This window comes from Podarcis vaucheri, assembly GCF_965113315.1.
Source record: "Podarcis vaucheri genome assembly, chromosome: 9".
Classification (NCBI taxonomy): Eukaryota; Metazoa; Chordata; class Lepidosauria; order Squamata; family Lacertidae; genus Podarcis; species Podarcis vaucheri.
Window position 1 is genome coordinate 886,088 of NC_138767.1, and position 140,749 is coordinate 1,026,836.

The 140,749-nt window shown below is 50.9% G+C and overlaps 2 protein-coding genes and 1 long non-coding RNA gene across 5 annotated transcripts in view; 2 read left to right on the forward strand and 1 right to left on the reverse strand.

Moving 5' to 3' along the window:
• Nucleotides 1-20,607: 20,607 nt before the first annotated feature.
• RAB11FIP5 (RAB11 family interacting protein 5) lies at nt 20,608-82,557 on the forward strand. The gene is made up of 6 exons (XM_082236280.1): nt 20,608-21,120; nt 46,935-47,371; nt 49,457-50,189; nt 63,485-65,479; nt 78,457-78,652; nt 79,601-82,557. Exons 1-6 carry the CDS (start codon nt 20,735-20,737, stop codon nt 79,814-79,816), a joined length of 3,963 nt encoding a protein of 1,320 aa, XP_082092406.1. The 5' UTR covers nt 20,608-20,734; the 3' UTR covers nt 79,817-82,557.
• Nucleotides 82,558-87,346: 4,789 nt separating this feature from the next.
• SFXN5 (sideroflexin 5) overlaps nt 87,347-140,749 on the forward strand; it is a 104,302-nt gene continuing 50,899 nt past the window's right edge. The window contains exons 1-9 of one of the 2 annotated variants that reach the window (XM_082236634.1): nt 87,347-87,451; nt 94,287-94,355; nt 114,237-114,314; nt 127,013-127,039; nt 128,301-128,355; nt 131,002-131,027; nt 134,657-134,710; nt 138,674-138,730; nt 139,758-139,823. In XM_082236634.1, coding sequence (XP_082092760.1) covers nt 87,395-87,451; nt 94,287-94,355; nt 114,237-114,314; nt 127,013-127,039; nt 128,301-128,355; nt 131,002-131,027; nt 134,657-134,710; nt 138,674-138,730; nt 139,758-139,823 — 489 coding nt within the window. In that variant the 5' untranslated portion in view covers nt 87,347-87,394. The remainder of the gene's footprint in view (nt 87,452-94,286; nt 94,356-114,236; nt 114,315-127,012; nt 127,040-128,300; nt 128,356-131,001; nt 131,028-134,656; nt 134,711-138,673; nt 138,731-139,757; nt 139,824-140,749) is intronic. The other variant, XM_082236635.1, reaches the window with a different exon arrangement.
• Nucleotides 131,034-134,438, reverse strand: LOC309540144. 2 transcript variants are annotated; one of them, XR_014223064.1, is made up of 4 exons: nt 134,415-134,438; nt 134,104-134,176; nt 133,595-133,829; nt 131,034-131,296 (listed from the first exon to the last, which is right to left on the reverse strand). It is a non-coding gene; the product is annotated as an uncharacterized lncRNA (long non-coding RNA). The 2 variants fall into 2 exon arrangements; XR_014223065.1 differs by lacking the exon at nt 134,415-134,438 and having other exon boundaries at nt 134,104-134,399.

Below are 140,749 nucleotides of genomic sequence, written 5' to 3' on the forward strand. Positions count from 1 at the left end.
CCCCCCTTGCCTCCCTTCCGTGAGACCCCCTGGACTCCTTCCAGCAAGCCAGGAGAATCCCTGGGACCCCCTCCCCTCCCCACCCCCACCCCCGCCTCCTTGACTGACAGGTCAACTGCTGATGCTGTGATAACTAAGCCCAGCCGCCTGGCGCAATTATACAAGCAGCCCTCCTCCCCGCCAGGCCCTCAGGGGCAGGAGACCCCCCCCCCAGCAGGTGCCGCAGTGTGGGTGGGTGGGTGCAGGGAATCACCTCTATTAACCTTTTTCTGGCCAACTAATTCTCTGATGTAATTGAAGCGAGGGGGGAGCAGAGATGGGGGGTTCAGTTACAATCCCAGTGTGGGGAGGGAGAGAGGCAGGCGGCCCCTGGCCTCTCAGCCCAGACTGGGGTTCCCACTGGGCCATTTTCTCCTCTGGGACACAACCTGCCAGCTTGCAAGAAGGGCAGTTGCCTCGGTGCTTGCTCCCTTCCTAGGATTCATCGTTATTTATTATTATTATTATTGCAAATTGCAGCAGAAACACGGAAAACTGAAATTAAGAAACCCAGAGGGCAAGAACTGAGTAGATCCTTCCATCCCCACTTGTGGGTATATTTTATTCACTTATAAACTTAACGTTTCCTGAAAAGAAATTTGGACTCGCTTTATAGTGGCAAAACTGCTTTAGGGATTGGGGGGGGGGTGAGAGAGGAGGAGAGGGGTCTTTGCGATGCCATGGATGCCCAGGCCATTGGCACTGCCAACTGCTGGCTTGTGCTGGGAAGCGGCAGCAACCGTGTCTTCTGAGCTAGAACTGGAATGAGAGAGAAAGAGAGAGATTGGAGCAGGATTGGGGCAGATCTGCCTTTTTATCTAATTCACTTCTTAACAGAAATCAACAGAATTTATTCAGTCATTGTTGGAAACAATGTGGGAGAAGAAACCAACGTTTTATTTTTTTATCGTGGTGTTTTTATCTTGTCCTTTTATCTTGTGAAGCGCCCTGAGATCTTTTGATGAAGAGCGGTATATAAATTTAATTAAATAAAATAAATATTAAAAGGTGGGGGGAGGTGCTTTCAAACCAGCCCCCCCCCTTTACAGAAGTCCAACTTGTCATGGGAAGATTTCTGGACTGTGCGGTGCTGGTGGGATCTTGGCTGGAATGATCGCCTGCTAATGGCTAATGGCGGCTAATGGATTGAGGTTGAATCCTGACAAGACCGAAGTTCTGTTTTTGGGGGACAGGGGGTAGGCAGGTGTGGAGGACTCCCTGGTCCTGAATGGGGTAACTGTGCCCCTGAAGGACCAGGTGCGCAGCCTGGGGGTCATTCTGGACTCCCAGCTGTCCATGGAGGCACAGGTCAAATCTGTGTCCAGGGCTGCTGCCTACCAGCTCCATCTGGGATGCAGGATGAGACCCTCCCTGCCCGCAGACTCTCTTGCCAGAGTGGTGCATGCTCTGGGTATCTCCCGCTTGGATTACTGCAATGCGCTCTATGTGGGGCTACCTTTGAAGGGGACCCGGAAACTGCAATTAATCCAGAATGCGGCAGCTAGACTGGTGACTGGGAGCGGCCGCCAAGACCATATAACACCTGAGAGATCTGCATTGGCTCCCAGTAAGTTCTGAGCACAATTCAAAGTGTTGGTGCTGACCTTGAAAGCCCTAAACGGCCTCGGTCCTGTATACCTGAAGGAGCGTCTCCACCCTGGACACCGGGGTCCAGCTCTGAGAGCCTTCTGGCGGTTCCCTCACTGCAAGAAGCCAAGTTACAGGGAACCAGGCAGAGGGCCTTCTCGGTAGTGGCACCCGCCCTTTGGAACGCCCTCCCAGCAGATGTCAAGGCAATAAACAACTATTTTACTTTTAAAAGACACCTAAAGGCGGCGTTGTTTAGGGAAGTTTTTAATGTCTGACGCTGTATTGTTTTTGATATTTGGTTGGAAGCTGCCCAGAGTGTCTGGGGAGACCCAGTCAGATGGGTGGGGTATAAATAAATTATTATTATTATTATTATTATTATTAATTTCACTAGTTAGTTGGTAGAACAACATCTGCTGAGTGACAAGGGCCCAACTGACGGGTGCGGATCTGGATGCCTTTGATTGACAGTTTGATTTCATTGCAGGGGGGCCCAGCGCAGGTTTGGGGGGATGGCTTCCAAGCCTCGCATACAAGCTGGTCAGCTGTGTTGTCTGTGGCACCCACCCCTATTGAGGTATAATTTGGGGACAGAAAGAGGAGAGAAGGGATGGCTGTATGGGCAGAGAGGGTGCCCATGACGTGGGGGGAGGACGGGAGCAGAGTTTGGTGCCAGCAGCCCAAAAGGTGAGTTGGAGGTTGCCCCCTCCCCATGGGCCAAGGGCCCAGATGGAGCCCAAAAGGGCTTGGGGAGCAGACCCCCATTCGCGGCATCAGGGAAGGGAATATTGTGGCTTGCAAGGGAATGAGGGGCTGGCAGCAGAGGGCGCTGTTGGACTTTCTGCCTGAATACGGCTGGGCCAGAGCTCAGAGGATTGAAAGAAACTGGGCTGCTCAAGAATTTCAGCAGGCAAAGACCCCTGAGTCCAGCTGTCCTCTGATTCCCACCCAATGCCTGGGGGGATTTCTCCAGCTGCCCTTTGTGGGGGCAGCCGCTCAGCAGAAGCGCAAGACCTGTTCCTGTATGAAGTGGGAGCATTTTCCTTGCACAACCCCAACAGGCTAAGCTGTGGGCACACAACACACCCTGAAAGCAGCTGCATCATGTGGTATTCTTTGGGGGGGGGGAGAGAGTAAGTCAAAGCAATACAGTAAAAATAATAATTGTTGTTGTTTAGTGGTGTCCGCCTCTTCGTGACCCCCTGGACCAGAGCAAGCCAGGCACTCCTGTCTTCCACTGCCTCCCGTAGTTTGGTCAAACTCATGCTGGTAGCTTCAAGAACACTGTCCCACCATCTCGTCCTCCTTCCTCCCCTTCTCCTTGTGCCCTCCATCTTTCCCAACATCAGGGTCTTTTCCAGGGAGTCTTCTCTTCTCCTGAGGTGGCCAAAGTCTTGGAGCCTCAGCTTCAGGATCTGTCCTTCCAGTGAGCACTCAGGGCTGATTTCCTTCAGAATGGAGAGGTTGGATCTTCTTGCAGTCCACGGGACTCTCAAGAGTCTCCTCCTCCACCAGAATTCAAAAGCATCGATTCTTCAGCGATCAGCCTTCTTGATGGTCCAGCTCTCAATTCCATACATCACTACTGGGGGAAAATAATAATAGAGGAACAAAAAATGGTTCCCAAATTTTGGGGGGCAATTGCTCCCTTGGTTCGATTAACTCCTCCCCAGTGTCCCCACTTCCAAAATCCCTATTCAGACCAGCGGTTTGCATGACCCACTAAGGAAGATGATAATGCAGTACAATTCAAAACAGTAACAATTAATTGCAATGAATTCAAAACCCAGTTAAAACTATGTACTGTACTTTAATGAGTTAATTCAACAAACTGGATGAACCTGATCTAGTGATCCCCAAGGTCTGATCATCATTTGCACTTGCAGTGACTCCCTGCCCCCCCACCTCTTAGCACACTTTCCCCCAATTCCACCACCCACTCTGGGAACCACGATTTCAAAGTACACTTGAAGCACGCTCTGCCCCCCTCCAAGAATTCTTCTTCTTCATCATCATGATCATCAAAAACATGAGTAGGCAACCTAAGGCCTGGGGGCCGGATCCGGCCAATCACCTTCTCAATCCGGCCCGCGGATGGTCCGGGAATCAGCGTGTTTTTACATGAGTAGAATGTGTCCTTTTATTTAAAATGCATCTCTGGGTTATTTGTGGGTCATAGGAATTCGTCCCCCCCCCCAATATATAGTCCGGCCCCCCACAAGGTCTGAGGGACAGTGGACCGGCCCCCTGCTGAAAAAGTTTGCTGACCCCTGATCAATAAGTGTATTGTACTTGCCAAATGTCACAACAATTTCATAGTATCCTAAAGTCGGAAGGGACCACAAAGATCATCGCCCCCCAGCAATGCAGGCATACGCAGCTGCCCCATACGGGGATCGAACCCACAACCTGGGCATTTTTAGCACCACAACCAGACGACAATTTGCAGCACTACAAACCATAATTTAAAACATACAGCAATAATATAAATCAAACAGCAGTAATAGGAAGAGAGCGAAATTGGAGAGAGCACCTGCTAGCTCAGACGTGGCTCAACTTTGGATGAAACCTAAGAGTCTCTCTCTTTCTTGGTTTTTTTTTGCAGCCAATGCATGAAGCGCCGCTTTGCATGTTGCAAAGCTATTAGCGTCACTCAAGAGAAGCCGAGCCTTTCTTCCGGAGTGCCCCTGCTTCCATACATAAGCGAAGATTTCAGAAATGCAAAGAGCTCTGGGTCCTTTCGCTTGCTTGGGAGTTGCAACTGTGGGAAGGATGAGCTAAAGTGCCCAGAATCCTTTGAGGGGGGAGGAATGTGCTCCTGCCAGCCAGAGGCAGCATCCCGGTTGCACAGGGAGCAAGCACCGCCTTGCCCAAGGTCAGGGCTGCTCCGGCAGAGCCAAAGAGCTGAGCGCAGCACACTCTGGAGGGAAGGGCAAGGCGCACTCCTGCTGGGTCAGCTTCCAGGCCCTGCCTGCCTGCCGCCTCCTGCCATTTGCTTTGCCTTTCAGCCAGGGGCGAGGGGCCAGCCAGGCCCCCACAGAAAACCCACCCAGTGCCACCAGTTCAGCCGAGCCCAGTCCGCCTCCTTCCTTGGCTGATCTCTGTCAGTTAATTGTGCAATTAACGGCTGCTAATTATCACTCTGCTGCTGCTGTGCTGAGTGTGCCTCTCCAGACTCCTTTTGCAATGGGGGCCAAGGTGGGAGTATTTATAGAGGAGGCTTTCAGGCGCCCGGTTTTGCAGGCTCAGAGCATGGCTGCATTGCATTTGCTGCCCGCGGACTGTCTGGCCAGAGTGGTGCATGCTCTGGTTATCTCCCGCTTGGACTACTGCAATGCGCTCTACGTGGGGCTACCTTTGAAAGTGACCCGGAAACTGCAAATAATCCAGAATGTGGCAGCTAGACTGGGGACTCTCCCTCCCTCCCTGCCGGCCAGGGAGGAGGGAGGCTCCAACTGTGTTGCTTGGCTGCGTTGCTCACCCAATAAGACTCCAATAAGGAGTCTAAGAATGATTGGGGGGTGGAGCTTGCATGCCTTGTGCCAATCAAATCGGCCGCGTTGCCTGGGGACTCGCCCTTTGCTCAGCGCTTCCCAGCGGAGAGGTGACGGTGGTTTTCCTTGCTGCATCCCCTTTGCTGGGTTGCTGCGCTGTGGGAACCACCGCTTGAGGCTTCGTTTGGCTGCTGGCTGGGCTTTCTGCCTTTGGCTCGGAGGGGCTCAGAAGTTGAACATACCTGTGCTTCGAAAATCCCTTATTTTGGCTGCTGATCCCTTATTTTCAAATCTGTAAGTTGACAGCTATGACAATGAGTCTGTAAGTGACTGTGGAGGCCAATTCTGGACCCACACTTCCTTCCACAGTGGAGACATTGGTTCCCGGGTGCCATACTGGTCACATGACCCGGAAAGCTGTCTGTGGACAAAGGCCGGCTCCCTCAGCCTGAAAGTGAGATGAGCACTGCAACCCCAGAGTCGTCATCATCATGATCATCATTTTATTTGTATGCCTTTGACTGGACTTAATCATCCAGGGGTCCTTTACATTTTACCTTTACCTAGGTATAATAGAGGGACGTGGGTGGCGCTGTGGGTTAAACCACAGAGCCTAGGACTTGCCGATCAGAAGGTCGGCAGTTCGAATCCCCGTGCCGGGGTGAGCTCCCATTGCTCGGTCCCAGCTCCTGCCAACCTAGCAGTTCGAAAGCACTTCAAAGTGCAAGTAGATAAAGAGGTACCGCTTCAGTGGGAAGGTAAACGGCGTTTCCGTGCGCTGCTCTGGTTCTCCAGAAGCGGCTTAGTCCTGCTGGCCACATGACCCGGAAGCTGTACACCGGCTCCCTTGGCCAATAAAGCGAGATGAGCACTGCAACCCCAGAGTCGGCCACGACTGGACCTAATGGTCAGGGGTCCCTTTATCCTTTACCTTTAATGTGATTATATGTAATAATAATAATAATAATAATACTCCACAGGTCCACCACATATGGGAAAAAGTTTCATCCATAGCTTTACACTTCCAACATTTACCTGATTCTGTCGTATGCATTTTTGCTAATTTTTTTGGCACCAGGTATATACTTGGTTATTTTATCCTTCGTTAAGGCAGGTCACTTGGCTGAGCTCCTTTGTGCAACACCAGTGGTGTGTGTTTGTGTGTGTGATCCCCACACTGCAGAACACAGCAGCCTTGCAAGTTTCTAGGCCTCTGGGCCAGCAACCCAGGAGCAAAGGAACACCGCCCTGCTCAGCGTACCTGCAACTGCTGGTTCTCACCTGAGCACTGCAGGTTAGACCTGTAAGGATGGATGTGCCTGCACCTTTAAGGACACCTCCCTTGCCTAGTTTAGGAGGTGAGGACCAAGCAAGAGGCCAAAAAGACCTGCTGTGCAGAGTTCCTTGGAACAGAGAATCACAGAGCTGGAAGGGACACCCAAGGGTCCTCTAGTCCACCCCCTGCAACATTTGAGGGGCCCTGCTCCCCCCCCACAAAGCACGGCACCTGATGCACAAGGTCGCTGTGGGGTAGCGGTGCCCTCCCTGGGCCTCTGCTCCTCTCCAGGGAAAACATTCCTGCAGCTCCTTCCAGTTCAGCCGCTGTCAGCAAGAAGGAATGTTTTTCTAGCTGAAAATGCTAATTTAGGCTCTTTTTCTCATGTCAGCAGCAGCAAGGGGTGGGTGGGGGTGGGATAGCTTCTTCCAGCTTTCTTCTGGGCATATCTTGGAAGTAGCTGAATATTAACTTCTGCCCTAATCTTCTTTTCTCAAGAGCAAATGGAACCTCCTTTAAAATGTCTCTGCTGGAACTTTGGCTCTTCCTTGAATTCACAGAATTGAAGGGTTGAAAGGGACCCCCAGGGGTCATCCAGCCCAACCCCCTGCAATGCAGGAATCTCAGCTAAAGCATCCCTGACAGGTGGTCATCCAACCTCTGCTTATACCTGAAGGAGCGTCTCCACCTCCATCGTTCAGCCCGGACACTGAGGTCCAGCTCTGAGGGTCTTTTGGCGGTTCTCTCATTGCAAGAAGCAAAGTTACAGGTGTAATAAACAAAAATCTGCCCTTATGGGGGACACAAGAGCCCTTATAGAGTCCTTTGTAGGTTCTCCATCGGTCAGAGAAAAGAACAGAGGCCAACCAGAGAATATTGAGAAGCAAAGCAGCTCATAAACCTGATCTTTATTGAACTGTTGCAACAGGGTGCTCCCCTCACACGCAGGAGGACCCAGAACAAAGGTGTGCCCACCCTTATATAGACATTTTAAATTGCCTGCCCTGGAGTCCAAGACCATCCCCAGAAACATCATACCTACATCACAGAAAAGGCGGTCTACAACAGAAATCTGAGTGCATTGTTTATCTCCTGTCTGGCAGGTTATCTGTTAATGCTTACTTGATTGGATACCCTGGGAAGCCTGGCCAGTCTTTTGTAATGATAAATGCTTAGTACCTGAACCAGGTCAAAGGCTCACACCCTATTCATACGTTAAATGAGCCCTTAAGACAGGATTTGTGAAGGAAAAGACAACGGGGAGGCTTTTCCATTTTCCTTTGACCTTGCAGAGAAATATTTGAGGTCAATTGGGGAGAGACAAAATGGTTTCAGGACTTTTTCTGCGGGGTTTCAGACATGTGGTTTCTATATGCAGTTATGAACATTATATACACACACACACTGTATATATGACCTTAATTTTTTTATTTCACGGGGAACCAGGCAGAGGGCCTTCTCGGTGGAGGCACCTGCCCTGTGGAACGCTCTCCCATCAGATGTCAGGGAGATAAAGAAGTACACAACTTTTAGAAAACATCTGAAGGCAGGGAAGTTTTTAACGTCTGACATTTTATTATTTTTTATACAGTGGTGCCCCGCAAGACGAATGCCTCGCAAGATGGAAAACTCGCTAGACGAAAGAGTTTTCCGTTTTGGAGGTGCTTCGCAAAACGAATTTCCTATGGGCTTGCTTCGCAAGACGACAATGTCTTGCGAGTTCCTGCTGGTTTCCCCCCCCTCCCCCCTTTTTCTAAGCCGCTAAGCTGCTTATCAGCTGATCCGGTAAGGTGATAAGCCGCTAAAAGCCGCTAATAGCACTAATCCTCTAATCCGTCAATGGGCTTGCTTCGCAAGACGAAAAAACTGCTAGACGAAGAGAATCACAGAACGGATTCTTTTCGTCTTGTGAGGCACCACTGTATTTTGCTGGAAGCTGCCCAGAGTGGCTGGGGCATTTATTGTATAAATAATAAGTGTTCTTATTATTACAATATTATTAAAAACCTCCAAGGAAGGAGAGTCCATCACCTCCAGAGGGAGTCAGTTCCACTGTCAAGCAGTCAGAAGCAGCCAGAAAGTTGTTCTGAACATTAAGTGAGAATCCCATTTCTTGTCTCTGGTATCCATTAGTCCAGGTCTTCCCCTCAGGGGCTGATGAGAAGCATCTCATAGATCACACCAGATAAAGACGTTTTGGTCCCAGCTAAAGAAGAATGGCAACTTAAGCTGATGGAATATGTGCAGCTTGCGGCCTTAACATATAGAATAAGAGAAGAAGAAGAAGAAGAAGAAGAAGATGCATTTAGAGAAGATTGGAAAATGTTTATTGAAAATATGGGGGGGGATTGTATACACTTGAAAACGTGGGGAGCATTAAGATAAATTCAACGCTGTACGTATAGAACAGGCTCTTAAAAATGTTGGACGTGTAAAGAAAAAGAGGGTACTTTTTACATATGTGGTGGAATTGTAAAATAATGAAGAAATATTGGGAAATGATATATAATGAAATGAAAAAGATGTTTAAGATAACCTTTGTCAAAAGTCCAGAAGCATTTTTATTAGGCATTACAGGGCAAGACCTGCCAAAAGAGAAAAAGAAAATTTTCATGTATGCTACAACGGTGGCTAGGAAACCGCCAGCCCCAAAGTGGAAAAGCGACAAAATACCAGATAAAGAAGAATGGCAAGACAAACTGATGGACTACGCGGAAATGGCCGAATTGACTGAGAGATTAAGAGACAAAGACAATAGAGACTTTGAAAAAGAGTGGGAGAAATATTGTAAAGTAATGAACTCACTAGCAGGATTTTACTAAACACTTACAATTACAAAACAGAATAAAGAAAGGACCTAATTTAGAGAATACAGTATTAAGGTATAACCAAAAAGCAGGGAAATTATTATGCAACAAACCAGAAGAGGAAGTTGAGGGAAGTCGTAGGGGGGAGGGGGGCATTTGGGTTTGGGTTTATATCTGAGATGCTGTTCTTATGATCAAGATAAAAACGTAAAAATCAATAAAAACTATTTTTAAAAAAAGATAAATTCAACGGCGTAAATATGTTTTGATGGACGTAGTAATGGACTACTGAATGGTTTAGTTTATGTAAAATATGCAGGGATTTATGGCATGCAAAATGAACCATGAAAGAGAAGAAAGGAAGTCATTGATTTTTTAAAATAAGTTTTTGGATGTTATTTGTCCCTCAAATTCCCTTGTTTCCTTGAAGGCTTCTGACATTTTCCTCAAGTGCCACACACCCTCTTGACTCTCTCTTCTTTTAAAAAAATAATTTTTCAATATAAAAAATTGCCATAACATATCATCTTCATCATTCCCCCCCAATTTCCCTCCTCCCCCAAAAAGAACCCTCCCTCCCCCCAAGACTTCCCTCAGTTCCTTTCTCTGATTTTTCAGCACGTCTTGTTCTCTGCATATTGTAAAATTTAAGATTCTTAAATTGTCTACCTATTATATTAACAGTCAATAAATTGGTGTATGTTTCTTCAAAACCTGCCAAGGAGTCCAGTTCATTTTGTTGTTGCTTTAAGTAGTTTGTAAAAAGTTCCCACTCTTCTGCCCTCTTGACTCTCAAAGCTCCTTCTGAATCCTCCGTCTTCCCACTGACTGTCCAGGACTGCCTTGGGCGGACAGGGGCTGCTTCCTTCCTTCCCAGGTGCTTTCTTCCACCTGTGAATAATCTCCAGGTGAGGCTGCTCTGCTGCCTGGAGAGGGAGGGAGGGGCGTTTGCTGGCTGCTTCCCACCTAACAGCAGCCTAAAGGGCCCACTCCTGGCTAAGGTGAGACGAGGAGGAGGGTGGCACTGTTGGGGTAGTGCCAGGGAGATGGGGGCATCAGGCAGGCCCCCAGCTGGCTCCAGCCACCGGCCGGCAGCCGGGCGATCACTGGTCTCCCTTGGAACAGCATCAAACAGTGACACGAGCCTCAGATAATAATAATAATAATAATAATAATTTATTATTTATACCCCGCCCATCTGGCTGGGTTTCCCCAGCCATTCTGGGCGGCTTTCAACAAAACACTAAAATACAATAATCTATTAAACATTAAAAGCTTCCCTAAAGAGGGCTGCCTTCAGATGTCTTCTAAAAGTCTGGTAGTTGTTTTTCTCTTTGACATCTGGTGGGAGGGCGTTCCACAGGGCGGGTGCCACCACCGAGAAGACCCTCTGCCTAGTTCCCTGTAATTTGGCTTCTCGCAGCGAGGGAACCGCCAGAAGGCCCTCGGCGCTGGACCTCAGTGTCCAGGCAGAATGATGGGGGTGGAGACGCTCCTTCAGGTATAGTGGACCGAGGCCGTTTAGAAACTGTGCATGCTCTAAATCTTCTCACAACAGAAGAGGCGGACAGAGACATATGGAAGCATTATTTACAGGCATTTATTCAGCATAGCTCAGGAACAAAGAAAAAACATGTCTGCTTCCCTTCGTGCCCAGCAAACAGCAAAAGCAATATACGAACAGAAGTTCCCAGCAAGCCTGTGCTGGAAGTAAACACACAACAGTCATGCCTGTTCCCTTTTAAGGTGGAACAGAACTGTATCCTAACAGGCACTGCCTAGTGGTTGGAGCTGAAAGCAGCATTCTGCTCTCGGGTCCTTTACACTGGCCGCCTCTTTTTCCCAAGCTGAGCGTCGCAGGGCACTCACGGAATAATGCAGAGCTGCGTTTGGCGAGATCCCTGCAAAAGCGGGCGTGCAGAATTGGTGCAGGGGTTCAGAAGCTGCAATGCCCCCTCCTCGAAAGCCACTGCAGTGGGAGAGAAGGGAATGTGGAAGAATTTTGAAGAGGAACCCTGCAGGCCAAGCGCCAGGCAGTCAGACCTGGCAGCGCCATCCCAAGTCCTCCCCGCTTCAGAAATGCGAAGGAAGCAGCGCTTAAGCAAGGAGGTATTCCTGCCCGTCCCCCCAGCCTGGAATTTCCCCGGATTTAAAAAGCACCCCAGATTTATTCCAGGTCCACAGCAGCCCCAAAGCGATGGCACAGAGCCAGATTGCTTTGCACAGCTAGGAGCCAAACATGTTTCTGAGCGGGCTTTTGCCAGCCGGGGGGGGGGGGGTCCTCAGCTCCTGAAGAAAACACCTCGCAGTTCAAATGAAGGTAGCCAGCAAAGGAGGCAGGAGTCTCAGTTTCCCAGACGGGCGCCATGAGGCAGTGAGTTCCCTGGATCATTTGTGGGGGGGAGCCATCCAGGCTCAGCTAGAACTTCCTGCAAGTGAAAGGGTCTGACTGCTTTTAAAAAGGGGGCTTTGCTCTTGTTAGTTTGGAGAGGGGAGCCTTATTTTGTGGGGGAGGCCTTGGAATTCCAAGCTAGAATCCGGCATCACCTATAAGGCAGCCTTGCTGCTGTGGAGACCCACAACCCTTGTGGCATCTGAATATAGACTGCATTTTTAATCAAGGCATATATTGGCTTATATCTTGATCAGGTTCCTAAATTAAATGGGCTTAGATTTTCAAAAGTATTCAAGCCAGGCAGAAGACCAGCAGTTTACAACCTTGGTAATGTTTTTCCTCCCAGACAAAGGGCCCCCCCTTGATTTATAGCAGAAAACAATTCTCAAAGTCGTAAAAGCTGAAATTACAGGACACTGACCCTACATGTTACAGAAGATAAAAAAGGCAGAGATAAACATAATTAATAGTTGGTAAATAGTAAAATAATATCAATGTGCCTCCCAGTAAATGACCCAGATCTTCTTTCTAAGGTTAAAAGGCCAAGACCAAATGGGGAAGCATCTAGCTGGCAAGTCTTTTTTTCTAATGGGAAAAGCAGCTGGCTGAAGGAGGGGTTGTAAACTGGAGAGGCTTCTTTTGAAGCTGTTTTTTTACTGAGTTCCTTTTTACTTTACAAAGGCCTTATTCCTTTTAAAAGGCTACCTATGTTATGTATTAAATATATTGTCTTAAATGTAATTATGCAAAGGATTTAAGAAATGCTAGATTTCATATAGTTGTATTTAGCCCCCCTTGTCAGACAAGAGACGCCAAAACGAGCCCGCATGACAAATGGTTGTCAGACCTTTGTTTAAAGACCTCCAAAAGGAGATATTTCATTGATGATGCATGAGAATATGAACCCAAGGTCTCTGACATCTGTTCAAGATAAAATTTTAAAATTATTAACCATCTGTTTTGGAGGGCAAGGAAGGCAAGAGGTGAGCTGGTAATTAAGATTCCTTGTTGAGACACATGTAAGATATATTACTACTTATTTGTCATTTATAGATGTAACAATATATAGCTCTTTGTGTTCCATATAAGGACAGGAGGATATGGGTGTATCTTTTAGAATTAATTATAGCAATCAGCCAATAGGAAATCCAACCAGGCTGATTGAACAGAGGCAGCCACAGGAGAAGCAAAGGGGGGCTGGATTAAGGGAATATAAGTGCTGGCCATAATGGCAGGAGGCAGGCCAGAGCTTGGTAACTATATACCACTGTGCCTCTCATTTATTTGTCTGACAAATAAATTATTATTTCTCTGTTGCTGCGTTGAATATTTCATTCCAGCTAAGCGTTAACCACAAGCAGGGTGCTACACCCTCTCCTCCCTTCTGAATCCCAGGCGGGGGGTGGGGAGGCTCCTGTGTTCGAATCCTGATTGTGGGTTTGTCCCTGGGGCACCTGAGGGGTCCCTGTGAGAACAGGAGGCTGGACATTGATTTGATCCAAGAGTTCAGAGTCAGGAGCTGGTTGGGGGGAGACAGAGGCGTGCCTAGGGGTCAGCCAGGCTGGCCCCTGTGATAAGAATTTTAAGGTCTTAGATATATAATAAATGTACCAACCAAGCACATACCTGGATCAGCACAGGAAGACCGACCTGGAACCATTTTTGATTCCCAAACTGAGCAAATGTTTTCTCTGCAAGGAGGGAGGAGGTGGGGGAGCTTCTCCGTTGTCTTTTCCTTCACAAATCCCGTCTTAAGGGTATGTCTGTGTATGAATAGGGTGAGCCTGTGACCTGGCTCAGGAACTAAGTATTTATCATTACAAAAGACTGGCCAGGCTCCCCAGGTAATCCAATCAAGTGAGCATTAACAGGTAACCTGTACAAAGACTTACTAGAGAACAAGACCCCAAGGTGGCTGTCACCAATGGAAGCCAAAGCCCGGAAAAGACTCAATATGGAGGCCAAATGGCCGAAATATTGGGAAATACTAGAAAAAGTTGGAGATACTTGGAAGTTGCAGAGTTTTGAGAAATTAAAGGACAAAGTGCGAGATTGGTTACACTACGCTCAGATTAGGGAGACTTTTAACTTGGAAAAAAAGTAGGTTTCCAGGTGGAAAAATCGAAATTAGAAACAGAATTGTTAGAACCTAAGACTAAGGTACTTTCGAAAATGTACAACTTGCTGTTAAAATGGAATACTCAAGATGAAACAGTTAAATCAGCCATGATAAAATGGGCTCAGGACATTTGGTACAACATTATGTTTGATGACTGGGAAAGGTTATGGACCACCGGAGTGAGGTTCACGGCATGCAGTGCCTTGAAAGAAAATATTATGAAAATGATTTACAGGTGGTACATAACCCCAGTCAAGCTTGCAAAAATATACCATCTGCATGACAATAAATGTTGGAAATGTAAGGAGACTGAAGGAACATTCTTTCACCTTTGGTGGACTTGCCCAAGGGTTAAGGCCTTTTGGGAAATGATTTATAATGAGTTAAAAAAGGTATTTAAGTATACTTCCCTAAGAAACCAGAGGCCTTCCTTTTGGGCATTGTTGGCCAGAGGGTGTTAAAGAAGGATCGAACTTTTTTTATGTATGCAACAACAGCAGCAAGAATACTCATCGCAAAACACTGGAAGACACAAGATTTGCCCACGCTGGAAGAATGGCAGACGCAATTGATAGACTACATGGAGTTGGCTGAAATGACTGGCAGAATTCGAGACTGGGGAGAAGAGACAGTGGAAGAGGACTGGAAAAAGTTTAAGGACTATTTACAAAAACATTATAAGTTGTATGAATGTTAAGAAGATGAAATTTGAAGCAATATTATGTTTAAACTAAGCAGTTTAGTATTTGACAAAAATATTTAAAGTTTGAGACATAATATTCGAGAATTACAAAATAAGAATTGAAACAAGACAATAAATTGCTGTTCATAATTTTATTATTGAGAACGCAGGAAAGGGAGATGTGAGGAAGCTCAAAGGTTATGGAAATATGATTTATGGATAGTGTTTTTTGTTGTATTTTTTTCTATCCTATGTCTATTTCTTCGCTTTTCTCTGTTTTCTTTTGATTGTTATCTCTGGGTGATGGTATTCTATATGTTTGGTGATTTCTTTTTTGTTAAAAATTTCTAATAAATATCTTTATAAAAAAAACGGGAAAAAAACAGATAACCTGTCAGATGAGATAAATAATGCACTCAGACCTCTGTTGTAGACCGCCCTTTCTGTGATGTATGTATGATGTATGGAGGGGTGGTCTGGAGCTCCAGGGAAAGCAATTTAAAATGTCTATATAAGGGCAGACACACCTTGGTTCTGGGTCCTCCTCCTTTCCTGTTGCAACAGATCAATAAAGATCAGGCTTACTAGCTGCTTTGCTTCTCAATATTCTCTGGTTGGCCTCTGTTATTCTCTCCTACCAATAGGGAACCTACATAAGGAGTCTATATGGACTTTTGGGTACCCCATAGGGAAAAAAGGGAAGATTTTTGTTTATAAAACCCCCACCAAGGGCGCAGGCCCAGGGCAACACAAAAATGGTGCCTCTCATATCATATAAGGATTTGTTAGAAAAGAAAACCCCAAGATGGTTGTCACCAATGGAAGTGAAGGCACAGAAAAAACTCAATATGGAGGCCAAATGGTCGAAATATTGGGAAATTCTGGTGCAAGATGGAGATAGGATAAAATTGCAGAGCTTTGAAAAATTGAAAAACAAAAGTGCGAGATTGGCTCCATTATTATCAAATAATGGAGGCATACAAATTGGACAAAAAAGTTGGTTTCCAGGTGGAAAAATCAAAATTGGAAACAGAATTGTTAGATCCAAAAATCAAGAATTTGTCAAGAATGTATAACTTGCTGTTGAAATGGAACACTCAGGAAGAAACAGTGAAATCAGCTATGATTAAATGGGCACCAGATGTTGGACATAACATAATGATGGCTGACTGGGAACGGTTATGGACCACAGGTATGAAATTCACGGCATGTAATGCCCTTAGAGAGAATATTATGAAAATGATTTATAGGTGGTACATGACACCAGTTAAGCTTGAAAAAATTTACCATTTGCCCAATAATAAATGTTGGAAATGTAATGAGACTGAAGGTACATTCTTTCACCTTTGGTGGACGTGCCCAAGGATTAAGACATTCTGGGAGATGATTTATAATGAAATGAAAAAGGTATATAAATATACCTTCCTTAAGAAACCAGAGGCCTTTCTCCTGGGCATGGTTGGCCAATTGGTGTTAAAGAAGGATAGAACTTTCTTTATGTATGCAACAACAGCAGCAAGAATACTCATTGTGAAATATTGGAAGACACAAGATTTACCCACCAGGGAAGAATGGGAGATGAAGTTGATGGACTACATGGAATTGGCGGAAATGACTGGCAGAATCCGAGACCAGGGAGAAGAGTCGGTGGAAGAAGACTGGAGAAAGTTTAAAGACTATTTACAGAAATATTGTAAAATTAAGGAATGCTAGAAGAATGTTGGAATGAAGTGATATGGCTTTAGTAGAAAGGTTATAAGGAATTAAGTACAAATAGATTAATAGAGTATTAAAAGAAAAATAAGGTTGAAATGTGTTAAGATAATTATAGGATAGGAAACAGGGGAAGATGGAAAGGAATTGCTGAAATAATTAATAGAAGTGGAATACAAAAAGGGAGGTGTGAGGAGGTCGTGGAAATATGTGAAAGAAAGAGAAGACATTGAATTTTCTTTTCTTTTCTTTGTTGATGTGTTTTTAAATTGTTTTAGTTTTGTCTTGTTAGTTTAATGTTTTAGTGTAAGGTAGTGTCTTTGTATTGTAATGTATTGTTTTTTCTTTGTTTTTGTAGTGTTTAAATTGTTGTAAAAGCAATAAATATTATTTTAAAAAAACAAAAACATAAATGGTGCCTCTCCCTGCCAATACAGCTCCTTGCCAAGGGTGCAAGGGGCCTGGAGTCTGCCTGTGGGGGGGGAGCCCCTGCCCCTCCTTTCCGAGGAAGGTTTAACCACCAAGCAAGAGAGATGGAGGGCTGGCTTGGATGAGGAGGAAGAGGAAGGAGGAGGAGAAGAAGAGGAGTTTGGATTTGATATCCCGCCTTTCACTCCCCTTCAGGAGTCTCCAAGCGGCTCACAATCTCCTTTCCCTTCCTCCCCCACAACAAACACTCTGTGAGGTGAGTGGGGCTGAGAGACTTCAGAGAAGTGTGACTGGCCCAAGGTCACCCAGCAGCTGCAGGTGGAGGAGCGGAGACGCGAACCCGGTTCACCAGATTACGAGTCCACTGCTCTTAACCACTACACCACGCTGGCTCTTTGACCCTCGATGGTGAGCAGGCCCCAAAGCGCTTGTGGGTGGCTCAGAATGCCTCTTGTTCTCCTGAACCCGCTGGCTGTTTGGCGGAGGAAGAGACGGAGGCCACGGACATCCGATCCCTGCGGCAGGTGCCCCTCAGCTGACGCAGGGGAGATGGACGTCTCCTTGCCAGAGAGATGCAGCTGCTGCAGAGATGATCCCCACGGGGGGGGGGGGGCTCTCTGTGGGAGAGGCAGGGGGTTGTTGGCCCCAGGGCTTCGGAGCTTGGCAGGGGCATCCAGGGGCAAATGTATCCCTCCTTCTCCCACCCAGCTTATCTACATTTGTCCTTGGCTGGAGCCAGACTCCTTGGACCAACACTCACGGCTCCAGAATTTGCACCAGGCATTTCTGCAGCTGCAACAAAGCAAAGTGTTTTGTGTGTGCGAGGGAGATCAGCTAAGCCAGGCAGGCATCACGAGACAGACCTGGGGTGGGTGGGAGGGAAATGAGAGCTCACTTCTGGCCACGAGTTTCCTCAGATGCAGAATCGAGGATCCACAGCCCATCCTGGATTATGCCTTCCTTCGTCAATGGCAGGCCAGTCCTGTCCAGGCGCTGGTCACCTCCAGGATAGATTGCTGCAATTGCTCGATTGGGGGCCTGCCCTTGGGGTTGGTCCAGAAGCAGCAGCTGTTGCAAAATGCAGCTGCTCATCTGCTCACTGGAGAAGGCCCGTCCTACCCATAGAGGCCAGCGGTGCAGGCGCCACGGTGCCAAGTTCAGGAGGGTGCCAGGCGAGAGTCCGGGGAACACCGAACGAGTGTGCTGAGTGAGCGAGGGATGCACCCTCGTTCACTAGGCACAGGCTCGCTCGCTCGGTGTGCTGCCTGCTGTGGCCACCGCGGCACGAAGCGGCCAGCTGAGCCGGGAGGCGCCGCGTCCAGCCTCTGCTTCTTCTCCACTGGAGGAGCCCCCCTCTAGCCGCTGCCCACCTCCTGCAGCCCTAAAAAAGGTCAAAGACTCTGGGAAAGGGGGGGCACCGGAGGGATCTTTGCACCACCGTGCCGGATATGCTTCAGATGCCCCTGCAGTGGGGCAAACTATTGCCAACACGTCTCCCCACTGGGAAGAGTTGCCCGGGCTTCTAATGAGCTCCTGGGCTAAGTTCAAAGTGCCCTTTTGGGTGCATAAAAGCCCAATGCAGCTCAGGACCAGGAGACCTGGAAGGTTGTCTCCCCACTGCTCTGCCCGGTCAGTCCCTGCGCTCTGCAGGTGAGGAGGGCTTTCTACAGGTACTGTCTTCTCAGGGGTCAGTTTTGCACATTGCAGAAATTAGGTCTTTATTTTATTTATAATAATTTTAATTAATTTTCCATTAAAAGCATCCAATCAATAACAAATCAAATCATAATCCAATTCCAGAAGAAAACACAAAACAAAAAAAAAATGCACAAAAAAGACCAAATTACAATCCAGTTACAATTAGTGTTGTGTCAGCTACCCTTTGGAAATACTAATAATAACAATAACAACAATAATAGATGTGCTGCACCTGAAAATTCAAGGCTGCCACGTCAGTGGTTAACAGTCATGGAATCACAGGACTGTACAGTTGGAAGGGATACCAAAGGCTCATCTATTCCTGCCCACTGCAACGCAGGGAATGAGTTTGCATTCTGTTTTTCTCTTGCAATGCTGATAAATAGGCAACATGTATTTGAACAGGATTTGGCTGCCACACATCTTGGGAGGCAAGGAGTGAGCTGGTCTCTTAAAGGAGCTGCAGCAACAGTTGTAAGTCTGCTGCTGGCTCTGCAAATATGAAAAAGGGAGAAGGCTTTAGGAATGCGTGGCCCGTTTGAGAAGTGCAACATGCATGTGTTTTCTGTGACCTGGCATTGGAGCATTTCTCTGCTGCCATTAACAAGTTTACCTGAGAGGGAGCATCGCCCAATGGCTACTGCCTTCCCACTGAAATATCCTCCTCTGGGCTGAACTCAGTTCACTGTCTCCAGACCCCTCTTGCTTCAGAGGGGCACTGTGCTGTAAGCTGGGGAGTGACGTCACAGATCTACCATTAAAATATCTCCCCACAAGCAATTTCTCCAATAAATCCCCCACCTTGGACAAGAACTAGCATAAAAGGGGAATAGTGTAACCGTAGAGGAAATTTCAGCTTCAACTCAGGAGACCCTGCATATAAGAGAGGGGCCAAATTTTTGCTGCTGTGGTGTGTGGCATGTAGTATTAGGGCTGCGGTTGTTGTTGTTGTTATTATTATTATTATATTGCCCAAAGCAACTTACAACCAAAGGCAAGGAGGAACAGCTATTGATAAGCTGGAGCTGGAAGGTGTGCAACAAGACGATTGAGGGCCTGGAAACCAAGCCTGATGAGGAACGGTTGAAGGAACTGGGCATGTTGAGCCTGGAAGAGACTGAGAGGAGATACGAGCAAGGAGATGGCTCAGTCAGCAGAGCACGAGACTCTTAATCTCAGGGTTGTGGTTTCAAGCCCCATGTTGGGCAAACGATTCCTGCCTTGCAGGGGTTGGACTAGATGACCCTGGTGGTTCCCTTCCAACTCTGTGAATGGTTCTGTTATAGCTGAAGGACTGTTCACAGGGAAGAGGGAGCAAACTTGTTTTCTGGTGCTGGGAAGACACTAACCAATGGATTCATGTCACAAGAAAAGGGAAGGACTTTCTGACTGCATGCGCCAGCCATTCAAAAGTGGAATGGGCTTCCTCGGGAGGTGGTGGAGGTTTCCCCACAGAGGTTGGATAGCCATTTGCGAGAGATGCTTGAGCTGTGATTACAATAATAATATAATAATAATTTATTATTTATACCCTGCCCATCTGGCTGAGTTTCCCCAGCCATTCTGGGCAGCTCCCAATCAAGTGTTAAAAACAATACAGCGTTAAATATTAAAAACTTCCCTGAACAGGGCTGAGTCCTGCACTGGAGGGGGTTGGTCTAGAGAACCTCGGGGGGCCCCTTCGAACCGTCCAGTTCTATGATTAACATACTCCCAGAAATAAATAAAGGGGCTTCTCTGTGGCAGTCACTGGAAAGGGCTCCTCCGGGGGCGGCCATCCCACGGGAAGTTTGGTCTGTGCCCTGCCAAACCCAGTCTCGCCCAAGCTGCCATTCACCAGGCGAGCCGAAGGAGCGCTCCGCAGGGCCAATGGGGCTGCCCGGGAGAGCCTGGCTGGGGATCGTGCCCCTCCTGCACCCCCACCCCCTCCCAAGACGGGCCCTGGGCCAACCCCGCCGGGACTGGGGAGGGGGGAAGAGCTGGCCGCCCGCCAGGGGCCCATCGGGGCGCAGAGCCCGGATTCTGCCAAGGCGCACCAGCGGCGGTCCGCGTTGCATTGCCAGGGTTGCAAAGGCGCTGGGGGCAACCCGTCTTTGCATCTCCCCCCGGGGCGGCGGGGGCGGCGCTTGGATCCTGCCCCGGGCTGCTGGAAGGTGGGGGGGGGGCGGCGGCGGAGAGAAAGAGCAGGAGGCGGTGCCAGCAGCCCCCTCGCCTTGCAAGCGCAGCAGGCGCGGCGTCTGCAGCTGCCGAGCTGTCCGCGCGTGCGACGGGGCGCGAGGAGGAGCCTGCGGAGGAAGGAGGGAAAGAGGGAGGGGAGGAAGGAGGGAAGGAGAGAAAGAGGGAGGGAAGAAGGAGGGAGGAGGAGGAGAGGAGGGAGGGCGCGTCTTGGCCAGCAGCGAGCCGAGGAGGCCGGCCGGGCGCCCGGACAGACGGAGGGACGCGGAGCCGCCGCCGCCGCAGAGGCCCGACCTTGCGCGCCTTCTTCGGCGAGGATGAGCCGGGTGTCGTCGGTGGCGGGCGGGGCGCCGTCCTCGCCGCCGCCGTCGTGGCTGCCCAGCCACGTCCAGGTGACGGTGGTGCAGGCGCGGGCTCTGCGCGCCAAGGGCGGCCCGTCGGGCGACGCCTTCGTGGCTCTGCAGCTGGGCGGCCAGAAGTACCGCACGCCGGTGGCGCCGCAGCGGAGCGGGCCGCGCTGGGCCGACGAGTGCGCGCTCCAGCTGCCGCCCACGCCCGGCCCCGACGACGCCGACGACGACCCGGCGCTCCTGCTGCAGGTCACCGTCTGGCAGCGCGCCCTCGTCGGCACCGACCGCTTCCTCGGGCGCGCCGCCGTCCCGCTGCGCCAGCTGCTCCAGCGAGGCGGATCCCACCCGGACCAGTAAGTGGGGCTGGGATCGGGGCCTCGGGGGGGGGCGGCGAGTTGGCGAGGGGGTCTCTGAGCCCGCGCAGAGGGCGCCTCTCTCGCCCGGGGACGGGGAATGGCTCACCAAGGACCAGGAGTGGGGCGCGGTGCTTTTCTTTGGGGCGGCAAGAGTGCCTCTGAGCCCGTGCAGAGCGCCCCTCCGACGCCCTGGGGGGGGGTTTGCCTGTGGGCCTGCAGTACCCGAGCATGGGCAGAGCGCGGCGGGAGCCGAGGGCGAGGCAGGAGCGCCGCTCCGCAGCCGCCGTCGAGTTTTCCGTTCTGCAGAGCGCACTGCAGGGTTGCGCTCCGGGCGTGCAAATGGGGCGGAGGAAAGGGGGCGGCAGCTCCTGCAGTGGGTCGGGAAGGCCAGGTTGGAGGGGGGGGGCGCGTTGCATGGACGCCCCGGGTCTCCAAGGCCAGGCCGGGCGAAGTCGACAGCAGCTGCCCCAGCGGGAGAGGCGCCCGCCCGGGTTGCTGCCTTTGCGCTTCCCGGCGGAGGAGAATTGCAGAGTCACTCTCTTGGCGTCCGGTTCCTGCCAGGATTGCTCCTTGCACCTCGCAGCCGCGAAGCCTCAGGGCTGCTCTCCCCCCCACCCCCGGGACCCTCCGGATGCCACTTTTGGACTGCAACTCCCATCAGCCCCTGCAAGCACATAAGGGGGGGGCGCAGTCTGCCAAAGGGGTTCTCTGGGACGCCCAAGGCGGCTGGACCCAACCCAAATGCTGTTTTGGCTGTGGCTCTCGGCAGGCCTTAGCTTTGGGCGTCCAGCGTTGGAAGATTCCCGACAGAGAGAAGAAAGTCCTAGTTGAACTGTGGAACTCCCTCCCACTGGAGGCCAGCAACCTAGATGGCTTGAAAAAGAAGATTAGACAACTAGCCACAGGTGTAGAGCCTCCACAGCCAGAGGCAGTGATGCCGCCAAACACCAGTGGCTGGGATTTGCATGGGCAAGGTGCTGTTTGGCCGGTGTGCTCCCAGGACGTTTCCGAGCACAATTAAAAGTGTTGGTGCTGACCTTCAAAGCCCTAAACGGCCTCAAAGGCCCAGTAGACCTGAAGGACCGTCTCCACCCCCATCGCTCAGCCCGGAAACTGAGGTCCAGCGCCAAGGGCCTTCTGGCGGTTCCCTCCCTGCGAGAAGTGAGGTTACAGGGAACCAGGCAGAGGGCCTTCTCAGTGGTGGTGCCCGCCCTGTGGAACACCCTCCCACCAGGTGTCAAAGAGAAAAATAACTACCAAACTTTTAGAAGACACCTGAAGGCAGCCCTGTTTAGGGAAACTTTTAATGTTTGATGCATTACAGTATTTTAATATTTGGTTGGAAGCTGCCCAGAGTGGCTGGGGAAACCCAGCCAGATGGGCGGGGTATAAATAAATTATTATTATTATTATTATTATTATTATTATTATTATTATTATTCCTGCCGGCGCCTGGGTGACCCCAGGGAGACCAGGACGCTGGACCAGAGGGGCCACTGGCCTCGTCCGATGTTTTCCCAAGGGGTGCTGAGAACGGGACTGAACTTTTCCTGCATTTCAGGAGCCCAAGTGCTGGGTTCGGCCGGTGGTCCAGCTCGCCCACTTTTTGTTCTCTCCCGTCCCCACTTGTGGTTCTTCAGGTCTTCAGAGGGATGAGGGAACATGGCGTTTACATCATGAGAACATAACAACCTTGGAATACCCTGCCAGATTAGGCCTGTGGCCCTGGCCAGCCCAGCTCCCTCTTCTCACCAGATGCCCCAAAAGCAGGTGCCCCCCACTTCGGCCCTCCAGATGTTTTGGACTACAATTCCCATCACCCCTGACCACTGGTCCTGTTAGTTGGGATCATGGGAGTTGTAGGCCAAAACATCTGGAGGGCCGCAGGTGGGGGATGCCTGCCCCAGAGGGAAACCTGCAAGCGGGATTCGAACACAAGAGCAACTATCCCGTCCTCCTGGGGTTTCCAGAAACGGGGATTCAGAAGCCTGGCTGTCTCTGACTGTGGAGGCCAAGGAAAGCCGTTCTGGCTAGGAGCCAGCCATAGCCCTCTCCTCCTCCAGGAATTTGGCCAGTCCTCTTTTAAAGCCACCCAGGCCATTGCTGCTTCTTGTGGGAGGGAGTTCCATAGTCAAACTGTGTGCTCTAACTATGCAACAGACCAAAGCAGCACTGAAGGTCCAGCCAGTCCCGGTTTCCTGGGGTGAGAAGGGCTTCCTGCAGCCGTGGAAAGGCTCATTTTGGGGAAGGAAGGCAGGCGGGGAGCATTTCTCCCCCTCCTGTCCTGGGGAGGCAAAGCTTGGCCTCCCCCTCCAGCCCCCTCTTCCTGCCCTCTAGCCTTCCTGCAATGGGGGCTGTTGAAATATCCTTTGCTGGCGACTAGCTGAGTTTTGGGAGGAGAAGAAGCTTCCTCTTGCTTGCCTGTCAGCTGTCTAATAATAATAATAATAATAATAATAATAATAATAATAATAATAAAAATACCTCGCCCATCTGACAGGGTTTCCCCAGCCACTCTGGGCAGCTCCCAACAGAATATTAAAAACAAGATAGAAGATCAAACATTTAAAACCTCCCTAAACTGGGCTGCCTTCAGATGTCTGCTAAAAGTCAGATACAGTGGTACCTCGGGTTAAGTACTTAATTCGTTCTGGAGGTCCGTTCTTAACCTGAAACTGTTCTTAACCTGAAGCACCACTTTAGCTAATGGGGCCTCTGGCTGCCGCTGCACCGCCGGAGCACGATTTCTGTTCTCATCCTGAAGCAAAGTTCTTAACCCGAGGTAATATTTCTGGGTTAGCAGAGTCTGTTACCTGAAGCGTATGTAACCTGAAGCATATGTAACCTGAGGTACCACTGTACTAAAAACACGGTAAAACATCAAACCTTAAAGACTTCCCTAAACAGGGCTGCCTTCAGATGTCTCCTAAAAGTCAGATAGTTGTTTATTTCCTTGACATATGGTGGGACGGAGTTCCACAGGACGGGCGCCACCACCGAGAAGGCCCTCTGTATTGGGAGCACCTGTGATTTGCAAGGGAGATCCGTTCCGCTCCCTCTCCCACCTGAGGAGCCGCCTTGATCTGAAGGGGCGTTTGATGTGCAAAACAGATCGTGGGCGACAGGAGACGGCGGCTCTGACATCCCTTTGGGGAGCTGCTCAAAGACCCGGCGCAGCTCAAAGGAAGACGTTCTCGTGACCCAAATACTTTGTGCAGGTTTGCTTCACTCGCGCAGCTCTGCCCCAAGGCTGAGAGAAATGCTACGCAGCAATTTCATCTTGGAAAAAAATAACGCTGAGTTGTGTGCCCGGTGCCAAATGTTGACGCTCTTGAGAGGCACATGAGTCCCAGCATAGTCTGGGACAGCCTTTCTCAACCTGTGGGTCCTCAGATGTTGAACTACGACTCCCATCACCCCTAGCTAGCAAGGCCAGAGCTCAGGGAGGATGGGAGTTGTAGTCTAACAACATCTGGGGACCCACAGGTGGAGAACCACTGGTCTAGGAGATGCTTTTGGAGCTCAAGTAGCCAAAGGAAGTTGAGCCTGCTTTAGCCCTGCACACCTCACCGCAGGAACGTTGTCAATTTGGTTAGCAAACTGCAACACACAACCTCTTTGGGTCTCTGTGTGTCCCTTGTGTCTTCATAATATCTTAAGGGTCAGGGGCTTCCAGGGTCCTCTTTCGTTCCCCCCAGAGATGTGGAAAGGCCTGTTGGTGGGACCCCTGTGGGAAGGTTTAGGAGTCTGCAAGGCCCACCCTGCATTCATCTGATTGGGGGCTCACTGGCAGAGCACCCAGCTTCAGCCCCCAGTGGCAGCATCTTCTCCAGGCAGGATGGGAACGTCCCCTGTCTGAAACCCCAGACAGCCTCTGCCAGTCAGTGTCTGGAGGCAGTTGGATGGCAGCTAACGGATTGAGGTTGAATCCTGACAAGACAGAAGTTCTGTTTTTGGGGGACAGGAGGCGGGCAGGTGTGGAGGATTCCCTGGTCCTGAATGGGGTAACTATGCCCCTGAAGGACCAGGTGCGCAGCCTGGGAGTCATTTTGGACTCGCAGCTGTCCATGGAGGGGCAGGTCAATTCTGTGTCCAGGGTAGCTGTTTATCAGCTCCACCTGGTACGCAGGATGAGACCCTACCTGCCCACGGACTGTCTTGCCAGAGTGGTGCATGCTCTGGTTATCTCCCGCTTGGACTACTGCAATGCGCTCTACGTGGGGCTACCTTGGAAGGGGACCCGGAAACTACAACTAATCCAGAATGCGGCAGCTAGACTGGGGACTGGGAGCGGCCGCAGAGACCACATAACACCGGTCATGAAAGACCAACATTGGCTCCCAGTACGTTTCCGAGCACAATTCAAAGTGGTTGGTGCTGACCTTGAAAGCCCTAAACGGCCTCGGCCCAGTATACCTGAAGGAGCATCTCCACCCCCATCGTTCTGCCCGGACACTGAGATCCAGCTCCGAGGGCCTTCTGGCGGTTCCCTCCCTGCGAGATGTGAGGTGACAGAGAACTAGGCAAAGGGCCTTTTCGGTGGTGGCGCCTTCCCTGTGGAACGCCCTCCCACCAGATGTCAAAGAGACAAACAACTGTCTGACTTTTAGAAGACATCTGAAGGCAGCCCAGTTTAGGGAAGCTTTTAATGCCTGATGCTTTATCGCCTTCTTCTTCTTCTTCTTCTTCTTCTTCTTCTTCTTCTTCTTCTTATCATTAATTCTGTTGGAAGCTAGGGAAACCCAGCCAGATTGGGGGGGGGGGTATAAATAATAAAATACTCCTCCTCCTCCTCCTCCTCCTAGGTGTGCCGGTGGCCTGACTCTGTATAGGCAGCATTGTATGTTCAGAGTCAGTTGTGTTTCCTCTGCCATTGTGGGATCCCCGGTGCCTCCACTCTGTGTGCCTGTGAGAGTAGACTTGAGGGCTTCCTCTTGGGACCCTGAATGTCCATGTTGTTCGTTCCAGGACGAGTCCTGGAGCCACCAGCCCCTCTCCAAGAGAGCTGCCGCCTTGTGCTTGCAGTGAGCATACTGTCTGTGCTGTCTCCCTCGCCAGAGTTGGGGGGCCTTGCGGTGATGGGCTAGCTGTGGGCCTTGCCCCGAGCTCATGCAATTCCTCTCTGGCCTGGGCTTCAGCTGGAGGAAGGGCTTAATCCTGGAAGCCTTTGGTCAGTGGCCTGATCCAGGCCCCCCAAATCTCTCCTTCCTTGGAGGTTTCCAAGCAGAGGTTGGGTGGAGTTTCCTGCATTGGGGTGGGGGGCTGGACTGGATGACCTTTGGGGGTCCCTTCCAACTCTTAAGATTCTATGATTCTATGTCCAGCAGTCAGCAAGAAGCGTGCGCCAGAGCCAGTGCCCTGCTGAGCAAGCAGCCAGTTGATCGCTCTTCCCTGCCTTGCATCTGGAGGGAGAAACTTTCAAATTGTCTTTATTCCTTCAAAGGGCTTTAAACTCACTTCCTGCCTCCCCACCGCCAGCAATTTTCTCATGGCAGCTATTAATTGGAGGAATGCAGACAAAAACATACGGGCAAACGCCTTACTGGACAAGGCAAAACCCGTAAGCACCAGCCCAGTGACAGATTAAAAACACGAGCTTCTGTTTTTTAATGTCATGCATATCCCGGCTTGGGCCTGGGCTTTTCGGGAGGGGAGTGTCTGCATTTTGCAGGGTGGGGCTTGAGGAGCCTGGGCTGGGCAGAGGGGCCCTGCAAAATGCACCCCCCATGCCCTCACCCACAAGTTTGTAGAACTCCTGGCTGCTTTGTCAGCAGACTGGGGTGGAACTAGGCCTGGTGTCCTTGCAACCCAGCCCTGCTCCTCCACTCTCTCCTGACTCAACAAAATCAGCTTTCCTGTCGGGTTGGCCTTCTTGCAAACCAGCCAATGTTTCCATGCGACCAGATAATCTCCTCCATCCTTTGCAAGCAGGTTTCCACCAGCGAATCTGCCTGGTTCGGTTCTGCGTTCTCTCGTGTGTTTTCCTAGCGTACGACCTCTTCCTTTCCTGCCTTGGTAGTGCAGGAGTTCGTCTTGGGTCCTGCTTGCTCCGCTGGGTGTCCTTGGCGTGGGCCCAGCGCCCTTCCTGCACCCCTGGCGTGTGGCTCCCCAGCTGACGTGGGCCTGGTGCGCAGCCTCTGCCTCTTGCCCGCCTGCGCATGAAGAAGGGGCTCGTGGTGGGAGCAGCAGTGCCACTTGGGGAGCGCATCTGTGTCTGGGGCAAGGGAGCCCTTGACTTCAGTCACAAAAATGTGGGTTTACAGGGTTTGTGCCTGTGAGCTGCCTTGGGATGAAATAAATGGCTTTCAGCAGGTGGAAGCATTGCAGGGGGTTAGACTGGATGACCACATGGGTTCCTCCCAGTTCTGCAATTCTCTGAACCTTGAGGCGTTTTTCTTGTACGGGGCTGTGGTTGGTCTCAAGTTGTTGGCCTCCAGTTCCCATCAGCCCAGTAGCTGGAGGGCACCAGGAATGTATTGCTTTGGTTTTTAATTCTGCTTTTCGTCTGTTTAATTCGCCTTTTTGTCCCATAAAATGCAAAGGCCCCATAACATGGAATTTGAAACCCGTATACCGAAAACATCATATGCTGCAGAAAGTGTCCCCAACTCCTGCGTGTGGCCCCCATCTTCCTGCAGCAGCTGAAAAGTAAAAAAGCGAGTAAAAAGGCTTTGAGCTGGTGTTGGAAGGTCAAGGGATGGCAGGATGGGGGCCTTGTTCTAGGAAGCGCTTCCGTTCAGCAACAGAGCAGAGAGCTCTTGTTCTCTGGTCCTGCTATCGCGTTTCCCACACAGGTATCCAGCTTCGAAATTCGCCAGGCGCATTTTGCACCTGGCCATCGGCCACTTGTGAGCAAGCGAAGATGCCCGGGCGCCCGGCGTCTCCACCACCTGGAGGCGCACACCTGGGGATCATTGGATTCTAACTGTTTTCACACACCAACACCCCGTCCTGTAGAATTCTATCTGTGATGTTTTACCTGCACAATCAGAATGAACTTCAGGAACCAAACAGTCATCTTGGAAAATACGACTTTCTAGCCGTCTGTCCCAAAAATGGCAACTAGGCACTCTACTTTGGCGACTGCCCCCCTGGCTCAAGGTGCTATTTAGCACCTGGCTGATATATATGAGGTTCTAATGCAGATATCTGGTTGGCCACTGAGGGAGCAGGATGCCAGCCCTGATTCCGCAGGTTCTTCTCTTGTGCGTATGCCATTCCTTGAGGGGGCTTCTGCTGTGACAAACGACCCGAGCTTTGAGGCTGCATTGGGGCTGTGTGTGGGGTGATTGTGGAGGCTCAGCTGTGTTTGGCCAGGAGGCCTCGGCCTTGGCATTTGGGCACAGCAGGCTGCTGGCTGGCTCCTTGGCGTCTCTTCCAGCTGTGCTGCTGCTGGGGGCTTCTCAGCGGGAGGCCTCTGGCCAGGCCTGCTTGCGGGTCAGAATGAAGCTTCAGAGCCCTGACGCTCAAGAGTCCTTCCGTTCTGCCCCTGCGGGGTGGATGAACAGGGGAGATGTACAAGGCGGTGATAATGTTGCATGCCCGATGCGCTTTCAAGGTCTGCAGCTCTTGTCTGGCTCAGCAGCTTCCGCAGGGATCGTTGTGCTGGCATTTTTGCAGTCAAAACCACAGGAGAGTCTTGGTGCCGCCTTGAAGGCTAACAGATGCAGGGGGGTCCTGGCGCAGAGTTTTGTGCACTGAGCTGTTCCTGGAGACCCCCGGGTTCCCAGCCACCGACCGATGAGCTAATACGCTGGCCTGAATGGTTGAGAAAGTGGTGACCCTTGGGAATCACTTCCAACTCTTTGACCCTGTAGTAGGTATTGTTGGGGCTGGGATATTGTTTAGGGCAGGGGTCTGCAACCTTTAAGACAAAAAGAGCCACTTGGACCTGTTTCTGAAGGAAAAAAACTGGGAGCCGCAAAACTCGTCATTATAAAAATAAACTTTTTGTCACTTTTTTATTATTTCTTTGTTTGACCCCTCAGAATTACTCCTTCTCATAGAAATAAATGTTAAATTAACAAGTTACCTTTTTGTGTGTGTGTGTTCTTCACTCCCCTTCACAACAGTGACCAGCGTACATGCCCCCTTTCAATGCAGTGACCAGCGTACATGCCCCTTACAATGTAGCGAGCGGGCGAGAAGGTGGCGTCGGGACGGTGCGTGACTAACGCACGTACCACCCCCTGCGACGTCATAGCCAGTACAGCGTCCGCCACAGTGGGGAGTGTTGGGGCGCACAATGCGCCTCCTCCCCTCGCTAGTATCCGCCCCGGAGCCGCGGCAAAGGTGTAAAAGAGCCACATGTGGCTCCGGAGCCGCGGGTTGTAGACCCCTGGTTTAGGGGGTTCTGTTGGGAGGTGGTTGCTATTATTAATTTTTGTGCCTTTGTTTTATATCTTGATTTATGTGGAAACCTTCAGTATGGTTATGTACTCTGCGATGTTGTATTTATTGTTGATGACTCCTTTTGTCATGTGGTTTTGTAAGTCTCCTGGAGCACGGCTTGGACTCTGGAAAGTCGGCCTACAAAAAGATGCTTGTGTGTGGCCACAATCCATTTCACCAGATGACTCTGGTCTAGGGAAGCTTCTGCTGTGACCCATTCCCTGGTCCCTCAAGGCCTGCCAGGGACTCTGCGTTAGGTGTGGCTGCAATTCTCCTGACTTCCTCAGTGGGCTAATGGATCTAGTCCAAATCTTTCCCCAGCCTCTGTGCCGGGAAAGTGGGACATGCGCCTCCCGGCTCTCGCCAGCCATCGATTTTCCTTGGCACACATGCAATGCAATGCGGAATATTTTCTTGGCAGGGTTTGCACCCGGGGGAACCCCCTTGCGCTTTAAGTCTCCTGATCGGCAAGGCTCCCGTGGAAAGTGGAGGGCGGTTGCTACCTTGAGCTGGGGGATGATGGCTGAAGTAGCCCCCTCCCCAAATGTGGCTGGTCTCTGCTTGCTTCCTTGCAATTCCTTGCCCCCCCCCCCATGCGTGAGCATCATAAGCCAAGTATTGATGTGCTTTTGACTGCTGCAGTTGATGGTGAAGTCCACCAGACCTGCAGCTTGTTTGAGTCTGGGGGCTCCAGAGAGTCTTAGGGCAGAGGCTGGCTCTCTGGCCTTCATCTTGCTAGACTGGGATGTGCGCACATGCGCTCCTTGCAACCGACCTGTGGGCGCCACCGGATCTGAGTGTGCAGCCTTGCAGGCGACTGTAAAGACAGTGAAGGCCACTTGCAATCATTTGTGAGCAGAAAGAAACCGGCCGGCCGTTCTGGCCAGAGGCTATGGGGCAACTTGTAAGCTGGAGTGGGAGCCCACTGAGATTGCTCTTTGAGGAGTGATGAGTTGCGTATAAGTAAAATAAAGTTAACCCCTTCCTATGGGCTGAAGAATTAATATTTAATTAATATTTATGGTATCTGAAGAAGTGTGCATGCGCACGAAAGCTTATACCCAGAACAAAGTTAGTTGGTCTCCAAGGTGCTGCTGGACAATTTTTTTATTTTAATATTTATGTGTTATTAAAAGGTGTGTCTTGCACCTTTCTCTTGATGTTATTTGTTGTGGTTTAGTCGTTTAGTCGTGTCCGCCTCTTTGTGACCCCCTGGACCAGAGCACGCCAGGCACTCCTGTCTTCCACTGCCTCCCGCAGTTTGGTCACGCTCATGCTGGCAGCTTCGAGAACACTGTCCCACCATCTTGTCCTCTGTTGTCCCCTTCTCCTTGTGCCCTCCATCTTTCCCAACATCAGGGTCTTTTCCAGGGAGTCTTCTCTTCTTATGAGGTGGCCAAAGTACTGGAGCCTCAGCTTCAGGATCTGTCCTTCCAATGAGCACTCAGGGCTGATTTCCTTCAGAATGGAGAGGTTGGATCTTCTTGCAGTCCATGGGACTCTCCAGAGTCTCCTCCAGCAGCCTTCTTTATGGTCTTTATGGTTTGATGTAACAGCAAAATGCTGCTAGCACTAAAGGAAAGCTGGAGGGTTGGGCAGAGGAGTAATTATGATTCCACCCTAAATTCCTTCTTAAAGGCCACTGACGCTTGAAGATGGGAGGGCATTCCACAGTTCGGTGCCACCGCCCTTCGTTTCCACCCATTGCCCATTCCACTGCTGCGGCTGTGAGCCCAGTTTCGCTTGGTGTGGATAAGTGCGGAGATCAGTCAGGGATGCTTAATTTGATGGGTGATGTAAAACCTGCTGCATAATGTTACGCGTAGCTGAGCTGAACTGACTTATTGCAATTTAATCAGGTTGTGCGTTCAGCCAAGACAGGGCTGGCACATGGGGTCTCTGCAGGTGTGCCAGGGACTCCCTTCATCCCAGGTAGCCTGGCAGGTGGTTGGGGGTTTGAGGAGGGAAGCTTTAGTCCAGCAGCTTCCAGGGGGCACCACGTTGGCTCCCCCTGAGCTAAGATGCATTTTGTACCCCTCCTGAGTCATTGCTGCTTCTCCATTGGCTGCTTGTATGTGTTTTTAAAGACATGTCTTTTATGGTTGTGATATCTAACCGTTGTTTTGTCCCAGCTCCTGCCTATGAAAGTACACCAGCGCAAGTAGATAAATAGCTACCGCTCTGGCGGGAAGGTAAATGGCATTTCTGTTTGCTCTGCCATTCGCCATGGTGTCTCATTATGCCAAGAAGCAGTTTAATCCTGCTGTCCACATGACCCGGAAAACTGTCTGTGGACAAACGCCGTCTCTCTTGGCCTGAAGTGAGATGAGCGCCACACCCTATAGTTGCCTTTGACTGGACCTTAACAGTCCAGGGGTCCTTTGCCTTTCTTTTACCTTGTTATCTAATACCTGAAACCAGAGCATTTCCTATGAAATGAGAAGGTGGGCCTAAAAATTAACCATAAATAATGCTTCCAGAAATCCTATTGAGTTCATCTGCTTGATGGGTCTGATCTGGTTTTTTACCCAAAGAATGCATTATCCACTTTTCTGTTTACACATTGTACGTTTTCCATGATACAAAATTTCTCTACAGACTTCCCAACCCAGCACTCTGTGGCCTTCCAGATTCTGCACCTGATTTTTGCTGCATATTTGTTAATTTTCTCCTTCCTTGGGGCTCTGATCTTATCCTGGTCCTGCAGCAGGGAGCTTGCCTGCCTACAGAATGTGATGATGGAGCCACGGGGGATGCCCAGGACAGTGATTCTGGTCAACATGCAAGTTTCCTCTCTGCAAAACACCCAGAAATGAGCCGAACCCAGCTAGCACTGCCGGGTGGATCACACCCTCTCCATTCAATTCAGTGAATTGAGCAGGGGCACCCCTGGGTGTTTTCTCTCCCTCCCTGTCCCTCTGTCCCCGCTGGAGGGGGAGCAAACTCTCCCGCTGCTTCGGTCATTCATCAAAGGGAATTGTTCCGAGTGGCACAGCTGCCCCTCGCCTGGGAATGGAAATGTCATTCTTCAGAGTGATCCCTCTGCTGTGTGCTGCAGATAAGTCGGCCTGGTCTCTGGCCTTGGCGGCTGCTGCTGGCGCTGGCGCTGGCCCGGCCGCCTCCTTGTTTTGACCCAGCGTGAAAGATCTGCAAACAGGCTGCCCGACTGGAGCTTGGCAGGCAGAGCCCGGCTGTGTCTGCAGAGAGGAGGACGGCTCTGGCTTTCCATCTCCTCCTCCTCCTCCTCATGGGGCCGTTGGGCAGACTAATGCGCTTCCTGTGTGCCGTTCCAGTTTCTCATCTTGCAAAATGAGTCTGGCTGGCAGAGCTGGAGAAGCAGCCGAAGCCCAACTCGCTGATTCCCCTCGCGTGGCGAAGGGCTTTGTCTGAACTGTCAAGAAGATGGATTGAGTCTCCGCGTTAGGGAGAGCTCCCTAGGAGCACTTTGGAGGCGGGAGAAGCAGCCTTTGCCGCCTCCTGGGGGGGGTTCTGAAGGGCCAGGGCTTCTCATGAGCATTGGGGTCCCTTCAGAATCCGAGGGTCCAGGCGCATCAAGACCAGCGGTGCTTCCCTCCCTTAGAGGCCCAGACTTGGAGAGAGGGATGCAGGGACATCAGTTGACATTCGATGACGGCAATAGTCCTCTGGCAACGAGGACCACATGGAGGGTGGGGTGGGGGTGGGCCCCAATTTGCACCTTGCTCTTACTTCTGTGTTGGCAGGAGCAGCTGATCCTTGCAGGGTCTGGGATGCGTTCGGACTCGGCCCTGAAGAAGCCGCTTGTTCCTTCCTCACCCTGCCCACCGTATTTTTCGCTCCATAAGACGCACCTAGTTTTTAGAGGAGGAAAACAAGAAAAAAATATTCTGAGCGAAACAGTGGATGTATGGTTTTTGTGGATCACGCTCTGTCCACAGACATGATATGTGATTTGACGGTGAGTTTGGGGTAGCCCAATGCAAAAATCCTGAGGATCCATGTGGATCCGTGCTTTGTAACCACGTTTTTGCACCATTGCGGCCCCACGAAACAGTGGATGCCTGTTTTTTTTGGTGCTGGCTATGTGATCTGATGGAGAATTTGGGGTGACCCAGTGCAAAAATCCTGAGGATCTATGTGCTTTTACCTCCCCCCTCCCAGGCGGCCTCCTTTATCGCTAGAGTCCCTTATCTTTTTTTTTTTAAATGATATTTATTAAAATTTCAGAAGCAAAAAATTACATAGTTAAAAATAAAAAAGACAAGGGAAAATATAGGAAAAAAAATACAAAATATAGGAAAAAAAAGTTAGAAAAAAACACTTAAAAACAAATTAATCCTTCCGTACTTTACATTTCATTTCCTTGCTTCCCTGACCTCCTCTCACCTCCCTTTTTTGTATTCCAGTTCAATTGGTTAATTCAACAATTCCTTTCCCTCTTTGTTTTTGTCTTAGTCCTTTAACCTAATATTTTATAGCTTTAGATTCTCACCTATTAACCGGCCATTTTTTCATACACCTTTATGACATTGCTGCTAGAACCACTTAATTTCATTCTAACATCATTCTAACTAGAGTCCCTTATCTCCCCTCCTGATCGCTTGCTGATCAGCGGCTTTGTTTCAACACCCCCTTCCCTCTTTCTAAAAAAGAAAGCACGATCTGCTTTTCGCCCCTGGGCAATTCGGCTCCAGGGACCACACATTCACTCCATAAGATGCACAAACATTTCCCCTTACTTTTTAGGAAGAAAAAGGTGTGTCTTATGGAGGAAAAAATATGGTAATTCTCTGCACCAAAGTCTGAATTTTCCCCAGCAAAAAGGACTCTGGTTTTTTTTGAAAAGTAAGGTAAAGGTAAAGATAAAGAGACCCCTGAGCATTAGGTCCAGTCGCAGACGACTCTGGGGTTGCAGCGCTCATCTCGCTTTACTGGCCGAGGGAGCCGGCATACAGCTTCAGGGTCATGTGGCCAGCAGGACTGAGCCGCTTCTGGCGAACCAGAGCAGCACACAGAAACGCCGTTTACCTTCCCGCCAGAGCGGTACCTTTTTTTCTACTTGCACTTTGACGTGCTTTCGAACTGCCAGGTTGGCAGGAGCAGGGACCGAGCAACGGGAGCTCACCCCATTGCAGGGATTTGAACCGCCGACCTTCTGATCGAGAAGTCCTAGGCTCTGTGGTTTAACCCACAGCACCACCCACGTCCCATTTGGAAAAGTACTTTTCAACATTTGTTTCTGATTCCTTATGTTCTTATCCCCAAGTCCCCCAGCCTTCGCTCATTTTCATCCCATGATCTGAACAGCTGCATCAAAGACCCCCCCCCAAACACTGGGCACCTCATCTCTCCCTGTTCCCCTTTCAGGCCCTTCCTGCCTCTGGGGGAGATGGAGGGCAGCCCTCCCTGCGTCTGGGGCCAGGGAGCCCTGCCTGGGGGGGGGCACCCTCCGTGGCCCCTCCTGTTCCTCTTTCCTCCTGCTGTTCAGAGGCAGGCTTCCTCCCCCCCTTTCCTTCCTCCTGGGGTCCCTGCAGGAGGACCCCGTGGGTGTCACAATCGCCCTCTTCCTTGCCCCGCCTGGGCGGCTGTGGTGCAATCTTTGCACGGGGACGGAGGCTGCTGCAAGACCTCCTTTCCGACTCTGTGGGCAGAGAGGTTTCCTGGCGCTGTCGAAACCCACAACCACCCAGCGAGATCTTGGGGCGAGGAAGAGAATTGGCGCTGGGAAGCCTTGGAGCCACTTTCCATCCCAGGAGGGCTCCTGGGATTGCTGCTGCCAGGAGGGTCTTGAGATCTTCCAAATGGGGGCATTTTCCTTAGCTGATGCCTCAGCTAGGGTGGGCATCCTTGCTGAAGGGTTAACCCTCTCCTCCCCTTGTGGTGGGGAAACTTTCTGTTTATTTTTACTTATAAAAAGAGAAGCTTTTAATTCAGTTTTTTGCAAAAGAGCTGAAGAGTTAACTTGAGCCCAGGGACTCCTGTGTCAGCACCAGAGCTCCAGACAGAGCTGGCCTTCTAGGAGACCTGCACGTTCCTGCATTGCGGAGAGTTGGACTAGATGACCCTTGGAGCCCTTTTGAGCTACAATTCTAATTCCCTCCCAGTCTGCCCCACAGAGGACCTTAAGGTCCATACATAGCAACGCCCTTGAGGTCCCGGGCCCTAAGGAAGTCAGATTAGCCTCAACCAGAGGCAGGGCCTTTTCAACACTGGCCCCGGCCTGGTGGAATGCTCTGCCTCATGAGACCAGGGCCCTGCAGGATCTGATTTCTTTCCACACAGCCTGTAAGACAGAGTTGTTCCGCCTGGCCTTTGGCTTGGAATCAACTTGATCCCCTTCCCCTCTTTCCTTTTTCCTTTCTCCTTCTGTGATGGAACTCCTATTTGGGGACTTCCCTGGCTTTTTTCTGGCCCACGTAGGACCAGTCTGGATAGTTGGCCTTGGTGAAGACTTGACGTTTTTATCCCCAAAAAAGTTTTTGAGTTTCCACTGAAATAAGGCTGCATTTTAATGTTTTTATGTTGTATTTTAATCTTGTTTTTTAATCTGTATTTCAATCAGTTGTTTTTATATTGGTGTTAGCTGCCCTGAGCCCAGTCTTGGCTGCGGAGACAGGGTAGAAATAAAATTATGATGATGATGATGATGACGACCCCATCTTCATTTGCTGGCTCCCTGGAGTGGAAGGCACACTGACTGGGTGCAGGTGGCATTTTCTTGCACGGGGGTTCAGTTCCGTGGGTTCCACAAAACCCCCATATTACCCAAACCTTTGGAGCCCCACCCCGTGGCTAGTGGGTGAAGAGGGAGACCCCCTCTCCCCCCCTGGGCATGACAGTAGTGATGCCTAGGAGGTGTAGTTGGGGCTGCTCCCCCCACGCTCCCTTCTCATAGGCGGCAAGTCGTTGCTTGATGTCGCCGTCAGCTGGTGATGGCACAGACCTGCACCAGCCTCTCTGGGGAACCTGAAAGTGCTCAACTTGAAGCATACCGTATTTTTTGCTCCATAAGGCGCACCGGACCATAGGGCCTACCTAGTTTTTAGGGGGGGGGAATCCGCTTCTCCCAGAGCTTCTGGGGCTGTCAGAGGAAGCCTGGGTCCCCTCCTCCAACCCCAAAGAGCAAGGAAGCCAAGACAGCTAGTGGGATGGATCCCGCTCGCTGTCTTGGCTTCCTCTTTAGCCGCGGGGCTGGGGGGGGGGAAGCCCGAGCTTCCGCCAACCCCAGCCCCCAGAACAGGTCAGGGAGTGGCGGTCCCTTCTCCCTCCTGGGGAAAAGCCCGCAAGAGCCGCGTGAAGCTTGTGTGCGGCTCTTGGGGGCTTTCCCCTCCTGCCTCCCCCCTGCAATCGCTCCATAGGATGCACAGACTTTTCCCCTTAGTTTTTAAGAGGGAAAAAGTGTGTCCTATGGAGTGAAAAATACGGTATTTAACCCAAGGTATGGCTGTATTTTCCTCTTATCTCATGGGATGTTGACTTCCTTGAACACACGAAGCCCTCCACTAAGGTGGACAAAGGCCTGTTGTGCAGGGACTGGGGGGGATGATGACCTCCACCTGCAGGGCCAACCTTTAGCAAGTCTCTTCTGGTGGGTGGGGGGTCCTGAAGAGTAGCCCCCCTCTCTGCAGGGGCTGATAGGGAATGTTCAGAGGCAAGTGGACGCCGTAGTTTTCTCTGAATGGCGGGGAATTGCAAGTGCGGAGAGGACTCTTGTGCTGGTGTCTCTCTTGTGAGTTTCCCACGATGGGCACCTGGTCTGCTGTTGTCAGAACCAGATGCTGGACCAGACGTTCTGCACACAACTCCCTCCCTCCCTCTCTCTCTCTCTCTCTCTCTCTCTCTCTCTCTCTCTGCAATTCTTCCAGGCCTCTCCTCTTCGCCTTGTGTGTGTGTTTGTAACTTGAAGCCTGTGAAATCATCGGCTGCCAATGCTTGGCATCTTCTTCAGGGCATTCCAGGCCCACGAGGCCGGACTCTGCTTCTCCCCCTTCCTGGCATTTCCTTTGGGGGCTCAGGGCTGCCTGCCGTGTCGCCTTCTGACGCCGGTGCAGCACCTTATTCCGCAGGTGCGTCCCGGTTCCCGCAGTGCCCCCTCACTCCTCCTCTGGGGGTGCAAAGCGCGACTTTCCCACGGCGCCTCTCCTCCCCGTCATGTTTGGTGCTAAGCTCCAAAGCCCAGGCATGTGAGCAGACAATGGGCGGCTGTTCAGGGCTTAAGGCACTTGTGCGTCGGCTCTGGTGGGACGGGGGGAGGCGGGGAGGCCCCCCCCGACTCAGAAGGGAGAAGCCCCTCGCCTGTGCTCAGATGATGTGTGTGTGGCTTGGAGGCTGTGAGCCCCTGGACGTTGCAGCAGTGGCCTTGGGGGGGGGGCAATTGGACCCTGTCTTCACCCGTGGGAGAAGAGTGTGCCTGTGTGTCTCTGTGGGAGTCTGTGTTCTTGCTGTGTGGGCTGCTGCTGCTGCTTTTGCTGCTCTAGACGTGATTTCTGCTGATGGCAGGAGAAGTTTTGCAAACTGCAGGAAAGAGGCAGGCATCTTGGAAGGAGGAGGGGGGGCGCCAGGGGGCTGCGGCTGCAGAGGAAGGGTCTTCTTCCTGTGAGGCTTGCAACACTGAAAAAGGTACTATGATGCATATATGGTGGAATTGTTTAAACATCAAACAGTTTTGGGAAACAATATATAATGAAATGGAAAAAAATGTTTAGATATTCATTTAGGAAAACATCAGAAGGTTTTCTATTGGGAATAGTACCAGGAAGTCTAAAGGAAGAAGACAAGACATTATATTTATACGCAACAGTAGCTGCAAGGCTATTGATTGTGAAAAATTGGAAAAGTGGTACTATACTGACAAAAACAGAGTGGCTTGCCAAATAATTGGAGTATTACAATATATCCAAAACAATGGGAGAAATCGGAAGGATCTCAAAAGAGAAGATAGACAAGGAGTGGAAGGTGTTTAAAGGATACTTGCAAAATCATATTGAAAAATCAGAACTCCTATTAGAATAAACAAGTTCCGTTATAAGTACTGAAATACTAAATAAGATGGATAACAATGTGTAACAGAAAAAGAAGTAGAAAATTGGTTTAAAAGTGTGTGAAAGAAAGTAGTAGAAGTGAAAGAAATTGTAATTGAGTAGATTGGAAATCTAACACAAGGGTGGGTGGGGGGAGGGATGGTGGGGAGAAAAGGAAGTATCTGTGGGATTGAGGGGGGGTATGTCTGAATATTTTTAAGGGTTGTATGAAATGTATACTTGTAATATGTACGTATTAATGTTGAATTATTTTAATAGTAAAATATTTGTGTTTAAAAAAGAGAAAAGAAAGGAGAGGGGCTCCATCCAGTCTTCTGCTGGGCTCTCCAAGAACGTGTGGGAGTTGGCAGAAAGACTCCCTGGAATGCCCTGGGGGCCGGTCTGCTGCCTCCCTTCGCCCACCAGCAGCTGCAAGCGCCCCTCCCTTCCTGCCCCCCCTTTCTGCTTGGACTAAGTTCTGCTCACTGGCGCAAGGAGCCTGCGCACTTTGCTCTGAGGTCAGCGGTTGGTTTTTTTTGCTGAGAGCAGCATATTTCGGCAAGGAGGGAGGGGGGTGGGCCAGCAAGCGGGGCTTCCCCCTGCCGCTGGAAACTCTCCTCCAGCCCCCCCCACCCCAGTCTGCCTTCAGAGCAGTCCGGCAGAGCTGCCCCTTCAGTTTCAGACTTCTCCCACTGTTTGAGGGCACAGGAGAAGGTTTTTTGGGTTTGTTTGTTTTTTGAGGACCCAGGGTTTGTTTCTGAACTCTGGCTGTGTTCAGATGTCAGGCTAAACCACGGTTCATCGCAGGGGGTTGCTCAGTCCCGCAGGGGGTACCTTGAAGAAGCAAAGACCACCCGTGTCGAAGCGATGATTCTTCAACATCAACTTCGTTGGACTACTCTATCCCAAACTTAAAAATGGAAAGCATAATGCTGGTGGTCAACAAAAGAGGTTTAAAGACTCTCTCAAAGCAAATCTAAAAAAAATAGTATAAACAACAATTGGGAAACATTGGCCTGCGAGCAATTGGAGAAAATTATTATTATTATTATTATTATTATTATTATTATTATTATTATTATTATTATTTATACCCCACCCATCTGACTGGGTTTCCCCAGCCACTCTGGGTGGCTCCCAACAGAATATTAAAAACACGATAAAACATCAAACATTAAAAACTTCCCCAAACAGGGCTGCCTTCAGATGTCTTCTAAAAGTCCGATAAAGTGGTACCTCGGGTTAAGAACTTAATTCGTTCCGGAGGTCAGATTAGGCCCCTGAAATGGACTTTGGACATGCCTGCTCTATTGTATTCATCTCAAAGTCTTCCCGTTAATTTTGCCATTTCGTCATATTCCATCGGTTTTCCTTGCCGTTCTTCTTTAGTTGGTATTTCAGTACTTTTCCGTCTTTGTGCTAGCAATGTCCTCGCCGCGGTTGCAGCATACATAAACAGTTTTTTTTCTTCTCTTTCGGGACGGGAAGTTCTGCAAGGTGCCGTCGTTACGTGGCCAGGGCTGTCTTATCTGTCTGTCCGTCTGTCTGGCTGGCTGCCTTTCCCTGCCTGCTTGCCCACCCCCTGCAAGTTCTGCCTAGGCGAAGTGGGGGGGGGCAGAGGGCGGACTTGAGAGTCGGTTGTGGGATCACAAACCTGCCTGTCTTCCCTGGCTGCCTGGCCCTGTGCTGCCCTTCGCCCAGGCAGGGGGCCAAGACGTCCCAGGGACCCCCGAGCGAAATAGGAGCTCTGGGTGTTTATGCCAAGCAGAGAAGCGGGCACAGGGAGGGGGCAGGGAAGACCCCCGCAGTGCTGCTCCTGGGGCAGAGGGAATCCGTAGAGGGACACCTGTTTCTGCCTCCCCCCAGAGCTCTGCAAATGGGGATCTGTTCCAGGGTGGATTCGATTCAAATCGGTTTAAATCACGAGTCCGTAAGACTTTTTTTTTTTTTTTTAACAGAAAGACTCATTCTTGCTGGTAGAATCTTAATATTGACAAACAGATGAAGGTTTATTATTTTTGGAATAATAAATTTTCAGCGTAGTTTTTACAGTTATATAAAAAGTTACTGATTTGGTATTAGAAATACATAGACAGATAATTATGAAATTATCGTGGGGTTTAATAAGCTAGCTATATTTGGACGGCTTTTCTGCTATACTTTATTAGAACGAGAAAAATAATCATTTCCTTTATAACAATTTATTTAACTGAAACAATAGCATTACAGCATAAGTAGCCATGTTTGTTAACTGACGTGGTTAAACAATTAAAAAACAATAACAACCTAGACTGAGTTTTAGCACACATGAAAAACTTAAAACAAACCCTTATTTCCTGATGACTAGCCTTTGGACCATAATGTAACTTAAATAGAAAATGATCTTTAGAAAGATTATTCGTGCAAAAGCATTTTACTGTATTTTTAAAATCCGATTTAAATAAAAAAACCCCATTGCTTTCTCCCCACCCTGGTCTGTTCCCAGAAGCACCATCCTGCCAGAGCCAAAGGGGAGGCAGCAGGTGCCGTGGGGGGAGAGAAGAGAAAGAGGACCCCCCCCCCGCCAGACAGTTGTTGCCTCCAGGCCTGGAGGAGACCCTGTTCCAAGCACTGCAACCCCCCCCTCATCCCTCCCACCCCCTTTGGCTTTTGCAGGCAATGCAGCCAAACTGTCACATACGGAAAGCAATTCGTTTGCAGGGTTTTATTATTTATTTGCAGGGGTTTATGGTTTGTTTGTGGGGGTCGATTCCCTTTCAAGAGGGTGTTTGCCTTGTTGGGGCGTCTGAGCCGGGCCAAAGTCTCTGGGGGCAGCAGGCCAAGGCTCCATCCTTTGGGGGGGGGCGAAAGGTCCAGAGGGATGGCAGTTTTCTTAAACCATGGGTAGGCAAACTACAACCCGGGGGCCGGATCTGGCCCAATCGCCTTCTAAATCCGGCCCACAGACGGTCCGGGAATCAGTGTGTTTTACATGAGTACAGTGGACGCTCGGTCGCGAACGTGATCCGTGCGGGATGTGCATGCGTGGGTTGCGATTTGGCGCTTCTGTGGATGCGCAGAGCACAGTTTAGCGCTTCTGCGCATGTGCAACCGCCAAAACCCGGAAGTAACCTGTTCTGATACTTCCGGGTTTCAGTGGTCCGTCAACTGAAAAAACGCAACCTGAAGCGTCTGTGACTTGAGGTATGACTGTAGAATGTGTGCTTTTATTTAAAATGCATCTCTGGGTTATTTGTGGGGCATAGGAATTTGTTCATTTCCCCCCCTTCAAAATACTGTCCGGTCCCCCACAAGGTCTGAGGGACAGTGGACCGGCCCCCTGCTGAAAAAGTTTGCTGCCCCCTGTCTTAAACAACTACTGTATTTTTTGCTCTATCAGACTTACTTTCCCCCTCCTAAAAAGTAAGGGGGAATGTGTGTGTGTCTTATGGGGCGAATGCAGGCTGCGCAGCTATCCCAGAAGCCAGAACAGCAAGAGGGATTGCTGCTTTCACTGCACAGCGATCCCTCTTGCTGTTCTGGCTTCTGAGATTCAGAATATTTTTTTTCTTGTCTTCCTCCTCCAAAAACTAGGTGCGTCTTGTGGTCTGGTGCATCTTATAGAGCAAAAAATACGGTAAATCAAATACCTGCCTGGCTTTGCGTTCCTACTGCCGGTGCCTGGCGGGTGTGCTTGTTTCTTGAGGGGACGGAACCTGGATCTAGTGTGCGTTTTGCACCTGGAAAGACCTGAGCTCTGTTTGTAATGAAAGAAAAAGAAAAGGGGGGGGAATCTGGTGTAGCTGCTCTTGGAGAGAGCTGTGTTCCTGCTGGTCAAGATACGCAGCCTGGCTGATCCGGACAACATGTTTGTTTTGGCGGTTCTGAGTCTCCACCCTCCTCTGAGTGGAAAGACTTTCCCTGACTCACCCGCTGCCCCCGTTCCTGGCAGGCCTTTCCATCGGGGAGGCTCCTCTGGCCAGCTGCTGCCCTGTTTTCCCTCTCCTGGATCCCCCCCCCCCAATCCTGGGCTGCCACAGATTTCTGCAATGGGGCTCCCTGTCCTTTGGGGAAAGCAAAAGTCACTTGGAATATAAATATTGTTGTTGTTTAGTGGTTTAGTCATGTCCGACTCTTCGTGACCCCCTGGACCAGAGCACGCCAGGCACTCCTGTCTTCCACTGCCTCCCGCAGTTTGGTCAAACTCATGCTGGTAGCTTCAAGAACACTGTCCCACCATCTCGTCCTCTGTCGTCCCCTTCTCCTTCTGCCCTCCATCTTTCCCAACATCAGGGTCTTTTCCAGGGAGTCTTCTCTTCTCATGAGGTGGCCAAAGTCTTGGAGCCTCAGCTTCGGGATCTGTCCTTCCAGTGAGCACTCAGGGCTGATTTCCTTCAGAATGGAGAGGTTTTATATTCTTGCTGTCCATGGGACTCTCCAGAGTCTCCTCCAGCACCAGAATTCAAAAGCATCCATTCTTCGGCGATCAGCCTTCTTGATGGTCCAGCTCTCACTTCCATACATCACTACTGGGAAAACCATAGCAATATAACAGTATAAATATAACAATATAAATATAATAAGTAATAAAAATAAAAGAGGACTCATGGAAGCGGGGAGGGGGCTATTGGGGGCTCCCAGCCACAATTGCCATGCTGGGTCTCCGCAATCGGAGGCAGAGATGCTTCAGAAGATCAGTTGCAGGTGGGAACTGCAGGTGTCAGAGCTGCTCCTGGTCTTAGATGTATGTTAAATGTTCATAAATGTACCAACCAAGCACCTACATAGATCAGCACAGGAAGACCGACCTGGAACCATTTTTGATTCCCAAACTGACCAAATGTTTGCTCTGCAAGGTCAAAGGAAAATGGAAAAGCCTCCCCATTGTCTTTTCCTTCGCAAATCCTGCTTAAGGGCACATTTAAGAGATGAATAGGGTGTGAGGCTGACCTGGCTCAGGAACTAAGTATTTATCATTACAAAACACTAGCCAGGCTCCCCAGGTAATCCAATCGAGTAAGCATTAAACAGGTAACCTGACAGACAGGAGGTAAACAAAGCACTCAGATTTCTGTTGTAGACCACCCTTTCTGTGATGTAGGTATGATGTATGGAGGGGTGGTCTTGGACTCCAGGGCAGGGAATTAAAAATGTCTATATAAGGGCGGGCACACCTTGGTTCTGGGTCCTCCTCCTTTCCTGTGTGTGAAGGGGGCACCCTGTTGCAACCGATCAATAAAGATCAGGCTTACAAGCTGCTTTGCTTCTCAATATTCTCTGGTTGGCCTCTGTTATTTTCTCCTACCAATGGAGAACCTACGTAAGGACTCTATATGGGCTCTTGGGTACCCCATAAGGGAAAAAGGGGCAGATTTTTGTTTACAACACTGGTGCCCAGGGAATTTCTAACACTTGCAGGGGTGGGAGGAGAAGCATGTAGAGCCTTGGCTCTCTCAACTCCCAGCCTTGGGTCTCCACCTGCACTACAATTCCCATCATCCCTGTCCCCTTGCCCTGCTAGCTAGGGCTGATTGTAGTCCAACAACAGCTGGCGTCCCAAGTTTGGGGGAATCCTGTTGCAGAGGGCTTCAGAGAGCCCCCTGCAGGCAACCAAGCTGGGAGGGCGATGGGGGCAAGCAGCTGCCAGGACCTCTGGGGTCTTGCGAGGTTGGCGCACATGTGTCTCTTGGGCACCCAGGTTGGCACGGGTGTGTCTCAGCTGCAGGGCTTGTGTAGCGGGACTTGGCCTGCCAGGGGAAGGGGACTTCCTGGAGCTGGCCCCAAACCTCCTTGGGGTTTTGGGGGGCTGGCGTGGGCTTCAGGAGACATCTGGCCAATTTGCACTCTGGGGGGCCAAAACCGCCAGGCGTCCAACTCATGCTAAACCCGACAGGCTGCCAATGAGACAACAATGGTGTTTGTGGCAAGGAACAAAGAAATGATTTCTACAAATAATCAAAGTTTCATTCCTCCCAGATCAGTTGCCAACCAGTTGTGGAGCGCATCCTGCCTTTGAGCAAACCGTGCAAGGGCTCACGCAGCAGATGTGTCCCTCTTCCCCTCTACACCCCCCCCCCAAAACCCCCACTTCCTGTGTTTTGGAGGTGCCGCTTCAGCATATTTTGTTCCGGGAATTTTGGGGCGAAAACGGCTTGCCTTGCGCCATGGGGGGAGCAAGAGGCTGCGCTGGGGCTGGTGGTGTTTTAGGGTTGTGAAGGACGTGGGGTTGTTGCCTCAGGCAAGACCCAGAGGAGAACCTGGGGGTGGGGGTCTTGGGGGGAGGATTTGGAAATGGGACGCACGAGAGCAGAAAGGGGGGCTGCAATGCCATGAGAAATCTGAAAGAGGAGCTGCTGTCCACTAAGTGACAGCAGTCCAGTAATTCAGCAGCAGAAGAAAAATGACAAAATAATTGCAATAGAGAAACTTTTTGCAATGGATTAAGATGTAACGCAGGAGAAAAGGTCTGAGTAAAAACACTGTGGGGAGGGGAGGAAGTCAGCTTATGAAATAATGTAATTTTTTGACTTGAGGGCTGTTTTGAAAATATTTGGAAATTTTAATAACAGTTACACACACAGAGAGAGAGCGAGTTTTGTTTTGTGCAAGTCTTGCAGTTTTTATTGCTTGGTTGTGTTTACCACATTGCTGATTCCTTGCACTTTTACAATCTTACCTTGCAAAAGAATACTGCTTCTAATATGCTTTTAATATTGAGCTTTAAATGGTTGTGACCCGCCCTGGGACCTTCGGGTAAAGGGTGGGTAAGAAATCAAGTTGTTGTTTTTATTTGGGTTCCCAAATAGCCGGTTTGGGTTCCCAGGGCGGGGCTGAAGTCAGGTGGGGGCCGGAGTGTCTTTCTGCCTTTTGGGACGTGGCGCCGCGTGAAGATTTCCCCCCTGCCGCTTGCAGATTTCGTTTGTTTAGTTATTTCATAAAATCAATATCCTGCTTGATTGTAAAACAGCAACAACAACAACCTCAGTTTGCCAAAATGGTAAAACAATAATATTTTAAGGGAGAGGAATTAATAACGATTTAAGGCTTTTTTAAAAAAGCTAAAGTAACAATAGACTAAAAGAAGGTGGAAACTTCCTAAACGCCCTGGGTGGGCTTGACAAAACAAGGGTGTTTTGAGCAGGCTCTGAAAAGAGGACAGTTGAGGCTCCTGGTGTCAAGAGGCAGGGAGTTGTTAGTAGTAGTAATAATAATAATAATAATAATAAGAAGAAGAATTTATTCTTTATACCCTGACCATCTGGTTGGGCTTCCCCAGCCACTCTGGGCAGCTTCCAACCAAATATTAAAATACCGTAATACATCAAATATTGGTGGGAGGGCGTTCCACAGGGCGGGAGCCACCACCGAGAAGGCCCTCTGCCTGGTTCCCTGTAACCTCACTTCTCGCAATGAGGGAACCTCCAAAAGGCCCTCAGCGCTGGACCTCAATGTCCGGGCTGAAAAATGGGGGTGGAGACACTCCTTCGGGTATACTGGGCCGAAGCCGTTTAGGGCTTTAAAGGTCAGCACCAACACTTTGAATTGTGCTCAGAAAACATACTGGGAGCCAGTGTAGGTCTTTCAAGACTGGTGTTATGTGGTCTCTGCGGCCGCTCCCAGTCACCAGTCTAGCTGCCGCATTCTGGATTAGTTGCAGTTTCCGGGTCATCTTCAAAGGTAGCCCCACGTAGAGCGCATTGCAGTAGTCCAAGCGGGAGATAACCAGAGCATGCACCACTCTGGCGAGACAGTCTGTGGGCAGGTAGGGTCTCATCCTGCGCACCAGGTGGAGCTGGGAGACAGCTGCCCTGGATACAGAATTGACCTGCCCCTCCATGGACAGCTGTGAGTCCAAAATGACTCCCAGGCTGCGCACCTGGTCCTTCAGGGGCATAGTTACCCCATTCAGGACCAGGGAGTCCTCCACACCTGCCTGCCTCCTGTCCCCCAAAAACAGTACTTCTGTCTTGTCAGGATTCAACCTCAATCTGTTAGCCGCCATCCATCCTCCATCCGCCTCCAGGCACTCACTTATATATACCCACCCATCTGGCTAGGTTTCCCCAGCCACTCTGGGCGGCTTCCAAGTGAATATTAAAACAGCATCATCAGACATTAAAAACGTCCCTAAACAGGGCTGCCTTCGGTTGTCTTTTAAAAGTAAAATACTTGTTTATTGCCTTGACATCTGCTATCCACAGGGCAGGCTTAATGAAACAAGGGTGTTTTAAGCAGGCTCTGAAAAGAGGACAGTTGAGGTTCCTGGTGTCAAGAGGCAGGGAGTTCCAGAGGGCATGTTCACGCTCAGAGATTTGAGTTCTTGCACATGAGGGACGGATCCCGGAGGGGATAACAGGCCTGTGTGAGAAGGGGATGGGGCACTAGCTGGGGCCCTGGCCTGGCACATTTCTCATGCGTTCCTTGCCCCTTCTTCCCCCTCAGGTGGTACAAGCTGCACTCCAAGCCTGGCAAGAAGGAGAAGGAGCGCGGGGAGATCCAGCTGAGCATCCAGTTCACGCGCCACAGCCTGACGGCCAGCATGTTTGACCTGTCCATCAAGGACAAGCCCCGGTCGCCCTTTGGGAAGCTGAAGGACAAGCTGAAGGGCCGGCCGAAGTACGACCTGGAGTCGGCCTCCGCCATCGTGCCCAGCAGCAGCGGGGCCCTCGAGGAGGAGTTTGGCCTGGCCAGCAAGAAGGCCAAGGGGAGCTTCTTCTTCAAGAACAAGCTGCGCAAGTCCTCCCTCACCCAGTCCAACACCTCCCTGGGCTCCGACAGCACCCTCTCCTCGGCCGGCAGCCTGGTGGGCATCGGACCCTCCGAGGTGGGCATGGTGCCCTCGCCCAGCCGCCACAGCAGCTTCTCCACCGACCGCTCTGGTAAGAGGGAGGAGGGCGGGGAGAATATCTGGCCGAGGGCGATTCCGGCATTGCGGCGGGTTGGGATGGATGATCCCTGGGGGGCCCTTTGGACTGCGATTCTGTGATTAAGTAGAGCCTAGAAAGGTGCAGTAATTTGCTGAGGAAATACAGTTACAGGGGTACCTCAAGTTGCAAATGGGATCCATTCTGCAGGTCCTGCCGCATCCCAAAGAATTTGCAACTGGGGGACCGCTTCTGTGCATACGCGCAGCACGCTTTAGCGCTTCTGCGCATGCGGCGGAACTTGGAAAAATACTTCTGGGTTAGCCACATTCCGTATCCAGAGGGATACGTAAGTGGAGGTACAACTGTACTTAAAAGTCACATTTTTAAAAAATAAAATAAATTGATATACTGCCCTTCTTCCAAAATCACGGGGCGGTTTACAACATAAAAACGCAAAATGCATAATATAATATTTTAAAAGCTATACTCCCACCTCCCAGGCACGTGAAAAAGGCCGTAGATTGAATGGAAATGTTTTCACCTGGCGCCTAAAGATATTTAGTGTAGGCTGCAGGTGAGGCTCACTGGGGAGAGCATCACCCAAACAGGGAGCCACCACTGAAAAGGCCTGTTCTCGTGTGGCCCCCCTCCAGACCTCTCTGTGTGGAGGAAAAGGGAGAAAGGCCTCTGGTCCTGATGGCAGGTCAGGTGGGGAGAGGCACTTAGTATTTGAGAGATCCTAGAGTAGGAAGGGGACCTCAAGGCCAGAGATTGACAGAAGATTGGAAGACGTATATGAATTATTTGAAGAGCAACTGTAATCAACAAATTACGCTAGTAGGACTACAAGAAGTTTTGTAAGGAGAAATATACGAAGTGTTACCAAGTAGGAAAAGATAGGGATATTGGTTAGGAGTTTGAAATGTAATTGGGAAAATAAGAAATGCACACTAAGAGATTAGACTGGAAAATTTTCAGACAGCACTGATGGAAGTAAAAAAAATTGAATAAGATGTAAAAGTATGTTTAATTACTGCTGAGAATGATATGTTAAAAAACTAATAAAAATTTATATATTTATATATAAAAAAGGAAGGGACCTCAAGGATCCCCGGGTCTAATCCTGGAAACACAGGAAGCACAGGCTAAGCATCTCCAAGTCCCTCAACGGTTCCTCACAGGGCTCGGTTTCCAGACCCTGGGTCACCTCGGAAGTAAACACACAATGTGACTTTGTAGGGGGCATAAGGAGAGCTGGATCAGGCCCCAGCTTCTGGGAATCACAGGTGGGGAGAGCCCAGCTTTGGTGCTTGCCATTTGGGCATCGAGTCGGCCAACGTGAGAGCAGGATGCGCCCTTGATGCGCCGTGGTCCTGATCCAGCAGCAGGTGCTCTCCGGAGGTCCCTGTGCTTCTGTGGCCCTGGGCTCGGCCCCCGTGGGAACGAGGTGCTGGACGAAATGGGCCCCCTTTGGCCTGATCCTGCTGCCAAAGGGCTTTTCGTTGGTTCTTATCCCAAGGCTCCATGAGACCCTCTCCCAGCACTTTGAACAGGGCCTGGAAGGGGGTCTGCTTAGGGATTGGGCAGTCGGTGCCTCAAGGCTTCTGGCTGGCACATAATAATAATAATAATAATAATAATAATTTATTATTTATACCCAGCCCATGTGGTTGGGCTTCCCCAGCTGGGCAGTTTCCAACAAAATATTAAAATACAGTACAGTGGTAGCTCTGGATGCGAACGGGATCTGTTCTGGAGCCCTGTTCGCATCCAGAAGCAAATCAACCTGCCTCCGTGTGTTGCGATTCACCGCTTCCGCGCATGCACGTGACGGCAATTTGACCATCTGCGCATGTGCAAGTGGCGAAACCCGGAAGTATCGCGCTCCATTACTTCCGGGTTGCCGCAGAGCGCAACTTGAAAATGCTCAACTTGAAGCAAATTTAACCCGAGGTATGGCTGTAATGCATTCTCCTCTTCCAGGATCTGTTGCGGCTCAAAAGCTGGAAGGAGGCAGACCCAGAGGGGGTTGGGGGGCCTTGGGGGCGATGCGGACGGCTGGCCTCACCAATCACCCTTCTCTGTCTTCCTCTCCAGTCAGAGACTTCCTGCCTTCCCCCAAGCTGACCCACAAGAGGGCCTTCAGCGACGAGGCCTCCCAGTCGACCCAGAGCCTGAAGACCCAGAACGACCCCGTCTCCCGGTCCTCTCTGTGCATCAACGGGAGCCACATCTACTGCGAGGAGCCCACGCCAAAGCCTTCCTTCCTCTCCGCAGCGCCTGCTCCTCCTGCCGTCGCCGCCAGCAAGCCGCAGGAGGAGGCCTTTGGATCTGAGCCCCCGGCCGCCCCCGAGCCGGACCTGCCGCCCTGGTCCAGCGGCATCTTGCCGAAGGCGCCCCCCAGAGACCCTCCCCGCTTCATCCCCTCCCCTCCCATCCTGGCGGCCCAGGAGGAGGACAAGCTGTCCGTCAAGACCATCGCCCTCAACAAGCACCGCGTCAGGGCCAGGAGGGAGGAGGAGGAGGCAGCGGCGGCTGCGGCGGCCGCCCTGCACGCCGAGAGCAAGCCCATCCAGATCGCCACGCCCATGGTCGTCTCCGGGGAGGTCCGGAGGGTCCGGCCCCAGCAGGAGGAGGAAGCGGAGGAGGAGAAGAGGTTCTCCAAGACGGGCTTCTTCCGCCGGGGGAGCAGCAAAGAGGGCGGCGGGAAGAGCGGGGAGCCGTCCCCCCGGGTGGTGGTGGCGGCCGGAGAAGAGCGGGGCAGGAGCAGGAACAGCAGCAGCAGCTGGTTCAGCCTCCAGGATGCCAAAGAGATGCCCCCCAAGCCCAGGTGAGCGCGGCTTTTGGGGGAGGGTGGGAGAGAGCTTCTGTCCCTCTGCTGGTGTTGCCTGTGTCTGCCAGGGAGGAGGGTGGCGCTGGGAGCGGCAGGTCGTGGCCCCCGGTCTGTGTGCTGCTGCTGCATCTTGGCCCTCTGTGTTGTGCCTGCTGGACTTGGAAGAAGCAGGGGGCGCGGAGCCTGTGGAACGGGCCTCCTGCCCACGTTAAGTGGGTCTGGTGGGGGAGAACTGGGGTGAGGAGGCTGTGCTGGAGCAGTTGGGCTTGCGGTGGAGAAAGGCTTTGCTGAAGCAGGTCTTGAGGGGGGTCTGCAGAGAGGAGCTCCCCCAGGGCGAAGGGGCCAAGGAGGACTCGGGGTGAACGGGGAGAAACAGGGCCAGGATCTGCAGGTCTCCCCTGCGTGGAGCTGCAAGGAGGAAGTGGGGTATCTGGCTGCTTCCTTTCGGTCGGACTCTGCCCTCCTGCCCTCCTCCCTGCCAGGCTCAGATTTGCCAGGTTTCTTTTTTGGCAGGGCTGGAGCAGCTTGCAGAGTCGGAAGCGGAGCCAGGCGGCAACGGAGCCGTCCTAGGAAGCGGCTCTGCTATGCTCAAAAACCTGGTTTTTAGCATGACATGAACAACGTCCTCCTTGTCACTTTCCTCGCCGCTCCTCTTAATTGATGATTATTTTATAAAATGTATACACTAATTAGGGACGCGGGTGGCGCTGTGGGTTAAACCACAGAGCCTAGGACTTGCCGATCAGAAGGTCAGCGGTTCGAATCCCCGCAATGATGGGCTGAGCTCCCGTTGCTCGGTCCCTGCTCCTGTCAACCTAGCAGTTCGAGAGCACGTCAAGTGCAAGTAGGTAAATAGGTACCTCTCCGGCGGGAAGGTAAATGGTGTTTTCCGTGCGATGCTCTGGTTGGCCAGAAGCGGCTTAGTCACATGACCACATGACCCAGAAGCTGTACACTGCGGTGCTCCCTCTGGCAGTAAAGTGAGATGAGCGTCGCAACCCCAGAGTCGTCCGCAACTGGACCTAATGGTCAGGGGTTACCTTTACCTTTATATACTAATTGGTTGCAAAAACCAACAATGACCTCCATGTGGTTTGCATCAAGAGTAAAACAGAAAAAAAATTATTGGCAAAAGCAAAACTGGTGAAAAACAACAATTTAAAACATTTTAAAAAATCAGCAATGAACTGAAAACTAATTTGAGACCTGCATCAGCTTCGTAAACTTCTGGGGAGTTGCATCGCTCCGTATCCCACCGAGAGCAAGTGCGCTGGGGGGAGGCTTAGCCATCCTCAGAGCAGAAATCCAGCTTTCGTTTCCAGGTGTCCCTGGAGGGGCTCCTGCCTGCGAAGCTCACAGATCTCTTTGGAGCCATTGCAAAGGTCTGGGGTGGGTTGTGTGGTGCGTAACTTGGCAGTACAGTCGTACCTCCTTTTGCATCCGGGATCCGTTCCAGAGCCCTGGACGCTCGACAAAGCGCCTCTCTGCGCATGCGCGAAGCACGATTTAGCGCTTTTGCACGTTCACGAGCAGCAAACCCTGAAGTAACCCATTCCGGGACTTCTGGGCTTGCTGTGGACGTTGGACTAAATGGACCCTAAACGGGGCGGACGCAAAACGAGGTACCACTGGAAATCTGCTAGGGCAGATAGGCTCTGCTTGGTTGCTCTGGCTGACCTGCGCCTAGGGATGTGGCAAGTTTGGATCATGACCCCTGGGCATGGTGTGCCCGTGGGCCAGAGTGGCCTCTCCGAGGATCTAAAGGCAAAGGTGAGCAAGGTCGCGAAGAGCAGACAGGGCAGTTTGGGTCTTTGGGGAGTTGCTGGTGTAACCTGTGGCTATGTGAGATTTGGCGCTCTCTAGGTCCTGCCGGCTTGGGGGCGTCCCAGGACACTCTGGGCCATTGGTCTCCAAGTGGGCGCTTGGCTCTGTGTTGCCATCGTCTCACTCAAGGAGGGGCTTCAGAGGCGGGTTGCCAGCTTGGGCCAAACCTCTGCACCGCCCCCTTTCCTTGGCGCCTCCTCCCTGAGATCCCCCCAGGGTGTTTCAGATGTCAAGGGGGCTTGGGGTGGTCATTCTGAGGGTCCTATCTAGGTTCTGAGCACTGCAGATTCTCCTCAGTCCCCCAACTGGGCTCTGGAATGGCAGTACTGAATGCAGTGTTGCTGCAGGTAGTCGGATGTTGGGGTTTGGCTTTGAATGCTGGGCTGCTGTCAAGGTGAAACTCGTTTAATGACCACATCTTTTTTTTGGGGGGGGGGGTTAAGGCAGAAGTGTTTGGCCAAGTCCATGGGCAGCTTCCTTTCCGCCTTGAGGGCAGAGTCCTGTCCCCGGATACGGAGAAGAGCGAGGTCTTTTCCTGGTGCCAAATCTCAGGTTTTGTTTTGGGTGATGGCGTCAGCCCCGCTGCCCTGATTTTACGCTTTCCTTCTCTGTCCCGAGGCAGAGATCCTTCCGGTTGGCTCTCTTCCACTGCAGCCACCACATGGGGAAGTTGCTAAGTGGAATCTTCCTTTTACAGTCCGATGCAGCTGTACCCAGCATGCTGGGGGGAAATGGCCGAGCTCTGCTCCCTGGTGGCTCAGGCAGGGTGGCCAAACCTGTGTTGTCACCTGCCCTAAATATCTGGAGTGGGGCATGCATGCAGAGGCCCTTTCCGCCTCCAGCGTCTTCGATCGGTACAGCTGCACTGGAGTGCAGAAGGGAGCCTTTCATTGTTTCTGACCTTGGAGGGCGCCTTGATCTCCCACCTTCCCCTTCGGTTGTGGGCCTGTGGACCCTGCAGAAGTGCGCTGCGGACCCCTCAGGTTGTGTGTCGACGGTTTGAGAGCCACCCTCTGCCGGGTCGTGAGCTGCCTTTTTCCAGGTGCATTTCTGAGTCGCCGTGTCTGACGAAGAGCGTCCTGAAGGGCGCAGAGAGAAGGGAGAGAGAGAGAAGTTGCTCTTTGTCTTGGTGCCGGTTCTGCAGTCCCCTCCACCAGTGAGATCCAGGCCTGGGGGGCAGCTGGGCTGTTGGTCTCCCCCCAAGCCAAATAGCGATGAACCTGAGCTGAGCACCGGGGGAGTTATTTTTGGAGCATGTGTTGTTCTGGTGCATGATGAGATGCTGGCTGGAGCATGTGACGCGCAAAGAGGGCTTGGCTCACTCAGGCTTTCAGCTTTTTCCTGCCGTGGTTCTTTTGACGTTCCCCTTCCCAGGGGGGGGGCGAGTGGGGCTGCGCCTGCTTCTCCTGCAGAAGCAGAGGGGCTGTCGTGGCTCTTGGAATCCCCTTCAGCTGAGGATTGGGGGCCCCTGGGGGAGACACGGAGGTGCCCTTTCTTCTCCAGTGTCTGGCAATGCAAAGGAATTTCAGTACTGTTGAGTTCGGAGGGACCCCTAAAGGCTATTCAGTCCAACCCCCAGCAATTCAGGAATCTCAACAAAAGCATCCGTGACAGACAGCCATCCAGCCTCTGCTTAAAAGCCTCCACGGAGTCTGCAATCTGTTATGCTGTTAAACAGCTCTTACCACCGGGAAATTCTTCCTAATATTTATCCGGAATAATAATAATAATAATAATAATAATAATAATAATAATAATAATAATAATTATTATTTATACCCTGCCCATCTGGCTGGACTTCCCCAGCCACTCTGGGCAGCTTCCAACAAAATATTAAAATACAGTAATCCATCAAACAGGGACGCGGATGGCACTGTGGGTTAAACCACAGAGCCTAGGACTTGCTGATCAGAAGGTCGGTGGTTTGAATCCCCGCAACGGGGTGAGCTCCCGTTGCTCGGTCCCTGCTCCTGCCCACCTAGCAGTTCGAAAGCACACCAGCACAAGTAGATAAATAGGTACCACTGTGGCGGGAAGGTAAACGGCGTTTCCATGCGCTTCTCTGGTTCTCCAGAAGCGGCTTAGTCCTGCTGGCCACATGACCCGGAAGCTGTATGCTGGCTTCCTCGGCCAATAAAGTGAGATGAACGCTGCAACCCCAGAGTTGCCTTAATCCATCAAACATTAAAAGCTTCCCTAAAGAGGGCTGCCTTCAGATGTCTTCTAAAAGACTGGTAGTTGTTGTTCTCTTTGACATCTGGTGGGAGGGTGTTGCACAGGATGGGTGCCACTACCGAGAAGGCCCTCTGCCTGGTTCCCTGTAACTTGGCTTCTCACAGGGAGGGAACCACCAGAAGGCCCTCGGAGCTGGACCTCAGTGTCCGGGCAGAACAATGGGGATGGAGACGCTCCTTCAGGTGTTTAGGGCTTTTAAGGTCAGCACCAACACTTTGAATTGTGCTCAGAAACGTACTGGGAGCCAATGTGGGTCTTTCAGGACCGGTGTTATATGGTCTCGGCTTGCTCCGTCTTCCGTGGTGCAGCCCTTCACATATTTGAAGATGGTTCTCATCCTGGCTGATCATACCCACCAGGTGATTGACAGGTGGGTGTCCCTGTCATAGTTGGCCTGTGGGGAGGGGGAGATAAAGACCTGGAAGTCTGCCCCCCACCCCGCAAATTGCTTCCTGCTCTGCTTCCTGATCATTTACCAAGAACAAGAGTGAATCTTGTGGCCCACTAAAGATCAGCAGACAAAGGCATTGAATCTTTCTAGTCTGCAAAAAGCATATGCCATAATTTATTTCTTACTATATACCGCTATGTCATTTCAAAAATAGATCAAAGCTGTTTGCAGCAATAGAACATAAAGCTGCACGATAAAAACTAGATAAAAAAGTTAAAAGCAGACACCGGTTAGTCACCGTAGAAGGATGTGTTCTTAATAGTGTGCATAGGCCCTGGCAGAATAGAAATGTTTTTGTCAGGTGTTTAAAAGTTTGCACACAAAAGGCACCTGCTGAATCTCCAGTAGCAGGGAGTTCCGCTGGACTGGGGCCATGACACTAAAGGCTCAGTTTCTCATTGTTGTCAAATAAGCTTCACCAGCCAGCAGTGCTCCTGCAGATGATCTCAGTGATCAAGCTGGGATATTAGGATATAAGGATTTTGGAAACCTCTGAGGTGCCCTGGACCAAAGTTATTCGGGGCTTTTTAAATTAATAAAAGAACCTTGAACCTGGTTGGTTTAGTTTCATATGGGAAAAAGCAGCAAAGAATCATAGCATTGTAGAGTCGGAAGGGACCCTGAGAATCATCTAGTCCAGCGGTTCTCCACCTGTGGGTCCCCAGATGTTGTTGGACTACAACTCCCATCATCCCCGAGGTCTGGCCTTGCTGGACAGGGGTGATGGGAGTTGTAGTTCAACAACACCTGGGGACCCGCAGGTGGAGAAAGGCGGATCTAGTCCGACGCCGGGCAAGGCAGGAATATGCAGCTGTGGTTTGACACCGTGAAGACATAAGAACATCAGAAAGACCCTGCAGGATGAGGCCCAAGGATCCTTTCTCCCGTCCAGCACCCTGTTCTCCCAGTGGCCAGCCAGATGCCCCAGGGGGGAAGCAGCAGGCAGGATTTGGGCACAAGAGCAAATCTCCCCTCCTGCCGTTTCCATCAACTGGGATTCCAAGGGTGCAGGTGCTCAGCTTAATTCGGTTTTCCCTGGGTGCCTGCCTGGTGGAGGCAGAATTTGCACACAAGCTAAAGGAGAGCTACCCAGAGCTGTCTTGCCTGGGATTCAAGGAGGGTGGCCGAAGGAGCCTGCCCACTAATAATAATAATAATAATAATAATAATAATAATAATAATAATAATAATAATAATAATAATAAATAATTATACCCCGCCCATCAGGCTGGGTTTCCGCAGCCACTCTTGTGCGGCTTCCAGCACATAAAAAATGACCAGAAGAATCAGAAATCAGCTGTCCTGGCTCTTGGCTCTCTCCCTCCTCCATGAAACCTCTTTTTTATAAATTGCTTCATTTGGTTTTTCAAATTAAAGTTTTACAATCACGTGTCCAACACACAACATAAAAACAAGATTCCACGGAATCTCCTGGACTTCGCTTTGTGGCTCCTTTCCTGCTTCATCTTTTAGAATAATCCAGATCTTTTACATCTCCATTACAGTGGTGCCTCTGGATGCGAAGGGGATCCGTTCTGGAGCCCCGTTCTTATCCTGAAGCCAACTGTGCGGGTTGCGATTCGCCGCTTCTGAGCATGCGTGTCACGTCATTTTGAGCGTCTGCGCATGCCCAAGTGGCAAAACCTGGAAGTAACACATTCCATTACTTCCGGGTCGCCATGGAGCACAACCCGAAAATATTCATCACGAAGCTACTTCAACCCGAGGTATGACTGTATATCCAAAATCCACCACTAAACTACAAGTGTTATTCCAATCCTACCAACGATTTTAATTGTTTACAGTGGTTTTTAAGATAAATTATTATAATTTTTTTCCATTCCTTATTAAAATTTTGGTCTTCCTGATTTCTGATTCTTCCGGTCATTTTTGCCATTTTGGCATAATCCATCCATCTGCCATTCTTCTCTGGTCAGGACTTCTTCTTCTTCCCACCTCTGGAAAGGTGGCTAGGTGACTTTAAAAGAGGGTTAGACTGCATCCTTGTCTGACCTTCTTTTAAAGCCACCCAGATTGGCAGTCATCACTGTCTTGTGGCAGGGAGTTCCATAGTTATACATAGTAGCCCTCTGGAGAGAGCTCTCGAACCAGTTGCTTATTTATATGGGTCAGTGGAAGTTAGTTGTGTGTGCTCAGAAAAATACACACAGATACAGACTTAATTCGGTTTTCCCTGTGTGCCCGCCTTGTGGCGGCAGAATTTGCACACAGGCTAAAGGAGAGCTGTCTTGCTTGGGATTCAAGGAGGGTGGCTGAAGGAGCCTGCCCACTAATAATAATAATAATAATAATAATAATAATAATAATAATAATTAGACCCCACCCATCGTACTGGGTTTTCCCAGCCCCTCTGGGCAGCTTACAGCACATAAAAAATTGTGAAACATAATTTTTTTCCAATACATGGTTGCCTTTAGATGTCTTCTAAAAGTCAGGTCGTTGTTTATTTCCTTGACATCTGATGGGAGGGAGTTCCCTACTTCCTTCCTGTGCCCCCCCCAAACCCCCCAGGTGAAAAGTTTGATGCTGCATTGGTCAGCAGCAGCGGCTCCCGGCCGCATCCCAAATTTTGGTGCCGGCTCCTGTTCCCCCTGCAGTGATGGCATCCGCCTGCCGCTTCCCAGAGGAGGCGAAAGGGCTGCTGCAGCATAAACGCAGGCCTGTTCTTGTGACTGCGACGCTGCAAAGCTGCCTGGTGAACGGCCCTTGTAAATTTTGCAAATAATAACTGAAACCAGGTGACGCGAGTTCATTGCAATTGCACCGCACGCTGGCGTCCACAGGTCGAGGGGAGAGAGGGGTCATCTCTGCGCAAGACAAACCTTGCGCACGTAAAAGAGAGTTTGCATTATGCAACCGAAGAAAAAGCTGATGCAATTCTAGGCTGCATCAACAAGTCCGGGGTCCCGCTCTGGAGACCCCACTTGGAGTCCTGTGTCCAGTTCTGGGCTCACAATTTAAGAAGGGTGTCGACAAGCTGGAAGGTGGGCAGAGGAGGGAGACCAAGAGGATCCAGGGTCTGGAAGCCAAGCCTGATGAGGAACGGTTGAAGGAGCTGGGTGTGTTTAGCCTGGGAAAGGGGAGACTGAGAGGAGATATGAGTGTCTCAAGGGCTGTCATATGAAATAATAATAAAATAATAAAATTTTATTTATATCCCGCCCTCCCCAGCCAAAGCCGGGCTCAGGGCGGCTAACAACAGTAAAATGATACTACGTTCTAAAATCATTTCATTATAAAAACAGTTCAAATCAGATTAATGTCAACCATTGGGCTAGAGTTCTGTGAGGATTACAGAAGGAGGGTGTCAGACTGTGCCTTTGCCTGGTGGAACAGCTCCGTCTTGCAAGCCCTGCAGAAAGATGTCAAGCCCCACAGGGCCCTAGTCTCTTGTGACAGAGCGTTCCACCAGATTGGGGCCACGACCGAAAAGGCCCTGGCTCTGGTTGAGGCCAGCCTAACCTCCCTGTGGCCCGGGACCTCCAAGATGTTTTTGTTTGAAGACCGTAAGATCCTCCGTGGGGCATACCAGGAGAGGCGGTCCCGTAGATACGAGGGTCCTAGGCCGTATAGGGCTTTGAAGGTCAAAACCAGCACCTTAAACCTGATCCTGGACTCCACCGGGAGCCAGTGCAGCTGGTATTGCACCGGGTGAATGTGATCTCGCAGGGAAGACCCCGTAAGGAGTCTCGCTGCGGCATTCTGCACCCGCTGGAGTTTCTGGGTCAGTCTCAAGAGGGAGTTACAATAATCCAGTCTGGAGGTGACCGTCGCGTGGATCACAGTGGAAGAGGGAGAAAGCTTGTTTTCTCCTACTCTGGAGGGTAGGACTCGAACCCATGGCTTCATGTAAGAAAGTAGATTCTGACTCAGCATCAGGAAGAACTTTCTGACAGTAAGAGCTCTTTGACAGCCCCTCCCTGTGGAACGCCCTCCCATCAGATGTCAAGGAAATAAAAAACTACCAGACTTTTAGAAGACATCTGAAGGCAGCCCTCTTTAGGGAAGCTTTTAATGTCTGATGTTTTATTCTGTTTTTAATGTTCTGGTGAGAGCCGCCCAGAGTGGCTGGGGAAACCCAGCAAGATGGGCAGGGTAGAAATAGTAATTATTATTATTATTATTATTATTATTATTATTAAACAGTGGAACAGTCTCCCTCAAAAGGTGGTGGCCTCTCCTTTCTCGGAGGTTTTTAGGCAGAGTTTTCCTGGCCATCTGCCTTGGATGCCTCAGCTGAGATCCCTGCCTTGCAGGGGTTGGACTAGATGACCCTCAGGAATCCCTTCCACAGTTCTGTGAAAATATTTTGACTCTCTGTGACCACGAAGGTCCTGTGAAGTGGTCCCTCTTGAACAGCCCCACTGCCAGCTTTGCCATTGCAGTGGTGAGCCTCACTCTCTTTGTGATCTGCTGTGCAAGTGTGAAGAGTGTCCCTGGGCGCGTGCAGAATGTCCTCTCACCAATGCGAAGCCACAATCCGTATCTGGGGTCAGCAAAGGGGGCGTCTGGTCAGATGGACGTGTGCTCCCCCCGAGTAGGGCATTGTATGCTGAGAGCTGAATGGGGATTCGGGGAGGCAGAGGAAAAGATTTGGGGGCTAGGAGCAAAGACTTGGTGGATGGAGACCGCCCTGCGCAAATTGCAACCCTCACTGCCATCTTTAATAATAATAATAATAATAATAATAATAATAATAATAATAATAATAATAATTTATACCCCACCCATTTGGCTGGGTTTCCCCAGCCACTCTGGGCAGCTGCCAACAGCATATTAAAATGGGAAGCCCGGACTTTGAAAGTCATCTAATCTCCCTTGCTGTGTTATACTGTATTGTTTAATTAGTGTTTTTATGGAGCAGTCAAGTAATTTCGTTGTCCCCGAAGGGGGCAATGACAATAAAGATATTATTATTATTATTATTATTATTATTATTATTATTAAAAACACGATAAAAATCAAAGATGAGAAACTTCCCTAAACAGGGCTGCCTTCAGATGTCTTCTAATAGTTTTGTGTGGATGCCAAGGAGACTGAGAGGAGATTAGGAGAGCCGTCTTCAAATACCTGGGAGAGGGAGCCAGCTTGTTTTCTCCTGCTCTTGGAGGGTAGGACTCGAACCTGGAGCTTCAGACTGCAAGAAGGGAGATTCCTCCTCAAGGTCAGGAATATGAGGACAAGAGCAGCTCAAGAGCGGAAAGTCAGGCTCTGGTCAGGGATTCTTGAGATGAGATTCCTTCTCTTGGGGGACCCCTTCTCATGCTCTGATTCCAGGATTGGGGCCCAGTTCCGCCTCCCCCCCCCCCCCGCAGCTGCATTTCTGGGTGTGTCTTCGGAGCGTGGCCCGCTGTTCCGGAGCAACGGAGCCATGTTAGAGTCTGGGACACAGCTGTCAACTTTTCCCTTTTCTTGCGAGGAATCCTATTTGGAATAAGGGAATTTCCCTTTAAAAAAGGGAAAGGTTGACAGCTGTGATCTGGGAACAGCAGGCGGAGTTGGGGGGAGAGGCTTAAAGCAGCAGGACTTGGGTGAGAACACTGGGGCAGAGCAGGTGGGGCAGCCGTGGGGCTGCTCTGGAGAAGGAGGAATCTCAGGTTGTTTTTCAGGATGGGAAAGAGATGGACGCCCTCTGCTTTTTCCTGCCAAAAGATGCCTGGAATGTTTCCCCTCCTCCTGCCCTGAGTCCCATGACCAGGAGGAGGGCTGGCCAGGTATGCCTGGAACGCGGCTCTGACTGGCCTTGCCTTGGGCTGCTGGACCCAAAAGGCAACGGTCAGCCGGACGCCTGGGTTCCTTTGCTCCCTGGGCTATGCCCTGTGGAGGTGCCCTTTGAGGGTTGCAGCTGCACTGAGTAGAAAGAAGAGGGTCTGGGGGTCCAGGGGGTCACAACGGAGAGAGGCCTGGACCAAGGGAGTAAGGCCGGCTGACATTTGGGTGGAGGTCCCCGTGGAGGCAGGGCTAATCATAGATTAGAACTCATCATAGAATTGGAAGGGGTCCCCACGGTCATCTAGTCCGACCCCCCACAATTCAGGAACCTTTTGCCCAGTGCGGGACTCGAACCCACGACCTTAAGATGAAGGCTCTCATGCTCTACCCACTGAGCCCTCCAGCCGCCGCCTGCCTTCTGCCTCCGACCCTTGATTTATTCATTTTCGTAGAATCACAGAATGGTAGAGTTGAGGGGACCCCAGGGGTCATCCAGCCCACCCCCCCGCAAGGCAGGAATCTCATCTGAAGCATCCCTGAGAGGTGGCCATCCAACCTCTGCTTAGAAACCTCCAAGGAAGGCGAGTCCTTCATACTTTGCCTCTTTCTCCCCGCAGGCCAAGGTGCCTTGTGCACAGTTCTCTCCCCCCCCCCCGTCATTTAAATCCCCACGACGACCCTGTGAGGTAAGCCGGGCTGAGAGGCCCTGGCAGGCCCTGGTCACCCAGTGAGCTCCATGGGTGATGATTTGGACCGGGGCCTCTCCAAGATGCCTCTGGAGCCCTCCTTGAGCCCCTGGGAGGAAAAGGGGGAGCAATCAAGGGTTTAATAAGCAGGATGAGACCCTCCCTGCCCATGGACTGTCTGGCCAGAGTGGCGCATGCTCTGGTTATCTCCCGCTTGGATTACTGCAATGCGCTCTATGTGGGGCTACCTTTGAAGGGGACCCGGAAACTGCAACTAATCCAGAATGCGGCAGCTAGACTGGGGACTGGGAGCGGCCGCCGAGACCATATAACACCGGTCTTGAAAGACCTGCATTGGCTCCCAGTACATTTCCGAGCCCAATTCAAAGTGTTGGTGTTGACCTTTAAAGCCCTAAACGGCCTTGGTCCTGTATACTTGAAGGAGCGTCTCCACCCCCATCATTCTGCCCGGAAACTGAGATCCAGCGCCGAGGGCCTTCTGGCAGTTCCCTCCCTGCGAGAAGTGAGGTTACAGGGAAGCAGGCAGAGGGCCTTCTCGGTGGTGGCACCCGCCCTGTGCAACACCCTCCCATCAGATGTCAAAGAGAAGAACAACTGTCTGACTTTTAGAAGACGATATATATGATATACGATATTATTGTCATTGTCCCATGCAGATCAATGAAATTGAAAAATTACATAAAACTACATCTGAAGGCAGCCCTGTTTAGGGAAGTTTTTAATGTTTAATGATGTATTGTGTTTTTAATATTTGATTGGGAGCCGCCCAGAGTGGCTGGGGAAATCCAGCCAGATGGGTGGGGTAAAATAAATTGTTGTTGTTGTTGTTGTTGTTGTTGTTGCACAGGAGGTCCTTAGATTGCAAGTTCTGCAGGACTGCAGCCAATAATAATAATAATAATAATAATTTATTATTTATACCCCGCCCATCTGGCTGGGTTTCCCCAGCCACTCTGGGCGGCTTCCAACAAAGATTAAAAATACATTAAAATGTCCCACATTAAAAACTTCCCTGGAGCTGCTGGCTGAGCGGCTTTTGCTGTGTGCCTCCCTCCTCCCTCTAGCAGCCGAAGAGCAGCAGCCGTGGTCGTTTTGGGAGAGAGGCCAGGAAACCAGCTTGGGGGGAGAAGGGGAGAGGCCTGGGGGGGGGGGGTGTCCTGCGCTTCCAGATCTGAATTGCTGCCCTCCAAGTCTCCCTGGCTCCCCGTTCCTTGCCTGGGCGGCCCATTCTGCGACTGAAGGGGTTCAGGGTGCCTGTGCCACCCAAAGGTGGCTTTGCCACGAAGCTGCCCAGTTCCCAGGAGGAAGGCCTGGGAGTCCCTTTGCTGACGGTCTGGGGGTCTCCTCTGCGCCTGAATGGGGACCACCTGCTGCAGCCTTGCCCGTCACCCATCGCGGGCACCCCCTGGGCTCCAGGGAAGCAGAGAGACAGGTGTCTTTGGGTGCCACTGGTGGCAGCCGCAGGAGCCGTGCCCGACCCGCAAAACACCATCCGGCCGGCAGGCTGTTCTTCTGTGCAAACTCGGGGAAAGGAGCTTCCTTCCGGATTGGGTCCTGCGTCAGGGCGTGTTGCTTGGCGGTCCTCATTCCTGTTTCTGGAGTCCTGTTCTGCCCCCCGGACTGGGATAGATGAAGGGAGAGGCAAGAGTGGAACCGGAGGAGTCCCTCTCTGGGGAGCGCACCCCAAGACTGGGAGCAGGGTGGTGAGTTGGGGGGGGGCACCTCAGCCCCCTCGAGAGAGGGACCCCCCACAAGAGAGGACGGGTCCCAATTCTTGGTTTGTGCCAGAGGCGTTTCTCTCCCCTGCCAGCCCCAAATGAGTGTCGGGCGCCTGCAGTGCATCATACGGCATGGGGGGGCCCCCACGTGCATTCAGTCGGAGTGTCTTTGTGGGGGGGGCAGCCTGTGCCATCGCTGTTTATTTCCCCTGCCTCTGCTTGTTCCTCCATGCTTTGGTATGATTTTTGCCATCCTCCTTGCCCTGCTTCAGCAAAGCCTCGCTCTTCCCCAGAATGTGCCCTGACGTTTGCCGCTCTGTGTGTGTGTGTGTGTGTGTTTTGGTGAATCCCATGGAGCATTAACTGGGGTGGGGGGCGCTGGGGGGGTCTGTTCTGTCTCTCTCCACAGCCTGAAAGTGCCTGCTAAGGTATAGACAGTCCTCAAGCTCCGAGACAGCTCCTGCCCTGCCCTGCCCTTGCCCCCAGCCCCAATTGCTGGTTCTGCCCCATTGCAGTCCCACGCAGCCCCTCCCCGCTCCTGCAGAGGCAGCCGCCCTTCCTGCGAGGACCCGATCCTGGCTGACCAGATACTAAACCTGCTTCCCCTGCTCGCTTTCTCTCTAGTTCCCCGGACCACCCTTGCCTCTCTGCGGATCAGGAGCCCCCTCCCTTCACCACGGCTGGAGACCTGCCACCCGAGGCCCAGAGCGCCAGGACCCCGTCTCCGCCCGCCTCTGCCAGGGCCCCCCCGGAGTGGGACGACAGCTTTGACGCCTTCGCCACCAGCAGGCTCCGACCGGGCGCTCCCAGAGAGCCTCCACCTGCAGGGAAGGGGCTGGAAGGTGGTTCCCACCCGGACGCCCCCCTAGCCGAGACCCCGGAACCCCAAGCCAGGGGACAGGAGGACGCCGGCCCAGGGAGCCCAGATCGGCTGAGCTGCCCCCCTGAGCAGGCGCTGGGAGGAGCGAGAAGAGAGAGCTTGGGGGGCCAAGCCTTGGGCCAGCCCTCCGAGAGCAGCTCCTGGGGGGAGCCCTGCGAAGAAGGCCCCGCGACAGCAGAGCAGGCCCCGGAGGACAGCGGGAGCCCCTGGCCCACCGCGGACGAGGTCTTCTTGGAGGAGAGGCCCCCCCCTCCGCCTCAAAGTGCGACCGCGGAAAGCCCCCTGCGTGGAAGTGGCCGGGCCCCCCAAGCCGAAACTGGGGAGGCCTCCGCGGCCGACTTGCCTCGCTGGGACGCCTTGGGGCGAGAGGAAGCTGCCCTCTGCCTGGCACCCGACGAGGCGCCCGATGCCAGCCTGAATATAGAGGAGGCCAGAGAGATGCCCGGCTGGGGGGCTCAGGAGCAGGCCGAGGGACCCCCCCGGAAGCCCCCAAGGAGGTTCGTGCCCCTCGGCCTAGAGGAGGCATGGGGCGTCCAGGAGAGGCGGAAAGACGAGGCAGCTGTGCCCGAGGAGCTGGAAGTGCCCGCAGAGGGCAAAGGGATGCCTCCCCCAGTGGCCGCCTCCTCCTCCTCCCTGGCGCCACTGGTGATAATGGGAGCAGCTGGCGTCCGTGCCACGGGGAGCCTCGGGCTGGCAGGCGACGGCGCCGAACCTGCAGCAGATAATGAGCTGAGGGGCCGAGGCCTCCCTTCGGGGGGGACCCCGGGGGCCGAGCAGTTTGAAACTTGCCCTACCGATCTCTCCTTGGGCGCGTCAGGCCTGTCTGACTCCTCCGTGTGGCAGGCGGGCGCTCCCTGGCCGCAGGGGCTCTCGGAGCTGGGCTCGCTGCAGACGGCCAAGGAGCTCCCCACGCGCAAAGAGACCCCCCAGGACCCCCGGCCCAGCCCCTCGGTCCTGTTCTGGACGGCCGTGGAGGAGGAGCAGCCGCCGTCGCAGGACTCGTGGCCTGTCGCAGGACAGCGGCCAGGACTTGGGGGGCCGGAGGAAGATCTGCCACCAGGGGAAAGAGGGGCTCTCTCCTTCCCCGAGGGGGACCCTGCGCGAAGCCCCCTCAGCCAGAGCCTGCCCGCCACGTCGCCCCCCTTCCCGGCGGTCTTGGCGGGCGGGCAGCTGAGGCAGGCCCGGGCCGGCAGCTCTCTGAGCGAGTCGGAGCTGTCGTCCAGCTGGTCGGACGACCGGGTGGTGGACTTCAAGAAGGCCGACTTTTGGCAGGCGGGCAGAGAGGAGCCTCCGGGCAGCTGGACGGACACCGCCCTGGCGCCGGGCAACCCCTTTGCCCCCTGGGCCGGGACGCCGCCCCCGCCTTCCCCGCAGAACAACCCCTTTGTGGAGAGGCCAGCTGACCAGGCCTCCTCGGAGGCGGCCGTCCTGCCGGTCTCCTGGGGGGAGGGTCTGGGTGGCCCGGAGGCGGCCCCTCGCGGCTTCTTCCTTGCCCACCCCTCCGAGGACCAACCTGCTGCCCCCGTGACTTTCTCCACGCCTTCGCTGGAGGGGGCTGCCCACCCCAGCGACTTCCTCTTCCCGTCTCCCGTCCTGCATCCTGACTTGGGCAGGGACTCCTCTGTGGCGGCCCCCTCCCTTGCTCTCCCGCGGCCCAGAGCCGCCTCAGTGGCCTCTTCGGTTTCGCCCGTGGGGGCGCTGCAGGCGGAAGAAGCGCCTCCTCTCCAGTGGATGGCCAGGTGAGCTGGGCAAGGTGTGTGTGTGTGTGTGTGTGTGTGCGTGCACCAGGTGACCCCCCCTTACCTGTGGTTTTGGGGCGTCTCTCCCAGGAAACCCCCCAAAGCCCTGGGTTGGCCCTCCCTCTGCCCATGGGGGTGTCTTGACTGGCTGCAGCTCACGGGACCCTCCCCACAGCACAACCCTACCCCTCGCCCCCCCCCCAACTCTGCATGGCATCTTTTCATGCCCCCTCCATGGCTTTTATCTTTGGTTTACCCTTTTCCTCCTCTTTTAAGGGCTGTGACTAAATCCCTCTCTTCTCCTAGCTCTGCAGAAGGGGGCCCCTTAGAGCAGCGGCAGCTCCTGCCCCCCACCCGCATGCTGGAAGCGAAGGGTCGTTGGGGGGGGCAAGGGGGAAGTGGCTCTTTGTGGTGGGACAGTTGCCCCAATTCTGCCACTTGGCCTTGGCGGGGGAAACCTGCAGGGAGGGGGGGTGTACATTCTTACTCTGTACCCCCCACCCACCTGAGTGGTAAGATCTCCTCCATGGTTTTATTCACTGTTTAAGCAAAATCTGCATACCAAAGAATCGTAGAGGTGGAAGGGGCCCCTCAGGGTCATCCAGTCCAACCCCCACAAAGCAGGAATGCGCAGCTGCCCCATCTGGGGATCGAACCTGCAACCTTGGCGTTACCAGCACCACGCTCTAAACAATTGAGCTATTCACACCCAAACTGTCGTAAGGTTTATAGCGGATCTTTAAATGTGAACTCACTCGCTGGCCATGATGGTTTTCGATGGTTCTGTTCCATTTTTCAGCATTGTCTCAAGCAGGGAGGATATTTGTGCATGGACAAGGAACCAAGAAATTTTTTTTTTTTTATGCTCCCCTGTGGCAGCATTTCCTGTACAAACGGTCAGTGCACAGGCTTCCCCTGAGATGTAGCTTTAATTCCAACTAGGAAGGGGGCAGCCACAGCCTATTATTGCTATTCTTAATTGCATTTCTCAGTTTCTTTTTTCACAAGAAGTGATCCAGAGCGTCATGCAAAATGATGCATGCGTTAAAAGAGCGATGTGACTTTGAGCCATCGCCTTTTCTCTTTTGGAGCAGCGATTCCCTTCCCCCCTTCGCATGACATGCCCTCCCCATCGCATGTCAAGGTTGGAGACTTAACAGACTCCAAAATGACAGCTTAGTTTTGAAGGCATTCCTGGACGTGGGAAAACTTGGATCTCTGCAGATCAGCCTCAGAGGAAAAAGGCTGGATATAAACGGATGGGGCCCCCTGCACCCATTGCCACCCAGTCCGGCAGTTAGTGACGAGTGTATCATGAGAGATGCCCGTGGTCTCCGTGGCACAGAGAACCTTCTGCCAGTTTTTGGCAGGGGTCCATCTATGCCCCCATCCAGACAGAGACAGCTTGGCTTCAGTAACCTCTAGGTTAGATTACTGCTGCGTGTTATATGTGGGGCTGCCTTTGGAGGTGGTTCAGAAACTGCAGAATGCTGCAGTCAGATTGCTGGCAGGGGTGGGTGTGTTGGTGGTCTGACCTCGTAAAGCTTATCTTAAGTCAGCTGAGCTCAGTTCGTTTCTGAGCTCAATTCAAAGTGCTTGTTTTTCTCTATAAAAACTTGTCCAGTTCAGGTTCGCATCAAGAGAGGTGCAGTGTCCGGACTTTTAGATGTTTCCCTGAAGCCCATCTGTAAATGCCCCTCTCCAAGAAAGGGACGCGGGTGGCGCTGTGGGTTAAACCATAGAGCCTAGGACTTGCAAATCAGAAGGTCGGAGGTTCGAATCCCCGCGACGGGGTGAGCTCCCATTGCTCGGTCCCTGCTCCTGCCAACCTAGCAGTTCGAAAGCATGTCAAAGTACAAGTAGATAAATAGGTACCACTCCGGCGGGAAGGTAAAGGGCGTTTCTGTGCGCTGCTCTGGTTCACCAGAAGCGGCTTCGTCATGCTGGCCACATGACCCAGAAGCTGTACGCTGGCTCCCTCAGCCAGTAAAGCGAGATGAGCGCCGCAACCCCTAAGTCGTCCGCGACTGGACCTTAATGGTCAGGGGTCCCTTTACGTTTAACTTTAAGAGAGGTTTAGAACAGGCATCCCCAAACTCGGCCCTCCAGCTATTTTTGGGACTACAACTCCCATCATCCCTAGCTAACAGGACCAGTGGTCAGGGATGATGGGAGTTGTAGTCCCAAAACATCTGGAGGGCCAAGTTTGCCTATGCCTGCCCTTTTGCTTTAACGGTTGGTACTGCTCTGAGCTGCTGATCATTTCTTCAGAGGCTGGCTTATGATTCTTGCTTTAGAAAATTATCTCTCTTTCAATCTGTTGCAAGTCGCCCAGAGACCGCTTGGTGTCAGGCAACTAGCAAGTGAAATGAAGAATATTAACACCGTGGCCAGCTCTGAAAATGCCTGCTGGGCAGAGAGGTCTGCTTTGGTTTCATTCCTGTTCTTCATCCATCCAGCTGTAGTAATCTGTCTTAAATGATCTGAATGAACTTCATGGGAAAGATCTCTGGAGGTCCAAGATGATTAAATTCTGGGGGTCCCAAAAATCACTGCCTCCTGCGTGGAGCCGCTGTTTGTGCCCTTTTGGGGTGGTCCCCCACATTCCAGAGATCTTACACTTTTTTGGGGGGGACACAGGTGTATTTGCAGTTTAACAAAACATTTTTGGGAAAGGTGTGCAGAAAAAGAATACTTGGCGTTTTAGTCTCCCAAAGTGTTTTTCAGACCTCTTCTGGGTAATCCTCCCTGCCAGGCAGAACAACAACAACAACAACAACAACAATTTATTAGTAGATAGGTAGCCGTGTTGGTCGGCCATAGTCAAAATAAAAAAATTCCTTCCAGTAGCACCTTAAAGACCAACTAAGTTAGTTCTTGGTATGAGCTTTCGTGTGCATGCACACTACCTATCTGAAGAAGTGTGCATGCACACGAAAGCTCATACCAAGAACTAACTTAGTTGGTCTTTAAGGTGCTACTGGAAGGAATTTTTTTATTTTAACAATTTATTATTTATACTCCACCTATCTGGCTGGGTTTCCCCAGCTAATCTGGGCGGCTTCTAACAGAATATTAAAATACAACAACCTATTAAACATTAAAAGCTTCCCCAAACAGGGCTGCCTTCAGATGTCTTCTAAAAGTCGGATAGTTGTTTCTTTCCTTGACATCTGGTGGGAAGGTGTTCCACAGGGTGGGCGCCACCACCGAGAAGGCCCTGTGCCTGGTTCTATAGTTTCTCGCAGGGAGGGAACCGCCAGAAGGCCCTCGGAGCTGGACCTCCGTGTCCAGGATGGACGATGGGGGTGAAGACGCTCCTTCATACTTGCTGGAAGTCATTGCATAGCTTTTCAGAGGCTGGCCAGTTACGTGCGACACTTTTGCGTCCAGTTAGTGCAAAATGCAGCGGGTGACACTGGCTAACTTTTGGTTTCCAGAGGCACCTGTGCCATATTCAAGGTGTTGAAATAACCCACCAGAGATGCTGTCAGTGTATGATGTTCCAGGATGTTGGGCTAGGAAAGCCTTTTGTCTGATCCTTTTGTCTTCTTAATGGCTTCTGCTGGGAGCCATTCATGCGCCAGAGTCCTTCTGCTTCCTCACAGGGAGCAACAAAAGATTTGAAAAGCGGCTCATAGCTTTAGATTTCAGCCTACAATGTGTTCGTTTTCCACCCGTTGCCCAAACGCAGGGCTAAAAATAGCAGCGCAGAAACCGACTTTCTTAGGATTTCTCAGTGAAGTTGGCCGAGGTGTTTGCCTCCATTGCCAGCAGGTGGTGATGTTGCTGCAGAGATCTCTGTGAGGGTCCCTGGAATAACATCCCCCCCCCCCAGACCTGCTACATTGGCTGGGGGAGACCCCTGAGCGGTTTATGTTCAGGGTCTGGGCTCCTCCTTTTAAGACTCTCCCCACTGTTGGTCTGGGCTTCTTGGAGGTGGGGGCCTGCAGCCTTGTGGGGCTGCCTTTCAAAGTTGCGAGTCAGGTGGGGGGGGGGTCCGCCATTGGCACAGAGCATAGAGCCCCTCCTGCAGGAAAACCCTTCTGGGATCTGTGACCCACAAGCCTCTTGCCAGGGAGCCTCTGTCTAGGTGTGCCCGGATGCAAAGCAGCAGGAGGACAGATGTGGGGGGTGGGGGGGGCGACAGGGGTACATGCCAGCAGATTTCTGGGGGAGGGCTAGGCCTGCCCTGCAGGGAGGTGGTATTCAGGCTCAGTTGTAGATTGTACTGGATGAGAAGGGGTGTAGCCCAAGACCACCCCCCAGATACATCATACCTACATCACAGAAAAGGCGGTCTACAGCAGAAATCTGAGTGCGTTGTTTATTTCATCTGACAGGTTACCTGTTAATGGTCACTTGACTGGATTGCCTGGGGAGCCTGGCCAGTCTTTTGTAATGATAAATACTTACCGTATTTTTCGCCCCATAGGATGCACCGCCCCATAGGACGCATCTAGTTTTTTTGGGGGGGAAATAAAGAAAAAAAATTTATTTCCCCCCAGGCGCGGGGCTGGCCCCCCAGCCCCCAGAACAGGCTGCTGCCTGCAAGCCTTGTGCGCCTGGCGGGACCTCCCACCGGGCGCGGGAGGCTTGCGGACACCTTCCTGAAGCACAGGGCATCCTCCGGAGGGCGCCCCATGCTCCGGGCTGCAGGCTGCAGGCTGCTGCCCGCAAGCCTTGTGAGCCCTCGGGACCTCCCGCCGGGCTCGCAAGGCTTGCGGATAGCTTCCTCAAGCCTGGAGAGCGAGAGGGGTCAGTGCGCACCGATGCCTCTTGCTCTCCAGGCTTCAGCGAAAGCCTGCATTCGCCCCATAGGACGCACACATATTTCCCCTTCACTTTTGGAGGGGGAAAAGTGCGTCCTATAGGGCGAAAAATACGGTAGTTCCTTTGCCAGGTCACAGGCTCACACCCTAGTCATACACAGACATACCCTTAAGACAGGATTTGTGAACAAAAAGACAATGGGGAGGCTTTTCCATTTTCCTTTGACCTTGCAGGAAAAAAAAAAATTGGTCAGTTTGGGAACCAGAAATGGTTTCAGGTCGGTCTTCCTGTGCTAATCTATGTACGTGCTTGGTTGGTAGGCTTATGAACATTTATTCTATATGTAAGACTTTAAAATTCTTATCACACTTCCCTTGGGGCTTCTGGTTGGCCACAGCGAGGACAGGAGGCTGGACTGATCCACCAGCTCCTCCTCGGGTTCTTACACAGGCGGCACCACATCCACGGTCCGCAGGTCCTGTAAAACTCGCAGCACTAGGAAGCTTGTTCGGGAATGGTCATTTGCCAGGGATGCTTCAGTTGCAATTCCAGCATTGCAGGGGGTCAGGCTGGATGGCCTTTGGGGGCACCTTCCGTGAAACTCCAGGCCTGAGAGGGGAAGAGGAGAACTCGTTTGCTTCTTGAGGGCTTTGCAGGTAGGCCAGTTCCAGGGGAAGCGAAGCTCTCCTCTTGACCTCCTGGGAAGTCACTGTCAGCCATAGCAGATCCTTCCTTCCAACTCTTGGTTGTTGTTTAGTCGTTTAGTCGTGTCCGGCTCTCCGTGAACCCCGGACCAGAGCACGCCAGGCCCTCCTGTCTTCCACTGCCTCCCACAGTTTGGTCAGACTCATGCTGGCAGCTTCGAGAACACCGTCCCACCATCTCGTCCTCTGTCGTCCCCTTCTCCTTGTGCCCTCCATCTTTCCCAACATCAGGGTCATTTCCAGGGAGTCTTCTCTTCTCATGAGGTGGCCAAAGTCTTGGAGCCTCAGCTTCAGGATCTGTCCTTCCAGTGAGCACTCAGGGCTGATTTCCTTAAGAATGGATGTGTTTGATCTTCTTGCAGTCCGTGGGACTCTCCAGAGTCTCCTCCAGCACCAGAATTCAAAAGCACCCATTCTTTGGCGATCAGCCTCCTTTATGGTCCAGCTCATACTTCCATACATCACTACTGGGAAAACCATGGCTTTCACTATACGGACCTTTGTTGGCAAGGTGATGTCTCTGCTTTTTAAGATGCTGTCTAGGTTTGTCATTGCTTTTCTCCCAAGGAGCAGGCATCTTTTAATTTTGTGGCTGTTGTCACCATCTGCAGTGATCATGGAGCCCAAGAAAATAAAATCTCTCACTGCCTCCATTTCTTCCCCTTCTATTTGCCAGGAGGTGATGGGACCAGTGGCCATGATCTTCGTTTTTTTGATGTTGAGCTTCAGACCATACTTTGCGCTCTCCTCTTTCACCCTCATTAAGAGGTTCTTTAATTCCTCCTCGCTTTCTGCCATCAAGGTTGTGTCATCTGCATCCTTCCAACTCTACAACTCTGTGATTCCATCTTGCGCTAGGTGGACCCATGCAATAGCCGCTTTGCACCAGACTTAGACTCTGGCCTGTGCTTCCCGCCCCCCGAGAACTACAAGTCCCAGAGTCCTTTGGCTCTTGTGGGTGTTTCCTCTGCACAGGTTGTGGCGCTGAAGGTCCAGCCATCACCTGGGGGTCAGCCTGGTGCTCTGGCCCCTGGATGCATGAGAGAGAAGGAGAGAGGGAGAGAGAGACACACGGCTGGCCTCTGGAGGAGAACCTGAGATGGCATTTGCCAAGGCCCTTGTGTATAATTAGCAGGTGAGCCTGGCATGTGGTCAGAAGCGCAAGGAGCTCAAGCACAGAGCCTTGCAAATTGCAGCGCAGGGAACAAATGTGCAGGTGCTGTTGACGAGAGAGTTAGCCGCCCGTGTCGGGGAGCGTCCTGGGGGTCCACCTCTCTAAACCCTCCTTTGCCTGTGGTTACTGCAGCCTTATGGATGCACTGATCTATTATAAAAATGTTACATTTGCAATAAGGATACATAAAAACATGCAGTAAAAACGATTTTAAAAAGTTAAAAACCGGTACCAGTTAACCCTTGTGGAAAGATGCACTCTTTTTTTTTAAACATAATTTTTATTGAGTTTTCCATATTTCGTTTCGTTTTCATTACACAAATCCATAATGTATTGCTCAAAAAGAGCATTGACCTCCTTCCTTCCCTCTTTCTGACTTCCACATATCTTTAACAGATTCATCGCATTTCTATAACCACTTTTTTACCTTATATTTTCTTTCAACACTCACCCTCTTATATGTAAATCAGCTCCTTATTTTCACATTGCCAAACCTTTCAAGTCAGACCTACAAACGCTTTCAAATGTTTACCGTTTTCTTTCAAATAAGATATCAATTTGTTCCAGTCCTTTTGAAAGGAAAGATGCCCTCTTGGTTGCCTGCATAGAAAAGTTTGTGGCAGGCATTTGAAAATTGGCCCAGAAGGCGCCTGCTGAGTCTCTGGTGGCAGAGAGTTTCAAAGGTCTGGGTCAATGACACAAACGGCTTGGGTTCTGGCTGTTGTCAGTGGAGCCTTGCCAACTGGGGGAACGACCAGCTATGTCCCTGCAGATGATCTCGGTGATCCCTGCAGATAAATGATCCCCTGCAGGTGCTCTCAGAGACGAAGGCGGGCGACATGGATTTGTTGTCGGCGTCCATCTGTCTTGAGAAACAATGGACTTCTCCTCCGGGAATGACGTTAAACGGTTTCGTGCCCCGCCTGGCGTGCAGGAGGACTGGGCAGCGTGTCAGGAGGTCCTCCTGGGCTGCCCTCCTCCCATGGCTGCCAGATTCTGTGCCCGTCCACATGGGCACCCGCACCCTGGGCACACAGGGCCTCTCCAGAGTGGCTCCATCCAGCTTCTGCCTGGGTTTACCTGCTTTTGGCTCGTGAGGAAGCCACAGCAACCGTGTTGCCTTCCTGTCTTGCACTCCCTGCTCCCTCTTTTTTAAAAATCATTTTTAAAAATTCATTTTTGCTTTTAGCATTTATCATCATACACAAATCTTAAATCTCTTTGCAAATAGGATTCGCGGAATCCCAGATCCCCTCCACCTTCTGTGGTTTCCCCAGATACTCTTTTCAAACGGCAGCTTACAATGTTCGCCATATTTTCTTAAATCTCATTTTTTATCCTAATTCTTGCTTCATCGCAAGTGTTTTTAAAATCCTGCCAATGTTTTCAGTTGTTTGCATTGTTCTTTCAAGTAACTTACAAAATTCCCCCATTCTTTATTAAATTAAAATCGTCCTCTTGCTCTCTGATCTTCCCAGTCATTTTTGCCAATTTGGCAGAGTCCATCACCTTTATCAACCATTCTTCTTTTGTAAATTGTCCTTCCATCTTTGGGCAAGTAGCATCTGCTGTAGCCTACATAAATACTGTCTTTAGGTATTTCTGTACCTAAAATTCCTCATAAAAAAGCTCCAGGTTGTTGTTTTTTACAAAAGTTATTTTTAACATTTTTTTCAGCTCATTAGAAATCATTTCCCAAAATGCTTTTTTGCAGCACTCCCTGTTCTTGCCTCTGCCTTGGGGTCTTTTTATTTGGGGTGGGGGGCCGGAGGTCCCTGGCAGCTGGAGCTCTGTGCCAACTCTCCTTGGGTTTGCCAGCAAAGCTCAGGGTGGGTCCCTTGCGGTTGTGGGGAAACAGCCCCCTTCCCTGCCCCACAGAGTTGGCTGTTAGAGGGGGAAGCTTATGGGGGCGTCACCCACCCCCAGGGGGGCCAGAGGCAAGCCAGCAGCTCTCTTCCAAGCATAGAGAGGTGGAAGGGACCAGGGGTCGCCTAGTCCGACCCCCCACAATGCAGGAATATTTCGCCAAGGGTGGGATTCGAACCCTCAACCCTGAGGTTATTTTAAATATATATATATATATTTATTAACTTTTCAAAGTTTATACAAAAAAGACAAAAAACAAAAATACAAAAACATTAAAAACACATATAATCTCACTCACTTATTTTCTATTAACTTATTTCTCGGACCTCCTCATACCTCCCCTTTTTGTATTCCAATTCAGATTATTCCTTCAGCAAATCCTCTCCCTTAATTTTCACTTAATTTTACACCTTTCTTCTCCCCCCCCCCCAAATTATCTTAATCATTACAGCTAATAACCACTTAAATTCAGTCCAACATCAATCTAACATTCACTAATTTTATAATATTTCCCAAGATAGTCCTTAAATTTCTTCCAATCTTCTTCCGTCATCTCTCTTCCCTGGTTTCGGATTTTGCTAGTCATTTCTGCCAGTCCCATGTAGTCCATCAGCTTCATCTGCCATTCTTCCAGGGTGGGTAGATCTTGTGTCTTCCAATACTTTGCAATAAGTATTCTTGCTCCTGTTGTAGCATACATAAAAAAGTTCTATCTTTCTTTGACACCAATTGGCCGACTATGCCCAGGAGGAAGGCCTCTGGTTTCTTCAGAAAGGTATACTTAAATACCTTTTTCAGTTCATTATATATCATTTCCCAGAAAGCCTTAATCTTTGGGCACGTCCACCAAAGGTGAAAGAATGTACCTTCAGTTTCTTTACATTTCCAACATTTATTATCGGGCAAATGATAGATTTTTGCAAGCTTGACTGGGGTCATGTACCACCTGTACATCATTTTCATAATATTCTCTCTTAGGGCATTACATGCCATAAATTTAATCCCGGTGGTCCATAACTGTTCCCAGTCAGCAAACATGATATTATGTCCAACATCTTGTGCCCATTTAATCATAGCGGATTTTACCGTTTCATCCTGAATATTCCATTTCAACAGCAAGTTATACATTCTTGACAAATTCTTAGTTTTGGGTTCTAAAAGTTCTGTTTCTAATTTTGACTTTTCCACCTGAAAGCAAATTTTCTTATCCAAATTATACGTCTCCATTATCTGATAATAAGGAAGCCAATCTCTCACTTGGTTTTTTAATTTCTCGAAACTCTGTAGTTTCAATTTATCTCCTTCTTGTTCCAAAATTTCCCAATATTTCGGCCCGAACCCTCAACCCTGAGGTTAGAAGTTTCGTGCTCTACCAGCTGAGCTATCCCACAGGCCCTGAACGGAATTGCTTTGGGGGCTTTGGTGAGGGGGCTTCCTTAAAACGGAGGGTGGCCGCCTTGCAGAGCTGGCTAAAGAGTTTTTTTTGGGGGGGAGCGCAGATGATTTTGGCTGTGGGTGAGGGTCAGGTTTGCTTGGAAATGGGGCTTTGTATTCCTGTCTTTGCAAGGAATTTGTGGAAGTTTCCTTCAGTGGACGGAACAAAGATGAAGGGGGGGGGGGTTGGGAGGAGGGGCGGCGGACAAGGAAGAGCCATAGTTGCCTTCCTCTTCTCCTTCCCTTCCTTTCCCTTTCCTTTTCCCTTTCCTTTCCCTTTAACATTTTCATTGCTTCTATCTTCTAGGACAGGGGTCAACAACCTTTTTCAGCAGGGGGCAGGTCCACTGTCCCTCAGACCTTGTGGGGGGCCGGACTATATTTTTGGAAAAAAATGTGAACGAATTCCTATGCCCCGCAAATAACCCAGAGATGCATATTAAATATCAAATCAATCTTTAGTACCGTCCAGAGACCCAACAAATCGTTACAAAGCAATGCACAATTCGGACAGCCTACCTCCAGGTTAAACAAGCATTTTGTTCAAAAGATAGGGATCATTGGTTCTTGCAAGCACCGATAAAAACTTCGCCCCTGCTAATGTTCTAGCGTTTGTCCGGACTTCCAGTAGGAACCTGACATAGTGAGCCTCTGATTTTCCCCGGAAAGGTACCAGCAAGGGTAGTATCAGTTCAGCCCTGGCTTGCTTGTATTTCGCACAGTGCAGCAAAATATGTTTTATGGAATTGAATCATAGAAGAGTTGGAAGAGACCACAAGGGCCATCGAGTCCAACCCCCTGCCAAGCAGGAAACACCATCAGAGCACTCCTGACATATGGCTGTCAAGCCTCTGCTTAAAGACCTCCAAAGGAGGAGACTCCACCACACTCCTTGGCAGCAAATTCCACTGTCAAACAGCTCTTACTGTCAGGAAGTTCTTCCTAATGTTTAGGTGGAATCTTCTTTCTTGTAGTTTGGATCCATTGCTCCGTGTCCGCTTCTCTGGAGCAGCAGAAAACAACCTTTCTCCCTCCTCTATGTGACATCCTTTTATATATTTGAACATGGCTATCATATCACCCCTTAACCTCCTCTTCTCCAGGCTAAACATGCCCAGCTCCCTTAGCCGTTCCTCATAAGGCATCGTTTCCAGGCCTTTGACCATTTTGGTTGCCCTCCTCTGGACACGTTCCAGTTTGTCAGTGTCCTTCTTGAACTGTGGTGCCCAGAACTGGACACAGTACTCCAGGTGAGGTCTGACCAGAGCAGAATACAGTGGCACTATTACTTCCCTTGAATTGATGTCTTGAGCGTACGAGCAAATAAAAGGACACATTCTACTCATGTAAAACACACACTGATTGAGGAGGCACTTGGGCTGGATCCGGCCCACAGGCCTTAGGTTGCCTACCCCTGCCTTAAGACAGGATTTGTGAGCAAAGAGACAATGGGGAGGCTTTTCCATTTCCCTCCTCCTTGCAGAGAAATATTTGAGGTGACTGAAAGCGTCAAAATGGCTTTAGGACTGTTTTCCTGTACTGTTTCCAGACATGTGGTTTATATATTGATGTACAGTGGTGCCCCGCAAGACAAATGCCTCGCAAGACGAAAAACTCGCTAGACGAAAGGGTTTTTCGGTTTTGCGTTGCTTCGCTAGACGAATTTCCCTATGGGCTTGCTTCACAAGACGAAAACGTCTTGTGCTTTTTTCTTAAAGCCGCTTGAAGAGGCGCAGTTGCGACGGACCGTACTTCGCAAGACGAAAAACATCGCAAGACGAAAAGACTCGCGGAGAGAATTATTTTCGTCTTGCGAGGCACCACTGTATGTGTTTGCCTTGTACAGTTAGGAACATTTATTTTATATACAAGACCTTAAAATCCCTACAGCAGCCCCGTGAGCAGAAATCGGGGCTCTCAGGTGAATCTGCTTTGGGGGGACCCCAGGCTGCTCCCTGCCAAGACCTCCTGGGACTGTTTCAGTCCCCGTTCCTGAAAGAATCGCAGTGGGGATTCCAGAACACTTTTACTGGTTGTCCCCAACCCCTGTCCCCCAATTTTCCCTATTGTTTCTAGAATACTTTCTGAACAAAGCATTGCCTAAAATTCACTGCAGGCCCTTGCTCACAGTTTACAGCCTAATGGACAAGGACAGGGAGGGGAGCTGATTCAAAGACAAGAGCCATCAAGTCCAGGGGTCAGCAAACTTTTTCAGCAGGGGGCCGGTCCACTGTCCCTCAGGCCTTGTGGGGGGCCAGACTATATTTTGGAAAAAATAATAATGAACGAATTCCTATGCGCCACAAATAACCCAGAGGTGCATTTTAAATAAAAACACACATTCTACTTACCGTATTTTTTGCCCTATAGGACGCATTTCCCCCCTCCAAAAATGAAGGGGAAATGTGTGTGCGTCCTATGGGGCAAATGCAGGCTTCAGGAAGCTATCCGCAAGCCTGGGGAGCCTGCGGAGGTTCCCGCCAGGCTCCCTAGGCTTGCGGATAGCAGCCTACATCCCAAAACACGGGGCGCAAAGCGGAGCGCGACCCGGGCTTTGCGTAGCTCTCCGCAAGCTGTGGGAGCCCGGTGCAACTTCACACCGGGCTCCCACGGCTTGCGGAGAGCTGCCTGTTCTGGGGTCGGGGGAAGCTCGGGCTTCCCCAGCCCCGCGCCTGGGGGGGAAATAATCCCCCCCTTTATTTCCCCCCCCAAAAAACTAGGTGCGCCCTATGGACCGGTGCGCCCTATGGGGCGAAAAATACGGTATATAAAAACACACTGATTCCCGGACCGTCCGTGGGCTGGATTTAGAAGGCGATTGGGCTGGATCCGGCCCCCGGGCCTTAGGTTGCCTACCCCTGTTCTGGGAGTTTCCCCCAGTGGATTTTGCGTGTCCCCCCCCCCTTTGGCCGTGTGTGTGGTGTGTGTGTGTTTTGGGGGGGCTCTTGCTATGCGAATCCCTTGGGGAGGGGGCGATGCTGTTTTGTGAGCCTGACTCGTCTGTTGCTGCCGCTTGTCTCTTGCAGCCCCCACCCCGTCAAGCCCATCAGCAGCTCTCCGGGGCCAACCCCCCCTCAGGAGGAGGAGAAGGAGAAGCAGAGGCCGGCGGGCAGCCTGACCCCTGTCCGGAGCGGTGGCCAGGAGCGCGAGCCGGGCAGCGCCGTCAGCGTCACTGCGGGGGGAGCGCCCACCTCCCAGCTGGAGAAACCGGAGCCCAAAAGGGTAAAAGGGGATGGACGAGAGGGTGGAGGGGGGTGGGAGAAAATGCCCCAAGGGCGGCAGAGGTGGGGGCTCTTTCCGGGGGGGGGGCGCTTCCAGTGTCCTTGAAGAGAGAGAGATAAAACTTTATTCGCATTAGCCAATGGCCATCGCAACAGGAAAGCATTAACAGCATATGCAGAAAAGGAAATTTGATATAAAAGGACAATTTAAAGTCCTGAATCAGCAGTCAGTCAGTGGCCCTTATTCTTGTCCTTGAGGAAGAACCTTGAATTAAAGTGCGTAGATATAGGAAGAGCCTGCAGGGTCAGGCCAAAGGGGGCCCACCCTGTTTGCACAGGGGCCAACCCCTGGGAGACCCAGAAGCAAGGTTCAAGCACAAGCGGGGGCCCCTCTCTTCCTGGGATTCAAAAGCCTGGCTGCCTCTGACCGCGGACCCAGAGCCTAGCCCACGTGGCTGGGAGCCCCTGATCCTCCATGGATCAGCCCAGTCCTCTTCTCAAGCCAGCTAGGCTGCCTCCGGTGGCAGGGAGTTCCGTAGTTTAACCCTGTGCTACTTCCCTGCATCTGTGCTCTTGGGCTGGTATTTTTGTGCCCCCCTGGGATTCCCCCCTGTTGCCCCCTCCGCCATGGGGGCCATTCTGCCTCGAAAGAAGACCCTGCTCCGACAGATCCCATAGCGCTCGCCTTTCCCAGGCCCAGTTCCTGGAAGCCCCCTGCCCACCTCCTGATGCCCCACCAGTGCCCATCTGGAGGCAGAACAGCCTCTCCTGGTGTTCCTAAAATTCTCCTCTGTGGCTTTTTCTGCCCCCTGTGCGGCAATATTATTATTATTATTATTATTATTATTATTATTATTTATTATCAGTGCTTGCTGGTCCTTGTCCCGGTGGAGAGAAAAGTCTTGCTTCTCCGCTGACCGCAGGCCCCTCCCTCTGTCCCCCCCCCCAGGACTCTTCTGCGCTGGATCCGTCCGCCAAATATTACCACCTGACGCACGACGAGCTGATCCAGCTGCTGCTGAAGCGAGAGGCGGAGCTGAGCCAGACGCAGGATCAGGTCCGCGAGCTGGAGAACTACATCGACCTCCTCCTGGTGCGCATCATGGAGCAGTCTCCCCGGCTGCTGCAGATCCCCCTGGAGGGGGAGCCCAAGGCAGCCAAATAACGCCCCCACCCCCCTTTCCACCCGCCACGCCTCTGCCCTCCCCACTCCTGAGTTCCCGGCCCCCTCTCCTGGCTCAAGGCGGCCCCCCGGGAAGGAGAGGCCCTGCGGAAAGGACCCTTTGCTTCCGGACCTCTGGGCCACAGGGAACCAGACGCCGGTGTTTGTGGGACGCAGCCGGTTTTGAGCAAGACGCCGTTCTCTGGAGAGTCGCTCGCCTCCCGTCCTGCAAGCTTCCCGGTCCATCGCAGCACCCGCAGTTACGCCCAGGGCTCGGATCCACTCCCCGTCTCCTGGGATGGTGACTCTGGCTGGCTGTTGGCTCCCTGTCTGTGGTGGTGGTGGTGGGTGTTCCTGGGGGGGGGGGGCCAGCCGACATGGCCGAAGGATGGACTGCCAAACCAGGGAGATGGATTGTGCAGGAAAGACCTCCTGGTGGGCTGAGGGCATGGCGTGCAGACCCCACCACTGTGCTCCTTGAACGACTAGCATCGCCCAGCCTGCGCCAACCGCTCAGCACCTCGCCAGGTTCACCTGCCCCCTGGGGGCAAGGGGGGGCTGCCTAGGACTTGGGGCGCTGTCCTGGCCCAGCGCCTGGCACTGTTTTCATTGCATGCTGGAATAAGTTGCAACCCGCCTCTGCCTCTGCCTGCCTGCCCTTTCCCTTCTCTTTCTCTGCTTGGGGTGGCGGCAGGGACTTGGCAGGAGGGCACCGCAGTGGCGCCTCGTCCTTTTTGCACCCCCCCCTCCCCACACCTGCTGCGATAATCAGAACAAAAACAGTGTGCCTTTTCTTTCGCGGGGAGGACAAATGCGCCGGAGCATCTCCAGGCTTGTGCGCTGCGTCGTTCGTGGCGACTCCTGCGCCGCAGACCAGCAGAAACACATGGGTAATGTCCTCAGGCAGGGCAAGGGGCTTGGCATCATCGCCAGAAGCCCCGGGCGAAAGTCTCTGGGTGCCCAGAGGAAGGAAGACCCTGCTCCTTAGCGGGCGACCAAACGGCACGGGACCAAAGTGTGTGGTTCCTTGAAGGTGGCTTCCTGCTCTGGGTTTCCTTCCCAGACCTGGCGGTGCCCTCAGGCCTTGCAATGTCTCTGCTTTGCCTTGGGGTGCCCTGGCCCTTTCCTGCCCCAGGAGGAGACCTGGGCAGCCTGCACTCCCCCCCCCCCCGGCACACACCTGGCCCTTGGGGAATGGCGATGCCTTCGGGGGAAGCTCCAGTCCTCGGTTCCATTCCTTGCGCATCTCTCTGCCCTTAACAGTGGGGCATGGATTTTCTGCCCCATAGCCCTGGCTACCGGTCATCCGGTGGCCTCAGCTTGACCTCCTTTCCTGGTCCAGAAAGGGGCTGCCAGGCCACGGAGAGTCCTGCCTACTTCTCCCAGGGTGGTGATTGTGGACCACCAATTTTTTTCTTACTCTGCCCACCTGGGCAGCGCTATATCCCTCTTCTCCCCCCCCCCCTGCAATGGCTGCAGGGGGACTTTCCCCCTTGCCCCCCCCACCTACAGCCTCCCGGTCAGCTCTCCCACCAGCCACACCCTCCTTCCCTCCCCCTTCGGCCGCTTGACTTGACCAGGGCTAGCGAGCGGTGGTGGAGCAACTCTGGCCAGCCTTTCCGCTGCCCCTTGGTTCAGCTGCCCGCGGGCGATGGAGGAGCTCAGCAGAAAGGCACCAGGCCCTTCTGACCTTGGCATGGCTCAGGGAGGAGTCTATGGGCAAGGAAGAGGGGGCGCCAGGGACCCATGAGGTGGGCTGAGCCAGGGCGTGCTCAGTTTGCCTCTGCCAGGAGAGGGGCAAGCCTGTTGGATGCCTGCCTGTGTGGAGGCCTCCATGGCCCACTCACTCCAGGAAGGTCGTTGGTGCTGAGCTCCGGCCCCTGAGGTCCCCTGACCCCCCCCACAAGCTGCCCAGCCCCCTTTCTCTCCCCAGGGAGCTGGGGCTGCAAGGTTCACCCATCGACTCCTCGATCCCCGGATCCCGATGCCAAAAATGCGCGGCTGCCTTGCTCCTTGCCCCCCTCCAGGAATTGGGGAGCTGCTGCCCCCCACATCCTTGTCTGGAAGCTTTAAAAAGGGGGAGGATAGCCGGCTGCCCCCATCCCAAGACAGTAGTTGTTGGGGAGGATTTGCAGGGGCGCGTTTTGAGAGGGCGGGGGGAATATTTCTGGGTTTGCAGGGTCTTCGCTTTCGAGGGTGGTTCTCATCAACAGTTTGCCTCCACGTTTCTCACGTTCTGCCAAATAAGCCTCACGACCCACAGCAGGTTTCTTTCAATCCGGTGCCCTTCCGAAGTCACGGACTGCAGCTCCCCTAAGGCTTTTGGCGGGCGCCGGCTTGGGAAAGGAGAAAGGTACCATTCAGTATTTCCTGGGGGTTCTTACCTCCTGGCAAGAGTTTCCTTGCAGTGTTCTGCGTGGGGCTGGTTGGTTTCGTTTAATTGTTCGTTTGGGCTCCTCTCCTGGCCCAAAGGGCGACCGGCCAGCGCCAAGCAAACCGTGTCCCAAGGAGAGCAGTGTTAGTTAACGTCTTCCTTCCCTTTGAGCAAGTTTGGGAGCACCCCTGCCCCCCTCCATCCCGCCCCACGGGGGAATTTTACTCCCAGGCGTGGGGTTCATGCTGAGGTGCTCACTTGTTTTAAGAATCTCATTGGGTGACGTTTGTTTAAAAAGAGGGGGGGGGAGCTTGTTCTGTTTTAAGCACTTTAAAGGAAAAATAAAATGGTTGAATTTGTTGCTTAGAAATTCCTGGCTTGCCTTTTTTATTCCCATGGTTGCAGTAGCCTCTAAGCCCCACACGTAAACGGGGAGCTCCAAAGTTGTTACGCTGGAACTCGGAGACATACAGTGGAGCGGAATGTTGGAAGTTTCAAGACAGGTAAAATAGTAATATAATAATAAATTTTTATTTATATACTGCCCTCCCCGGCCAAAGCCGGGCTCAGAGTGGCTAACGAGGAGTAAAAATAGCACAGTGTACATAAAATCACACAGTCAATTAATGAAAATACATTCCAAAAGCAATTCAGAATCAAATTAATGGCAACCATTGGGCTAAAGTTCTGTGAGGATTACCTTCCCTTGCTGACTGTTACCCTCGCTTTGTCACTTCTTTGCATGACCAAATAGTTCTGATCTCGTAACATTATCCCATTCACTGAGCGATCTCTCATCATACTCAGTTGATCAGCTCAGAAAGGAGGAAGAAACAGTAGGAAGTGAAAAGACTGTGCCAGAAAGGTTGAAAAGGAAAAAGATGAATATTCACACAAACAAAGCCTGACTTGGGAACTCCTCTATCTATAGGGCCCACGTGAGGTTTAATCAGTGCTAAACAGACAACTATCCCTTCTCAGAGAAACTGGATTCTGAACGTTTTGCTGTTGACAGTTTTGTTCCTCATGTAGTTGGAATGTTACAAACCGTCACATCAGCTCAGCTAATTAGTGTCAGAGGCTTCATTGTCAAAAATACAATATAGCATACAATACAATAAAAAAAATTACACAGCACAAGAGTTAAACTACGGAACTCCCTGCCACAGGAGGCAGGGATGGCTTCCAACTTGGATGGCTTTAAAAGAGGTTCTTAAGCCAGAGAAGCCATGGGTCCCACCCCATTCCTTGGAGGGGGTGGCAGGGTGAGGAGGGGGCAGGGCAGGCCCAGCCTCTGCTGTTGTCTTTGCAGAATTGGGGGGAGGGGTTACCTTCCATCCTGCTCCTCGCTTGTCCCAACAGGAAGCAGCTCCGCCCCCAATGATTGGCGTGTTGTCTCTGTGTGACAGGTCGCCTAATTCTTCCCAGCTGGATTTCTGGGAGGGGGGGAGGTTCCCACCGTGATGGCTTTCAGCAGGTGCCCCCGTTGGGCTGCAGCTAATCCAGGGGGATGAAGGGCTGAGAGCGAGGAAAAAGCCCCCGCCCAGAGTTGGAAACTGACAGGCCAAATCGCAGCTGAACAATGCGAGCAGGTGGGCAAGATCAGGGGGCGACCTGCGAGAGAAGCAGGTGTCTGGGTCCGGGATGCCTGAACACGCCTGGGCATTGGCTGAGCCCAGCGCCCCCCCCCCAGCCTGCTTCACCCTTTTGTCTGAGAAAGGGCAGCGGACCCCCCCCTCCAGTCACTCTGTTTCCCCAGGTGCACAGAGATCCCGCTTGACGCTGAACCCCAACCCATCTCTTCCCCAAAATATGCCCGCCGACAGTGGTGGCACCCCCTCCCAACATGAGCTTTCCAGAGGGCTTGGCTTTTTTTGGGGGGGCACAGTGCCCCTTCCCACCCAAGACTGGCAGGCTGGCCCTTCTGCCCTCTCTGCAAAGAGCAAGGCACCCCCAAGTACCCACAGAAGACCATGGGGTGAGCCTTTTCGATAAGGCCAGTGCCCACTTTGCCCAGCCTCCTGGGCGCACAGTGGCCACCAATAATAATAACAATAATTTTTTATTTGTGCCCCGCCCTTCCGGGTTCAAAAACCGGGTTCAGGGCAGCTAACAACAAATTTTAAACACTTAATCATAAAAGCAGCCTAAAATACAGTATAAAAACATAAATAACAATAAAAATAAAAAATCCCCAGGGCTAGCTGGCTGAATTGGTCCTTGGGCCAGCGAGGAGACCAGGGGAGAATGAGCTGTGGGGTCTCAGAGCGGGTGATCTTCATAAAAGGGGAGGGGGAGAGAAGAGAAGGGAAATAAAAGACCAGGCTGAATTCAAATTAAAGGCCAGGTGGAATAGCTCTGTCTTACAGGCTCGGTGGAAGGAGGTTAAATCCTGAAGGGCCCTGGTCTCATGGGACAGAGCAGTCCACCAGGTCGGAGCCATCACTGAGAAGGCCCTGGCCATGGTGGAGGATAGTCTGACTTCCTTAGGGCCCGGGACCTCTAAACGATGGTTATTAATACAGTGGTGCCCCGCAAGACGAATGCCTCACAAGACGAAAAACTCACTAGACGAAAGGGTTTTGCGGTTTTTGAGCTGCTTCGCAAGACGAATTTCCCTATGGGCTTGCTTCGCAAGACGAAAATGTCTTGCAAGTTTGTTTCCTTTTTCTTAACACTGTTAATACAGTTGCAACTTGACTTCGAGGAGCAACTCATAGAACGCGGTGTGGTAGCCTTTTTTGAGGTTTTTGGTGATTTTTTAAGCTTTTCCAAAACTTTTCCGACACCATGCTTCGCAAGACGAAAAATTCGCTAGACGAAAAAACTCACGGAACAAATTAATTTCGGTGGCTGAGAAGAAGGGCAGCGGCAGCCTTCAGGTGGGGACATCAAAACTCGAAATGCCCCCCATCCTAAAAACCACAAGTACAGGTGAAACTCGAAAAATTAGAATATCGTGGAAAAGTTCATTTATCTCGCCATTCCTTTTTCGTTGGCAGAATTTCTTTTTTTTCCAGTTTTCAGCAATTGGGATTCTTGCTGCTCCTGTGGCTCCTTTTGTACCGCTTTTGGATGTAGATATTATTTTTTTATTTCTCTTTCGTTTGAAAACCATATAAAAAGATGATTAAATAAATAAATAAAGAGGATGGGGTGCACGGGAGATGGAGGGAGTGTGTTTTCCGCTATTCCGTGTTGGCTATTTGCAGGTTAGTTGCACTGCAGAAGGCGTGCTGGGGAGACCACACATTACAAGGAACGCAAAATAACTTTAGCTAGGTTTTAATAACAAAACCTTGCCAACAAAGGTCTGTATAGTTAAAGCTATAGTTTTCCCAGTAGTGATGTATGGAAGTGAGAGCTGGACCATAAAGAAGGCCGAATAATGGATGCTTTTGAATTCTGGTGCTGGAGGAGACTCTGGAGAGTCCCATGGACTGCAAGAGGATCCAACCTCTCCATTCTGAAGGAAATCAGCCCTGAGTGCTCCCTGGAAGGACAGATCCTGAAGCTGAGGCTCCAAGACTTTGGCGGCCTCATGAGAAGAGAAGACTCCCTGGACAAGACCCTGATGTTGGGAAAGATGGAGGGCACAAGGAGAAGGGGACGACAGAGGACGAGATGGTGGGACAGTGTTCTCAAAGCTGCCAGCATGAGGGAGGCAGAGGAAGACAGGAGGGCCTGGCGTGCTCTGGTCCAGGGGGTCACAAAGAGGCAGACACGACTAAACGACTAAACAGCAACAACAATAACAACAAAAACTCCTTTTACATTAATTATAATAAGCATGGTCCAACCACCAGGGTACTGAGAGAGCTAGGTGCTGCTCTTTATATACTATACCCAACAGCTTAATTACCACACCTTAAGAGCACCTGCTTCACAGCTGTAAAACTAGGTCACGTTATTTGCTCTGGCCCCTAAAGAAATACACATCTTGTGGACCAATAATGAACCTTCAAATTTAAAGAGACCATTCCACATTCCGGAGGGTGGGCTCTCCTTCCTCGGAGGTTTCCAAGCAGTGGTGGAAATCCATGCGGCGTGGCATGGATGCTATCAGCCTGTGGCACTGCTGAGGTGTTACGGAAGACCAGGATGCTTCAATAGCAGCCTTCAGCTCTTCTGCATTGCTTGGTCTCATAGAATCCTAGAGTTGGAAGAGACCACAAGGGCCATCGAGTCCAACCCCCTGCCAAGCAGGAAACACCATCAGAGCACTCCTGACATATGGTTGTCAAGCCTCTGCTTAAAGACCTCCAAAGAAGGAGACTCCACCACACTCCTTGGCAGCAAATTCCACTGTCCAACAGCTCTCACTGTCAGGAAGTTCATGTCTCTCATCTTTCTCTTGGCAATGCCCCATAGATTCTCTATGGGGTTCAGGTCAGGCGAGTTTGCTGGCCAGTCAGGCACAGTAATCCCATGGGCATTGAACCAGGTTTTGGTTCTTTTGGCAGTGTGGGCAGATGCCAAAGTCCTGCTGGAAAATGAAGTCAGCATCCCCATAAAGCTTGCCTGCGGAAGGAAGCATGAAGTGCTCCAAAATCTCCTGGTAGACGGCTGCATTGACCCTGGACTTAATTAACAGTGGACCAACACCAGCTGATGACATGGCTCCCCAAATCAACACAGATCGTGGAAACTTCACACTGGACTTCAAGCACCGGGCATTGTGTGCCTCCCCATTCTTCCTCCAGACTCTGGGGCCTTGGTTTCCAAATGAGATGCAAAAGCTGCTCTCATCAGAAAAGAGATTTGGGGAGGTTTCCTGGAGCTGCCATTGCAGGGGGTTGGGCTGGATGACCTCTGGGGGTCCCTCCCCACTCCAGGCCCCCCCCATTCCGGCAGGCAGCCCGGCCTCCCTCCTCCTCCGGCTGATGCAGCCCCTTGGCCGCCCGCTGCCTCCTCTTCCTCGCCCGGCCAGCTGCGCGATGCCCGGGTTCCTAACTTGAAACTACATTTCCCACCATTCCTTTCGCGCAGCCCGGGGAGGAGCGACGTCGGCAGGCGGGACTACATTTCCCGTCATGCTCATCCCGCGCCGTGAGGCCGCTTTCCCCTCTGGGCGGCGAAGGACTACATGCCCCAGCATGCCTTGCGGGAGCTGCGGTGGGCCTCGTCCAATGGGAGGCGGTGCTGGCGGAGGGGGCGGGGCCAGGCGGCGCAGGAGACTCGCTGGCTGCCCGTGGCGCCGTGAGGGGATGGCGGAGAGCGCGGGCTTCCCGCCCTTCCAGCTGGGGAGGCCTCGCTTCGAGCAGGTGGGCGCCGCCGCCGCGTCGCGAGGGGCCGACGGAGGGGAGCGGGGAGGGGGGGTGTCTCTGAGGGGGGGTCGCCGGTGAAGAAGCGCCTGCCTCAGCAAGCCCCGCCCCTCGGCGGCTCAACGCCGGCGCTGATTGGGCCTCGGGCACGCCACTCGCCCGCTTGAATTCCCGCCCTTTTTTGCTGGCTCCCAACGCCGCCCGCTGATTGGCGCTCGCCTGGCTCGGTGCGGGGCTGGAGGCGGGGCTTCTGCTGGGCTCTCGCCTGGGGAGGAGAGCGGCGGCCGGCGCGACTCCCCGCCACAAGGTGCGACGCCAAAGGGCGGACCCCGTTGCTGGGGGCGGGGGGGGTGTGGGGGCTCTCTGGCATTAAGCGGGTCTCATCCTGCGACAGCGAAGTGGAGGGGGCAGTGTTTCTCTAGGTGAAGGCAGCTTGTGAGCGGCGAGAAGCGTTTCTGGCGCCTGTGTTGGAAATGGGGGTCTCGAGCCCGGACATGGTCGGATCCGGCCGGGGGCTGGCGGAGGGTGGGTGCTGTTCCCTTGCTCCCAGGGCACTTTCCACTCTCTGAAACCCTCGCAGTTGAAACTTTGCTGCGAGCGCTGTTGTCTTATCCATCCTTATCCAAGAAAGGAGATCTGCAGTCTCTGAAGAAGTGGGCCTGCACACGGAAGCTTATACCAGAACAAACTTAGTCGGTTGATAAGGTGCTACTAGACAATTTATTATTCATTTTCATTTCAAGAAAGGGGATTTTGCCTAAACATTAGGAATAACTTCCTGATGGGAAGACAGAGGAATGGACTCCCTGAAAAGGTGGTGGTCTCTCCCTCCTTGGAGGTTGGGCGGCCGTCGGTCAGGGATGCTTGAGCTGAGATTCCTGCATAGCAGGGGGCTGGGCTGGATGACCCCCAGGGTCCCTTCCAACTCTTAAGATTCTATGATTCTAAGGTACTTGGGGAAGAAAAAGGCAGCGGTTACTGTAGCAGGTAGAGAGCGTGGATCTCCTGCCCGCCCCTCTATCTTCTGTCAAATGGTAGCTGAGAAACCTTGGCAGTCCCTTTAGTGGCATCGTTTATACATCCTTTATACAATGCTTTTATTTAGTCAACCAAAATGGCACGGAGGCATTTGATGTGCCCATGAAGCAGCCCCAAGTAGATGTTCAAACTGTAGCGCCCTCCCCCCAATGCTTTGCAAGGTTGCAGAAGGACGTGGGTTTGCATGCAGTTTATTTGGGAGAGTCGTACCCCAACATCATCTGCAACCTTGCAAAAGATCCCAGCCTGCCCCTGTCAAATCAGTGCAGGGCAGCAAAGGGTTAAGGGGTGCCTTCAAGGCTGAGATTGCATGCTGCTGCTGGTGAATTTCTAATTTCTCTCTCATTATTTAGTATTTTCCAGGTGGGGGGCAGGGAGCTACCCCGGGATGCACGCCCATAACTGCACCCAGAGCACTTTGTAATAATAATAATAATAGTTAATAATATCTTTATGCCCCCCTGTGGTTCTTTGTAATACACAGATCTTTGCTGAGTCCTGTTCCGTTTTAGGAGCTGCAGAATTGGGGTTCAGCCTCTGAGTCTTCATTCTGCCTCCGCTGCTCTGGCCATTGCCTTATTCCCACCAAGGAGGGTTTTTTAGGAGACATTTCCGGCAAACTGTGCCTAACGTTCAGTTAGTATATGCTCATAAATGCCGTGTTGCCCTGTAGGGTCAAAGTCCCAATGCAATAAGTGGATCACTCAAAACACCGTGGCATTTCCTCCTGACCTTGAAATGTCTGAAAGGACTTGCTGAGTTTCCTTTAGACAACCCTCATTTCGTCACACGGGACTATTTGCTTCTCGCTCTGGGCTTCTTTTGGTCCTTTGCCCGACTTTTCTGGAGGGCAGCTGAAAGCCTTCCTCGCATGTAGACCGGCCACCAGCCGTGGCTGTGAAGGATTTTCACTTCCAGGTTTTGGATTTCTGAGTAGGTGGAAGCAGGACGGAGAGCAAATCCCGTGGGAGGTGGTGGGTTGGATTAGACAAAACGTGCTCGGATGTGGCTCTTAGATATCATAGATTTAACTGGAGAAAGTTCATATTTGAGAGAAGTGCAAGGGATAATTGAATGCCATTTAGCCTTACAACTTATTTAGCATGATCCAAGAAGATTTATAATGTGCCAAGTATAGATTTTTTAATTAAAAAAAGAATCACAAAAGCCTCGTGACATAGGCCATCATTATTCCCATTTTACAGATGGGGAACTGAACATGAGACTCATTGCTTGCCCAACTTCCTAGTCTGGGGGCAATGCAGATGCCTCTGTGTTCAGCTCTCTGGTCATTGGGCAACACCAGGCATAGGCAAACTTGGCCCTCCAGATGTTTTGGGACTACAACTCCCATGAGCCCTAGCTAACAGGACCAGTGGTCAGGGATGATGGGAATTGTAGTCCCAAAACATCTGGAGGGCTGAGTTTGCCTATGCCTGGGCAACACTGACCCTCCTTCTGACAAATAAGGTGGGGAGAGGACGTTGTAGCATCGCTGAGGTTTTAATGTACTGGCAAGCTCCCTTAGTGTTCCTGCTGCTGTGGAAAGGCTGCAAGTTGCTTATTTCTTGGAAGAGAGGTTAGCCCTCTTCTGCGGTCCGGGAGGGTCAGTTAAGTCTTGGCTTCTTCCTGCCTCTTAGGGCTGTGAGCCCAAGTCCAGTGCGCTGGTCCCAGTTCCATTAACCTCAGGGCTTCTGGTGCAGGGAAGAACACTAGCCCTTCCCGTGGGTGTAGTGCATTCTGAGTGTGTGCATAACGCATCATGTACATCATTGCAATAATCCTTAAAATAAAACTTAGGTCAGTGTTGTTATCCCTGTATGAGGTGGAGCTGGGAGAATTATGGGCTTGCCTATGACCACCTAGGGGGTGGGATACAGGCTCAACAGGGCTCATAGATAGAATTGTAGACTTGGAAGGGACCTGGGGGGTCATCTAGTCCAACCCCCCACAGTGCAGGAATCTTGCCCGCATGTGTCCCTGAGTGGGCTCGAACCACCACCCTTCTGATTAACAGCCGGGCACATAGACCCATTACGCCAGGGCGTGCTGCTGCTGGAGACCACTGGCCCATTTCTGGCAGATTCGCCTAGGACTCGCTGGTTCCTTGGGTTTTTGCAAAGGGGCTGCCTTGGCCTGATCCTGCAAGGTGCTTCTCATATCAGACTCTCTGGGTGCTGGTTAGTTGTTCCTTCAGTGTGTAAAGAGCCAAGTGTCCATTCTTGATCTGGGACCTCCTATTGTGTTTGGGACCCATGAGGATTCTAGAACCAAGCAAAGGCAGAGCGTGAGGCTGGAGTCAGGCCACCCCTGTCCCCTGTCCTTCACCAGCTCTCACATTCCTGGCAGGTGTGGGATCTTTATTACTATTTGCAAAATGCTCCAGGCTGCCAACTTTAGGAAGAAATAGCATGGTAGTGAACAGCACGGAATCAATAGTACAATTGCATCCCTAAAACAAATCCTGGAAGGACTCACCCTCCCAGTCGAATTGTAAGAGACACACCCTGTCCTGTGACCTCCATTTCGTGGAAGCGGCTTCTTCTCTGGGCAACAAATGCACAAGTGGAAAGAGTTTTTCTTACCCCTGTCGGCATCCACCTGAGCGCCTGCTGAGATCCCAAGCAGCCCTGGCAGCGCAGAGCTTCTGCTTCGATTCCGCTCTCACCGCCATCTCCAAAAACAAGGATATTTGGCCTCCTGGGACGAGGAGACCTACTTCCTTGCCTGCGGAAGCTGGTACTTGAGAAGCGAAAGGAGGCAGCGCCCAGGAGAAGCAGCCGTGCCATGCAGCTGTTGGGAAATCTATGCGGAGGTGAAATCTTTGGGAAGGTACAGTTGGGCTTCCCTGCTCCTGGGAGCTCCATTGTGCCCCAGAAACAACACACTGCAATATGAAATGCAAAGCCCTTGATGCAGATTAGAAGTATACCTGATCAATGCCACTTAGCTTTGGTTAGACTGCCCAGGAGCAGCAAAGTTTAAGATGTTCTCCTGCCCCACCTTGCAGATATCCCTGAAAAGGTGAGAGACAGACCTTTGGTGAGGGGGGGAAATGTGCAGGAAACTACGGTGACTGGCTTGTGCATTGCATTGCCCTGCTTCCAGGCTTGAATACAGTGGTACCTCAGGTTAAGAACTTCATTCGTTCTGGAGCTCTGTTCTTAACCTGAAACTGTTCTTAACCAGAGGTACCACTTTAGCTAATGGGCCTTCCGCTGCCGCCGGAGCACGATTTCTGTTCTCATCCTGAAGCAAAGTTCTTAACCCGAGGTACTATTTCTGGGTTAGCAGAGTCTGTAACCTGAAGCGTCTGTAACCCGAGGTACCACTGTACTTGCAAAAAGCCGACTGGTTAGGGTCAGGAGGTCCGTTGTGGACAGAGAACCACCTTGGGGCAGATTTAGCACCCAGTGCTGTGCTTTGAAGACTCTTCTGGTTGAGATTCAAGAGTGCTTATGCTGCGCTAGAGAGACTTGGCAAATTAGTCATGGCCCGCAAGGGAGAAGGACAGGGAGGGGAAGCAAACTCACTTGTCAGTTATTAAACAACAGTCCTTACCAAGACCAGCTGGCACAGAAAGAGCTCATGGGCAGAAGGCGGCTGCTGGAGCAGGCCTTTGGGCAAAGCCCTGCCTCTCCCCTTTCCCATTGAGACAGACTGGTGGCATGGCTGTGGCCAGGTAAGGCTCAAGGTGGAGCCAGCCTTGCTTATTTCGCTCATTCTCAAAGCAGGACATGAAACGGGAGGGACTCCTTTGTGATGCATCGATCAGGAGACCCTCCGCAGGCTGTGCGGGGCTGGCTTTCCCACCCTCTGAACCTGTGGCTGAGTCTGGGGGTGAAATCCAGGGGTCTCCCCCTGCCCTTGGGCCATGCCCAGGCCTTTGGTGCCAGCTGGGGATGCCAGTTACTTTGGGTCATTTCCTGATCAGAGGGATCTCACGAAACGGCCGAGTGAAACGCACCCATGGGCAGCCTGCAAAGTGTGATGAATGCCTTTCCTTTGGGGCCAGGGGCTGGGATGGCAAGGGTGGGCTTGGGGGCGAAGGGCACAGGTGGCAGGAGCAGCCTCCATGCTGCGTAGGACGGGGAGCTGTACCAGCCATCAGACTCGGCTTCATCCTGACAGGCATCAGGCACTGTTTTGTCTTCTGCTGCGTCTCTGCTCAAAACTAATTTATTTTATAAAAAGATTTTTTAAAATTAGTTTTGTTTTTGTAAGCGAGCCAAAGCTGTTCGTGTGAGGGGGAGAGAAGCCGGAGGTGTTCCACACCAATTATAATGGTGGTGGTTGTTTTTTTCAGCTGCTTGATTTAACAGAGTTTTCCTTCTAAACTCTCCATGCTTGGTCTGGGCGTGGGAGGGAACGAATGTCACTGCGGTTCTTTACGTGAAGAGACGTGCAGGAACCCCGGAGTCAGAACACTCCCAAGTGGCTCACGCAGAGGGGGGCTGTGGCGCTTGTTTGGGGTTGGGTGGGTGAGGGCTGTACCATTTTTGTGCTCTTCCCAGTGCCTGGCAGCTAGTAGGAGCATCCTGCCTCAGAATCATAGAATTGGGGAGTTGGAAAGGACCCCAAGAGTCATCTAGTCCAGTCCCCTGTAATGCAGGAATCACAGGTAAACAATCCCTGACAAGTGGCCTTTCAGCCTCTGCCTAAAAACCTCCCAGGAAGGAGAGTCCACCACCTTCTGAGGGAGTCTGTTCCACTGTCCAATAGCTCTTGCCCTCAGAAAGTTCTTCCTAATGCTTAGTCGGAATTTCCTTTCTTGTAACTTGAATCTGTTGGTTTGGGTCCCAGCTTCCAGAGCAGCAGAAAACAAGCTTTCTCCCTCTTCCATGGGGTAGCCCTTGAGTTATTTGAAGACGGCTCTCATATCGTTTTGCCCAGACGCTGAGGTCCAGCACTGAGGGCCTTCTGGCAGTTCCCTCATTGTGAGAAGCAAAGCTACAGGGAACCAGGCAGAGGGCCTTCTCGGTGGTGGCACCCACCCTGTGGAACGCCCTCCCACCAGATGTCAAAGAGATAAACAACTACCTGACATTTAGAAGACATCTGAAGGCAGCCCTGTTCAGGGAAGTTTTTAATGTGTGACATTTTAATGTATTTTTAATCTTTGTTGGAAGCTGCCCAGAGTGGCTGGGGAAACCCAGTCAGATGGACGGGGTACAAAAAATTATTATTATTATTATTATCATCATCATCATCATCATATCTCCTCTCAGTCTCCTCTTTTCCAGCCCAAACATACCCAGCTCCTTCAAGCGCTCCTCATCGGGCTTGACCATCTTGGTTGCCCTCCTCTGCACACCACCCCGCTTGTCAACATCCTTCCTAAATTGTGGTGTCCAGAACTGGACACTGGACTCCAGGTGTGGTCTGACCAAGGCAGAATGTCCTTGTCCCTCCTGCCTGGGGACATGCCATATGCTGACAGCTTTCCCAATGGTGTCATCATGGAAGGGAAGGCTGTCGGTGGCTTCTGACCACGATGGCTCAGAGGCAGCGAGGCTTCGGACTCCCCGTTTCTGGGGACCAAAGGAGGGGAGAGGTCTCATGCACCCAGATCCTACTTGCTGTTTTCCCACAGGCAACTAAGTGTTCAACCACGATGAGAACAAGGTGTTGGACTGGATGGGCCTTTGGCCTGATCCTGAAGGCCCTTACGTTCTTATCCTCAGCGTGAAGTGATGCGAAGCAGCTGCCCCTTCCTGCATTTCCAGCAGTGAGAGGGGGGTTAAGAATGCCTTGTGTTCCCGCCATGTCTGAGCTCTGTGCCTTTCTGTCTTTGCAGACTTCGTTTTACGGAAGGTTTAGACACTTCTTGGACATCATTGACCCCCGCACCCTCTTTGTCACTAAGGTAATGTGTGAGCGTGCGTGCCTGAGTTTGCTGGGTAGTTCTCTGGCCTTGTCTTCAAAACGATGATGGTGATTCATTTCATTTCTGTACTACTTTATATTTTTAATTTAAAAAATCCCAAAGCAGTTTACAACCCACATTAAAACATGAAATAAAACAATCTAGCACAAAACGTTACTGAAGAAAGTCACATATAAGGTATGCATTCAAAGCAACGTATTTAACAAGAAACTAAAACTTTATCTTAAAGATTTCAAAATGACACTTTACGAAGGAAATCAACTATAGAATGCACGTTTAACGTAGCAAAATTAATAAAAGATAAATCTTAAGCATTTCAAGGGAGAACATTGCTGTAGGAATTCAAACATAAAATGCACATTTAAAACAGCATAATTAGCAAGAGAATCAAATATGTTCTGAAGCACGGAACATGATGCTACCATGTTCCTAGGAAATCATATGTTTTAACTATGAGCTCTGATGCCTGGCCTTGCAGAATCGACATGGAGGGAGCTCTGTGCAGGTGCCAGGAGGTATGTGGGGAGACACTCCAAGATGTGCAGAAGAACTAAACTAAACTAAACAAAAACCTGGGAAACCCCAAAAGGGTACCAGTAAGAACTGGGCATGCTTATGCCAGCTGTTTGAGGAGAAACCAGACTGGAAGGGGAACAGGCGGTGTGTGTGTGTGTGTGTGTGTGTGTGTGAATCCTGGAAGAGTCCATTGTTGTCTGGAACCTTGAGCAGGAGTGACTCCACCACATGGTAACTCTTGTTGCTCTTGTTGTTCTTACATTTTATTACCTGCCCTTCACCCTTAGGACCCAGGGTGGGTTATAACAATTGAAACCCAACATTAATATTGTTGGCATCCAGCTGTCTTGGGAGACAATGGAGGAGTCCGTCTTTGGGGGTGAGGTCAAACCATTGCAGCTTGCAGCCCTTGCTGCGGCTGTAGAGACCGCTATGGGACAGACATGTTTTGTTGCATCTGGGGCAGAGGAAGGCAACCGCTTGGGCTGCTGCAGTTTCTTCTCTCTGGGCTCCTCCCAGTGGTCATTTCTCTTCTGGTCACTGCTGTGGATGCAGGATCTTCTGACTGGCTTCAGGTGTTGTGGTCATCTGAGACACAATATTACACAATATAAAAAAACAATATGACCTAAATACACCAAAATAACGTGGGTCCTAAAAATATACACCTCAAGTATATATTGAAGAGGGTGAAGAGATGCATATTCAGCATCCTTTGGAAGCTGTGCAATGAAGGTACCAGGGACACCTCTGTGGGGAGGGAGTCCCACAGTTCAGGGGCCACCACAGAGAAGGCCCTCTCCTCCCTGGTCACCCTCCCCAACCTCTGAAGGCAGAGGAACAACCAAAAGGTGCTGATCTAAGCACCTGAGAGGGTCTGTAGGGAAGGAGGCGGTCTTCCAGGTATTTGGGGCCTGAGCCATTTAGGGCTTTGAACACCAACATGAGTACCTTGAATTGGTCTCGGGTATAAGCAGGCAGCCCAGGCAGCTGTTTTAAAGCAGGGGTGACGTGAGATCTAACTGGAAGCCCCGCCAGTCATCTGTCTGCTGCATTTGGGACAGGGTGGAAGTTTTTGAGTCGTCTTCAAGGGCAGCACCACGTAGGATGTGTTGCGGTATTCCAGTCAGGAAGTTACCAGATCATGTACGTTTCCAAGCACAATTCAAAGTGTTGGTGCTGACCTTTAAAGCCCTAAATGGCCTCGGTCCAGTATACCTGAAGGAGCGTCTCCACCCCCGTCATTCAGCCCGGACGCTGAGGTCTAGCACCAAGGGCCTTCTGGCGGTTTCCTCATTGCGAGAAACCAAGTTACAGGGAACCAGGCAGAGGGCCTTCTCGGTGGTGGCACCGCCCTGTGGAACGCCCTCCCACCAGATGTCAAAGAGAAGAACAACTACCAGACTTTTAGAAGAAATCTGAAAGCAGCCCTGTTTAGGGAAGTTTTTAATGTTTGATGCTGTATTGTTTTTAATATTCAGTTGGAAGCTGCCCAAAGTGGCTGGGGAAAGCCAGCCAGATGGGCAGGGTATAAATAATAAAGTATTATTATTATTAGTAGTAGTAGTAGTAGTACAGTGGGCAAGGAAGCATCTCTGTCTAAAAGTGGGCAAACCAGTTGGAGCAGGAAAAAGGCCACTCCGAACCCCCTGATCCTCCAGGGACTGCGTTGTATCTTCTCCAGCGAAAGTTCTTACTAGGAGTGTGCACTTCATGTTGGGAGATAGCACAATCATAGAGGCCTTCCTGGGTGAGAAACCTGCCAAGTTACAGACAAATAGGTGCCTTTTTTGCTGGGTGCCTTTAAAAGGAGAGTGGGCGGGGGGATGGGACTTAAAGGGACTTGCTTCCCTCCCTTTGTGGGCAACAAAAGAAAATGCAAACAAGAAAGAAAGAAAGAAAGAAAGAAAGAAAGAAAGAAAGCCTGCAACATTTCAGAAGGATGCGGGCAAGGGCACAGAAGTTATGGCGAATGAAATAAGAAGCTTCAGGCCTGTGTTGTGCTCAGTTGGCACGAAATGTTGCAGAGACCAGGTGCAGAGCTGACTTGACAGGCATGTCTGTGTAGGTAGGCGACACCGAGGCAGAATGACCTGAGTGGCCTGCGCTTTCCAGGGAAGAGCCACAAGAAGAAGAAGGAGAACAGACAAGAGCAAGGCGGTACAGAAGCCCAGCGTCCCCATCCAGGGAAGTCATCATGCCTAGTTTATTCTGCCTTGGTCAGACCATGCCTGGAGTCCCGTGTCCAGTTCTGGGTGCCACAAGCAGGAATGTGTGCAGAGGAGGGCAGCCAAGAGAACCAAGGGTCCAAAAGGCAAGCGCTTGAAGGGGCTGGGTACGCTTAGCCTGGAGAAGAGGAGACCGAGAGGAGAGAGGATACCTAGAGGGCTGTCACATGGAAGAAGGAAGACACTTGTTTTCTCCTGCTCTGGATGGTGGGACTCAGAAGCTACAAGGAAGGCGATTCTGACTCAACATCAGGGAGAACTTTCTGACAGCTGTTCAACAGTGAAACTGCCTCCCTTGGGGGGTTATGGACTATTCTTCCTTGGAGCCTTTAAAGCAGAGGTTGGGTGGCCATCTGTCTTGAATGCTTTAGCTGAGGGGGTTGGACTAGATGACCCATGGAGTCCCTTCCAACTTTCTATGATTCTGCGATACGTCACTGCAACAGCCCTTCCTCCAGGCTCTGTGACTGCAGAGCCCTGGCAAAACCATCCCCCCGATTAGAAGCTAGACCTGCCGCTCACAATAGCTGTCTCTCTCCCCACCCTGGTTTCTTCCTTCTATGGCAAGCTTTGGGAGAAATGTTTCAGTATTTGTGGACACACTTCTTAACAGAGTTTTCTCAATGTTTGGCTCTCTGAGGAGTCCCCTCCACATATTAACCAGCCTGTGAAGGTTAGACTGAGCGACACCAGCCAGGCCACCAACTGAGCTTCAGGGCTGGAGTGGGGCTTGAACCCTGGTCCTCACCCAATGCTCTTAACCACTACCCCGCTCTGGCTCTCGTGCAAGTCACCCTCATGCTCAGATTCAGTATTTTGCAGCTCTATCTGCCCCTCTTCTGCCTGAGCAGCTGCCTCTTTGAAGCAAGCATCCCAGAGCCTTTTCTTGCGCAGACAATTTGGCTCCTGAACTGACCATTTACTTTATGAGCGTATTAGAGTCCAATTCTCTGCGCTCCAGGTTGAGAACATCCCCGGCAGGGATTTTATTTGTGCTTCTTCCACAATTGATTGGCTTAATTTGAGAGCAGGCAGCTAAGATGGATAGGATGGGTTCCTGCGAGCCTCTTTGGGCACCCGCCCGAGAGAACTGCAGCGGAGAAAACTGCTGTTCGGAGGGTTTAATACTGGCGATGATAGCTTCGTTTATGAAACACAAGCTGCAGTGAAATCTGTAATCAATTTTCAGGGATGCGCGCGGAAAGCGAGACGTGCTGTAGCAGGGACGCCTTGGCTTGGCCTGAGAACTGCATGAGCCTCCTGGAAGGTGAACGGGAGCAGGGGAAAGGGGATCCTCTCCCAGCCAAGGCAAATGCAGCTCCAAACCCCACACGGATCCCTTTGGGGTGAGCCCCTTGTGTGGCAATGTTTTATACGTAGGGCTGCCTCTGAGGACGGCTCGGAAAATTTCACTGGTTCAGAATTGAGCAGCCAGGTTGCTTCCTGGGGCAAGATGGCTTGAGCATCTTACAGTCCGACCGCACTGGCAGCCAGTTAGGTTCCGGGTCCAATTCAAAGTGCTGGTTTTGAACTATAAAGCCTTACATGGCTCAGGACTGCAATAACCTAAGGACTGCCTCTCTCCGTATGAACCTGCCTGGGTCCTGTGATCGTTTTCTCAGGCCCATCTTCAAGAGACGCTTCCGTGAGAGGTCCAGAGGGTGGCAACACGAGAACAGGGCCTTTTCTGCAGTGGCTCCCTGCTTGTGGACTGCTCTCCCCAGGAAATGCGGCAGTTGCCTTCATTACACACCTTAAAGTGCCAGGCCAGCCCGAGAGCCACTGTTGGTCGGAAGAGACAGTAGTGGCGCTCGAATCCTGCTTGTGGGCTTTGCAGAAAAGGCCTCTGGTTGGTTCCTCTGAGGACAGAATGCTGTTGGCCTGACCCAGCAGGCTCTCCTTATGTTCTTACGTGGTATGGCTAAGCTAGATGACCCCACCAGAAGGCAGACGCCCAGGTTTCTTTGCACTCTTTGCAAACTGGTGACATCTGGCCAGGCAGCGAGAGGCCCTTGGCCACTCTCCTTTCAGCAGAAGAGCGCTGCACTGGTGTTTGGTTTTGCCTTCAAGACAGCTCCCTTGCAGAGTTGCTTCCTCCTGTTGGGAGAGAGTGGGCCACTCTGCCTTCTAAGACGGATCTGCCTCTGTGACTGGAGAATGCTGTGCTTTTATGCATTTTTGCCATATGCTTTTGGGAGGTTTGTGTGTCCCATGCGGTTCAGGGGGGTGGGAGTTCAGGGGGCACGTGCAGCTGGGAGGCAGGACATTGACCATCCACCTCCCTCCCAAGGTGGGCCTGCGTGCTGCTCTGCTCTGCACCCATGCTGAGACAAAGGGGCCGTTCCTTTCTTTCTGTTGCTTTGACATTTCCCCCATCCTGGTGTTAACGTGACTTAAGAGCCGGCGTCGTTAGGGAGCCTGCTTTAGCACTTAACTAGCACTTTACATCTCCAAGGTGCTGCTCAAACATTAATTAATCCTCACTGTGAGGTAGGCACTAAGTATTACATTATGTTATAATTGCACTTTGCAGTGAGTAAACTGACAAAAATTAAGGAGAAGTGCCTCGCCCAAGAACTGAGGCGGCAGCGACTGCAGAGCTGGAAGGAGAGGATTCCCCCTCGCTGCTCAGCCGCTTTCTCCTTCCTGGTACTCTGTAGCTGTGCAGGCGTTCCTGTTCTGGAGGGCTTGTTCTACAGCGAGTAAAGGAAATAATGGCCAGGAGAAGAAAGCCAGGAACCAGGGAGAAATGGCTGGTGGTCTCCATTGCACATTACATGTGGAAAGCAGATTGCAGTTCTCCTTCTTCCATGTAGGGTGGGGGAATGGAGACACTGCAGGGGTTCTTGGACTCCAAATCCCAACAGGCCAGCAGCCAATATGGCCAATGGTAAGTAAGCAAGGATGTAGTGATGTATGGACGTGAGAGCTGGACAATAAAGAAGGCTGATCGCCGAAGAATTGATGCTTTTGAATTCTGGTGCTGGAGGAGACTCTTGAGAGTTCCATGGACTGCAAGAAGATCCAACCTCTCCATTCTGAAGGAAATCAGCCCTGAGTGCTCACTGGAAGGACAGATCGTGAAGCTGAGGCTCCAAGACTTTGGCCACCTCATGAGAAGAGAAGACTCCCTGGAAAAGACCCTGATGTTGGGAAAGATGGAGGGCACAAGGAGAAGGGGACGACAGAGGACGAGATGGTGGGATGGTGTTCTCGAAGCTACCAGCATGAGTTTGATCAAACTGCGGGAGGCAGTGGAAGACAGGAGTGCCTGGCGTGCTCTGGTCCAGGGGGTCACGAAGAGGCGGACACAACTAAACGACTAAACGATAACAACAAAGCAAGGATGGGAAATGTAGTTTAGCAATGTATGGGGCCCACCCCACCGGTTCCCTACCCCTGATGTCGTGTTGGCTGGAAAAACCACAAAGAGCCCTGTGGCACCCAGGAGACACGTTGGCAATGGTGTAAGGGTTTCCAGACTGGAACCCATCTCTGTCTCACGTCACGCCAGGCTTCTGATGAAGCAGATTCTTGCAGCAGCAACAGCGTTGGCCATTGTCAGTTTTCTGATCTGGCCACGAGACTCTTGTTTGGGGTCAAGCACATTTCTTACAGCACAAGACCTCCAGGGACCAGAGCCCCCTTCGTGGGGTGGCTCATTTGGCAGTTCTGTGTAGCCATGTCAGTGCAGAGAGAGAAATCAGGGAAGGTCAGGTGAAAACGCAGAGCAAAAAACAAGGAGCCCAGGCTGGACGACATCAAAGCTTGACTGCATGCAAAGGGAGCCTGGAGTCACGATTCAGCTCAGGTGACCAGAGATACTTGTGCGCTGACTAGGCTGTCTGTGGGCAAATGGCTCCTTTGCAAGGTGGTAAGTGGGATGTGAAGAGGTTTGAAGGGCTGCTGAAGAAAGATAAAGAAGCACCAGGGAAGGATTTGTTTGCTTAGAAACCAATGTGCTTATTTATTTTGTAGTTTACCTGACACGGGGCAATTCCCCACGGAACCTGCAATCAAGTTTGGAAACCGACCAAATTGTTAAAACGTCCAACAATTAAACCAATTCCATACCTCAAAAAGCACCAGTTTCCATCGGGGGAAAGTGCGCTGTTCATGTGGCAGCCTTTTCTGCACATTGGCTTGGCAGGACTTTTGAGCAAATGTGAATCAGAATGGAATGCAAATCTCACTGAAAGTTGTTCTCTTTCGCGGCCCCTGGTGGGTTTTTTCTTAAGTAAATGGAAGGGTTTGGGGAGCGTTCATGTACCAGACAAAGAAGCAGGTCTCTGCACCCAGGCACATTTGCTGGAGCTGCATGCAGATTGGACCCAGATCTGAAGGCACGCATCATCTATCCACACTCTATTGCTTTGAGCAGGGTGTTTATCTGGATGAATTGGGCTGTGCGTGCAATTTCAAAGAATCAGAGAATCGTGGAGTTGGGAAGAACCCCAAGGCCTATCTAGTCAAAACCCCTGCAGTGCAGGAATCTCACCCAGAGCATCCATCTCAGAGCCATCAAGCGATTGGTCCAACGGTAGTTGGATGGAGATGCCCTTTCATACACCAAACATTTAATTCCAAAGATCTCTCAAGGAGCAGCTCTGTGTGGGAGCTGTTTGGGGTTGTGCCGCCTGAGGGGATTCTGGACTCGAGGTACCAGATTCCTGGCTTGGTCTGCCTGCCCCTGCGACCTTCTCCCGGGGGCTAAGTCCTCCTTCCCCTCCCTCTCAGCTATGGAATCCCGGACAGATGCATAAATGAATCTGCAACTGCCCTCTTTCCCCCTTGTCGCCCTGGCAGTGCAAAACTTCCAACTTTCTGAACTGACCAAGTTCCCTGGCGCAGGCGGAAGCCGTGCCCACGTCCTGGCAGGTGTGAGACTGCAGGGCTTAAAATTAGGCCTTTAATTGCTTGTAATGAAACTCTGTTGGGGTAGCTGAGGAGATCAGCGGATATTTTTGCGAAGCTAATTTGGTCCATGTGACATTTCCTTGGACAGATTGCTGCTAACGCACAGCAGGGACTGTGGCGGCTGAGCCAGCCGAGAGCAGAAGGGAACAGGATGTGTCTTCGCTTGGTCTTCTCAGACAATCCCTCTGGACCACTGGCCTGAGCACGGCAGGCGCTGGAGAAGTCTGATGCCGTTTGCACAGGGGAGCCTCTTGCCTGCTGCGTGTGGGCCTCGTAGGATCATGGCCTCAAGTGGGTTCCCTTTGCCTCCCCTGGATGCTGGCCTCTGGCTCCCTCTCTCTCTCGGGGCCCCTGGAGGTGCTTATTTCGCAGGGGCCCTCCAGTGGCACACTTACTTTTATTTACTGTATTTTTTGCTCCTTAAGACGCACTTTTTTCCTCCTAAAAAGTAAGGGGAGATGTCTGTGCGTCTTATGGAGCGAATGTGTGATTGATCACTGGCTCCCTTTCCGGCCCTGTCCCCTTGCCCAGGCCTCCATGGTTGAATGTTCTGCAGACGGAGGCTGTTTCTTTCCCCAGTGATATGTGACTCGCTGATTAGATTATCTGTCTGGAAACTAGAAACTGCCCCCTTTCCTTTCCTAAAGAAGCTGCAGAACTGTTAGTTGAACCCCATAAAAACAGGATTTTTTTCCTTTGCAAAGTAAGCTCAACAACTTTGAGCTGATCCTCAAAAATGAATCTTTTCCCCTTTGCAAAAGAAGCTGCACAACTGTGAGCTGATCTTCCCAAAACGGGGCTTTCCCCCTTTCCTCCTCTAAAAACTAGGTGCGTCTTATGGTCAGGTGCGTCTTATGGAGCAAAAAATACGGAATTTAGTGAATTTATATGCTGCCTTGTACCCGCAGGTCTCAGGGTGGTTCACAGGTCCTACACTACACAGTTACTTGTAGTCCCTAAATTCATTAAGAGAGAGGCTACTTCAGTGCATCCTATGAATTTCTACGAAGTCCCACTTAGTTCAATGAGTCTCTCCCCAGGTGTAGAATTGCAGCCCAAGCCAGCTGTTTAAAGTCTCTTAACGTACAAAAGTTGGATATCTAGTAAACAAAACACAGTATTACACTACAAGTTTGCCGAGGAAAGAGGTGCTGTCATCCGCTAAAATAAAACAGAATAAGACCATCAATTAAGGCATTTCAGAAATATTGACCTTCGGGAATCTATCTAAAGCTGAATTTACCCTGGAACCTAGTTAGGAAGGACAAGAGCCCAGACCATTTTAAGGTAGAGGATTTCAACTGATAACATTTGGTGCCCTGTGTTTTTAAAACACATACAAAATAAGACTTGTTAAAATGCCTGTTCTGCATTTGTAAGAAGCTGGTCGCTTGGGGAGGGGCCACCTGCACGTTGGGACTCCCTGCCAATTGATATGCTGTGCTCTTTTCGGCGCCTGCTAAAAACGCTTAGACAAGGCCGTCCGGATGCTTAGTAATCTGGTGCGAATTTTGACCTGTTTTGGTATTTTAACTTTTTTCATGTTTGCTGTAATTTTTAATTGATTTTGGTGTTTTATCTTCTCGTAAACCACTTTGAGGGTTGGGGTTTTTTTTTTCTTTCAATCTAGTGGTATATAAATTTTATGCAATAAATAAGTAAATAAATAACATGGTGAAGACACACACAGTTCCACCAAGGAGCCTGGTTATGGGGATGCTGGCAGCTTCTCCTTTCCATCGGTGAAAGGAGGCGAGGTGCTTGGCTGTGGAGAAAGAGTCGTCCGCAGCAGAGGCCTGGGGAGGCTCCTGGAGGGGCCTGGCAGCTCTGATACAGCCCCCAGGCCACCTGCGGGGAGAGAAGAGGGGGAAGAAAGCCCAGCACCTCCTTTCCATTGAAGGGGGAGCCCTGCTGCTGGCGAACATCGCGTCCTCGCGGCTGCTGGCACTGCCAGAACCTGGACCCCGTCCCAAAAGCAGCCCCCGGAAGTGGGAGCCCCCGCTGCTTCTTTTCAGCTCTGTCCTCTGCTGAACCTTCTCTGATCTGGACTGGTCCTTTTTGTCCATTAGAGTTTTATTTTTGACTCTCTGGTGCCAAAGAAGGGATAAGGTAGCGTACAAACGTTTGAAGCAGAGATTGGACATGGTTTGCATGTGCCATTTGTCCTATTCAGAATGATTGGCTTCGGCCAGGGTTGTTGTTAACAGCGATGACAAAGGATTCCTCAGTTAAGGTGGGTGGGGAGGGGGGACAGAGGACAGGGCCATTCATTTATTTGCGCACCCCCCCCCCCATGATTCCATTCAGAGGAGCACAGTGTGCCATGTAGATCCCTTGCAAAGAAGAACAACTCCTGCTAGGTAATCCCAGCATCGAAAACATACCAGCAGCAAGTGCAAAGAGCTCCCCGAATGCTAAGTAGACCATTCTTGTTTGCTTTGCTTTTTGTGTGGAACTGGGTCACTTCCCTCAGCTCCTTAGTTACCGTCCACTCACTTTGCCTCTCTCTCTGCACGGGCACAAACGGCACCAGAAGGATTGTCAGTCCTTCACAATCTAGGTGTGCGTCGGGGGCAGGCTTCCGGCTTTCCTCCTACAGGTCTTGGGTCAGCTGGTCTCTTTCGCTCCCTTTTATTTCATTGCAAACTTTTCCATGCCTTTTTTAAAAAGTTATTTTGTCTCAGGAGCTGCATCTGGTTTAAATGGGAGGAAAATATTCTCACTTTCGTGGCAGGGAAGGAAAGGGCCAGCAAGGTTCTCAGCTCCATCCCAACCCTCCCTCCTTGCGAAAATTAGAATCCAGATTTGCTACTAACATTTCTCCTGGAAGGAAGCAACCACGCTGCAGTTCATCTGGGTTAAACAGGCCGTGTCCACAACAAGCATGGGGCAGGGAGGAGCCTCCCTTTCTGAGGGGGTGTGGAGGATGCTAGCGGTGGGCCCTGGCAGCCTCATTGCCTGACCCTCCTCTCTGCATGCGCATGGGTGCAAATTGGAGGTTTCTCTGGCGACTGCTGTCCAGCGGCCTTGGAGGTGATGCTCTCCCCATGCTCAGCACTCAGCTCCAAGCCCTGAACCTGATCCAACTCCCAACGGGGAGCCCCTGTCCGGTAGAGGACTCCGGGGGGCGTGGCCTTGTCCGAAGCCTTGCGAGGTTGGGCCCCCGGCACGCCCCCGAGCGGTGACACCCGTGGGATCCTAGTTGCCGTACTTCAACAGGACTCCCGCGGTTCTTGTTCAACCCTTTCCGGTCTCCATGCCGGGTAGTCGATAGGAGCCAATGCCTAAGGCCAATACCTTCAATTCTCGTAATCAATAAAGTTGTGGCCATTTACGCCCATTAACCTTACATCATTGTGTCCGTGTCTTCATTTCAATGGGGGAGGTGACTTGCCACGCAACTCCCAACGGGGAGCCCCTGCAGCCTCCAACTCAGTGCCCAGATCACTGCTGCACCCAGGGGGTCCCAACAGTGCCCCCTCTGCCCTTCTTGCTCTTGACTGTTGTGGCTGCCTTCCAGGAACTCGTCTGCAGAGGCAGAGCCTGTTATTTGGAGTGCCGAAGAAGCATTGCTTAATTCCCTCCTGCATTTCTTCTAGGAAGCTGATCTCCCCGGCCAGCTCGGAACTGGAATATTGCTGTATGTCTGGGTACAATGTGCTTGGCATGTCGCTTCTGTGGATTAGTCTTTGATTAGTCTTCCTTCAAAGAAAGGCTCAACAGCTCGTGGTGCTAATCTCTGAAGGATTTGCCCCCAAGGTTGTGGTGGCCTCGGAAGGCAGCAGGACTCTCGGAGGGGTCTGTCTTTGCCACAAACAGGGTGGAACGGATTCCTGGTGCCCACGTGCCCTCCTTGCCCTAGCCCCCCATTTAGTGTGGGAACCCCATTCTGGAGCCTAGCGAGCATTGCATTGCAGGGGGTTGGAGTAGATGACCCCAGGAGTCCCTTCCAGTTCTGTGATTCTGCACTTCTTGTGGGCAGAGTGACATTGCACAGGACCAAAGGTCCGCTTAGGAGGCGCCAGAGGGAGGCGGAAACGGCAACCAGCGTGTGGCTTCTGGCTCTTGCCAGAAGAACTAAACAACTTGTAGAAGACATCTGAAGGCAGCCCTGTATCAGGAAGTTTTTAATGTTTGGTGCTTTATTCTGTTTTATTAATAATAATAATAATAATAATAATAATAATAATAATAATAATAATAAATTTATACCCTGCCCTCCCCAGCCAAGACCGGGCTCAGGGCGGCTGACAGCAAGTATAAAAACAATTGATTGAAATACAACTTAAAAACAAGATTAAAATACGACATTGAAACATCAAATGCAGCCTCATTTCAGTAGGAACTCAAATCAAAAACCTTTGGGCTGATGAAAACGTCAAGTCATCGCCAAGGCCAACTATCCAGACTGGTCCTACGTGGGCCAGAAAAAAGCCAAGGAAGTCCCCAACTAGGAGTTCCATCACAGAAAGAGAAAGGAAAGAGGGGGAGGGGATCAAATTGGCTCCAAGCCAAAGGCCAGGCAGAACAACTCTGTCTTACAGGCCCTGCGGAAAGAAATCAGATCCCGCAGGGCCCTGGTCTCATGAGGCAGAGCGTTCCACCAGGCTGGAGCCAGTGTTGAAAAGGCCCTGCCTCTGGTTGAGGCTAATCTGTCTTCCTTAGGGCCCGGGACCACTAGGGTGTTGCTATTTATGGACCGTAAGGTCCTCTGTGGGGCAGACCGGGAGAGGCAGTCCCATAGGTACGAGGCTCCTAGGCTGTGATATTTTAGATAGTCAGCCGCCCGGAGTGGTTGGGGAAACCCAGCTAGATGGGTGGGGTATAAACGTAAATATATGTTGTTGTTATTGTTGTTGTTGTTGTTGCCAGCTTCACTGGAATGTACTGGCTCTTGGCATGAAAACTCTGCCTTGCTCAAAGGTCCAGGAAGGCTTGGGTTCTGGGCTAACGCTTAATGGCAGCCGTAGGCAGTGAGCAAGATGCCATAAGGACACGGGTCCTTTTCATGGGACGGAATGAGCTGTGGTCTCCTGGCTGCCACCTCTTTGCTCTTCCAAGGCACGCTTTGGGTGTCCAGGTGAGCCAGTCAGCGTAGACCAAGGGAAGCTTTCCTTTGACTCCCATCACCCTGGATCATGGCCGGCTCTTCCTGTGCTCTTTCATTTGAAATTCCACCAAAGGTTGGGCCAAACATCTTCCAGAAGGCTTTCCACATTGCTTCCTGGGCTGACAGACTGGGCCTCACCATTACCCCAGTGCAATGTGGCCTGAGGGTTATGTTCCTTGGTATTTTATGTCCAGTAATGGTTTTTATTGGACATAAAATACCAAGGAACATAACCCTCAGGCCACATTGCACTGGGGTAATGGTGAGGCCAGTAATGGTTTTTATCCCCTTCATGGATCACTGCCTTGCCGTGGCGAAGGGGCTTGAAGAACTCAGAGAAGCTATGAACTATGCTGAGCAGGGCACCCAAGATGAACAGGTCATAGTGGAGAGTTTTGACCAAACGTGATCCACCTGGAGTAGGAACCGGCAAGCCACTCCAGTATCCCTGCCAAGAAAACTCCATGGACAAAGACAACAGGCATATAAAAGTTATGACGCTGGAAGATGAGCCCCTCAGGTCGGAAGGTGTCCAACATGCTACTGGGGAAGAGCGGAGGACAAGTACAAGTAGATCCAGAGCTGATGAAGCGGCTGGGCCAAAGCCGAAAGGACGCTCAGTTGCGGATATGCATGGAAGCGAAAGGAAAGTCCAATGCTGTAAAGAAAAATATTGCATAGGAACCTGGAATGTAAGAACCATGAACCTGGGTAAGTTGGATGTGTTCAAAAATGAGATGGCGAGAATAAATATTGACATCCTGGGCATCAGTGAGCTAAAATGGACGGGAATGGGCGAATTCAGTTCGGATGACTATCATATCTACTACTGTGGGCAAGAAACCCGTAAAAGAAATGGAGTGGCCCTCATAGTCAACAAAAGAGTGGCGAAAGTTGTACTGGGATGCAGTCTCAAAAATGATAGAATGATCTCGATACGAATCCAAGGCAGACCTTTTAACATCACAGTAATCCAAGTTTATGCACCAACTACTGGTGCTGAAGAAACTGAAATTGACCAATTCTATGAAGACTTACAAGACCTTATAGAAGTGACACCAAAGAAGGATGTTCTGCTCATTATAGGGGATTGGAATGCTAAAGTAGGGAATCAAGAGATAAAAGGAACAACTGGCAAGTTTGGCCTTGGAGATCAAAACGAAGCAGGGCAAAGGCTAATAGAGTTCTGCCAAGAGAACAAGCTGGTCATCACAAACACGCTTTTCCAACAACACAAGAGACGACTCTACACATGGACATCCCCAGATGGGCAACATCGAAATCAGATTGATTATATTCTCTGCAGCCAAAGATGGAGAAGCTCTATACAGTCAGCAAAAACAAGACCTGGAGCTGACTGTGGCTCAGATCATCAGCTTCTTATAGCAAAATTCAAGCTTAAACTGAAGAAAGTAGGAAAAACCACTGGACAGGTAAGATACAATCTAAACCAAATCCCTTATGAATACACAGTGGAAGTGAGGAACAGGTTTAAGGATTTAGATTTGCTGGACAGAGTGCCTGAAGAACTATGGGTGGAGGCTCGCAACATTATACAGGAGGCAGCAACTAAAACCATCCCAATGAAAAAGAAATGCAAGAAAGCAAAGTGGCTGTCCAACGAGGCCTTACAAATAGCGGAGGAGAGAAGGCAAGCAAAATGCGAGGGAGATAATGAAAGATACAAGAAATTGAATGCAGATTTCCAAAGAATAGCAAGGAGAGACAAGAAGGCCTTCTTAAACGAGCAATGCAAAGAAATAGAGGAAAGCAACAGAATGGGAAGAACCAGAGATCTGTTCAAGAAAATCGGAAATATGAAAGGAACATTTCGTACAAAGATTACCATAATAAAGGACAAAAGTGGTAAAGACCTAACTGAAGCAGAAGACATCAAGAAGAGGTGGCAAGAATACACAGAGGAATTATACCAGAAAGATATGGATGTCTCATACACCCCAGGTAGTGTGGTTGCTGACCTTGAGCCAGACATCCTGGAGAGTGAAGTCAAATGGGCCTTAGAAAGCACTGCAAATAACAAGGCCAGTGGAAGTGATGGTATTCCAGCTGAACTGTTTAAAATTTTAAAAGATGATGCTGTTAAGGTGCTACACTCAATATGCCAGCAAGTTTGGAAAACTCAGCAGTGGCCAGAGGATTGGAGAAGATCAGTCTACATCCCAATCCCAAAGAAAGGCAGTGCCAAAGAATGCTCCAACTACCGCACAATTGCACTCATTTCACACGCTAGCAAGGTTATGCTTAAAATTCTACAAGGAAGGCTCAAGCAGTATGTGGACCGAGAACTCCCAGAAGTGCAAGCTGGATTTAGAAGAGGCAGAGGAACCAGAGACCAAATTGCAAACATGCGCTGGATAATGGAGAAAGCTAGAGAGTTCCAGAAAGACATCTACTTCTGCTTCATTGACTATGCAAAAGCCTTTGACTGTGTTGACCACAGCAAACTATGGCAAGTTCTTAAAGAAATGGGAGTGCCTGATCACCTCATCTGTCTCCTGAGAAATCTCTATGTGGGACAAGAAGCTACAGTTAGAACTGGATATGGAAAAACTGATTGGTTCCAAATTGGGAAAGGAGTACGGCAAGGCTGTATATTGTCTCCCTGCTTATTTAACTTATATGCAGAATTCATCATGCGAAAGGCTGGGCTGGATGAATCCCAAGCCGGAATTAAGATTGCCGGAAGAAATATCAACAACCTCAGATATGCAGATGACACAACCTTGATGGCAGAAAGTGAAGAGGAATTAAAGAACCTTTTAATGAGGGTGAAAGAGGAGAGCGCAAAATATGGTCTGAAGCTCAACATCAAAAAAACGAAGATCATGGCCACTGGTCCCATCACCTCCTGGCAAATAGAAGGGGAAGAAATGGAGGCAGTGAGAGATTTTACTTTCTTGGGCTCCATGATCAGTGCAGATGGTGACAGCAGTCACGAAATTAAAAGACGCCTGCTCCTTGGGAGAAAGGCGATGGCAAACCTAGACAACATCTTAAAAAGCAGAGACATCACCTTGCCAACAAAGGTCCGTATAGTAAAAGCCATGGTTTTCCCAGTAGTGATGTATGGAAGTGAGAGCTGGACCATAAAGAAGGCTGATCGCCGAAGAATTGATACTTTTGAATTATGGTGCTGGAGGAGACTCTTGAGAGTCCCATGGACTGCAAGAAGATCAAACCTCTCCATTCTGAAGGAAATCAGCCCTGAATGCTCACTGGAAGGACAGATCCTGAAGCTGAGGCTCCAAGACTTTGGCCACCTCATGAGAAGAGAAGACTCCCTGGAAAATACCCTGATGTTGGGAAAGATGGAGGGCACAAGGAGAAGGGGACGACAGAGAATGAGATGGTTGGATGGTGTTCTCGAAGCTACCAGCATGAGTTTGATCAAACTGCGGGAGGCAGTGGAGGACAGAGGTGCCTGGCGTGCTCTGGTCCATGGGGTCACGAAGAGTCGGACACGACTAAACGACTAAACAACAACAACAATGGTTTTTATATTTTATATATCCTGTATTTATTAAGAGCAGGTATCACCTTTCCCTTACATGCAGCAGTGCTGAAGGTGGTTTACAAAGAGCATGCATTTTGTGTTGTATTTTGTTTCTTTTTTTAAAATAAATATTTTTTTATTAATTTTCTATTTTTAACAATATTATAACATCATATCCCCCTTATAAATTCATAGCTCTGCCGAGCATTTGACTTCCCTCCATTCCGTCATCTGGTTTTTATAAATCACATTTATACCGTCTAAATTATACATTTATCTTAAATTATTTAAAACTTAAAGCATTAGTAGAAAGTTTCTTCTATTAAACATTGTGAACTTTATCGCAGTCCAGCTAGTGTCTTTATGTGTTTGCAATGATTGTCTATATATTGAATAAATTCACTCTGCTTGCTCACTCTGGTTTTCGATATTCCCCGTCAGCTTTGCCAATTCCGCATAGTCCATCATCTTCGTCTGCCATTCTTCTACCATTGTGCCCTGTGGCTTATTAATGGAGGGTGGTATATAAATTTAATAAATAATAAGTAGATCTATTGAAATCAGTGAGCCTAACATAGTCAAGTTCATTACTTTCAGTGGGTCTGCTCTGAGTAAAACCTGCTCAAATGCCACCCATCATAATTAATAGCCACTGTGATCCATGCGATGGTCACCTCCAGACTGGATTATTGTAACTCACTCTACGTGGGGCTGCCCTTGAGACTGACCCAGAAACTCCAGCGGGTGCAGAATGCCGCGGTGAGGCTCCTTACGGGGTCCTTACTGCGGGATCACATTCACCCGGTGCTATACCAGCTGCACTGGCTCCCGGTGGAGTACAGGATCAGGTTTAAGGTGCTGGTTTTGACCTTTAAAGCTCTATACGGCCTAGGACCCTTGTACCTACGGGACTGCCTCTCCTAGTATGCCCCACGGAGGATCTTACGGTCTTCAAACAAAACCATCTTGGAGGTCCCGGGCCACAGGGAGGTTAGGCTGGCCTCGACCAGAGCCAGGGCTTTTTCGGCTGTGGCCCCGATCTGATGGAACGCTCTGTCACAAGAGACCAGGGCCCTGCGGGACTTGACATCTTTCCGCAGGGCCTGCAAGACAGAGCTGTTCCACCAGGCCTTTGGCCAAGGCACAGTCTGACCCCCTCCTTTGGCAATCCTCATAGGACTCTAGCCCAATGGTTGCCATTAATCTGATTTGAACTGATTTTATAATGAAATAATTTTAGAATGTAGTATCATTTTACTGTTAAAATAAAAAAAATTCCTTCCAGTAGCACCTTAAAGACCAACTAAGAACTAACTTAGTTGGTCTTTAAGGTGCTACTGGAAGGAATTTTTTTATTTTGACTATGGCAGACCAACACGGCTACCTATCTGTAACATTTTACTGTTGTTAGCCGCTCTGAGCCCGGCTTCGGCTGGGGAGGGCGGGATATAAATAACATTTTATTATTTTATTATTATTATTATAATAACACAATTTATAAAGCTCAAAACTAAACTAGTAAGAAGAACAACTGGAGAGCCTTGGTGACTCATTGCATGAGGTGCCTGATAAATAGTGGACCCATGTAAACCCCACAGCTCAGCCAGGCCCCTTGGCTTGCTGAAGTAGAATCGTTTTGACATGGGATTGATAGGCTATCAGAGAGGGGGCCAAGCACATCTCCTGGGGCAGAAGTTTCACAGTTTGGGCACCTTGACAGAGAGGGACCCACTCCTATGTGGGTCTTGGAAAAGAGCCCCACCACCACCACCAATGACCTGAATGGGTGGAGGAGACCATTATTCGCCATGTATTCTCCTTCTGCGTGGTGTCCTTCCTTCAGTGTTCTGGGGTGATGGATCATTTGCAAATGTACAGCATCCCTCTCCTCTCCTGTCTCCAAGACGAGATCTCCTACCTGAGATCTTCTCCCAGTTTTACCTAATTTGGTTTGCCAATAATCCGGAGTCTGAATCGGGGCCTTCTGTGTGGTGGCCTCAGCAGCGTTGCATTTTCTCTTGCACAGTGCCCTGTTTCTGCAGAAGGTGAGCGAAAGGGAAAGGGCCAAAGTGCGGTGACAGACCACAGGGACGGGGTACCGAGGGACCATTGCTCTGACTTGGTATAAACTAACGCCCTGTGTTCAGAATCTCAGTTTTTTCTATAACTAGCTTTCAGGAGGATGTGATAGCACTAGATGCATTGCAGTTTATCGTTTTGGTCTGATGAAAAGCCAGCAGGGAATGTCTTAGGCTAGTGAGCATGTTGGCTGGGTGGGGAGTTGGGGGGGGGTCTCCTCTTATTAGCTCCCCCTCTTTGCTGCACCTCCAACTCTCAGACTGGCACCCTGTTCTGCAGTTTCCCAAGCAAACTGCAAAGCCGCCTTTGATGTTGCAATGAAAAAGGAAGAAAGAGATCTCCGTGCAATTAATGGGAGCCTGAGGAAGGAGCAAGCTGGGTGGCAGAACGCGAAGAGAAGGTCTCCTCCTCCTCCTCCTTCTGCAGGGCTCCAGTAGCCAAAACCTTTGGAGCCAACTGGATTCTTTTCCCAAAAAGGCCTTTTCTTCAAAACTTGCAGTAAACTTTGATAGAGCAACAGCAGTGTTCAAACTTGAACTTTGGTGTTGCATCTTTTTTTTACATTTAGCAATGTGACTGAGGCAAGGTTTGCATTCTTACTCTGTTTAATTCAAGAAGAACCACTTTGAATCTCTGGCTGGATGAAGGAGAGGAGGGGACAGGAGGACTTCTCAGGAGATAACGTTGCCCACCTGCTACCCCTGAGGCTGCCAGGGCAGGCGGACCTCTTGATAATTGTATATGACCGCATGGCATTTCCCCCACGGAAACCAGGCAGCAACCTGACAGGCCTGATGTTGCTTCACTTGCTGAAAATGGATTGGTTTCACCAAGCATTTTTAGCTAATTAATTTGATTCAGTGTTGGTCATTTCTTCCATATGTTATGATTCTAGAATTTAAAGTTTTATGATGTTTTAATGATTTTACTGCATATCATGAGTAAAATATAATGAGTTGGTTTATTAAGATTCTTATAAACTAACAGACAGACAAGTGAAAATACTTGGGTAGTTTTGCACAACTTATGTAATTTCTTCCAATAACAGAACTTTTCTTGCTGTAAAACATATATCTAATTTTCTAGGACCTGAGGGAGATTTTTCCGGAACTGTGTAACTGAGGTCTTCCTTGGGCCTGGGGGGTGATTTTAGTATCTTAAACTGGCCCCCTCCACTCCCACGCCTTTCCCCAAAGGGCTTCCTGTGCTGCCAGTCCAGCTCTTTTGCACCTGCAGGAGGAGCTGGCATTTCCAGGGTCCCCTTTCCTAGTCCACCTGGTTGCAGAGAGCATCCTGCCTGTGAGACGGCCAAAGCCACAACCAGACCTTGAGGACAGAAAATTCGCAGTTTTAAAATTCAGCTAAGTGACTGTGCTGTCTTGGCCAACTGGTGCCCCTGGGTAGTTTCTTGACACCTGGTGTGAGCTGTAGTCCCGTCCCCCCCTTTGTGGAATAGTTGCTGCTAACTCTCACCTCTGCTTGTTGTTTGTGTGCAGAGTCGTCTTAAAGAAGCTGTGCAGTTGCTGGAGGATTATAAACATGGGACTCTGCCCCCAGGAGTCACCAACGAAGAGGTAACGGAAGTGCATGAATCTTTGTACAAGCTTTGCATAAGCATAAGAACCTGCTGATCTGCTGCTATAAGTTCCATGGCCAAAATGGGGTCTGTGCTCTACAGGCGCGTCTGCATCTTTGAGGGTCAGGTGCACATCAGATGTGCTCCCTTCTGCATCGGAAACCCATAATTTAGATCAAGACAAAGATGCATCTAGCCTAGAGCCAAATATTCTCCTCTGTGCATTCTGATATTGAATATTTTATGTATCCTACTTCACACATCACTCCAAGCCCTGTGGTATGTTTAACCCAGCCTAGAAGGCCAAGCATGGTCGGTTTCCCGACAAAAACCACATTGTGACGCCATGGTTTGTTGATTTATGGACCATGGCTTGTTTTCACTACTGCTTAGCATTGTATCTGAAGCAAACAAGCTTTCTTAACCATGGTTTGTTTGGCTACCCCAGATGCTCCCCAAGCCACAAAGGTGTAAGGCAAAACATAGAAGCTTTGGAGGAACCGAGCTGTGGGGCTTATAGAATCGTCTGTGAGACAACATGTGGCTTGTGGAAGAAAACCTGGTTAAAACGGCACTATCTGTGTACGCATCCAGCCTCTGAATATTTGCCAGATATTAATTGGGTGTTTTAATATGTGATGTTCATTGATGCTGGACTTTAGTGTTTGAAATTTCACACTTTATTTGACAGCTGACATGCAGTGGTATTTAATGTTTTGACAGTGTTTGTCAGGTTATGAAGTTTCATTTTTGACAGCTGCCAGAATCCAAACAATCAAAAGATGCCAAGAAGTCTATAAAGCATTCGAGTTCTGAGTTCTGAGGTAAAGAAAACCAGATTCAAAATTTGATTCAAGCATTGGACATTTCTGGGGATCCCAAGTTTCTGCCAGATTTTGTTTCAGCGCCCTCACATGCAGCCCAATGCCCTTAGGAGCTTGGCAGTCCCCAACACCTGGGAAATAGCAGCGCGCTGCCTCTGAATTTGGAGGCTCCATTTTTAGCTCTCATGACGGCCGGCCTTCGCAAGCCTTTCCTCCATTGCTCTGCTTAATCCTCTTGAAACTGGTGCTCACCCTCATCTCTTGTGGCAGAGCACCATCGCATAGTTGTGTCTAGGGGTGTGAGCAAACCTGGCGCAAACACAACTTCACAATCAGAGGGGTCTATATCTTTCACTGTGTGCTGCCTGCCCCCTGTGCCCATCCCTATGGTGCCAGGGGCGCATGGTTTGGATTTCCATCCATGGGAAGTCTGGACATGACAAGTTGTTGCAGAGAGCATCTGGGAGGGGAGACACATCCTTTCACTTTGCCATGGCTGGGCTGGGATTTGAACTTGGGTTTCTTGTGTCCACAACCAACGCTTTGTCCAGTGACCCCCCCCCCCATTGGCTCTGACCACAGATGTTTTGGAGCAGAGTTCTTTTCCTCTACAGGAGAGGCTCAAGCCCAAAGATTGACCTGCCCACTCCCCAGTTCATGGTTCAGCCAGTTCAGGGTTCTTCACTACTGTGGCCAGGAAGGCCTCGTTCAGACAACTTTTGGACAACTGGGATAGAGAACGTTTGCATGAAAAGCCTCTGCACCCTCCTGGGTGGGCATCACGGCTGAATCGGCATATTACCAACTACAAACCTAACCTTGGTGCTGTCGACGGTGACCCCTTGCTGGCAGAGGAGCTTAACCTCTTCTTTGCTCGCTTCGAGAAGGAGCCACCTGAGACGCCGGTATTACAGCCACCAGCCCATAGGGGCCCCTCATTCACGGTAGAGGAACATGAGGTGAGACAGGTTTTGAGGATGGCGAATCCGAGGAAGGCGGCTGGACCTGATGGCATCACTGGAAAGGTGTTGAAGGGCTGTGCGGATCAGCTGGCGAGGGTCTTTACTAAGATCTTCAATAAGTCCTTACACCAGTCTATTGTCCCACCCTGCCTGAAGTCGTCAACTATTGTCCCTCTGCCTAAAAAATCCACAATCAGTAGTTTGAATGACTATAGACCAGTTGCACTGACTCCAATCATCATGAAGTGTTTTGAGAAACTGGTGCGCCGTCACATTATCTCCTGTCTTTCATCAACTTTTGACAACTACCAGTTTGCATACAGAGCAAATAGATCCACAGAAGACGCCATCAATACCACTCTCCATGCTGCTCTGTCCCATCTGGAGCAGCCGGGGAGTTATGTGAGGCTGCTGTTTGTGGATTTTAGCTCTGCTTTTAACACTATCCTCCCCCATAGACTGGTGTCCAAGCTAGAGGCGATTGGACTCTCCAACTCCACCTGTCTCTGGGTTTTGGATTTTTTGTCAGAACGTTCCCAGAGGGTTAGAGTAGGGTCACACATGTCCACAGCCCTTAGCCTTAACACCGGCTCACCACAGGGTTGTGTGTTGAGTCCCCTGCTCTACACTATCTATACGTATGACTGTACAGCCATCTATTCCAGCAACAAAATCATCAAGTTTGCTGATGACACTACGGTGGTAGGGCTCATTTCAGGAGGGGATGAGTCCGCCTATCGGGACGAGGTGGAGCGGCTCTGTGTTTGGTGTGGAGAGAACAATCTGGCTCTTAATACGGCTAAGACCAAGGAATTGGTGGTGGATTACAGGGAAAAAAAGGCGGACATTCAGCCCTTGTATATCAACGGGGAACGGGTGGAGAGGGTGGCGGAATTCAGGTTTTTGGGAGTAGCTATCGATCAGGGCATGACTTGGAGCGCACATACCACTGCTCTGGTGAAGAAGGCCCAGCAGAGAATTTATTTCCTCAGACATTTAAAGAAGAACAATCTGAGTGAGAGACTGCTGGTGTCCTTCTACCGAGGCTCCATAGAGAGCATTCTTACATACTGTATTTGTGCTTGGTTCTCCAGTTGTACAGCTAGGGAGAGGAAGGTGCTCCAGAAGGTCATAACCACAGCCCAAAGGATTATTGGTCATCCTCTCCCATCTTTGGAAGAACTGTACGGTTCCCATTGTCTTAGGAAAGCAAATAACATCCTGCAGGATTCATCTCACCCGGGACACTGTCTGTTTGCACTACTGCCTTCTGGCAGAAGATATAGAAACATCAAGTCAAAGACAAATAGACTGAAAAACAGTTTCTATCCAAGAGCTGTGGCCCTTTTGAATGCTGTAACTCGTTAGTGTGACCTGGGAGTTTGATGGGTGTGGTGTGGGTGTGGCTGGAATGTGGTTTGTTTGGTTGTTGTTGTTGTCTTGCTTTTGTTGTTTTAAGGGATGGCATCCAATTTCGTTGCACTTTGTGCAATGTTGCACTTGTGTAATGACAATAAAGAATCTATCTATCTATCTATCTATCTATCTATCTAGAGGCAGCAGGTTTGCCCTTGTTCAGCCTAAGCTACCTGGATGTTGGGAAGAGGCCTCTTTGTCCCAGAAACAAGGGCTACAGGAGGAATTGGGGTGGGTGGGAAATAGAGACTTTGCCTGTGGGATGCGGGTGGCAGTTATGCAACGCCAGCTCTGCGCTTGGCGAGTGTCAAGGAGCACCGCCAGGAATGGTGCTGGGTGGCGGCTGTGAGCTAGTAGGCTGTGAGGGAAAGTGCCTTGCCGGCAGATGGGCTAATAAGTGTCTGGCATGTGTCAAAAGCGCAGAGCAGCTGGTGTTTGGGGAAGGCCCCATTGCAGGAGGGGTCTGCTGCTAGTGGGCATTGGTCCCTTTCTTCCACTTGCATCTCCCCCCCCCCAATACCGCCAGATGACCCATCTGGCCTCTCCTGGTCCCGTGAAGGTGCGCATGGGGCCAGGTGGGCCACAGCACCACAGAGAGCGCACCGTGAGCAGTTTGTTCCCACAAGCATTGGGAGTGACCAGAGACCTTTGAGCGCCTGCCCTCAACTCTGCTCCCTTGGTTGGAGAGCGATCGCCTCCAAATGAGGCAGCCATTGAGCTCTTCTCTGGCCCTTCCTCTACCAGATGAGCTATTATGGGGATATAAGTGAGCAGAAGAACGCTGGGCTCCTCCAACTCTTTAGTCCATGATGGTGATGACAACAATGACTTGATAGTCACTTTGTTACCCAAAGGTCTCCAAGAGACTTGCAGTACCTGTAAAAACATAAGCATAGACACAGTGTACTATTTTTTAAAAAATCATACAAAACCTAGAATCATAGAATCATAGAATCATAGAAGAGTTGGAAGAGACCACAAGGGCCATCGAGTCCAACCCCCTGCCAAGCAGGAAACACCATCAGAGCACTCCTGACATATGGTTGTCAAGCCTCTGCTTAAAGACCTCCAAAGTGGGAGACTCCACCACACTCCTTGGCAGCAAATTCCACTGTCGAACAGCTCTTACTGTCAGGAAGTTCTTCCTAATGTTTAGGTGGAATCTTCTTTCTTGTAGTTTGGATCCATTGCTCCGTGTCCGCTTCTCTGGAGCAGCAGAAAACAACCTTTCTCCCTCCTCTATGTGACATCCTTTTATATATTTGAACATGGCTATCATATCACCCCTTAACCTCCTCTTCTCCAGGCTAAACATGCCCAGCTCCCTTAGCCGTTCTTCATAAGGCATCGTTTCCAGGCCTTTGACCATTTTGGTTGCCCTCCTCTGGACACGTTCCAGTTTGTCAGTGTCCTTCTTGAATTGTGGTGCCCAGAACTGGACACAGTACTCCAGGTGAGGTCTGACCAGAGCAGAATACAGTGGCATTATTACTTCCCTTGATCTAGATGCTATACTCCTATTGATGCAGCCCAGAATTGCATTGGCTTTTTTAGCTGCCGCGTCACACTGTTGGCTCATGTCAAGTTTGTGGTCAACCAAGACTCCTAGATCCTTTTCACATGTACTGCTCTCAAGCCAGGTGTCACCCATCTTGTATTTGTGCCTCTCATTTTTTTTGCCCAAGTGCAATACTTTACATTTCTCCCTGTTAAAATTCATCTTGTTTGTTTTTGCCCAGTTCTCTAATCTGTCAAGGTCGTTTTGAAGTGTGATCCTGTCCTCTGGGGTGTTAGCCACCCCTCCCAGTTTGGTGTCATCTGCAAATTTGATCAGGATGCCCTTGAGTCCATCATCCAAGTCGTTGATAAAGATGTTGAATAAGACCGGGCCCAAGACAGAACCCTGTGGCACCCCACTAGTCACTCTTCTCCAGGATGAAGAGGAACCATTGATGAGCACCCTTTGGGTTCGGTCAGTCAGCCAGTTACAAATCCACTGAGTGGTAGCATAGTCAAGACCGCATTTTACCAGCTTCTTTACAAGAATATCATGGGGCACCTTGTCAAATGCCTTGCTGAAATCAAGGTAGGCTACATCCACTGCGTTCCCTTCATCTACCAGGCTTGTAATTCTGTCAAAAAACGAGATCAGGTTAGTCTGACATGACTTATTTTTCAGAAATCCATGCTGACTATTGGTGATCACAGCATTCCTTTCTAGGTGCTCACAGACTGTTTGCTTAATGATCTGCTCCAGAATCTTCCCTGCTATTGATGTCAGACTGACTGGGCGGTAATTATTTGGGTCCTCTCTTTTCCCCTTTTTGAAAATAGGGACAACATTTGCCCTCCTCCAGTCTGCCGGGACTTCGCCTGTTCTCCAGGAATTCTCAAAGATGACTGCCAGTGGTTCTGAGATCACATCTGCCAGTTCTTTTAATACTCTTGGTTGCAGTTCATCTGGCCCTGGAGACTTGAATACATCTAAACTAGCCAAATATTCTTGTACTATCTCCTTAGTTATTCTGGGCTGTGTTTCCTTTGCTGAATCATTTGCTCCAAATTCTTCAGGTCGGGCATTGTTTTCTTTATTGGAGTGTAAAATGTTTTTACACTATGCAAAAACAGAACCACAGGAAGCTTAGGCAGCGCACTGCTAATGCGCAGAGCAAGGATCTGTTGCATTCTTCTTGTGGCTCCGTATAATGTGATGTACAGCGGCAGGGTTAAATAAATAAATGAAGTAATCCATCCACAGAACAGATCAAAACTTAGCAGTGGCGGGCCACTGAGCAACGGCATGGAAGCAACCGTGGCAAACCTGCCACAGTTGTTTCTGCAGCTAGCTAGTCATTGCTACTGGAAAAGATGATCCGAAGTGCTTAGAAGGGATCGTTCGTGCTGCAAAAGTGCACTGCAGTTAAGTGTATTTGATTCATTCTTAACTAGGAATGCTCAGTTCTGTCTGTCCCCATCTCAGCAGTTCACATGGTTGCCTCCTCTGTGCTGAAATGCCAGATGATGAGGCGGAGGGGAAGAAGGGGCAGCGTTTCTGAGTCCTCCCGTTTCTCTCTCTTTTTAAAAAAATATTTTTATTCACTTTCCAATACAAAATTATACAGTCCATACAATTTAGTTAGATCCCATTTCTGCTTGTTGACTTCCCTCAACCCATCTGATATTCCTTCGTTTCCTTACTTTCTCCACATTTCTAAAATTATAATTACATTACTATTATTTAATTTCCCTTATTTTTAATATTATTCTGACATTTCTTTTCACAGAGCTTAATTAAAACTTACAAACGTTATCTGATTGTCACTTATTTTTTACATATACTCTGTAAATTTCTTCCAGTCTTCTGTAAATCTCTGATCTTGTCGATTTCAGATCCTTCCTGTCAGTCTATCAAGTTCTGCATAGTCCATCATTTTCATTCTCCATTCTTCCTTCGTTGGTAGCTCCTCTTGTTTCCAGAGTCTTCCCGTTTCTCAAAGTGTGTGTCTGGCTGACCGGTCATTTGTCAGGGATTCTTTAGCTGTGATTCCTGGGTTGGAATCTACAATTCTATGATTTGATGGCATTGCTCCCCCATGTCTTACCCAAACCACCTGGGATGTGATGCTGGGGGCAAGGAGGGACTGTTCTGGGCTGGGCAGCGCTACTGTCTTTGCATCCTGCTTGCGGGGGCTTCCAGGACGCATCTGCTGCAGACACAGTTCTCAAACAGAGACCTGGCAGAAGTTGCCTGACTTCCCTCCTTGGCTGTTGGTTCCTGGCTGCTTTGGAGGGCTTGAGCATGCTTGGGCAGCCCTCCTCAGCGAGGCCAGGTTGGGATGTGGAGCTGCAGGACAGGCCCCACAGCTCATTAATGACAGAAATTAATGGGGGGGGGCACACCAGGCTCCTCTGCTGTGGAACCAGTGATGAGTGTCCAGCGAACAGCTTGCTGAGGAAGAGGTATTACCCAGTTCCTCCTCCGCTGAAGGCTGCTCATCGGAGCTCGTCCTTGTGTGCTGCTAATGATGGTAACAGGCTGTCGGCCCCCATTGCCAAGGTTTCCCAGCACTGCGTGGGCTGCCGTGGGGAGGAGGAAGTCGGCAGGGCCTGGGCTGCCTTTGTGGCTGCGGGGCAACTTCTTGGCTCTCCTGCTCAGTTCCAGCTTTCCGTGATCCCTGCTTAGCAGAGCGTACAGAAAACGTGACGCTGCAGCCTCCACTAAGCTGGCCCCTTCCAGGTTTGGGGGGCTGAATCTCCCATCGCTTGGAGGGTCAGGTGGCCATATCTGAACCCAGGTAGCCTGATCAGTTTTGTCAACTGATGGGTAACCTCCAGGTTGGACTACTGTAGTGTTGTGTTTGTAGGGCTGCCCCTGAGGTTGACCCGGGTGGCGTGGCTAGAGCAAAATCCCTCTCTTGGCTGCTCCCTGGAGCAGACTCCACTACGCCTCTGCTGGAAGGATTGCACGGGCTGCCAATCTGCTGGACCTGGTGTACGGAGCCCCGGCTTGGGAGGACAGGTTACCTACTAAGTTAATTTGTTTGTGAAGCTTGAGAACTCAGAGGAAGCGCTGAATAGATGTCGCTCTTGTTTAGAAAGAGAGTGAGCAGAAAATAATGACGGCAGACTTTGAAACCTCCTTCCAAACCTCCACGGTCCCCTCCTAGGAGTTCCCCCCTTTGTGGAGGAAGTTTGGAGCTTGTTTTCCAGCCAGCCCAAAGGACCCGCAAGATCAGAGGAGCCATCAAGCATGGCGTGTTGAGACATTCTGATAGAGAAGCCTGTGTCTGGATGGACTAGCTGCCTAGGGCTAAGTTTCTAGGGCTCTCTGGCTTGCAGCTCAGCTTCTTGGCTCTGTGGAGATGCCTGTGAGGCTGGGAACAGGGCCCCTTTTCCCCCCAGTAATAATTTTGGGGGTATTCTCCTCTTCCTTCTGAAAGACAAGGAAGAGGCGACGTGATAGAAAGCTTTTATCCCTCTCCCATAAGACTAGAACTCAGGGACAGCCAGTGAAGCTGAATGTCGGAAGCTTCAGGGCAGATAAAAGAAGCGACTTCTTCATGCAGTGCATTGTTAAACTATGGAACTCCCTCCCCCAGGAGTTGCTCTTGTGCTGGAATCCTGCTTGGGGTTTTACAAGAAGAGGCATTTGGTTGGCCACTGTACAAACAGGAGGCTGGGCTTGAGGAGCCCTCTTTGGCCTGATCCAGGCTCTTTTCACCTTCTTATCATATTAACACTGCAGCCAGGGGACTTTCCCATATATTTTCCTGGTGATTTGCCTAGGCTGGTCACTTAGAGCAGGGGTCAGCAAGGTTTACCAGCCGGTTCACTCCAGCGGAGTGTCTGCGCAAGTGCAGATGCAATTTCCGGTGCCGCGGAAGCAAGTCCCCACACCACGCTGTGCCAGTTTAGCGCAGCGAGCGGGGACTCGCTGAGCGGGCGGCTCGGTTTGGGGGTGGGTCGTGGGCCGGTTTAACGACCCCTGTGGGCCACTTGTGGCCGATGGGCCTTAGGTTGCTGACCCCTGATTTAGAGGACCCCTGCCTGCCTCTTCTGTTGCAACACTCCAGTCTATGTAGGTGCAGGAAACCTCACAGCTTTTGGCTCACAGTTGTCAGATGAGGCATGTAGACAAATGTCCTTCCTCACTGAGGAGGGAGCCATTACCCCCAAGCTCTGCCTCCACAGCTGGAGAATCCTGCCTGGATGTTTCCCTTGGGCACACCTGGTTGGCAACTATGAGAACAGGAGGCTGGACCAGATGTGTCATGGGCCGGATCCAGCAGCAGGCTCTTCTGATGTTCTCTGGTGTAGACGATCTCCAGCCCGTCCTGCTTTCTGCCTCACTCTCCTCCGCTGGCCGTGCCTCTGACCACAGCCTCCTGGCGGCAAGGTATCTCACCCAGCTGCCGCTTCCCTCACCTTTAAGTCCTTTTAATTACTGCTCCCACCAGCTGCTGCAGAAGAGCTGAATGGAAATCGCCACCCATTTAACACAAGCATGCCCCCCTGTGAAACTGGACGGCTAGGCACCGCCCTCCGCTGGCCTGCTCCCGGGGAGGTGGGCTTGCTCTCCCCTTCCCAATCTCCAGCCTGCTTCCGCCTGCCTTCCTCGACTTCGCACCCCTCCTCGCCCTTGCCGGACGCAGCCTCCTCCGCAGCTCTCTCTGCCTGGAGACGGATTCATCTCCCTTTGTGGCTGAAGTGCAAAGAGACTCTGCCACCCTAATGGGCAGGTATTTATTGCCGGGCTCCCCCTTCAATCAGGCTAGCAGCGGGAAGGGCCCCTCCTGCTGGCTGAGGCACAGCAGAGGACAGTGAGTCTGCCGTAGGCCAAGCAGCATCCCTTTGCGGGGATAAATGGCTTTTCTTTTACACTGTTGATGAAGAGCGAAGAGGTCTGTTTGCAGTAAAATGGCACTTTGCACTTCCTCCCGCCTCGCCTGGCGCCTAAGTATTACTCAGCCCTGCACAAGATACAGATTGCAGGATGCTGGGGCCTGCAGTCTGAGAAGCCCTTTGACAGCCCTTAGCAGGAGGAAGGGTCCCCCATTAAAGGCCCCCCAGTTTGCCCCAGTTTCCCACAAGGTGCCTGATGGAGGTGGCCAGGGCAGAGCCTGTTTCACCAGCTGGTGTGCGGTGGCAGCGGGTGCCCCTTGGGGATGGTAGGGCAGAAGACGGGGAGACCTGCCATAGGTGGTGCCAGGCGGGGCCACCTTATTCCAGCTTTGTCCCCCTCTTCTTCCCTGCTAAATTCCACGAGGGGCAACACAGAGGAGGAAGCTGGCAGACAGGGTAGCTTGAGGCTGGTGGGGCAGTGCCCTCTGCGTGCCTCCTAATGGACCAGCCTCCATGGCAGGGCGAGGGGCGCCTTGGCACACTCTCGCCTTCAGCAGATCCACCTCCTGAGCAATTGGGAACTTGACTGTGGGTCTGAGTGAGGCTGTGGGGAGAGGGGAAGGGAGCACTTGGCTTTCCTGAGACCCAGGTGTCTGCGCCCGTGGCAAAGAGAAGGGGGAGATGTGAGCTTCTGCCTTCCTCGTTCAGGTAGAGCTGCTGTGCCACAGACCTTTGGCTGTCCCCAGTGGCTGTGGATTTGGAGGAATCGGGGTCCTGCCACTTTTGGGTTTCTTCAAACTGTATTGCTCCTTGAGAAGCTCCTTGGGAAGCCTTTCTCTCTGGCTGCCTCTTCCACACCCAGAGATCGGCAGGCCAGGCAAGGTGGGCATCTCTTTCCCTGCCCTTCTTTTCTAATTAACCTTTGTTGTTGCTGAGTCGTTTAGTCGTGCCCGACTCTTTGTGACCCCCTGGACCAGAGCACACCAGGCCCTCCTGTCTTCCACTGCCTCCCTCATGCTGGTAGCTTCGAGAACACTGTCCCACCATCTCGTCCTCCGTCGTCCCCTTCTCCTTGTGCCCTCCATCTTTCCCAACATCAGGGTCTTTCCCAGGGAGTCTTCTCTTCTCCTGAGGTGGCCAAAGTCTTGGAGCCTCAGCTTCAGGATCTGTCCTTCCAGTGAGCACTCAGGGCTGATTTCCTTCAGAATGGAGAGGTTGGATCTTCTTGCCGTCCATGGGACTCTCCAGAGTCTCCTCCAGCACCAGAATTCAAAAGCATCCATTCTTCAGCAATCAGCCTTCTTGATGGTCCAGCTCTCACTTCCATACATCACGACTGGAATTAACCTTAGGAAGACCCTTTTCTCACCTGCTTCCCCCCCCCCCCGCTGCCTGCACCATCACATGAGGATCATGTGAGAAGCAGCCCCTCTTGGGAGGTGTCTTGGGGGTCTGGCTCCCTTTAGTGACCCTTGTCTGAATCCTTCCTTGCTTCCTAGGGGGATGATGTGAGGACTAATTAATTCACGTCAGTAAAGTGTTGTTTGAGTGCATTTTTATTATCTTGTCACTTTCAGAACTTGACTCCATTAGGTTACATGCTATTTTACATTGGAGTAAACCCATTGGTTCCGGCAGAGCTCTTCTCCGTGGGACTACAAGAGAGTCAGATACTTGTTTTGCCATGCTGCAGGGGAGGTGGGGGCTGGGTGCGATGTTGCAGTTCCCACCCCGGGTATTCCAAGTCCCGATGTCTCTCGCGTCAGCTACACTTGTCCAAATCTGCTGAATTGCTGGTTTAGGGTGCTAAAATTTAGGGTGCTAAAGCAGTCACCCAGAGGCCAATTTAACTGCAGTCTGGTACGCTCAGTGGGACTTACTTCTGAGTAGACATGCCTAGGATTCCACTGCTCAGAGGACTTTTTGGAAGAGTGCGGTGGGTCATTCTTGAAAAGTGTTGTGCCATTTGGAGTGATGTGATTGTATTCTCTGTTATCTGAATACAAAATAATATAATCGTAGAATCGTACAGTTGGAAAGGACCACGAGGGCCATCTGGTTCCACTCCCTGCAAGGCAGGAATCTTTTGCCCAGCCTGGGGCCCAAACCCACAGCCCTGAGATTAGGAGTGTCATGCTCTGCTATTTGAGCTGGCAGGTGCCAGGGTGCCCTTGCACTTTATACATCCATTGATGCAAAGTACCATAGATTCTGGCGTATATGATGACTTTTTAACCCCGGAAAATCCTCTAAAAAGTCAGGGGTCGTCTTATACGCTGGGTATGGGTTTGCTGGGCAGCGGCAGTGGGCGGCAGGCTCCACTCCGCACCAGGAGGAAGCCGCCCAGCGAAGCCGGCTTAGCATCGCTGGGCAGCTTCCTCCCGGCGCAGAGCCCGGCGCCCACTGCCGCTGCCCAGTGAAGCTGCCGCGTATGACTGGCCGTATAAGTCGACCCCCCAAATTGGCAGCTGCCAGCTTATACGCCCAGCCGCCTAATATGCCTGAATCTACGGTACTCACCTAGAATGTGTTTTTTAATTCTTGGATTTTTAACAAGAACCTCACACAGAAATCCTCACCTGGCGGGAGGGGTGGATGCGTCGCTCGGTTCTGCCCCCCCCCCTAAATCCTGGCTATGCCCATGGGCAGCCTGTCCCACATTTCTCTTGTTTTAATTAAACTTTAATCTGTTTGATTGAGCATCAAAGGGTGGGTTTTCGTGGGGAAAGCTCTGGGCAAAACACAACAATGCTTGAACATGGAACTTTTAAGCGTGGACCTGTGCCTGCAAAGGGCAGGGCAAAACCTAAGCGTGGATAAGCTCTTGGTTGCTGGGTTGGGTTGCAAGCGCTGCTCAGGTGGCCCCCATCTTGCCAGCCACGGGCAGTGGGAAGGCACAACTACAGACACCTCTCCTGCAAGGGTCAGGGACCACCACCCATCTCGTGTTTTGGAAAATGGTGGGATGTTCAGGAAACTCGTGCTTCGGTTTCCACAGTGAATTTGTTCAGAGGCAAACTGGGTTGTGGGTTCTTGGCCTTGCATCCTGTGACATTTGTTTTGCATGTGCACCGACTCTGCAGGCTCCTGGGCTCACCTGACTGATTCCCCCCCTAACAAGCAACATTAATTATGTTCTTTTGTATTTCTAGCTTTGGAAAGCACAAAAAATTAAACAGGTAACCCACTCTTTGCTTCTCCTTTATTGTGCTGCTGCTGCCTTTTTGCCTTCCTGCAAAAGTGGCGAGTGCTGGCTGTCCTTGTCTGTTTGGCCGCCTCTGCTCTGTTTGCCCAACAGGATGCCTGGCCTTTCCTTGCCCTGGGAGCTGCCCTTGCCTTCCCTTTTCCATTAGGGTCAAGGAGGAGTCGCTGCAGGGGCCCCAGACCAAGACAGAGGCAATGCATGGTTTCCAAGCTCATGGGGATGCTGATGGGGGGGGGAATAGGCCCAATTGCAGGTAGGTGTGATGCTCCTGCTAAATCCAACAAAGGGTAAAGCAGCCTAGAGGATTCTCCAGGTGTACCCCCTCTTTAGGGGACGCGGGTGGTGCTGTGGGTTAAACCACAGAGCCTAGGGCTTGCCGATCAGAAGGTCGGCGGTTCGAATCCCCGCAATGGGGTGAGCTCCCATTGCTCGGTCCCAGCTCCTGCCAACCTAGCAGTTCAAAAGCACGTCAAAGTGCAAGTAGATAAATAGGTACCGCTCCAGCGGGAAGGTAAACGGCATTTCCGTGCGCTGCTCTGGTAACTCTGGAGTGCAGTCATAGTGCAATCATAGTCAAAACTTCAGCAAAGGCCTTTTTCTCACATAATAGACCCTCTGTTGCACTTACATAGTCCGACTGAATCGGGGGAATGTCAGCCTGGGATAATAATAATAAAATAAAATAATAATAATAATAATAATAATAATAATAATAATAATAATAATAATAATTTTTTATTTATACCCCGCCCTTCCCGGTTCAAAAACCGGGCTCAGGGCAGCTGACAACAAATTTAAAACACTTAATTGTAAAAGCAGCATAAATTCCAGTATAAAAACATGAATAACAATAAAATTCAAAATTCTTTATTGGTTTTTAGTTTTTCAAATACCACCTCCTCTCGTGGCTTGAGAGCGTTTAGCTGGGGGCGGGGAGAATGTGCATGGGGGGCAGCTTTTCAGTGCTAGCCAGACCTGCTTGCGGTTTGTGCCTTTTGAATGTATATGGGGGGTGGGGGTCGGGGGGGGGTTATAAAGGAGGTCATGGAGGCAGGAGAAAAAGTGGAGCGGTCAACATGTCACCAAGGACCACCTCTTTCTCGCAGGGCAAAAACCCTCTGCCCCCCATCATCCCTGGAGTTGTAGGCAACTCACTTGCACCACGGCTGGGAGGGCAGGACTGGGGATGGCACCCCCCCTTCCTCTCTACCTTCACTGTGTCTGATTTCTTGTAGGCCATCATCCATCCGGACACTAACGAGACGATTTTCATGCCTTTCAGAATGTCAGGTATGGCCCAACCTCGTAAAGAAGCTCCTTGGATGCATTATGTTCCCCAACCCCCCCAAGCAATCCTTAAACAAAAATATATTGTACTGCTCTTTGGATTCCCCCATTGTTATTTTAGGATGCCAGAAAGGCTTTTGTGGACCTGCAAGCCCCTCACAATTAAAATAAAAACTTTTAAAATTATATATGTAGTGTGTATATGTGTGTGTGTGTGTGTGTGTGTGTGTGTGTGTACACCTACCAACTGCTCTCATAGCTTCTCTACTATGATACTGTGCTACCAGAATTTGTCAATTTAAATTAAACATTAAAAAAAATAATCTTTGTGCTGAGCGTTCCTGCAGGCCCCCTGCTTCCTGCTGTGCTTATGCAATTTCCACTGGCTTTTCTGGTCCCTGAGACCCCCCCAGATGCATTTTTGCATTGGAAGGGCAACAGGAAGGTCTCTCTTAGGAAGATCCAGGGGGGAGCAGCAAAAACAACAAGGGGGCCCAGTTGTTTAGAGCATGGTGTTGATAACGCCAAGGTTGCAGGTTCGATCCCCGTGTGGGACAGATGCCTCTTCTGGATGATCCTCAGGATCCCTTCCAACTTGACAATTCTGTGATTCTTGCGGCACTTTGAAGACTAGGAAATTCATTTTGGCATAAGCTCTCGTGGACTCAAGCCCACTTTGTCAGACGCGAAAGTGATGAAGTGGACTTCAGCCCACAAAACCTTATGCTGCAATAAATTTGTTAGTCTTTAAGATGCTGAGAGTCACTTTGTTGTCTTAAGATGGTACTGGCCATCTTTCCTTTTAAAGGACTTGCATTAGAACAAATGATTTTTCTTTTCTTTTCAAAATTCCTGCCTGATAGGCTGGGGTTGCCTTCTTCACTCACTCACCGGAGGGTGGTTGTTTTTTTAATTGATTGATTTGACAAGTTAATTGGTTAAATATTGCAGCCCTGCTTAAAGGAATAACTGAGACAAAGCTTCCCCAAAAGTGTTTGGGTGGACCTTACCTGCTCGGCAGCCTCGTGGCTGAGCCCCGGCAGTTTTCTTTCTCCCCCAGAGCCAAGCGCTGCATTGAGTGTGTGACCAGCTGGGATTGGCTTGCAAGAGCCACCGCAAATAGCAGCTCCCTCGATTCAGACTCTCGCCTCTCCACTGGCATTGCATCCCTCAGGGAGGAATGTAGTTTTGCTCATGGCACGTCAGATTTAACTCCTCTGCAAGTGTTCACACATGTGATGAGACCTGTGGTATCCTTGCCTCTAGCCTGAGTACCTTACGTATTTTAAGATTTTTTTTTTGCCATTTTATGTTGTAAAACACCCTGAGATCTGCAGGGGGAGAGTGGCGTACAAATAATAGTAGCAGTAGCATCCCCTCCAACATTTCTCCAGTGAAAATAGGGACATCCCATTCCATAATGATAATTTTCCTATTTATACCCCACACATCTTACGGGGTTGCCCCGGCCACTCTGGGCAGCTTCCAACATACAGGGTTGCTTTCAGATGGCTCGGGGGTTGCATAACTCCATGCCCCCCAACATTTCTCCCATGGAAACAGGTACGTCCTAAGGAAAAGCGGGACATTCCGGGATCAAATCATAAACCGGGACGGCTGCTCTAAATCAGGGATGTCCCTGGAAAATAAAAACTCTTGGAGGGTCTGTAGTAGTAGTGGTGGTAATAATAATAATAATAATAATAATAATAATAATAATAATAATGTCAGAGTTCAGTAGCAAAGGATGGTGGGCAGAATCCTAATGTCACCTGAGACACAGGAAAAACACAGACACAGTTCTGCACAGGATTGAGGTTTGATGAGGCCCTCAGCTACTGAAGGTAATGGGACCCTTTATATGTCCAGCTGCCTTTTGACAACAACAAATTGTCGCTGTTTTTTGGGTTGTATATATGCTATATAGTCATTTACAGACCTAAGAGGTATCTCAAGCCATTTGCACATGTTGCCATGCTACCAGTCCATGCAGAATGTCGGCATCCTATACATAGAAAGGAGCGAACCAGTGATTCCTGCCAACCCAGCAGTTCGAAAGCATGTCAAAGTGCAAGTAGATAAATAGGGACCGCTCCGGCGGGAAGGTAAACAGCGTTTCCGTGCGCTGCTCTGGTTCGCCAGAAGCGGCTTAGTCATGCTGGCCACATGACCCGGAAGCTGTACACCGGCTCCCTTGGCCAATAAAGCGAGATGAGTGCTGCAACCCCAGAGTCGGCCACGACTGGACCTAATGGGTCCTTTTCTTAACCTTTTTTTTAAACCAGTGATATTTTAGGGAGCAGGCTAGCAGGCAGAGGCCCATGACTTACATCATAGGAGCCTACACAACACAAAACACTGTCGCTGTATGTAGGTTTTATTTCATTTGTTTTTTATCTTTATTTTGGAAATGTACATCCAGGTTTTTTCCCTTTAATTTTTTGGTGGCCCCCAAGAGAGTGGGGCCCTAAGCTATACCTTGTTGAGCTTATATGTAAACCCGGCACTGGGTCTGGGGAAGGGTGAGGTCTTTTGTCTCTTTCCTCTGCTCTGCATCTGAGGTATCACTTGCACTAGACTATAAACCTATTTTGGGGTGATGGAGTCTCTGTATATACTAAAGTATGTCCCCCCCCCTTCTTCCTGTAGGTTACATTCCTTTTGGGACACCTATTGTGAGTATTTTTGCATCTTCTTGCTCCAACGGTGCTTGGCTTTCGTGTTTGGTGCAAAGTACCCTGTTGGCCTTGGAGGGGCAGCCTTTCCATGGGACCCTCAACATGATGCTCCTCTGCTGGCACTGGGGGGGGGGGGGAGGAAGGAGACGGAATGGCCCACCTTGGGTTGGGTTCAGCCTGGCAAGAATGCACTTCCTTTCTCTCTGCCACGCTCTGCTTTCGTTCCTCTCGCCACCCAGCAAAGGCTTCTCCATCTGCCTGAAGCACTGAATGAAGGAATAAAGCTGTTAGAAGTACAATACAAGGGACATTTCCCCCTTGGCTGAAGTCAATGGGGTGATGCAAGTGGGGCAAAATGTGGGGTCTGGATGGCAGAATTTGAGGTTCAGAAATGGATGCCATTTCTGGACATCAGGGTGCGCCTTTTGTCTTAGGGATGGAAGAGGCTCATTCTTATCCAGAAATATTTCTTCTTAATGAGAAGCCCTTCTGGCCTGAGACCCAGCCTGAACGCCTGAGAATAATTTCTTATGGTGAAGTAAATAGGGAGCATCTAACAGAGGGGTGAGGAGGGGTCTCCCCAGTGTCCTAAGATGGATTGGTCTTGTTCCCTTAAGAATATAAAGAAGAGCCTATTGGATCAGACCATGGCTAGGCAAATTAAGGCCAGATCCAGCCCAGTTGCCTCCAAATCCGGCCTGCGGATGGTCTGGGAATCAGCGTGTTTTTACATGTGTAGAATGTGCCCTTTTACAGTCATACCTCGGGTTAAAGTTGCTTCAGGTTGAGCGTTTTCAGGTTGCGCTCTGCAGCGACCCAGAAGTAACGGAACGGGTTACTTCTGGGTTTCGCCGCATGCCCAGACGCTCAAAATGACATCACGCGCATGCACAGAAGCGGCGAATCGCAACCCGCGCAGGGCTCCGGAATGGATCCCATTCACATCCAGAGGTACCCCTGTATTTAAAATCCATCTCTGGGTTATATGTGGAGCATAGGAATTCATTCATTTTTTTGTTCAAAATATAGTCCGGCCCCCCACAGGGTCTGAGGGACAGTGGACCGGCCCCCTGCTGACCCTTGGACTGGCCTAACTTTGTCCGGCATCCTGTTCTCACAGCGGCCAACCCAATGCCTGCGAGAAACCAGGGAGCAGAGCCTGAGCAGAACTGGAGTCACACTCTGCCCTCCTGTGTTTTCCAGCAGCCCCTGCGTTCAGAAGCCTTGCTGGCTCTGACTGTGAAGGGCAGAGCATAGCCATCCTGGCTAGGAGCCACCCATAGCTCTCTCCTCCTCCGTGAATTTGCCCAGTCCTCTTAGAAAGCCTTCTGGGTTGGCGGCCGTCCCTGCCTGGCGTGGGATTGACAGCCACAGTTTAAAGCATCCTTTTCCCGGAGGTCCCTTGCAGGAACGTCTCTTACGGCTCAGTCATCTATGCCACCCTTAATGCCACCTGAAATCCGCTGCCTCGCCTTCGCTCCCGGCAGAGAGCCTCCTGGCTGCGCTGCCCTTCTGCTCTGTTCTTCCTCAGCTCCCCCTCAGTTATTCTGAGGCTTGAATTCCTCCCAGGGATGCATTCTGGGCCACATTGCCGGAGACATATGGCCCTTTCTGTAATGATAGATCTTGAGGGAGGGGCTGGCATGGCTCCCAGCACAGAGAGGGGAAAGGTGTCCTTATTTATGTTTAACATTTGGGTGGTAATCTGTAATTAACTTTGCAAAAAGTTAAACACAAATTTTGAGATAGCGATCAGGTTGACACCAAAATCGGCCCGAATCCAGACCTGTCAGAGATGCTGAGAGCTGTCAGCAGAGCTCAGTTTTGTGAGCTGCAAATGATAAACTGGAACCTCTTGTCATAAAGCAGAAAAGGAAAGGGGGGGGGAAAAACCGATGTTCAAATGTTACATTTTAATTTTAACATTTATGCCAATTGATCTGTGAAATGTAGTGACATAATTGGCCGTCTGCTCTCACAGTCTGAGTCTCAAACTGAGCATACTGGGAAGAAGCGGGTGGCGATGGAGGGAGTGGAACTGGGAACCCCCTTCCCTCTCCCCACGGCGGTGTGGGTCTCCATTGCCTCCACTTCAGGGTGTGCTAAACCAGGGGCGAGCATTTGCCGCCCTCCAGAGGGCTTCGTTTGTAAGCCAAGAGAACTGGTGGCTCCTTGTGCCTGGAGTGTGGGGCCTGGGGCCACAAGAACCCAAGGAGAAGCATGCAGCCGGATCAGGCCACGGGGGACCCATCTGTCCAGCATGCTCACAGTGGTCAATTAGACGCCCCAAAGGAAGGAAGCCCACAGGCAGGACGGCAATTGCTGGAAACCTCAAGAGGGGAGAGGGCTCCTGGGCTTGGGTCCGGCTTGGAGGTTTCGCACAATGGGCAGCTGGTTGGCTTCTGTGAGAACAGGATGCTGGACTGGTGGGCTGGATCCAGCAGGGTTCTTCTCGTGCTCTTGTGATGTATTCCATAGTTGAACAATCAGCCACTGTGTGAAGCACTTCTTCCATTGGGATCTCTCCTGGCTCTTCACTGGATAGCCCTGAGTTCTAGTCTTACCCCTTTTCTCTGCTGCATCGTGTTAGACTTGTCTGCTGTGTCTCTTCTCACTTGCCCAGCAAGCAGAGGGAGGTCAGGAAGGTTCATCAAGCAGATCCTGGTAGGGAGGAAGGAGACTGGCGGTCAGTCAGGCCGGGCCATCTGAAGGCGGGTCTGGGAACAGCCTGGGAAGAGGACCTGGCTGTGTCCTCATCTCGTTCGGGAGCCAGAGCTCTTTGCCCTGGATCTGATAGACCTGTTGGGGAACTGGTTTGATATAATCACCTTGCGGTTGAGGAAGGGTACACACATGCATGGCGGCAGGGATCTGGCACTCTGACCAGCCACACACAGAGGCAGCGATGTGGAAAAGCCCCACCTGTTGAATACCTGCCAGGTAGAAAAGGGTGGGAGACAGGCTCCTCTCCCTTAGGACTACGCCTGGCTTGGAGTGGCCGGGGCTCTTAGGCCCCCCCCCCCCAGATCTATGTCTGTATTTTCAGTCTGACTTCTGTGGGGCTGTGTATCACCTTAATGTTTGTGGCCCATCTTGATCTCCAGGGCAGGTGAGAACAGGAACTTAATGAGCAAACATGTCTGCATCTGCAAAGGAATTAACATACATAACATACTGGTGCAGCCATTTCTGGAGTACTGGGGGGTCCCAGTTTGTTTTGGTCTCCAGCCTCTCTTGCGCCACCCCAGCCAGTAAGTAGAAATAGAGCTGTATGTTCCTTGGCAGACTTCTTCCCATAGGGAGAGCACTTGCACCCCATGTGCCTCTTGCAGGCCACCCACTCTCAGTCGCTCTCCCCTCGCCATCCTCACAGCCCCCACCTGCCGGCGGCAGAACCCTCTTACTCCTTCCGGGTCCACCTGTCCCACACAGAGATTCAATGCACGCTTGGCTTTGTATGGCTTTGTATGGCTTCACGCTTCATGGTGGAGCTTCTTGGCCGCCCTTGGAGAAGGGCAGGCGGGGCGTTGTCAGTTGCTGTTGGGAGAGGCAGTCCCATCCCTCCCCAAATGCCCAACCCCACCCACCGTCTTCCCTGAAATCTCCCCCTTCTCTCTCTCTCGCAGGTTGTCGGTCTCCTGCTGCCAAATCAGACGCTGGCATCCACTGTCTTCTGGCAGGTAATGACGACTTGCTGCCTGTCATCCCTGTGCTCGAAAAGCCTCGCTTCTGTTCTTTGCCGCAGCCGAAAACACAAGCAGAATCCCGGCTTTGAGCTTCCTTTTGGCTTGTGGGATGGGGAGGCTGGAGGGAGGCCGTCGTCTTCTGTGTGGGGTGATGGGGGAACAGCCCCTTCGGCAGTGGGCTCTCTTTCAGGGAGAAAATAAGGAGAGCCCTGCTGGATCACACCAATGGCCTGTCTCGTCCAGCCTCCTGTTCTCGCAGTGCCCACAAGATGCCCATTAAAGGAAACCCACAAGCAGGACCCAAAGCGCAAGGGCATCTTCCCCTCCTGGCTGCTTCTAGCGACTGGTATTCAGAAGCATTGCTCACCTGCTCTCACACGTGAGGTCGGTTGTGGGGCAGCACAGCCTACAGCTGCAAAGGAAGGCTAGGGAGCCCTACAAGTCTGTGATTCTGTACAGCTGAGTTGGGTATGTTTAGCCTGGAAAAGAGGAGACCCAGAGGAGATATGACGGCCGTCTTCAAATATCTCAAGGGCTGTCCCCTGGAAGAGGGAGCAAGCTTGCTTTCTCCTGCTCCGAAGGGTAGGACTCAAACCCATGGCTTCAAGTTCCAAGAAAGGAGATTCCGACGTAACATTAGGAAGAATTTTCTCATGGTGAGAGCCACTTGACCACAGAATGGCTGACCTCAAAGGGAGTGGACTCTTCTTCCTTGGAGGCTTTTAAGCAGAGGCTGGGTAGTCATTTGTCAGAGATGCTTTAGCTGAGATTCCTGCATTGCAGGGGTGGACTAGAGGACCCCCGGGTTCCCTTCCAGCTGTACAGTTCTGTGATTCTGTGAGAGTGGGCTCCTGTTTGTTCCTCTGCCAACACAACCTCTGTCTGGTGCCTTTCAGTTTGGTGCCTGTTCCTTCTGCCTCCAGGGCTTGCTTTCTCTGCTGTTCATCTCTGAGAGCAAGCCTTGCTTGGGGCAGGGAATCGGCAGTGGAACAAACTCTCTAGCTATTATAATCTTAGCAGCAGTTATAACTGGAACATTTTGAATTCTGAACGATTTCTAGGGGCACCAGGTACAGAACGGTTGCCCAGGGGGTGAGCTGCATAGCACACAGGAAGGAAGCCGTGGGTCGCTCTCCAGGGAAAGGTCAGCCCCTTTGATGCAGCCAAAATGGACCCATGCCTGCAGTGCAGAGAACCCGAGTCCAAAAGAGCAGGGAGGTTGACCAAGGCTGCTCAAAGGTTATTCCCTGCCTTCCCCTGGTGTTTGCTCTCGTGAATGGTCTGGGCCTTTTAGCACGGATCCTGCCCTTAGTGCCAGATTTCTGTATAGTTATGGCATGCAAGATGGGAGAGCCCTCAGCATAAATGACATTTCTGCCTAAAGACGTGAGGATCATGAAGGAAGGGTGAGCATCTTGATGGGGGCAGGAAATCTCTTGGGATGCCTTGGGAACTCTGGAGGTTGTTCCTTGGGAGAAATAAAAAACATTGGATTTTCAATGCAAAAGATCTTTCTTAGCGCACCTGCCTGGCTGTGTCCCAACACCCTCAAAGGGCCCAAGCAGGTCTGCATTCCAGACACCTGTGGATAGCAGGTAGTAAACATGAAGCGCTGTTTTTCCTTGCACTGGATCGAGTGTCCTGGTGATCTTCCCTTTCCTTTCAACCAGCAAGTTCCTAGTCTTCATGGTGGTGGAGATGTGCTTGGGAGTGTGTGGGCAGTGCCTGGTCAGGTGGGGAAAGTCTTAAGACCTTTCCCTCTCCGTATGAAGAGCCAGGAGCCGAGGAAATCAGACAAACGGATGCAGAATCCGGAGTCCCTTTGGTGCAGAGTTTGCCTGGCCTTGGATGTTGCTGCGCTTGGCATTGAGAGTCAAGTAAAGGTAGCAAAAGGAGCATCGTACAGACCTTTGAACTTTTCGCAGGAAGTCTGGAGGAAATGGGGCCTCTGCAGTGAGGGCCTCCTCTTTGGACAGCTTCTTGTTCTGCCCCCACTCTGTAAAGTTTTCCCCTCCCATCCTTTTCACTTTTGCTGTCATTGCCTTTCCTCTTCCTCCCTCTCATCCCTCCAGTTTTCTCCCCACCCCCTTCCTCCCTCCTCTCTGACTCCTCTCTGTTTCTTCCCCTCTTCTCTCCTCTCAGCCTCATTTCCCAGGTTCTGCCCAGCAACTGGAGAGGAACAGAGAGAGAGAGCAGTGCAGAGCCAGTTTTTAGGGTGCAGGTTGCAGCCCAGGTCATGTCAGGGCCCCGACGGAGGTAAGCGCCACCCAGAGCAGCTCCGCAGGGGGTGGAGGGGAGCCCCTGAGGCCTTGGCACCGGCAGAAGCTGGGCTGCTCAGGGACACCCCCCACCCCCAAAACACACCCTCCGGCACATCTTACCTGGATGTCAGGGGTGAGGGAAGGCCTGCCTCGTCTGTTTATTTATTCCAGATACTTCTATATAACACTCAATACCAAAAAGCAGTGCAGTCTGCAGAAGAAGGGCAAAAGGAAATCGCAAGCAAGGTCTGAAACCACAAATACACCAGCACCACCTGAATCAGTGAAATCTGGGGGAGGCAAGAACTTAGCAGCCCAGTTTGAGAACTTCTTAAAAGCCCAGTAAAGGAAGAGAGGAGCTGTCAGGTGTCATTTTGAAGCTCATAGCAATGGAGGCCTAAAGGGCTAGTTCCACCTTCAGAGAAGGCTCTCTTCTGAGAAATCATTAGACAGCAATCCTCTGTCTCCTCTGAAGTCTCGGGGGGGGGGAAGGGGGTCAGCCAGGTATCCAGGCCCTTTGTGGTTTGGGGGCTTATATGTCCTCAATACCATCTTGAACGTGGTCCTGTATCAAACTGGCTGCCAGTGCAGCTCCTCCAGTCATGGCGAAATAGGTGCTTAGCACCGCAGCCTGCTGAGTTCTGCACTGGCCGCACCTTCTGGGCCAAGCGTGAGGGCAGCCACGCATCACGCGCATTGTGCCGTCGGTTGTGAGTTTGTAGGTGCATGAACTGCAGTGGCCAGACTGTCCCTGTCCAGAAAAAAAAGATGTATCAGGTGGGGATTCCTGTGTGCCAGTGAGGGAGTAGATCATGCTGAGCTGGATGAGACCCTGGTCCGACTCTGGGGGAGAAGGCAGCTTCTGAGATGGCAGGGGTTCCTCTTCAGGTGAATGTGAGGGCAGGGGGCTCTATTGGAGCCCCCGACAGCCACAGTGGGCAAATCTGCGTACAGTGATCGTTTCTCGGCCTTTTGGCTAAGATCAAGTGCAAATCTGTGTACAGTGGTACCTTGGGTTACATACACTTCAGGCTACATACGCTTCAGGTTACAGACTCTGCTAACCCAGAAATAGTGCTTCAGGTTAAGAATGCTTCAGGATAAAAACAGAAATTGTGCTGTGGCGGCGCGGCAGCAGCGGGAGGCCCCATTAGCTAAAGTGGTGCTTCAGGTTAAGAACAGTTTCAGGTTAAGAACAGACCTCCAGACTGAATTAAGTACTTAACCTGAGGTACCACTGTACTGCAGGAGCCCCAAGCTACTCTGTGGCCATGCAGCCCCCCCCCCCAATTTTCCCAGCACAGGAACTCAGTTGGGAAAGACCACTGCCCCTGGGCTGGAGGAGCTCTGGGCTCGCGGGGTCTAAGTTAGCAAGAGAGGTTCCAGAGTGTGCGCTTTGGGTGTGTGTGTGCGTGCATGCGAGAGAACAAGGGAGGGAGTGCTGTATCTGCCAAAGGTGCCCCTCTCTGCAGGGCTTGTTCTTTCGCGGATACATAACACCATTGTCTGGATTTGATAACAAAAACTTCCCTTCCCAGCGGTAGCCATAATTGGAAATGCTGCCTTCCTGCATGTTTGCTATAACTCCTTCTTTTCAGCAATTGTGCTGCTGTTGCCTGCCCACCCGCCCTCTCTCTCGTTCTTTCTCTCTTTTAACCAGCTGTTTGTTCCTGTTTCTTTCTGTTTTGTCCTTTAGTGGTTGAATCAAAGCCACAATGCCTGTGTCAACTATGCAAACCGAAATGCGACAAAGGTGAGCGGTCGTTTTATGTGTGCGCCATTTTCAAGGAAGCTGATGTAAGTTTCTCCCCTGGCAAGCGCTTGGCCTGCGCCTCTGGCCCCCACCTGATCCCCCTGGCCAGAGGCTCCTGGATCTGAGCATCAGCTCTCAGAGATCTTCCCGGGGAGATTCTGCTGCCCTGGGCTGTCGTGATTGACAGTAGGCTCAGTTGCCGTGGATAGGATGAAACAGCTCAGAGATGGCGCAAGGGCAGAGCCATCCCTGAGACCTGCAATGTATTGCCTTGTTATATCTTTCAGTTCTGTTCATTTCCTCTTGTCCTGTTTGTGGACCCCAGTGGTTTTTGTGCTCTTATCAGGATCCCTTCCTTGGTGCTTCTGCAGCATGCGCACAGGTCGGAACAGGTGGGGCACAAGTTCCCCATGTTTCCAGGGGCACCAGTGCAGAGGGGCACTCCCCCTGGCACTGGCACAGTCCCATCTCACCCCTCAATCTGCACACACACAGCCATGCCCAGAGCATGCCTGGAGGACGCCACCTTCTTCCTCTTGTTTGAATTTTATTGTTATTCATGTTTTTATACTGTATTTTATGCTGCTTTTACAATTAACGTATTTTTCGCTCTATAAGACGCACCGGACCACAAGACGCACCTAGTTTTTGGAGGAGGAAAACAAGAAGAAAAAAAATTCTGAATCTCAGAAGCCAGAACAGCAAGAGGGAACGCTGCGCAGTGAAAGCAGCAATCCCTCTTGCTGTTCTGGCTTCTGTGATAGCTGCACAGCCTGCATTCTCTCCATAAGACACACACACATTTCCCCTTACTTTTTAGGAGGGAAAAAGTGAGTCCTATAGAGCAAAAAATACGGTAAGTGTTTTAAATTTGTTGTTAGCCACCCTGAGCCCGGTTTTTGAACCAGGAAGGGCGGGGTATAAATAAAAAAATATTATGATTATTATTATTGTTTGCAGTCCCTGTGAGCTGGGCTTGAGGTGGCATGGTCTGGCTGACACATTGCCTTTGTTCTTCTTCCTGCAGCCTTCTCCAACGTCCAAGTTCATCCAGGGCTACTTGGGAGCTGTCATAAGTGCTGTCTCGATCGCAGTGGGTAACCCTTTCGTCTTCTCTCTGACTGCTGGGCACCTGGGCAAAGACCTAGCTCTGGGCCCAGCCCCTCTGGATGGCCTCCTGTGCCGGCTGGCGCACTGTGCCTTTGCACCTGGCGCCTCGCAGGAGGCACTGCCAGCCGTGGCTGTGCCCTGGTCGCTTGCCAAGGCCTCCCCATTGCCAGGGCTAGTCATGATTCAGTTCCTTTGCACTGCTAGTTCTCAATGGGTGAGAAGAGTCTTGCCCTGGAGAACAGGGTATGTGATTCTGTTCCTCAAACAGGTGTTTATGCCACACCTTTTGTTCAAAAAAGGAAGATGTTGGGGGCTGGAAGAGAGAGAGAATGGCCTGCTTCTTTCTTCCCCAGATTCGGAGGCCTGAGGCCTCATTAAATGCACTCTGATGTCAATTAGCAGCAAATCGCCTCCTAGGGTGATCCCATTAGGACTAGGTGACCTGAAAACAAGCGCCATTCCCCACTTCCCAGTGGTCTGCAAAAGATCTTGTATTAATTAAAACCAGGTCTCTCCTCCCCACCCTCCCCGCAAGTGCACAGCCTGCCCTGGGCGGCAGACAGAATGCAGGGGGCCACTGGTGTCCGAAGAGGGCCTGGGGGGGCCAAAGAGCAGCTCCGAGAAGGGTTTCCAGGTCATGGTTCTTGCACAGAAGTCAAGAGCGGCAGCTGCAAACGTCATTCACCACAATAAGCAGTTTAGAAAAGTCAAGAAGCGTCCCAGATCCATGCATAGGGGGCTTGTGAGTCAGCTGCATAAGGAGGTGAGGATTCTGTAGCACAGCCTTCCCCAATCTGGTGCCCTCCACATGTTTTGGACTACGTCTGGGACACATAGGAGCACCTGTTTGGCAAAAGCTGCTGTAGCCCATATGCCAAATCTGTAGGGCAGGAATGGGGAACTGGATCT

Excerpts from the sequence above, each read along its gene's own strand:
- RAB11FIP5 (XM_082236280.1), top strand. The coding sequence starts at position 20,735 with ATGAGCCGGGTGTCGTCGGTGGCGGGCGGGGCGCCGTCCTCGCCGCCG. Across the intron at positions 50,190-63,484 it reads GAGATGCCCCCCAAGCCCAG|TTCCCCGGACCACCCTTGCC; the intron begins GTGAGCGCGGCT and ends CTTTCTCTCTAG. Across the intron at positions 78,653-79,600 it reads AGAAACCGGAGCCCAAAAGG|GACTCTTCTGCGCTGGATCC; the intron begins GTAAAAGGGGAT and ends CCCCCCCCCCAG.